This window comes from Heterocephalus glaber, unplaced genomic scaffold (genome assembly GCF_053883595.1).
Source record: "Heterocephalus glaber isolate CG9 unplaced genomic scaffold, H.glaber_assembly_v1.0 deba00001813, whole genome shotgun sequence".
Lineage (NCBI taxonomy): Eukaryota > Metazoa > Chordata > Mammalia > Rodentia > Bathyergidae > Heterocephalus > Heterocephalus glaber.
In genome coordinates this window covers 2,084,192-2,214,891 of record NW_028258484.1, presented here as the reverse complement: position 1 = coordinate 2,214,891, position 130,700 = coordinate 2,084,192, and the positions used below count along the sequence as shown (strand labels likewise).

The following is a 130,700-nucleotide window of genomic DNA, read 5'->3' as shown; positions in this document are numbered from 1 at the left end:
AAACCTCAACTACAATTAGTTTTTACTAGCTGGCAGTCTCTGGCCTGGGAATGATACAAATTAGATAAAATATAGTATCTCCATAAGGTTGTTTATTTGTTTGTTTGGGGTTTTTTTGGGAACTGGGGATCAAACTCAGGTCCTTTTGCTTGCAAGGCAGGCAGTGAAACCACTGAGCTAAATCCCCAGCCCTATTTGTTTGTGTTTTGAGACACAGCCTCGCTATGTAGTTCAGGCTGGCCTTGAATTCACTATGTAGCCCAGGCTGGCCTTGACTAGTAGCAATCCTCCTGCCTCAGCCTCCCAAGTGCTAAGATTATGAGCATGTGCCACCACACCTAGAAAATTTAAAAGATTAAATGGTGATTTTTATGTTATGTGAATTTTACCTTGATTTTTTTTTTTTTTGGCTCTAAGGATGAAACCCAGGGCCTGGCACATGCCAGGCAAGTACTTTACCACAGAGCTACATCCCTAGCTCTCAATAAGAAAATTTTAAGTATATTCTCTGTGTTTTACATTAAATTTTTCTGTAAACTGAAAAATGCTCTAAAAATTAGGTCTAATACAGTAGTTAAAAGAACAGAAACAAAACATAAGTGGAGCCCCCTACAGGCCAGGAAGCTGGGCATTGCCCCCTCCTCTTCCATTCACCACCAGTCTGCACTTGCCTCTTGGTCCTTCTGGGAGGGGACTACACTTCTCCTAGGGTTGGCAGAGGCCACCTGCCCAGGCCTGCTGCCTTTAACCCTCAAGAGAGCCCCATGGGGGAACAGGGGGTCAGGATCCTTCCCCAGGTCTTTAGTGGGTGGGTGGTAGAGCTGGGATGGACTCAGTGTATCAGCTCCAGGGGACAGGAGGGGGCATAGCTGTGAGTTTAGCTCCCAGCAGTCCCTGGGAAGCAATACTGAGGCTAGGGACATACACGCCACTGTCCCAACACACAGACACAGGCACACCCACAGAAACAAGAGCCACTCACATCCCATTGGCACTGAAATACACTCAGGCACACACACACACACATACTAAAACAGTGAATCACACTCATTCACACAGACACTGAAAAACAAATTGATACAAAACAAACTCATGCACCGACAATTGTGGAAAGGCACACACCCTGCAACACACTCCAAAACAGACACACTGAAACAGACACAGATACATATGGAAACTCACATACTCCAAGGAGACACACACACACACACACACACAACACACACGCTGAAAGACTCATATGCACTACACACTGAAGCGCAGACCCAAATAACAACCCTCACAACCTCAGGGGCTGGGCCCAATTGCTAAAGTGTTGGTTACATAAATCCTGGGTGGAAGGAGGGTGAATCCTGTCAGGAGGGCAGGGGTAGCTTTGAGTTTCCAGTGGCCAGTGGGTCACTTTGACCTGGCCCAGCCTCCCCATGAGGTACCTGGCCATCTGCTGCTCAAGCGCCCTTTCCAGATGCTCACTGAGGGTGGGTGGGGCCAGGGCCAGCATGAGTCAGAGTCCAGGGAGGAACTAGGCAAAGGCACTTGGGGAGCTGCCCTCTTAGCTAACTCCTCTCCTATTTAAGGTTGGTTTTTTTTCTGTTTTTTGTTTTGTTTTGTTTTGTTTTTTTGGTACTGGGGATTGAACTCAGGTCCTTGTGCTTGTGAGGCAGGTGGCAGAACCACTGAGCTAAATCTCCAGCCCATTTTGTATTGTTTTTGCAGTGCTAGGGATAGAACCCAAGTTTGGAGCATGCTAGGAAGCGCTCTCTACCTTCTGACCTACACCCCAGTCTTCCTTCCATTCATTGACCTCAGACTGTCAGAATCATTGAGTGAAGGTGTGGGCTTCCTACTGGATCCCGAGGGTCACAGCTGCTGATAACAGTAGCCAAGGTGATGATAGTAGATGAATAACTGACATTTACCAAAATACTCTCCAGGCTAGGCACTGCACCATGAACATTATCACTTTTGATCTCCACAAGGGGTCTATAAAATTAATACTATTATTGTACCATTATACAATGGAGAAACAAAGATCTGCTGAAGAGAAATAACCTGCCCAAGCTTGCACAGTTAGTAAGTGGTCACACTGGTCCTAAGATCAGGAGTAGTTGTATCAGTCAGATATCACTGCAATGTTGCTATGTAACAAAGTCCCCAGCCTCAGTGGCTGACAACAATATGCATTTACATTTGTGCTCATGGGTCTATATTAGAGGTGGATTGGCCAATCTCATTTGGGCTGGGCTGGGTGGCTCAGTGCTTGTCCCAGGTGCAGGCTACAGGGACTGTAGGATGTGTACTTCTTATGGCAGGTCACCAGGGCACAGATGCCATACCATACCACACAAACCCCTCTAAGGCCTCAGCATATGCTCTTTTCATTCTCATTCCATGAGCCAAAGCAAGTGAGATGGTCAGAATGTGCTGCCCACAGGAACAGGGAAAGAGTGTAGGGAAGTGACTATTTTGTTGAGGAAGCATCTAGTCACCCAGACTTAACCAAGAACTTGGGACATGGGCAGTATGTGGCCATGCACCCACAGAGGTGAGCAGGATGGGATGCAGAGTCAGGCTGAGACTGGAGTCTTCGTTCCAACTCTTCCTGGCTGCTGCTTAATAATTTTCTGTTCTGTAAAACAGATTGTTGGAAGTTATAAATGGAATGATATATATCAAATGCTTGGCATCTATCTATCTATCTATCTATCTATCTATCTATCTATCTATTGGCATTCAGTTTAGTGAATTTAGGGAGCCCCTGTCTCAAAATAAAAATATTTTGAAAGGGCTGAGGATGAAGTAACTTAGGATAAAGCCCTGGGTTCAATCCCCAGGAACACACACACTCACACACACACACACACACACAAATACAATTACCTTCTTGTTTTCTAGCATAATTCCACAATTTAAGAGTAAACCACATGATTTTGGCCCTTTGCTATCTGCATAGATTAGCTATGTGCCCCGGTACAAGGTCTGCTTTAGCAAATGATCCATGTGAACTTGAAACAAAAGTACATTCTGCAGTTGTGGGAGGGAACTTCTAGGTGTCAATAGCATTGCTCAAATTGCCTCCAATGTTATTGGCTTTTCCTACCTTTTCTCAGTTACCAAAATAAAATACTTCAAAGTCCTCAAAGTAATTGTATTGTTACAAATATCTACTATTCCTTTGGATTTACTGACACATGTGCCTTTTCTGTGCTTTTCATTCCTTCCTGTGCTTGTGGGCTTCTAAATGGTATCATTTTCCTGTTGCCTGAAGAAACTCCCATGGTCTTTCTCTTCTGGTTAAGCCTGTTTTCAGACTTTGTTTGCTTAAAAATATCTTTACCTTGCCTACTATTTTTTTTTGAGACAGGGTATCGCTATGTAGTTTTGGCTGGCCTGAAACTCACTACGTAGCCCAGGCTGGCCTCGAACTTGCAGCGATCCTCCTGTCTCAGCCTCCTGAGTGCTGGGATTACAGGCATGTGCCACCACGCCCAGTTTACTTTTTTTTTTTTTTTTTGAGATGGAGTCTCACTATTGCCCAGGCTGGCCCCAAACTCCTGGGGTCAAGTGATCCTCCTGCCTCTCTCCTAAGTAGCTGAGACCACAGGCACATAATTTTTTTGTTTTTTGAGACTTGCTGTGTAGTTCAGCCTGGCCTCAAACTCGTGGCAATCCTCTTGTGTGCTGGGATTACAGGCATGCACCACCACACCCAGCAATTTTTTTTTTTTGTGGTACTAGGGGATTTAACCCAGCGTTGCTCTACCACAGAGCTATATCCCCAGCCTTTTTCATTCTGAGATAGTCTCACTAAATTGCCCAGGTGGTATTCAGCGTCCAAAAGTACTGGGATTATGGATAAGTGTCATCAGGCTTGGCATCACTTTCATTTTTGAAGGATAATTTCACCGAACTAAATTCAACTTTGTCCTTATTAATTCATTTGTTCAGCAACTATTTAATGAGTTCCAAACAGATGTATGCCAGGCACATGCAGGGACTCTGTGGTTCACAAAAGAGGCACGGTCCTTGCTCTCACTAAAGAGAAGGGAAGCGTGTTTCTGGCGAAGGCAACAAGAGGTACAAAGGACTTGTGGCTGAAAGGGATGGAGCAGAGGCCTATATGGCTGGAGAGTGGCTGGCTCAGAGAGCAAAAGGAGCTGGAAAGGCAGGGTGTGATGAGGAATCATGTTTTGCCTTCATCCTTAGAGAACTAGTCAAGTTTCTCAGAGGAGATGGGGCTATACTTTGACCTTGAGGGTGGATGCAATGAAAGGAAGCAGAGAAGGGGTAGAAACAAGATGGGGTTTGAGCACCAAATAAGGGCTGGGCTTCTCACAGGATATATGCAGTCCTCGGGAGGCAGAACAGAGTCTCCATGTTCAGCCCTGCCCCTCACTCAGCTGTGAGACTGGCTGAGTCCCTTCCATGCAATCAGTTTCCCCCTCTTGAAAGCCAAAGCAACACCCCTGCTGCCTAGGCCTGCTATAAGGCTTGAGGAAAACAGAGGGCCTAGAAGTTCAGAACTAGGGAACTGCAGCCAGACAAATCAGCTATTGTTTCATGGCCAGGATTTTCTCTTCTGAGAGTCAGACAGGGCAAGTCATTTTCCCCAGGTCACACAGCAAGGAAATGGTGGGTAAGGACTTCAACTGCAAGAAGTGGATTTGAGGGGCCGGGGATTTAGCTCAGTGGTTTCGTCGCCTGCTGCGCAAGCGGAAGGACCGGAGTTCGATCCCCGGTACCAAAAAAAAAAAAAAAAAAGAAGTGGATTTGAACCAGTTGTGGTGGTGCATACCTGTAATTCCAGCACTTGGGAAGTTGAAGCAGGAGGATTGCTGTGAGTTCAAGGCCAGCCTGAACTACATAGTGAGATCCTGTCTCAAAAAAAAAAAGTGGGTTTGATCTCCTGTTTGGGTGGCAGACTCCATCCTGCTCCCCATTCCACAGACACGGTCACTGAGGCCCAGAAAAGTGACTTGGCCAAGGTCACGTGGCTCTTGTTCACTGAGTGCCTGCTTTGTGCCAGCCACTGACCCACGTGCCTGAGAGAAAGCTGTTACACACAGATAGAAATTCCAGCACTCATAAAGTTCATCTTCTAGTGGTGGTGGTGGGGATTGGTGCTACACAAAGCAAATAAGCAAACAGACAGCAATAAGGGTTGTCGGGAGAAATAAAGTTAGGAAGAGGGATGGAGGGTGTAGGTGGGCAGCATGTTCAACAGGGTGAAAGATGACACTGAGCAGAATGCTGAAGAGTTGAAGAAGGAGTCGGGAGGACAAGTGCGAAAGAGCACCCCAGGCACAGGGAGCAGGACCTGAAAATGCCATTGAGTGAGAATGTGCCTGGCTGTTCTAGGAGCTGCACGGAGGCCAGCAGGAAGCAGGAGTTTGTGCATGTGATGCTGAGGGGCCATACTAATGTCCCTGTGGGGTTCCCTGGGCTGGCTGGCATAGTGAAAAATAGGACCCAGGTGATTTCACTCCACACCTTGCCGTCAGCCTAAAGGAAGTCACTGAAAAGGGGGCTTCTTCTAAGCCTATGGAAGAAGAGAGTAGGGAGGGAGCTCACCTGTCCTGCCCAGTCCCATCCTGGCTCTTGCTCAATCTGCCCTCTGGCTCCTGGGCAGGTACACTTGGGAGATATTAGGATACCTATTTTATGGGTGGGGAATAGATTCTGAGTAGGGAAAGCTTTAGGTTTTTCTCCAAATTACCCAATCAGGAAATGCTGACAGTAGCAATAAAAACCCATTTTAGTGCCTACTGAGAGCACAGGCAGCTAGACCCAGTGCCCAGTGGCAGCATGGCAGTGAAGGCAAACTGCTGGTGGGAGAGGAGATATGCTCTGGAGCAGACTGGGGTGGGGGTTGTTCCCTGATAAATGGCTTCTTTCTGAAGAGCTACCAAGGGGCAGAGAGGTAATCCCAAGGAAAGAAAGGAGGTCTGTTTGTTAAAGCTGCAGGAAAGGTGACTGGGTAAGTGGGCTTCAGGGATAAATATCCCTGTCCAAGAGTGAGTAGAGAAGGCCACCATGAGATTGTAAGCTTCCCATTACTTGGAGCATGTAAGCAGATGAGGCCTTTCCATTTTCCAGGGAGGCTGGGGCAGAAAGAGTCTAGTGAGGGAGCCTGATCTGACTGATTTCTCTGCAAGCCTTCAGAGGGCCCAGGCAGCCAGGTGTAGTGGCACATGCCTGTTTCAGAACTTGGGAGGCTGGGGCAGGAGGATTGCTGCAAGTGTGAGGCCAGCATGGGTTACACAGTGAGTTTAAGAACAGCCTGAACTACATGGCAAGACCCAGTCTCGGGGTAAAATAAACCCAGAGAGCCCAGGCAAGGACTTCTGCCTGAAAATATCTGCATCAGGTTTTTGATCTGAATAATTCCAACCACATTTTAAGGATGCAAGTCTGGCTTCCAGGCGAGGTGTTCACTTTTTACTGAGGGAGAGTGCTGGGGGTAGAGGGATGTGGATTGCATCAGTCTTGAGGTGACCTCTAAATGGTTACCTTCCTTTATTCCCAGATAAGGCAAACACACAGAAATTCTTTGTTGTGGCTTCAAACAAACAATTTCTAGATAGGTCAGGAGATTGGGGCTTCAGTGGACACGAGGTAGGGTTAAGGGAGATGTTTGTCAGAACCCTGCTGCTGAAGGCTCCCCAGAAAAGCCTTGCATCCCAGCAGGCCTTGTTTGAGATCCTGAGCAGGACACAGTTCCTGATCTTTGTAACTGGTCATTTAGAGAAACAGCCCTCCAGCCCTTTGTATCCACCCCTGTGGGTGGCTAGTGTTTATTAAGCACTGGCCATGGGGCAGCTCCAGTGTGATGACTTTTATCAGTATATGTCCCTTTTAGTTCTGAGGAAAGAGGAATCCGTTAGTGCATGCTCTAAGGCCATTATCCTTCCTTGTCTCCTTGATCTGCCTGCCCCATCCAAGCGATGCTGGAAGGTTGGCCATTAGTAAAGCAGTCACCTCAGAATGGAGTGTACAGTGGCCGCTCAGCAGATGCTCAATGTAGGCTTGGTGGGCCAAGGTGCTTGACTGTGGGCCAAGTGGAATCAGAGAGGTGAGAGGAGCAAGATGTTTGCAATGATTCACCAATATGGACATTCTCAGACCTAGTCTTCGTAAACAGATTCAGGTTTATGAGCACAAAAGTGATAGATCCAAATCACTTATTGGAAGTAGTGAGGCTGGCAGCCAGTAGGTAGGACAGACTGGGCAAGGTCGACCTTGGAGGCAGGAAGGCATAGCTGAGGAAGGTTGACAGTCACCCATTGGTGAGCGCTATTTAGGGACCAGGTGCAGTACAAACCCGTGACACACCCTCTCTTAATCCTCACCAAGCTAACAAGGTGGATATCATCATGCCCATTAAGCAGGGAGGAAACAGAAGCAAAGAGGACCAGCAGTGTGCCTACAAGCACTTGGCAAGTGTCATGCTGGATCTAGTGCTCATAGTTTATGTTGCAGTGTTGTATTTGTGGTTCTGGGGATGGAACCTAGGGCCTCATGCATTCTAGGGAAATGCTCTAACATTGAGCTACACCCCCAGCGCCATAGTAACATAGAAGAAAGACAAAGGACTGATAAGGCATGATGGTGGGAAAGAAGTCTCAGTTGTCATACTTGTGAGTAATTTCTCAAACACCACTGTGTTTTATAACCTACGAAGCACTTTCACACTTCTTTAGGCATGGTCTAGGGCAGTGACGGCAAACCTTTTAACAGCTTTCAATGGTACAAGAAGCCCGATGTGGCACACGTGCTGTAGGTTCACCACCATCGTCTAATGCAAGGTTACAACTAAGTGACTGGCTTGGACACAGTCAGCAAACTCACTAGCCAAACTCTGTCTTGTGTAGTTCCACGAGCCAAAAAGGGGCTTTACATTTTTAAATGGTTGGAAAAAATCAAAAGAATCATTGTATTTCATGATGTGAAATTACATGAAATTCAAATTTTGGTGTTGCCTCTAAATAAAATCTGATTGGAGGCCGGGGATTTAGCTCAGTGGTTCCAGCGCCTGCCTCGCAAGCGCAAGGTCCTGAGTTCGATCCGTGATACCAAAAAAAAAAAATCTGTTTGGAATACAGAAAGAAAGAGAAAAAGAAAGAAAGAAAGAAAGAAAGATAGAAAAAGTGAGAGGGGCCTGGAGATTTAGCTCAGTGGTTCAGGTGCCTGCCTTGAAAGCACAAGGTCCCAAGTTCGATCCCTGGTACCAAAAAAACCAAAATAAAATAAAAAAAGTAAGGTGCGATTGTAGAAGTCCTGCCTGGCTCTCTGCTGGCTGGGAAATTGATCAAATCTTGGAATCTCTGACTCTATTTCCTCATGTATCTAATCGCTTGCTACAAAAGGGGTTTTCTAAGACCTGAGACAAGCATGGTTATGTAAAAGAGTTTAGATAGTTAGCTTATGAATACGTGGGTAGCTAGGGAAGGGGCCCGAGATAGAGTTGGGTGATCAGCCACATTAATAAGATTTTTTGTTGTTGTTGAGGCAGGGTCTCACTATGTAGTTTAGGCTGGGCTTGAACTCACTATGTAGTCCAGACTGGCTTCAAATTTGTGGTAATTGTCCTGCCTCAGTCTCCTAAGTGCTGGGATTACAGGCCTGCACCACCACACTCCTTCACGTAGATAAGAATAGGCAGTGGACTAGGATTTTGGATCCAGAATAAAGTTCCTCAGGCAACATGGAATGTAGTCCCTCCCTACTAAATTCCTGAGTTTCGAGGAATTTAAAATATAAAATTACTTATCCACATTATAATCCTTTTTTGTTTTTTGTCTTCGTTTGGAGACAGTGAGGACAGGGATCTTGCGTTAGTGGAATAGGGGTCTCTGGCTGAGCCAAAAGATCCAAGGAGCCGTGGGGGAGGGGGGGCAGCGTCCGGAGGAGCAGCTAGTGTCGGCCTGCACCGCCTCCAGGCAAAAGCGAATCTCAGAGCGGGTAGGAGGGGCAACGGACTTGCCAAAGTCTGAGACTGCAGGATGGGGTGGGGATGAGGGGCAGACAGCTGCGCGGGAAATTACTTATACCTATGGCACGGGGCACCTAGCATCTAGTCCCAGCGCTGCAGGTCAGTTTGGGGGTTCAGGTCCAGGGGCAAGGGATCAGAGGGACACCACTGCCTGGCCGTCTCAGAATCTGCAAGCTCTGCCGCGACGGACCCTGGGGCTTGTAGTTTTCGGCTCACCGAGAAGCCAGGCGCGTCCAACAAGATGGGGCTCTGGAACTACATTTCCCAGAAGGCCAAAGGACTCGGGGTCACCGAGAAAGCGCCCCGGCGGGCAGCGCTTCCTCAGCGCGATGGGGCCGACTCCAGGGGTGAGTGGCTGGCTGCGCGAGGCCCCCGTGCTGTCCCTCCTGCGGCGGGCCGCCGGGTGAAAGAAACTGCGGGCCAGGGAGCCAAAACCATGAGCATTACTGCATCGGGCCCCGACTGCTGCGGAGGCTTGGGCAATATCAACTACAGAAAGGTACTAATTGTCCTGGGAAGCTGCGGACACCTAAGAGGGATGGGGAAGACTGCGGGGCTAGTAGACCCCGCCTCCAACGCCTAGTGGGCGGGGCCCGTTACCAAACAACGGGGCGGGGCGACCGGTGCCAGGCAGCGGCTAGTGTGCGTGCGCGCGCGCGCGCAAGTGTATAAACTCTAGAATAACGTGTCAGAGGGTGGGGAGTTTTGGGGGCTGTGTGTGCATGTTTGTCTCTGAGATTATGTGAGTCCGGGGAATCGTCTCTGAGGTTGTGTGAATTTGGGATTATGTGAATCTGGGATTTTGTGTATGAGTCTCTGGGATTATGTGTATCTGGCATTTTGCATGTGAGACTTTGGGATTGTTGTGTTTAGGATTGTGTGGGCAGAGTTGCTGTGACAGTGCGTGTCTGGGAGTGTGAGAGTGTGTGCAGGCATGGAGGAGAAGCATGGTGTGTGGATGGTGAGAGCCCGGATGTGTGGGAACAGTCAGGTCCCATTCTCCCACTCCATCTCTGCAGGCAGGGCAGAACTCTGGCTCCTCTACCCCTGACCTCAGGAGGCTGCTGGCCAGCTCCTTCCTTCTGGGGCAGAGACTGGAAAGCATCGGGCTGGGATGGGAGGATGAGCCTGGTGTCTGGGAACATGGCTAGGCCCTCAACAGAGTCATGGGCTGGAGAGTTTACCTTTCTCAGCACCTCTCTGGGCTCCCAATTCCTGCATTCTCCATTCTCCCTTCTATCAAGGCTACTTCTTAGATTCTTCATTTACCTTTTTACCAGCCACTTTTTTTTTTTTTTTTTGAGACAAGATCTCATTATACAGCCCAGGCTGGCCTCGAACTTGTGCTGATCCTCCTGCCTCTCAGTCTCCCAAGTGCTAGAATCACAGGCATGTGCCACCATGCCTGGCTGTCAGTCTGTCAGCTATACAGTATCTCTGCTTGAAGCAACCTCTAATCCAGTTCATTTGTTCTCTTTATTCATTACTCATGGGTGTGTGGATTCATTTATTCATGGATACAGCCATTATTTACCAAGGGCCTGGTGCTGGACACTTAAGGGCCTACTAGTGCCAAGCTAACATTCTTATGAAGATGTGGGGTTGGAAATAGGAAGCTCTCTGGACTCAAGCCTGTAATCCCAGCACCTTGGGAAGTTGAAGCAGGAGGATGGCAAGTTGGAGACCAACGTGAGAATTTAATGAGAGCATGTCTCTAAATAAGTAAATAAATAAGGCTGGGTATATAGCTCAGTGTGAAACCGTGGGTTTAATCCCCAGTACCAAGGTGAGGAGGACTGGTCTGCCTGTTAGGAGTAGCCGTGGGAGGGTTTGTGAGGGAAGTTCCTGAGATATACCAGTGGGGAAAGATTTCCTGGTTGAAGAAAGCAGGTGTACAGTCCTTGAGGGTCTGAGGGTGGATAAGATAATTGGTAAGGATGGGTAGACAGCAGAGGGCAGAGGAGACTAGTTTTCTCATTTTAGCAGATTTTTCATTGAAGGATAGCATCCGTTCAGTTGGATGATAGGTCATATGTGTACAGATCCTTTGTTTGCTGTGACCACCCAGCAGGACACAGGTTATCACCAGCCCCTGGAGCCACCCTGCAGACCCTCTCTTGGGAGGATTATCTATCCAATTAAATCCTTGGAATTTCCCACTATTGATAGTAATTAGTTTGTGACCCACAAGGTCAAGGCAATGATTCATATTTTCTACCCCAGTACATCAAAGATGGAAAGGGCCCTGACTTAGGGGAGGGTGCTTTCTGGAGGGTGGTTCACCGTGAACTTGTGAAGAGGAAGCTATGGAACCTCAGGGCAGAATGTAAAGGTCAGTGTCCCATCAGACCTCCAGCAATGATAGGGGATCACTGGCCTGCCCCAAGATAATAGGAGCCAAGCCTGTGTTATAGACCTGAACCAAGAGGTGAAAGGTGCAGCCTATGGATGGGAAGGTTACCTGGTTACGTGTGGAGAGGGTGTTCCTGCCATTTTTCCACCCTCTCTGGAGTCTGACAGGGCTGGGCCATGCAGCTGGGAAAAACTGGAGCATTTCCAGGACAGGTCAGGATGACCCTTGTTAACTAACTGCTACTCTGTTGGTACACTTAAGTTTCCTGCTTCCAAGGGATTTTTCTTTAACAACAACATCAACGTATAACATTATATATTTGTCTTATGTGCTAGGTCTCCTTCTTGAGTCAAAATCTCTGGGTTTAAGATAAAATCGGTCTCCAGCCTTTGAACTTTTTTCCCCCCTGATTCTGAGGATGGAACTCAGGACCTTGCATGTGCCAGGCAGGCGCTGTGCCGCTGAGCTACACCCCTGGCCCTAGCCTGAGAATGTTTTAAGGTTTTTCTTCACCGGGTGGGTACCTGAGCTGCAGGTTCCTGGTGCTTTCCCATGGAAACATCATGTGTCCCATATGTAATGTAAAATTCTGGACTAGAGGTGTAGCCAGTACTATAGTACTTGCCCAGCATGTGTGAGGCCCTGACTTCCATCCTCAGCACTGTGGGGAAAAAAGGAAAAATAAAACCCATTTGGTAGATGCAGTACATAAAAAGAAATAGAAAATAGAAAAGAAATGTAAAAAAATACTTTTACCAACATACAGTTGGCCCTTTGCATCTGGAGCTTCTGTATCTGCATATCTCACCAACCATAGATTGAAAAAAATTGCAACTGTAATGCACATGTACAGACCTTTTCTTTCTTTTTTTATACAAATTTATTATCTTAATTTAATTTAATTTATTTTTTGGTACTGGGGATTGAACTCAGGACCTTTCCCTTGTGAAGCAGGTAGCGGAACCACTGAGCTAAATCCCCGGCCCTGCTGACCTTTTCTTGTCATGATTCTCTAAACAATGTGGTATAATTATTTACATAGCATTTACATTGTAAATCTAGAGACGATTTAAAGCAGCGGTCCCCAAGCTTTTGGCACCAGGGATCAATTTTATGGAAGACAAAATTTTCCAGATGGGGGTGAGGGGATGTGGTTTCAGATGATTCAAGCTCATTACATTTATTGTGCACTTTATTTTTATTATTATTGTATTTTAATACATAGTGAAATTATTGTAAACTCACCGTAATGTAGAATCAGTGGGAACTCTGAGCTTGTTTTCCTGCAACTACATGGTCCCATCTGGAGGTGATGGGAGACAGTGACTCTCAAAGTGTTTTGCATATATCCAGGCTACTCCATAATCTTGTTTTGGTTGCTGTCACTGCAGAAAACTCTGCTTCACAAAGATATGATGTTGGAAATGGAAGCAGGATTTTCAGTGCTTTTGTAGTTAATATCAGGATATTCCACCTTGGCTTTAATCCATATCCTTTTCTAGCATGGACAAAGTCATTTTACTGACTTATTCACAAATGGGTCAAGGATCCATTCCTTCATAGTCAGGTCTTTTGTGGTTGGGGAATAATGCTCAAACTCTTTTGAAAGCTGAGATAGGTGGTCATTCACCAGCTGAGAGAAAGAAAGCTCTGGCTCTCAGTCTCTTTTAAAATCTCTGCTAATATTTGAAACATGTCAAAAATTCTGATGTTCACTCCTCGCCCCCATAATTTCAGTTTGGCTTTGAGTGTAGCCACTTTATTTGCTTACTTGAACACAGTTGTCATTCTCCCTTGAATTGACACATTAAGTTTGTTGAGCAGGTTGAATATGGCACATGAGTATGCAAATTTTGCAATCCCTGCTGCATCACTGAAATGTGCTGCCAGTGGTAACTGTTTTTCTAAAATAAATCTCTGAAGGAGTTCTCATCACTCAAAAACTCTGGCCAGTGATCTACCTTTAGAAAGCCATCTCAGTTCTGCATATAAGAACAGATGTGTATGCTCTGTGTCCATCTCCTCATGGAGCTTCATGAATAGATATGAGTTAAAGGCATCTACTTTTTTGTTTGTTTTTTACCTTTTTTTTTTTGTGCTACTGGGGATTAAACTCAGGACCTTGTGGTTGCCAGGCAGGCACGGCACACTGAGTTACATCCCTGGCCTTGTTTGTTTTGAGGAAGGGTCTCTACTCTGTAGTTCAGGCTGACCTTGAATTCACTATGTAGTCTAGGCTGGATTTGAATTCACAGTGATTCTCTTGCCTCAGCCTCCCTAGTGTTGGGATTACAGGCTCACGATCATGTACTTTAATGTGGTTGATAAATTTTAATCACATCCTGCAAAACATTGTTAAATTTAGGTGACATTTTTTTTGCTAGCCAGAATTTCTCTAAGGATAAGACAGTGTCTAGACTCACATTCTGAAGTGACTGACCACTTTGGCTTGAGTAGTGAAACCAGAAAGCCACCTAGTCAAGGCAGTTGCCCTGTCGGTGCATATACTGACACAAGATGAACAATTCAATTTTCCTGATATATGATCATTGAAAAACTTGAATTGTTCTGCAGTTGTGGTCTTGGTTGACAACAAAAGTACACCTAACATCTCTTCATGTATATATTCCTGAAAAATATATTGCACAAAAACAAACATTGTTACCTTGTCATCATTGGTAGACTCTCCAATCTGGATTGGGTACCACAGCAACTTACTAATCCTTTCTAACAAGTGTGCCTTAAGATCCTCTGCTATTTCATCAATTTGTCTAGTTATGGTGCTAGCTGAAGGAGGAAGACATGCCACCTTTTGAACTGCAACCTCTCCTAAAAGCTCATGACAAATGACTTTAGCAGCAGGCAGGATGAAGTCTTCACCAATAGTAAAGGGCTTCTTAGCTCTAGCAATGCAGTTAGCCACTAAGAATGATACTCTCAGTGCAGACATGTTTGATGAAGTGGTGGTCTTCAATAATTACTTCTGTTCTTCATGTTCACATTTTCTTCTTTTGAAAAACTCCAAAGGCTTATCTTTTAATACAGGGTGCTTACTTAGTCTCCACGTGGTGAAGCAGTTTTGAAGGTTTTATAGCTTTGCTGGATAGCTGGTCACCACATATTATACAAAGAGGGCTTGGAGAATGTGAATATCTCATTGCAGTGAACCAATAATTTGAGTGGACTCTTGGTATTTTTTTAAAAAATGTAGTAATCTTGGCTACCATGACTTTCTTCATGATAACCTGCCCTGTGTCCTCCAGGGCGTACTTTTATTTTGCTTTTTCCTCTTTTCCTCTGCCCAACTTCACTCTGTAGGACTAGTCCCCCCCTCCTTTTTTCCAGTACCAAGAATCAAACTCAGGACCTTGCACTTGGAAGGGAGGCACGGCACCACTGAGCTAAATCCCTGGCCTAGTTTCTCCCTTTTTTCACATAAACTTTGTCACTACTTAAAAAAAAGTAAATGCAGTAAGCTCAGAACTTCTGCTGTCTCATCTTTGGGTCTTTCCCCCTTTTCAAAGAAGCTCTCCAGTGACATTTATTTTTTACTTTGTTTAGGGTTAGCTTGTGGGCTTAATAAAACTGCAATTTAGGCAAGTGCACAGTGCAGGAAAGAGATGTAGGTGGAAATAGTAAATAAAATAATGGGCAGGCCACACATGGACTAAAATAAGTATCAATTCTGACTTAAAGCCTACTACCACATACAGCTTGTCATTTGGCACTCACTGATTAGGTTTTGATATGAGTCTGGTAGCACTTGGTTTATTATGGTCTCTGGGTTGTCAAATCTCTTTGCTAATGTTAATCTGTATTTGCACACACCCCCACCCTGCCCCACTGGCATCACAGCTTCAGCTCCACCTCAAATCATCTGGCATTAAAAAAGCATATAACCTAGATCCCTTGAATGTACAATTCACAGTTGCATCATGTTCCTATAAGAGTCTAATGTCACCACTGATCTGACAGGAGGGAAAGGTCAGGTGGAAATGTGGGCAATTGAACTCATTATGAATGAGCAGTTGAACACACTATGTGCCCTGTGATCTAATCACCTTCCAAAAACCCTTCCTCTGAGCTCAAGAGAGCATTGGAGGATGGTCTAGATCTAAACCATAACACCTTTCCTGCCATGCGATTCTACAGCTGTGCCCCTCACCCTGGCAGGTACCTGCCCCCTTGCTATCCAGAGGTAGGGGCACCTCCAGCACTCAGAGGATGACCCCAAGGGGCCTCAGTCAGAGCATTGGCTTCTTGGGGTGCCCAGGCTGGCAGAATACCCAGAGACCTCAGAGCCAGGGCAGAGTCCAGGTGGGCCCTTTCCATCAGGTCCCTTTCTATAAGGACTGCCCTGCTCTCAGGAGCAAATGGGTGATGCTGTCACCAACTCAGGGTCAGTGTCATGCAGCGTGCTTCTCCATTCCTTGATCAGTCCAGTGGGGATAGGAACAGGGTATGGTGAAGACCAAACTTCCTCTGACTAGGCCTGGCTTCTTAAAGGTTCTACCACCTCCTAATAACACCACAGGCTGGGAACCAAGCATTTAACACATAAGCCTTTGGGGGACACTCAAGATACAAATTCTGCAAATACCTTTCAAGGAAAGGTTTGCCTACTACACATTTTTTTTTGGTTCTGGGGACTAAACCCAGGGCCTTTGCACTAAACTACAGCTCTACTCTCCGCCATATCTCTATCTTTATCTCTATTTCTATATTTATGTTTCCCTATCTGTCCATCTGTCTGTCTATCTATCTATCTATCTATCTATCTATCTATCTATCTATCTATCTGTTTGGTGTTTTGAGACAAAGTCTTTCTATGTAATTCAGGTTGGCCTCGAACTCCCTTTGATCCTCCTACCTCAGCCTCCTGAGAGTGCTGGGATTCCAGGTGTGCACCACCATGCCTGGCTGTCTTTTAGTTATGACCTATGCTTCCTTTTCGGTTTAATTTACTCTTTTTTCTCTAATTTCTTTCTTTTTTTTTTTCCCCGGTACCGGGGATTGAACTCAGGACCTTGTGCTTGCAAGGCAGGCGCGGTGCCACTGAGCTAAATTCGCCCCTTTCTCTAATTTCTTAGAGGCAAAGCTTATATTACTGAGTTGAGACTTTTTTTTTTATTTAACTGATGTAAACTGTTTTCCTCTTAGCCCCAGCGTTAGCGACAGCTTATAGCTTTTGATATGCTGCTATTTTCATCTTCATTCATTTCAAAATATTTTAAAATTTCCCTTGAAAGTTCCTGTTGGTCCTATGTGTGTATTTTACAGATACCTTTTTTGTTACTGGTTTCTTACTTGATTCCGTTGTGGTTTGGGTTATCCTTTGTATGTTTTCCGCTCTTTTAAACGTAAGATTGCCTTATGCCTGAGAATGTGGGCTGTGTTGGTGGATGTTCCATACCACCTGGAGAAGAACAGGGCGAGCTGCTCCTTTCACAGGTGCTCTGTGAATGTCAGGTTGGTCCAGGGGTTGATGATAGCCTTGTTCAGATCAGCTGTATCCTTGCTGGTTTTCTGTGTATTTATTCTGTCCATTACTGAGAGAGAAGGATGGAAGTCCCTAACTAGAATCATTGATTTGTCTATTTCACCTGTTAATGCTGTCCATTTTGTCTTTAATTTTCCAAATTGTTTTTAGGAGATGGGTCTTGGTGTGTTGCCTGGGCTGGCTTCCAACCCCTGGGTTCAAGTGATCCTTGCCCCTCAGCCTCCCACAGGTATGCCTGACTTACTAATGTCTGGTTTTGCTTCATTTATTATCTTAACTTTTAATCTGAGACATGGGCAGACCACACTGGGTTGGTGTGTGGACTAAATAACACTATGGTAATAGCTTACAACCAGATGGTGACATCAGTTGAGCTTTGTTGGCCTCCAGACCCCATGCCAGGTGCTTTCCTGGCATCAACTTGTATAATCTCTGACAGTTCCATGATGACCACAGTAGTGCCTCTGTCATTGCCATTTTATGAGTAGGAAACCAAGAGAAAGGTTGCCTGCTGGGTGCCTATCTCATGACCATTCTGCCTGCCTCATTAATGTCCTGTGGCAGAGCTTGGCACTTGGCAAACTTCTCAGTGAAGTTTAATAGCTTACTGATCTCAACATGTAATGTGTGGTTAGATAAATGTATGCAGTAGCTGAGCGTAGTGGTGCACACCTGTGATCTCAGCATGTGGAAGGCTGAGGCAGAAGGCTTGCCACAAGTTAGGGGCCAGCCTGGACTACATAGTGAGTTTAAGACCACCCTGGACTACACAGGAAGATCTTGTCTCAAAAAAAAAAAAATGTGTGCTATACCACCAGCTTAGTAGGTTCTGCCCTGGGCTCAGGAAGGTGCATGGGTGGAAATGGGGCCTGACGTTCACAATGCAGCAGGGGGCTGAGCAGCGGCTCTTAAGATGGAGGGATCAGGTCCCACCCATGGATCCCACACCAGGTGATACCCCTGCTGAGGAGAGAGCACGTGAACCATCAGCACTGTTTTGTACCTGGCCCGGGACATGCCTTTGTTTGAGACAGGATCTCACTATGTAGTTCAGGCTGGCCTTGAACTCACTATGTAGCCCAGGTGGCCTGGAACTTGCAGCGATCCTCCTGTCTCGGCCTCTCCAGTGCTGGAATTATAACCGTGTGCCACCATGCCTGGCCCAGGACATGCCTTTTGAGTGAAGAATGAATGAATGAAGACTTCTAACTTGCCTGAAAGGAGTTAGGATTTGTGGCACCTGACCCAGCCATGAGCAATTTTGTTTATTTTATTATGCTGAGGCTAGAATCCTGGGCCTGGCACATGCTAGCTAAGCATTTTACCGCCGAGCTACATTTGCAGACCTAGAACTTTTTATTTATTTTTAAAAATTTAATGTGGTATTAGGGCCATTTTATTTTATGGTGTGATTAGGAACACCTGAAAGTGGTGACTGCTCAGGAACCATCCACAGCAAATTGGTACATTAGAGATTGTTATCGCACTGTGATGTTCTAGCATCCTCCCCTCCTGTCTTAAGGTGGTGCCTGCTGTCCAGGGCTTGCTTGCCCTTGAATTGCAGTCTTGTGCTGATATACCTTGGGTCAGTGTCCTCTCTCTGCCCCTTGCTCTAGGACATGTATCTTCCTTGGAGGGCCCTCTAGCAGGTGAGGGAGGCCAGGTTTCTATCTGTGAGTTTTGGTGAAGCAAACAGAGAGGAAAGGGATGGAGTAACCTTGGCATCAGAGCAACCTGCACTCTCATACTTCTTCATGCTTCTGTCCATAATGTATTCTGGGGTAGGAGTGGTCTCAGGGGAGGAAATCTGGGCCCAGGTTGATTGTGAGCGGCTTATCCATGGTCCCCCTGGGGCTGTGGTGGAGCCCTGGTCTTGGCCCAGATAGTAGCTACCAAAGCTGAGTCCTTCCTTCTACTCAGTGTAGAAGAAAGAGGTAAAGTGTGCCTTAATACTGCACATCTTTCCTCCTACAGGCCATAAATGTAGAGGACAAAGACTCAGACACACTATGACTCTGCCAAGCACAGGGCTCTGCATCACAATTTCCAGATGAACATTGACTGAGTGAACGGGCAATACCGGGCACCTGTGCAGCCCAGGAAAGGTCAAGGGCTGTGACTCTAGAGGCATATTTTGCAGAATAATGGGTCCTGCCTGTGTACCCTCTCCCTGCTCTGGACAGCCCTCACCCACTTCCTCCTGTTCTTTAATGTGCACGTTAGTGCAACAATGGTTAGTCCTTTGCGTGGGATCGATGTGACTTTGACTCTCTTAGGCCCCTGTTGTTTGTTTGAATGTCACAATGTACCCAGGTGCTATTGACCCGCTGCAAATCATTCGCTAACAAGAGGACATTGCTCTGAAGAGATCCCAGGGCCCTTGGTGAGGTGAAACTGCTATGAGCCTCATCCGTACACACCCGTGGGGCTGTTGCTGTAGGGCTGTTGCTGAGCCTATTCATCTGTGACCCAGGTGACCTGAGCCATCCCTGGAGCTCAGCTGACATTTCCTCCTGACTCTGGTAGGTGGCTCCTTCTTTTGGTCAGCCCTTCACTTTTCTCCAGCTTGTGACCTGGAGGGGGAGTCCATTCTTAGAGTGCCTGGGTGGCAGAAAGCCAGGACTTCCGATGCTTGGATGAAGTTAGGCTGGGAGCGGGTAGGGGCTATCTTTAGTTGAGGTACCCTCGAGTTGCAGAAGTGACTGAGGGAGCCTGATACTTGCTGAGAGGCCGAGCCCTGGACTCCCTTACACCACTTATTCTGACATGGGCCTTTTGTTCTTCTCCACACATCCAGTTTCAGGATGGAGGCCTGCCCTCAGGAGTAGATCACTAATGGCAATCAAGAAGGGACCTCTTTTTGTCCTTGCTGGGGACTAGGGAGCCAGGAAAGCTCCCCTCTGTGCCCGAATTCTACTCTGAGCCATTAATCATTCTTCCCTGCTAAGCAGGCCTTTCTTTGGGCAACATAAGTCCTCAAGGTGACCCAGGGTACCAGATGGATCTTTTTCTTCCGGTCAGAGGCAAGCTGACCAGGGCATGGGGACCTGGGCAGAGGAGGGGCAGTGGAATTGTGTTCCAGTTTTGATCAGTTTGGCTCTAATTGGAAGACCTGAGTAGACATCAGTTACTTCTGGATTCAGCTTTGTTAGGCCTCGAACTCCCTCCTATCATCCTGCCTCAGCTTCTCAAGTGGTGTGCCACCATGCCTGGCAGTTGGTTAATCTTTCAATGCTTCAGGTTCCTTTTTTCACCTGGGCTCCCAGAAGCTGAAGCAAAGCATATTTTTCAGAACCCAGAAACACAAACTTTTATCCTTGTCAACTGGGGTGAGGCCAGGTCCTCCCCTGGGCTCTGAGGCCCACATCTTGTGGGGCTTTCTGCTGGGAATCTAGAGGGGTGGGTTGGCCAAGGCTGCCTCTCCCCTCTCTGGTTGGGTCTGAGGCTGCTTCAAGCCTGTTGTCTGCAGTGTGAGTGTAACAATAGGACTTTTCTTTTAAGGTGGTTGAGGGTTGTAAGAAATAAAGTATGTGCTGATCTTGGTAACTGGGATTAGTGATGTCCTTGACCTGCTCATTTTGGTCTTTGACCTTCATAGAACAAATCAAGCCTCCTTCTCCTGAAGACTACAATTTCTTAAAGATTTCAAGCAAGAGTGTTCTTCCCAGGCCCCATGAGAAGATAGGGGAGAGTTCCCACAACAGGGTGCAGGGGCACGAATGTGTCTGGAAGATGACCTGTTCCCCTCTCCTATCATGTACCCAACCTTTCCTGGCTCCCCAGGCCACCACTGTAGGGCGGAACCCTCTCAGAGCCATACCTAGGACCGTGCCTGGTCCTCAGCACCGTGTCTCCAGACCTTTCCCCCTGTGCTCTTTGCCCTAGACTGGATGGGAGTCTGCCTTGCAGTTCATACTCTCCCTTCTTTCCTCTTTGCCTTGGGTAAGTCTGTCCCTACTCTGTGGCTCAGTGTCAGGCCCCACAAACCCAGGGGGCCCGAGGGTAGTCCTGGAGTAGCTAGGCAGGTGGGGCAAGCTGGTGGTCCTGGTGCAGTGCACACTTGTCTTACTCTTGCCACTAGCTTGGTAGGTATACAGCCAGTGCCATGTGCCCATCTGGAGCCTGGCAGTTTACCAGCAGCAGTAACAGGAGTGCCCCGAGCATCCTCTGGGAGATAGCACTGGTTGGAACCCTGCACCTGGGCAGCTGCTGCCCTCAGATTAGTCCTCTGTAAAATGAGGAGGAGGATGGAAGCATCTATCTCATGTCTTTCTGCTCAGTGAGACTCAACTGCAGCCCACTGCAGACCCTTCCTGTGGGGAGCAAGTTTCTATCACGTTGACATTCAGTACCTCAGGAGAACTGAGGACTGGAGAATTCTAGTGCAGAAGAATGGTGCCTCATGTAGAACGCTCCTTCAAGGGGTGTTCTGGCTAGCAAAAAATCCTCATCAGTAGAGTGCCCTGTAAACTCCTATGGGGACTTTCTTTTTTTTCTTTGCTGTATTGTGATGGGACCTGTAGGGCCTGGTACATGTGAGACATGTGTTCTACCACTGAGCCACACCCCAGCCCCCCAGTTGTCCTTAATGGGGAGCTGCAGGGCCCAGAGTATGGGGAGTGCTGGCTTATGGGCAAAGAGGGATTGTGGTGGCTGCAGGGGTGTGTGGGGAGTGACATTCAGGGCAAGGCCTCCTACCCCTAGCCATGGCCCTGAATCCTTGGTGTTCTTCCCAACACACCTACCACTCAGCTGCACACCTAGGGACAGATGAACCTCAACCAGGGACTTTAGGCTCTCTGGCTGAGGTTTCATCCCTGTGGTCTCAAAACCTTGGAGAGCGCTCTCCTTTCCCAACCTTCCCCATGGCTCAGCCCCAAAATGTGTCATAAAAACAACCGTCTTGGGCTGGGGATTTAGCTCAGTGGTTTCACCGCCTGCCGCACAAGGACCCAAGTTCGATCCCTGGCACCAAAACCCCCCCCAAAAACAACCATCTGTGATGCCCAGTGTCTGAGTGGCTGCTGAATCAGGCTCTGTAGCTTCACAAGAACCTATGCCCCTTTCCTCAGAGGACTTTGTTAATTATCCCAGGCTGCTTGGCTGCCCGCTTGCTTGCAGAATCTCCATAGGGGCTGCTCTGGCAATTTTGTACCTCCTTCCAAAGCCAGATTGGAGGAGACCACAGGTGGCTGAGAGCCCCTTAGAGACAACCATTAGCCCTCAAGCTGTACTGGTGGTGAAATGCAGCCGCCACTCAGCAAACATTTACTCTGTGTTGGCAGGGAGGTGGGTACTAGAGACAAAAATATCAATAAAAAAATAGTCTCTAGCCTGAGGAACTGTTACAGAAACAGGAATAATAATAAAATAAGTGCAATAGGCATACAATAAGGACACAGTGAGTACCTTAGGTGGAAGGTAGAGAAATACTTCAGCTGGGTCTTGAGGGATGAATAGGAGTTTGCTAGTGAGGTACAGAGGGACATTACAGGCATGTGCGTTGTGAAAGGGCCTGTGTGAGTGAATGGTTGGGGTGGCAGGTGAAGGACTGGCCAGGCTGTGGGAGGTCTGCCTGTGAGTGGGTGTGACTCAGGCTGCCAGTCAGTGTGTGCTAGGAGTGGTGCACCATGTGTAGGTCAGGAGGGCTGGGGTGAGGGTGGCCAGTGGGTCGTGAGGCCCTATCAGGGACGTTTGCTATACCTGGGATTAGGATGCTGGACATGGATTGGGTGGCTACTTATGAGGTAGGAAGACAGATTAGGTGATTGGACAGGAGAATGAGGCAAGGTGGGACAGTGGCAGAGGCAAGGTGAGGTTCCGGCTGGAGGTTGAGATGGTGATCAGGAGAAGGGGTGGAGGTGAGTGAGGGCTTCCCACTGGCTGAGAGTATGCTGTTCACATTGAAGAAGTGACCACAAAGTCAGGAGTCTGGTCCTAGGCCAGTGCCTTCCACTCCCCACACCTGTCCATCTGCTCCCAGCCATCAGTGTGCAGGGCCTTGTAGTCAGAGGGTGCTTAATAAATGTTATTGTCAAAGAAGAAAAACTGGTGCTCCCATTGAGCCCCTGAATCTAGAAGCTGTAGATGTGCTTAACTGGCCTCTGTCCCATTCTTTCCTGTCAGGGCAGGTGTCTCTCGGGAGTGGTGTGTGCCCTGGGTCACATGGTGCTCCCTGCCTCAGCCCTGCATTGCTGAGGGGCTTGCCAGAGAGCTCTGCTATGCTGCTGCAGGAGCTTAGCAGCTCCAGGGATCTGGTGGGCTAGTTGGATGCCCATGCACTGCCTAGTCCTGGGGTCAGCCCTGGGCAAGGCTGTGCTTTGAATGGCTCACTGTTCTGCCATTTCCCAAGTGGGTTCTGTGCATATTATTGCGCTTGTGGATCTTGGGATGTACGGCTCATGGTCAAGGGGGACCACTGTATCCTGTATCTGAGCTTCTAATACCTACTTAGCTCCAGCCTTGGCCCCATAGCGAGGTGAAGATTTGCCTGAGAAATGAGGCTGACTGGGCAAGGAGGCCAGAGTGGAAGATGGCTTCATATTGACACCTAGTCCCTAGTGACTTTTTAGTCTATGTGCTGCCAAAGTGAGCACCCCTAGTGACTTTTTAGAATGCTCCTATTGTCACATTCAGCAGTGCTGTTTGAATGGCAGGCTGAGCTTAGCCAGGAAGCAGTTGCTTGGTGAAGCAAGAACTGGGGAGAAGGCTACTGCTGGTCCTTTGGGCTGGGAGCCCTGTAGGTGTGTAGGGTACAGGCAATGCAGAGCAGCACTCCACCCTGAAAAGTGGAAGATAAAACATTTTTTGAAAGAATTTATTATACTCTGAAATAAAACAAAGCAAAACACCCCATCACAGCAGGCCTGGGAAAGGTCACCACAGTGAGGGTTATCCCTTACTGTATCTTCTACTGTGATTTTTACTTTTAATTGTATTCGAAGAGACATCTGCTATTTTCTTCCTTTCCTTCTTTTTTTTTGTTTTTTGTTGTTTGTTTTTGGTTGAAGTAAGGCTTCACAGGATCTTAGGATCTTCACAGCCCTTTTAAAAGTTTAAAAAACAGGCCGGGAATTTAGCTTAGTGGTTCCACTGCCTGCCTCACAAGCACAAGGTCCGGAGTTTGATCCCTGGTACCAAAAAAAAAAAAGTTTAAAAAACAATTTCAAGACAAGGTCTCAGTTGCTAAGTTGCCCAGGCTGGGATCAAAGTTGAGATCCTGCTGTCTCGGTCTCTTAAGAATCCTGGGATTATAGCCCAATGCCAAAGTGCCTGGCTTTAAATTCTTTCTAAAACAAAAAAAGGGAAAAGTTTCAAGAAGAATGCTAGGACTCACCACTCAACATGTCAAAGTTGGCTGGGCGTGGTTCTGCACGTCTGTAATCCCAGCACTCAGAGGCTGAGGCAGGAGGATCGCCAGGAGTTCAAGGCCAGCCTGAACTACATAGTGAGACCCTGTCTCAAAAAACCAAAACTAAACAAAAAAAGTCAAAGGTGCCTCATCTTTTTTAAAGAAAGAAGTTGAAAGTGTCCTTTTAAGGCATCTTCTTGCCCCTAGAGCACAGGGTCTTACTGCATGGGACTTTGCTCCCGGGGGCCTTTTGGAAATGTCTAGAGACATGTTTTGGTTGTTGTACTGGTAGGAGATCAGTGAGTGGAGGGTAGTGGGGCTGCCAGACATCCCAGAATGCACAGTCCTGCAGTGCAACCATCTGGCCCCAGTGTCAGCAGTGCTGAGGTTGAGAAGCTCTGCTTCAGAGGCAGCAGGATCATGGATTCAGTACATCACATTTTCGTCTTTGTTTTTTTGGAGTGTGGGGCATTAAATCCAGGGCCTTGTGTGTGCTAGGCAAGCACTCTACCTCTGAGCTACATCTCTTCCCTTTTTAAAATTTTTATTTTAGCGGAGCATGGTGGCATATGCCTGTAATCCTAGCACTGGGGAGGCTGAGGCAGGAGGATCACTATGAGTTGGAGGCCTGCCTGGTCTACATAGTGAGTTCAAGGCCAGCGTGAACTACATAGTGAGTCCTTGTCTCAAAAAACAAAAAACAAAAAAACCCCAACAATATATTTAAAAAACTTTGAGACAGACAGGGTCTTGCTCAGTTGCCCAGGACCTCCTGGCTCAACCTCCTAAGTGCCGGGATTACAGGAGTGTGCTGCCATGTCCAGCATGGATCTAGTTTTTGTTGGTACTGGGGATTGAACTCGGGACCTTGCACTTTCAAGGAAGGTGCTGGAACCACTGAGCTAAAACTGTGCCTTTGATATTTTATACACGGGCCACATTGTGTTTCTCTATTTGTCTGTTGACAGCATCCAGGATGTTTTTTATATATAATATATGTGCTAGCCAAGCCTCTACCAGTGAGCCTCACCTTGGTCCAGCTTGGTATCTCTGATTGTTGTGACCATTTTCCTGCAAGCTGGCAGGAGTATGCTTACATGTGCTTGTGTGTGGCATGTGGGCCACTGGGCTGTGGAGACCTGGCAACATTCTTTTTCAGTCTGCTAGATCCTATCCACAACCCTCAGCGACACTCTAGATGATTTCTTGTTGAGTTTGGTGAGAAGAGGCACATTACTTTTGTAATTTGCTTTTACTGATTTTTGGTAAGGCCAAGTGTCTCTTCACATACATTTTGGTCTCCTGAGTTTCCTTTGGACCCCTGAGACCCTTTTCCTGCAGGGCCCCAGTCATACCAGGCCTGGTGTCACTTCCCTTTGGGGGTGCAAGAGGTCATCTTCAGAGTTGCTGAGCTCCTTGTCCCGTGAGTGCCATGCCCGCCTCTGTAGCTGCCAGCCCAGCTGCCCTCCTGACAGGGCACGACACAGCTGACTGGGTTTTTGCTCTTTATCTCCATTTGTGACTACAGTGTGGTAACCTTGGCTGGATGTGGGTGTTCCTGAGCCTCCTGGCTTGTTCCCGGAGGGTAACTTTGTCTCCATGTTTGGGCCAGGTCCTCGCTATCTCTGAGTGGCACTGGGTGACCTCTGGTTGATGCTGCTCTTCCTTGCAGGCAGATCTCTGCGTCATGACCTGGCTGCTGCACTACGTGGACCCCTTGGATCCCAGCTTTGTGGTGGCCTTTCTCACCATTGCTTTCAATCCGTTTTTCTGGAATGTGGTGAGTGCTCTTGCACCTAACACAGCAGGTGAACCTGGCATGGAGTGGGGGGGTGGTTTCTGCTGTCCAGACACATGGATGGATGGCTTCTCTGCTTTGCTCTGCCCTTTTGCATCCATCACCATCCTTTTCCTTGCTTTCCTACCATGCTTGCTTCCTTGCCTTCCTACCAACCCCTTCTTTGCTTCTATGAGGGCGCACTGCTAAAGCTTCTGCCTTGCACCAGCAGGCTGCCCTGGGCTGATGTTGGATGGTCCAAGCAGCAGAGCTGGCCCTCCTGGTGTCACCAGAGCCTGAGAGGAAGGCTGCCTGGTGGTGAGGACTTCAAGTACCCAACCTTCTCATGAGTAGCCTTTTTATTCATAAAGCCAATTGCCTGGCTTGTAGGGGCTCGCTTCCCTGTTTGCCCTGTCAACATAGAGTCATTTTCTTGTGAAACCTCCTCTTCCTGGGTTCATTGTTCTTTTTCTACATGTGGCCTCCTGAAAAGGAGCTTATGCTCTGCTGGATGGCAAGAACAGGCCCTCGGGTCCTGAAATCAGGATGATAGGCACCGTCTCAGTCTGGACACAAGGGGACATGTGGAGGCCCAAGGGCTTCACATGGTGGGCAGTAGGCTCTGGGTGCTTGGAGGAAGGTGAGGAGAAGGGCCTGGCCTGAAGCCTTTCTCTGGTCCTGCGACAGCCTTTCTCTTGAGACTCCCCTTGCCCCCATCAAGATTTCAGGTGAAGTGCTTGGGGTCTTTGGCCCCTGTCTTGTGGGTGTCTGTGGAAGGTGGTCCTGGGTGGTTTGCCAAGGCTCTTTGTTACACCCCTCCTGGTATAGTCTAGTTGGTAATCCCAGGATCAGGGCATTGGGGCTTGTTGATGCAGAGCCTCAGACACCCAGTGACTGCCCTTGAGGCTAATCTGCAGAAGGCCAAGATCTGCGTCGGCAACACACTGCTCCTGTCTGTTTTCATTTAATGTGAGCCCTTAGTCCCAGGATGGAACAGGACATGTTTTCATCTAGTTTATGATTGGGTCTTTTCTCCATCTGGTGAGAGTGGTGTGGGGGCAGGCAGCTCACTTCACAGCAGCCACCTCTTAAATGAGCTGTCTTCGATGAAGATGTGGACCTGCTTCTAGAGGTAGGACCCAGGCCAGCAAGCAGAGTATGCTCCTGAGAAGCCTTAGCCAGTGCTGGCCTTGCCCTGACCCCGTCTTGCCAGCAAGGGTGGGCGCCAGTGGTGCCTGATGTGCTCACTCTTACCTCTGCTCCCTACTCTTCCTGTGCCTTCTCCATGGCCCCCCTGCGCAGGTGGAGCCAGCACCCCAGGTAGGGAACACTGAGGGTGAAGATGCTGATTCCAGTCTCTGGCCACTAGAACTCTGAGAGACTACATGTCTGGCCACTAAATTTATGGTAATTTGTTATAGCAGACACAGGAAATGAATACAGGATATTAGGCTGTTGAGAGCCAGGCATTCCTGTAATTCTAGCACTTCAGAGGCTGAGGCAGGATTGCTATGAGTTTGAGGCCAGCCTAGGCTACATAGTGAGTTTAAGGCCAGCCTGAACTACATGGACCCTGTCTCAAAAAACCAAAAAAGAAAGAATGAAAGAAAGGCTATTGGTCCCAGCTAACAGACCACTGTAGTCCTACTAATGGGGGTGTTCAGGTGTGCGTGCTCTTTCCTGGTCATGAGGTTTTCCCTGCAGGCTCCTACAGCTGGCTGGGATCCTCATCCTCTGGTTCCCTGCTGGCCTGGCCTGACTGTTCAAGTGCACACAGGTCTCTGAATACCAGGGGCCAGGCTGGCACATGAACTGTGGTCCTGGGTACACTTTTCTTCATGCACAAGCCCTCTTGCTCGTTTCCTGATGGTCCTTCCAACAGTGAATTTTTGCGTACTTCGTATTGAAGCTACATCATGGCCCATCGAGATGTCCAGAACAGCTGAGGCTTCAGATGCACAGATGCAGTAGGATTTGGAGATATGCAGCTTGCATATGTGTTTGGCATAAGCAGTTTTTTTTTTCTTGGCCATAAGTTTTTGATTCATTTTGAAAAAAAAATTCACCAGAACAGCTTGTGGTCATTAGTGGGAAAGAGAGCGAGGCCTTCAAAGTCCTTTCAGAATGAGGAAAGGGACATAATGTTGTGGTTCAGTGGGCTGCTTCCCTGGGGGAGCCACAGCAGCATCTGGAGGCAGGGAAAGCTGGTAGGGCTTTAGCTCTGGCTTTGTAATGGGCTGGGGAAGAGAAGCCCTACCACAAGCAGTAAAGAGGCCATACATAAAAACACTTACATAATAGTTATTAAATTTTAAGGACTACCAATATTTGAAGGGACTTATTGTGGTTAGGTGTTGTGCAGGGTGCATTTCATGCAGTACTTCACTGAGTCTTCACTGCAAATGCTGTTATTATTCCCTTTGGAAAATGGGGCTTGAAGAGTGTATTAGCCCATTTTGTGTTGCTATAACAAAATACCCAAGGCTGGGTACTTTATAAAGTAAAGAGCTTTTGGGGCCTCACAATTCTGGTAGCTGGAGGTTCTAAATGTGGCATTGGCATCCTGCTGAGTGTGCCCTGGCTGTATCAAAACATGATGAAGAAGTGAAAAGGGAAAGGGCTATGTACAGAGGGGGTCAAGTGCTTTGGACCAGCCTACTCAGAAGAGAACTAACTCAGTCCTGTGATACCCATATCAATCCTTTCCAAGGGTGGAACTCCATGGCCTAACCCCCTACTGCCGTTTCTCACTTAAAGGTTTTCCATCTCCCAACACTGCCACACTGAGGACCAGGCTCCCTGCACATGAACCTTTGGGGAACAAAAATCAGACTATATTCAAACCATAGCAAGAAGGCTCATTAATTTATTCTTCACATACTTATAGAGGGGCTACTGTGTGCCAGGCACTGCAGGCTCTAAGGCACATGCCCTAGTGCTCATGCAGTGGCATTTTTGGAGGGGACAGTAGTTGAGTAAACATGTAGCCCAGCCCCTTGGTGACAAAGCAGGTAAGCTCCCTGAGAGGCTGGAGGGGTGATCAGGAGGCCTCTCAGGGGTGGCCTTTGACCAGAAACCTGAGGCCTGTGTGGCAGGGGCACCCAGGTGTATGGGGAAGAACATTCTAGTGAGTGACAGCAGGCGAAAGAGTCCTGATCACGAGTGTCTGAACAGTTGCCAGCTGGAGCCAGAGAGAGTGGAGGGCAGGTTAGAAAGGTGTCTGGGACAGTGGCTCAGGGAGTCAGCCATGAGGAGGACATTGGATAAACCCTGAGCTTGGAGCCATAGGACCTGAGTCAGGTTTTCAAGGTGTGGTGATGAGGACCAAGGAGAGGCAGCTGGGGTAGAGCTGGGAGAGCAGCCCAGCAGTTGAGGCCTGGGGGCAGCTTGTACCAGAGTGGAGCCATGGAGGCGGGAGGAGTGGTCAGGGAGAATCTGGGAGGACTGTAACACAGCCAACTCCATGGTGGGGGCCTGAGTGACTAGTGGGGTGGCTTGAACCCTTGGTGAAATGGGACACTGAAGGAGGTGAGGGGTATGGGGGACAAGGGCTCAGTTTAGCTCACGGTAGATCAGTGATGTCCAGGGGGCTCCAGGTGGAGAGGTGGTTGTGTTTGGGTCTGGAAAATTCCAGCGGTGATTGGGCTACCCGGGCTGGGGACCCAGACCTCTGGCTCTGTGTACCCCTCTGGGACTATTACTGAGAGAAAGGCTTCCATAGGGGCTGGGTGAGTTGCCCACTTGGTGTGTCCAGTGCCCCTCAGAACCCACGGTCCTATGGCCTCAAGAGGCTCTTTCCAGCCCTCTCTAGTTGGACCTTTCAGGGTTTCTCATGGGGTCCCTACTGTCCCTGACATTGGCCTCCCAGGTTCCCTTGCTTCAGTTCTGGCTCCTCCTCTGTTCCCGTGCACTTCTCTTCCCCTGCCTGACACTTGTGTGTTAGCAGATATCAAGGCCTTCTGTGTGCCAGGCATTATTATGCATATTCTTGGAAAGCCATTGAGCAGTCTGACCTTGCAGGGCACAAATACGTGTATAAAGGAAATGAGATAACAGTGGGGAGGAAAAGGCCAAGCTGCTAGAGGAGCCATGAGGGGCTTCCTCTGTCACCTGAGTCTCCATTTGTGGCCCATAATGTTTTCAGAGCTCCAGGAGCTGGTTCCAGCCATGCAAGCAACTTCTGAGTGACATCCTGCCCAGACCCCGCTAAGGAATGGAGACTCCTTGATGTGTCCTTTCCCAGCTCCACAAGGGAGGCCACCTCTCCAGTGCCAGTGTGAAGCTGTGACCCCCTCATTCCTGTGTCTTGGTCTGTGCCCTCACAGGCTCTACTTGTCAGTAGGTGGACACTTCTTGACTTCAGACCCTGGATCTGTGGGCCAGGTCTGTGATGCAGCAGCCACAACCAGGTTCCCTGCCCCTCCCTCATGCCATCAGCAACACTCAGCGCTCAGGCTCTGTTGGTGAGGTGTCCCTATTTGCCTGGCCAGGAAGGCCCTTCTGGCAGGTGTCCTCTGGGTCCCAGCCCTTCCTGGGTGATCTGTCCCTGTTTTAAGAAAAAATCATTTATTTATTTGTTTGTTTGTTTATTTATTTATTTGAGACAGGGTCTCACTATGTAGTTCAGGCTGGTCTTGAATGCATTATGTAGCCCAGGCAATCCTCCTGCTTCAGTTTCCTGAGTGCTGGGATTACGGCCATGTGCCACCACACCTGTGGCTGTGAACTGTCTGTCTAGTCCAGGGCTTCCTGAAGGGCCTGTGGTATCCCTTGTCAGGTGTCACTTCCCAGCCCCTTCCCCTCCCTACCCTGCCTGCTCTGGGTCAGGATTGCAGATATTGGGGCTACCCCTGCACTGTAGGATGTCTAGCAATATTGCTGGTCTCTGCCTGCTAGGGGTCAGTAGCACCGTTTCCAGACATTGCCAGCTGTCCCCCACAGGGCATAGTGAACAGGTGGTCTGAGTGCCCACAGGTGTACCAAGCATCCCTTAGCACAGCCCCATGCCTAGTGCCACTGTTTGCTCCTCACCATTCCCTCTGAGCATCCTTAAGTGCTGTCATGTTCCCTGCTGGCATGTGCCACACTCTGGGTAGTAGGGGAGGATCCAGCACCATCCTGCCTTGGTACCCACGCCCAGTGAGGTGCCCAGGTGGTGTTAACTTCATGAAGGTGTATTGGGCTTTTAACCGGCTTCATGTGCTGCATCTTGTGGCTGAGGTCCATTTCCATTTGGGACATTTTGGCTTTATAGCTTACCTGGCTTTGTGGAAGAAAAAGATCCTCTGGGAAGTAGACTCTGCAGTGTCTGTCACAGGCACAGCCATTGTATCACCAGTGGAAATGAGATAGGCCACTCTGTGTGGCTCTCGCCTCATCCCTGCCCTGGGCCAGAATCCACAGAGCCAGCAACAGGGTCCAATGGTGACTTCAGGGGCTCCTGTTGTTTATAAGAATAAATTGGGCACATGCTTTGCTGTCTCCATTATTATCAGAGACAGATTGCTTGTAAACCACATCAAAGCTGACAGTGACAATGTGTGTAGACACCATGGATAACTGTGATGGTCTCTAGAGGGGGTGGCCCAGCATGTAATTTTCCTTTTATATTGGGACCCTGGGAGAGGGTGTGAAAGGGGTGCTGTTAAGAGTCCTGCAGTGACAACAGGTGTACACGAGGACTAGACATTTCCTCTAGGTGTGGGATGCTTCTGATGCTTCTGTGTGCCTGGCGAGGTCCCTTCCAGCCCACTCACTGCTCCTGGCTCTGCCGTGGTGGGCCAGGCCACTCTCCCAGGGTCTGCACAGCCCCTTCCTCCATACCCCCTCCCACCCCCAACTGATAGGGATGTAGTCTGGGGCTGCAGGAGCTTGGCGGGGTGACTTGGCTGCCTGCTGTCTGCCCCTCACTCCCACACCAGGACAAAGCCCCCTGGACTTGGACCTGCAGATGTTGCCCTCGCAGGGATGGGCCCTTTCTCTGTGACAAGACAGCCATGCTGCCCGCTGGCTGGAGTGTCCCTGGTTGTGGCCTGAGGGTCCTGCATCCTGGAACCCTCAATCCTGGGCAGACAAGACTGTTTGTTGCTCTCTTCTGGAGAACTGGTTTGGGAAAAGGCGGTGGCATTTCTCCTGGGAAGAGGAGAGGCACTCGCTGCTCTGAGCCATGACTGGCAGGCTGGCAGGGTTTCCACAATGGAGTTCTGGCCCCACTGGGAGCTATGGTCCGCTAGGGCTGGCAGCAGCATCTTTGGAGGGAGCTTCAGGGAAGGGACGATAGGTGGCGCTGTGGGCATGGGGAGGCATGCCTTCCCTCCTGGATGAGGGAGGAGGTGGCTGTGAGGGAGAAGTGAGAGCTAGGATGAAGAGCATACCCACTACACCTCCTGACTGCCCTGTCACCTCCTCACTCTGCCAGCTGCTCCCTGTCTGCATCTCTGTTGCTGCCGCCTCGGTTTCTGTTTCAGATAGTAGCTCACAATCTGCTAGCTCCCTTGTAAGTGCCTAAGGGGTCCTACCAGATGCTAGGGAAGCTTGTCCCTGCAGATGTTTCAGGGGTCAGCCCAGGACCTTTCTCATCTACACCTGCTCTCTGGGTCTTGCTTTCTCCATCTGTAAAGTGAGGACCTTCACTGAGGTCCTGTCCAGTCTCGATTTACGAAGGCCCAGCCTGGGCTGGCCCTGTGCTGGAACATTAGCCTGTCCTCCTGGAATGGGTGCTGGGTTAGGCAGATGAGATTGGATATCAGAAGAGAAATAGGAAAATCAGGATTTGGTTGATGTTATAGCTCACTGGAAGAGTTCAGGAGAGGAGGTATCCAGGTGTTTCAGAGGGGGAATGCAGGATTCAAAGGCCAGGTGAGTTTTGTCCTTCTCCTCCTCCTTCTCTTCTTCCTTCTCGTGTGTGTGTGTGTGTGTGTGTGTGTGTGTGTGTGTGTGTGTGTGCGCTTTACTGGAGATTGAACCCAGAGCCTTTGCACTGGGCTACATACCCAGCTTTTTAAGAATTTATTTTGGTTATTTTATTTTTGAGATAGAATCTCACTAACTTGCTAAGTGGCCAGTGCTGGGCTTGAACTTCCTATCTTCTTGCTTCAGTCTCCTAGAGTGCTGGAATTACAGGTATAAACACCATACCTGGCTTCAGTTGGGGTTTTTTTTTTTTTTTTTTTTTTTGGTACCGGGCATCAAACTTGTGTCCTTGTGCTTGCAGGGCAGGAGGTGGAACCACTGAGCTAAATCCCCAGCCCTCAGGTGGGTTTTCTGGAGGAGAGGAGGGTGAGTGAGAGTCCAGGAGATAAGGAAGGGTGTGTGTGAGGTGAGCAGGTGGACGTAAGTTCCCTCAAAGAGGCCTGCAACCTGGATTGTCTGCTAGGGCTGGTGCTGAGGGAAAGTGTGTGTGTGTGTGTGTGTGTGTGTGTGTGTGTGTGTGTGTGTGTGTGTGTGTGTGAATGTCTCAGTTGGGCAATGGAATTAGGATAAGCCAGGCTATGAGATCCTTGTTCCCATCTGGCTTAGAATCCTGGCTCTAGGCACGGCCACACACCCACTGGGGTCTGAGCCTACATTTTGGGGCCAGAAGACGTCTTCTCCTGCCAAGCTGGGCCTGCGCTACAGGATTACTGGCCATCTGGCTAGTGTGGCCCGTGGTGGCAGGAGGGTTTCTCCCTGAGTGAGGCTAGTAGGCTCAGCCAGCCCATCTATGACCTTGGCTCTGAGGGCACCAGGCTCTAGTCAGCCAGCCATTTGTCCCTTCGGACTGTCACCTAAGGCACCATGGCACTCTCAACTCTCCCCTGGCCCCTGGCCAGGCTGTGCTCACAGCTGGATTCCACCAGAACAATTGGCTTAGCCCCATGACCAGGGACAGTCTGCTCCTTGTCAGAGAGACCCTGGCCTCCTCCACTTGCCCTTTGATGTTGGCTGAAGTGCAAGACATTCCAGGGCCTGTAAGTGTATGCTGTTCTGAGCCAGGCATGTTTATTGCTGGAAACATTCCTGTTCCCCACTCCAGACTCCATCCATCTCTGAATAGAAAGACATGCTGGGTGCAGCCAGAGCAGGGCTAACTTTAGAATCCTGATGTCTGAGCAACGGGGTGGAAAAGTGTACAACAAGGCTTCTTGAACTGGGTCAGCTCACAGCCTTTTCCAGGATGGTTGGGAGTAATACAGTCAAGAACAAAAGGAAGGATACTAGAGAACTAGGGAGATTCCCCACTGAGCTGGTGACATCGTCGATGCCCCCTTCCTCCAGGTTCCTTGATACTCTGACATGCAGTTGCAGAGAGACCTTAGGAAGCCTTGCTGGGCTGGTGGGGGTCCAGGTGCATCTTTGCTCCATGATTATTTTTGGTTCTGACTGTTAGTACTATCCAGTAATCGGACACTATAGCATGTCTGTGTCTGTAACTGAAGGGCAGTGGACGAGGTACCATGTAGTTTGTGGATGATCTTTTGGGGTCCTTCCCAAGAGACAGAGGCAGGGGACAGGCAGACTTTTACTTATTCCTTGGTATTCCCAGTAGATTCTGCCTTGCTACTTTGCCCCTTCTTTTTCTTTTTATGTCCTTTTTTCTTTTCTTTCATTTTTTTTTTTTTTTGTAATACAGAGGATGGAACCCAGGTTACCACATATGCTAGGTAAGCTCTCTACCACTGAGTCATACCCTCAGCTTCAACCTGGTTGCCTTCATGTTAGATAACTTGAAATGTGTATTCATGACCTAGGCCCCCTCCCATAGGATACATCTCTTGTGATATCTCCCAGAGCTTTGTCCACTCAACTCTTGTGTTCTCTTGTGCCTCTGTGCCTTTGTACTTTCTGGTCCTGCTTCTTAGAAGGGCTTCCTCCACCTGCTGCCTAGCTGCCTTTATACCTCTTCAGCCAGGGTTCCTTGAGCCTGGACCCTAAGGGACACCATTAACCTTTCTCTTATGCTTCCCTGCTCCTCTTCAGCGCTGAGCCCTGGCTCTGGGAACTGTTAAGGGCAAATGTTCATTGTACTTCCTGTAGTCTGAGAGCTCCTGGAGGCTAAGGAGGAGTCTGAGCCACCCATGGGTGCCAGGGGCCTAACCTGGTACTTGAAGGGATAGAAGGATTAAGGGTGCTGTCCTTCCTGGCAGGTGAACCCAAGGTTGTTACTAACTCAGTGGGTTTTATTTTCTCAGTGGGGTCTTGTGCTATGAGAAGACTCAGACAGAAGCACCTTGGTGCAGGAACAAGGCTTTTATTCTTATGCCTGAGCAGAAGGGGGAAAACTGTGAAGGGTAGGAACCCCAGGTTGACCCCCAAACAAGAACAAATGTGTACTGGGCCAGGGATTTAGCTCGATGCCTCCACCTGCCTCATAAATGCAAGGTCTTGAGTTTGATTCCTGGTACCAAAATAAATAAATAAATAAATAAAGGTGTACTGCTTTTACAGCATGTATGCAGTAGGCAAGGGGCCTGGTCTCTTGATGTCATCAGAGGAGTTTTAGCTGCACCTGCATTCTTCTTTATCATGCCTCTTCATGTAACATCTATCTTATTATGATCTTAAGTCTCTACCTCCAGTGTGACTTTTTTTGGAGGGGAGTACTACTGGGAACTAAACCCAGGGCCTTCACACTAAGCTACATCTTTACCCCCCTTTCTTTGCTCGCTCTTTCTTTCTCTCTCTCTTCCTTCCTTCCTTCCTTCCCTCCTTCCTTCCTTCCTTCCTTCCTTCCTTCCTTCCTTCCTTCCCTCCTTCCCTCCTTCCCTCCCTCCCTCCCTCCCTCCCTCCCTCCTTCCCTCCCTTCCTTCTTTCCTTGGTGGTTTTTTTGCGATAGGGTTTTGCTGTGCAGTCCAGGCTGGCCTTGAAGTCATTGTGTAGCCCAGATTAGCCTTGAACTTGCAGCAGTCTTCCTCCTCAGCCTTCTAAGTGCTGGGATTATAGGCATGTGCTACCATGCCCAACCCCAGCCCTTTTCATTTTGAGAAAGTGTCTCACTAAGTCCATAATTTGCCCAAACTAGGCTGGAACTGATGATCTTTTTGCCTCAGCCTCTTAGAGTGCTGGAATCAGAGGTGTGCACCTGCTCCAGGTATAAAATAAAAGTAACTGTAGGTTACTGTAGTGACTATTCTGGATGGCAAATTCCTTTGCCATCTGGAATTTGTCCCTTATCATCTGAAGAAGTTCCGAATTGGATTTTGGAGCAGGGCAGATCACAAACCCTTGCTTGATTGAGTTTGATCTTAATGATCTTGTTTTCTTGGCCCTGGCTTCTTGATATCGCTGCCAATCAGATAGTCTTTGAAGACTGAGCTGACTTCCTATTCTCCTGTCTCCTGTGTGTTATCCTTAACTTTTTAGCCATGAAAACTGGTACATTTTTAAAATTCCATATTTTCCAGTAGTTCTGTTAACCCCATGAGACTGAGGGCTAGGTTAGCTGTCTCAAGGTAGACTTAGGGAGCAGCGGAGCTTGGTTGGCTTTACTGTGCTGGGAGCACTGGACCACAGTTGGCCATCTTCCCTTTTATCAGTAAAAAGGACTGTAACTCCTTCATGGACCCCATGAGCACACTGTCAGGAATTAATGAGATATAACCACCAGTGTTTGAAGAACTCAAGCGCCAGTGGCTGTGTTCTTTGCTTTATACCTTTCTTGGGCCTTCTTTCTTTTTTTTTAAATACTTTTTTAGCCAGGCATGTAGGTGGATGTCTATAATCCCAGTATTCAGGAGGCTTAGGTAGAAGGATCTTGAGTTTGAGACCAGCCTGGGGTACATAGAGAGTTAGAGCTAGGTTGGGATATATAGTGAGACCCTGTCTCAAAAAGGAAAAAAAAATTATTAGTGTATTAATTTTATAAAATATTCGGTTTCAATGTGGTCTTTCATACTTACGTATTAATTTTATAAAGTATTTGGTTTTAATGTGGTCTTTCATACTTGCATATAACATATTTTTATCATATCCATCCATCTTTTAGTTGACACATAATTATACATATTGATGGGGTACAGTGTGATAATTTGATAAATGTATACATTTCTATGTCTTTAAACATATACCATATTTTTGTGCTAGGAGTCTTCTAATCCCTCTTTTGTCTAGTTCTTTATAAAATCTATAATAAGTTGGTGGGGACTATAGTTACCTCACTAAAATATTTCTTTCTGTCTGTATTTTTTGGGTTTTTTTGAGACAGCATCTCCCTATTTAGTCCAGGCTGGCCTTGAACTCACTATTAGCCCAGGCTGGCCTCAAACTTGTGCTTATCCTCCTGACTCAGCCTCCTGAGCGCTGGAATTACAGACATGCACCACCATACCCGGCTCTTGTCTGTATTTTACTGCCTGTTCTCCATGCTTCTCTCTCATTGAGTCTCTAGTGATCTCTGTTCTGCTTCCTACTTCTACGAGAGTGATTGTTTTAGCTTCCACTTATGAGTCTTTCTGTGTCTGGTTTATTTCACTTAGCATAATATCGTCCATTTCTACTCATTTTCTCGAAAATTACAGAGTTTGATTCTTTTTTTATGGTTGAAAAATATTCCATTATCTGTCCATTTACCACGTTTTCTTTATCTGTTTACCCATCACCGGACATTTCCATTGATCCTGTGTCCTGGCTGTTGTGGATAATGGTGTGGTCAACACAGCTGTGCTGCCTTCTTTTCCTTCGGCTGTACACCCAGCAGTGGGCTTGGGGATCACATAGTAGTTCTGTTTGTAGATGTTTGAGGACCCTCCACACTAGCTTCCATCATGGCTGTACTAGTATACCTAGGATCTTCTTTGGGGGCTAAATCAAGATTTTTGTGGAGAATTTCCAAGGCATGGATTGTTGTCTCATTTCACTGCTGACTTACTCCAGGATTTCAGCAAGTCACTTCACTTCTCTGTGCCTGTGTGACTTTGTCCTAGTTTGCAAGGGGGATCCTTTGCCTGCTGCATTCATGCATGCAGTGTGTGTTGCAGGGAGGGGATGGGTGCAAAGGGCTTAGACTCCGAGGGGCAGCAGTGCTGGGAACTGCCTAGCAGCAGGAGCGTTCAGAAGATCTCTTGATCTTCTAGGAGAGGGACTGTCAGAGCCTCAGGAGCTGAGGCATGTGCACATTCTTGGTCATGTGACAGGGCCACACAGCGGCAGGTGATGTTGGGCTCTTCAGTGTCATTGGTTGCTGTCACCAGGCTTCATCAGTTGCCCAAGTGCCAACCGTGTTCATGCCACATTATCCCCACCTATACACCCTCTTTGTTCCCTGTCAGATTGGCACAGAGACTCAGCTGGGAGAGAATCAAGTCCCAACCTGTCCATGGTGGGGCCTGCTGGCTTCTGAAGTCCCTGGGTGCAGCCCCAGTTGCATTTCAGGGAAGGGTCCCTGTGACCTGGTCCTCGTTCTCTCACTATATCAGAATATCTTAGTTGGGGAAATTATAAAGGAAATAAATTTATCTCCTGGTTCTGAAGGCTGGGCAGTCCAAGAGCATGGTGCCACATCAGCTCAGCGTCAGATTAAGTTAACATGCTGCCCAACTCCTGGAGGGCAGTGGACAGGCAAATGGGCATTTCAAGAAGAGACAAAACACAAGGGTAATCTTGCTTTACAGCAACCTGCTCTTCTGGTAACTAATCCAGTTCCATAAGGTGGCATTAATCTATTAAGTAGATTAGCAGACCTAACACCCTCCTACTAGGCTGTGCCCCCTAACGCTGCTGTACTGAGGAATTATGTCTTTGTGTGAATTTGGTGCGGACAAACATTAGCACTTTACTTGTGTTGCTGCTGGATCCTGGTATAATCCCAGTAGTTTATTCAAAAGAGGGGATGCTGGCATTACCCTGGGAAACCGGGCTTCTCTAAGTTCTAGTGTCCAGGAGCTAAGGTGTACACTGGGCAGTGAGTAAGATCTTGAGAAGGGCTAGACTCAGAGTCAAGCAGCCCAATTCCAGGGTCCTGGGCAGGGGTGGAGAATTCAGTCACTTGATGGAAAATGAGGAATTGAGAGAGGCCTGGGGATCAACACAGAGGGTGAGAGGAGGAGCCTATAAAAATTCCCCAACTGCAGTTTTCAAAATCACTGGTCTAGTACCTGTAAGCAGCACAAGGCTCTGTAGGTGACAGGGGACTCAGATGCAGCCACAGGGGTTACGCTACTTGGTAAGACCTTTGAAAATGACACTGAAGTGGAGCCCTCTGCTCACTGGGGAGCCGGCTCCCCACAATGTGTGTGCAGTCGGGGAGGGTGGAGCTGGAGCCCTCGGCCCTATGTGGTCTTCTCTGCCCTTAGGCACATCATTTTGGCAGAGTCCCTACCTGCATGGCCTCACCTATGACTGGCAGGGACAGTGAGGTGCCAGCTCATCCAGTGGGTGTGATATGGGAGTGACGTGGTACTGAGTAGAGGTGTTCCAGTAGCTGTCATTCTGGGGACTCACCTGGGAAGCAGCCCTGCTTAGCCTGCCCTGGCGTTTCCATGGGGACCCACATGAGCTGTTAGGGGCAAGCTGGGCAAATATTCCTGAAGGACTTTTGCCCCCCAGCCTTGGTGCCTTCATCCCACATAATTCCATTCTGTATCACCTTGCTGTGAACTTGAGTGAACTCTGTTGGCCTTGTCTGCATGTGGTTTCCTGGGCTAACAAAAGGGAATTGAATTAAATTGTTTCTCAAGATCATTTGAATTCTAAACATTTTAGATCCCATCAATCCAATGGAGATGGGGAAGGGACCTTGGAACAGCTAGATTCTGGGATGGAGATTCCACTGGAGGCAGAGGAAGCTCCCCCGTCCAACCCCACTTCACCTCTCCTGGCCAGTACCACAGCATGTGCTGATGCCAAGTCCTGATCAGGAAGCAGTGGGAAAATACCCAGTGAGAAGTCGGCCATAGCCAGTGAGGGGCCATGTTTCCCAGGCCCTGTACAGGTTGAAGGCTGGGGGATTCTTCCTTAGCAACCAGCTTTGTCTGTTTGGGTCAGCTGAAGGACACCACCCAGCTCCTGGGCAGGGGTGGTTGGAGTGACTGTGCTGGCCTGTAAAGGTTGTGCTCATGGGCAGAGGGGTATGCAATGAGTGTGGTGACTGCACTCAACCCAGGGGACACTGTCCTCTATGGGGTGGAAGCCAGAGCCCAGGTCCCCAGTGTAGCAACACACCTGGCCTTGTGTGTTCTTGGAAGAGGCATTTGGTTCCTCCTGTCTTTAAATGAGCATGTTTCTTTGGGGCTTAGATAAGGGATATAGTGTGGGAAGTGCTAGCTTGGCTTCCGGCACATAGGAGGCCACCAACAGTATCCATTTCTTCTGTCCTTGTCCCCCACTGGCCACATACACAGCAGATGTTATCACAGGCACCAGATGGGTGATGGTGTGAGCAGTAACTTCAGTACAGTGTAAGGGGTTTTCTTGTTTGCTTGTGATGGTTTTGTTTCTTTGTTTGTTGCAGTGCTGGGGAGGTAACCCAAGACCTAGCACTTACTAGGCAAGGCTCTCTATCACTGAGCTACACTCCAGCTATGGCTCGTGGGTTTTGGTGGCCTTACTGGCCCTTGCACTGTCCCCATTTCCCTGAGGCATGTCCTGCACTTCTCCTGCTTGGGACATCCTCCTATGGGTGCTGGTGAAGAGTCCAGTGGAGAGTGGAATCCATGCTATATAGCATGTCCACTAAGATGGACTAAGGGGGAGAGATCCCTGTAGGTATGGTTACCCAGGGTGTGGCCCCCAAGCTCTGCCCACTACCCCAGATGGAAACACCAGTAATAACTCATAAAGCCCAAGTGTCTGGCAGAAGCCCACTATCTGGGAGGCTGTGCCTCCCCACCTGTGCCTATCCTTCCGCCTGGCCTCAAGACCCCCTGAGCAAATGCTACCTGGGGACTGGTAGGCTTGGTGGTGTAGCAGGTTGGCCTGAGCACTCCAGAACACATAAAGGGGACACCAATCTGAATTATTTTACTCAATGGGATTGCCCCTGGTGCCTCTGGAATTCCCTGCCAGGGTAGGTATGGGCTGTGCAGTTGGGGTATGGCTCTCCCTGCATAGACCTGGAGCCCCTGGCCCATGGTAGAAGGTGAGGGGACCTGGACTCACTGCAAGCAGGAGCCTGATACATCGACTCCATCCAGAGGCCCTAGATCTGTTGCCCACTCACAGGCCAAGGCCTCCTGGCCCTGTACCCTCTCTGCTTCTGTCCTGTCGCTCTCGGAGATGAACCTCAGAACCCAGCCAGCTGTCCTGATTCCGAGGTGTGGGGCTAAGAGCTGCAGGCACCACACCCACTAGGGCTTCCTTCCTTGCAAGTGGGAGCATCTTCAGGGAAAGGGTGATGGTGAGAGGTTGGTGTGCACAGATTTGTCTCTCTGCTGTCCCTTGTCAGACAGGGTAGATGAGTGTTCACCACTCGCCTTTGACATTGGGGCCAAGGGATTTCTGCTGTAGTGAAGAGGGCAGAGTAGTTACATGGGTAAGGACATGCCAGTGCCTTCCCAGGTGCTCTGTAATGGTAGAGCCTGCTATTGTGAATGTCCTGATCGTAAGTGTCTTCATTATTGTGATTTCTCCTGCCACCACCACCACTGCCACTGAATCACTTCTTCAGCTGTGAGAGGTCACCCTAGGTTTTACAGAAGCAGTCACTGAGGCTCAGAGAGAGTCCTTGACTTGCCAGGGTCACACAGCTATGAGTTCCGAGCTGGGCCTGGTAGGTGGCCCTCGCTCCTGTGCCCCCACCTCCACCCCTACACACACCCACACATGCACACACACGACTGGAGCCCAGGTGTCACACTGGGGAAGGATGGAAGGATGGAAACAGCTTCCAGTGGCAGCATGTCTTGGCCAAGATGGCAGGAAGAAGCCCTCCAAGTACCTCATCCACTGGTCCTGTTACCCTCTCTCATGGAAGCCTAGGGGCCACACGTGCTCCATGCTGGCTCCTCGATAGCTTGACTTCTGGGCTTGTATGTGCTCCACCTGTGTCAATATTTTGACCGCACGTGGAACTTCCTGGGGCAGGTCTGCACGTGGGGTGGCCATGTGAGGCAGCCACATGGAAGGGAAGCCAGTGTCCTCCAGTCCACAAAGTTCTTCCCCTGGCTGTCCTCAGGGGTCTGGAGTAGCTGTGCCCCCAAGCAGATCTCGTGGGCTTCTGGGCATAGATCCCGCCACCTGTGTGTGATTCTTAGTCTCTCAGAACTCTGGTTTTCTTCTCTATACATTGGCAGAGTGCAGTGCCTGGCAGGCTGAAAGGATGGAAGAATCATAGTAATAATGGCTCTGAAACCAGCTCTGATGCTTGGTTTTTTCCTCTTTGCAGTGACACTGTCTGCCTTGCCCTTTGGTGACCCTGGACTTCTGTGAGAACTGGCTGGTGGGTTTCCTCCTTATCCCCTGCCTTGCAGAGTGTGCTCAGGAGGGGCAGCTGGACCTGCTTGCCTGGGTCCAGTTGTGGCTGGTTACTCATCCTCAACCTGTGACCACAAGGAAAGTCTCTAACTCCAGCTTTGTGCCTTAGTTTCTTCATTTGTGAAGCAGATTAGCTGTAGGCTTCTCCTACCTGGGCTGTGGTGAGGTCAGAGATGGCCCAGCACAGCACAGGTAGAGCCCAGGCTTGCCAAGGCTGAGTGTGAGCGGCTGTTGTCCTGGGGTCCTGCCCCATTGAGCCCAGTAAATGTTTGGGGATGGGGACCTGCTGACCATTGCGAGACCCCCTGGGACCTGGGGGCAAATGGGATTTGATTGTGGGGTCCAGAGGAAGGGGCAGGAAAGATTGTAGAGGGAGGAAGGAGGAAGGAGAGAAAAGGGTGCCAGCAGAGACCTGCCTGCCCTTCTAGGTTTTGTCACTCATTGTTGCTGAGTCCCCAAAGTGTACCAGGTGGGCTCAAGGTTCCGGGCCAACGGAGATGGGGAGCTGAAGGGTAGTGCACTGAGAGGATGGGGTGGTGGAGGTGGAGGAGTTGGAGTTGGAGTTGAAAGGAGGGCAGTGTGGCTGGACATGGCCAGGAGCTGCACAGATGTGGCAGGAGGCTGATCTCGTCTTGCCGGCATGCTGGAGCCATCAGTTGGTTACTGGGGCCTTTTCTCAGGGGCCTGCTTATGTCTGTGCAGATGTGGCTTTGCCTGCTCCTCCCACCATGTGTTCTATATCTCCTCCTGGCTCTTCCTCTAGAGCCCCTGGGCCTGTGGTAGTAAGTGGGGCTGTGGGCTCCCGTGGGATGATGTCAGTCCAGCCTCTGCTGCTTATTTGCTGTGTGGCTTTGAGCAAGTTACTTGCCTGCTCTGTGCCTGTTTCCTCCCCAGGAAGCCTCCAACTTGATTTTTGTTTAGTGATAGAATCAGATTGTCTATGCCAGTGGCAAGACCTAGGATGTGGCCCATAGATGGTGAGGTAGGGGTCAGCCACTCTACCTGCTCTTGCCTTCCACCTACACCTACACAACCGAGCCCCAGCACCCACCCCAAGCACATCTGCCCTGTGTACATCCTGTGTCTGGTATCCTGGAGGGTTGAGAGAGGACCCAGAGCCTCTCACAGGAAGGCTTCTTTGTCTGGCTTCAGCAGGCACCAACCCATGGCTGTGGCCTGGGCAGGGAGGTACATGGGGTGTTGTACAGCAACCATGTCCCAGCCAGTCACCTGGAAACCTGCCCAGGCCAACCTGTGTCACCCCATGTCTTTGTTGTGATTGACTCCAAGACTGGGCCTTGTGGGCCTGGTGTAGATGTCGTGGGAGTTAGAGCTAGCTGGATGAGAGTGCTGAACAGGGAGCTACATGGTGGCTGGGTAGGGCTGCTTCAGCCATTCTGAATCTCAATTTCCCCATCTGCAAACAAGGCTACTCTGTGCCCAAGGATACCCGAGAATCTTGGCCTAGACTCACTGACGTCCCCATTGCTCACCCCAGGACCCCATCCTCCTGTCCCCATGCCTCCCTACACTCCTCACTGGCTACCAGCACAGCTTCATCCCCACTCCATGGGCCTCAGACACCTCCGAGCACTGGAAGGCTCATTTCCAGGGGCCAGCGCTGAGCCACTCCCGAATGAGGGGGCTGTATCCTTCTGCATGCCTGATCCCTTCCTCAGAAGTGAGGACCCGCCTTAGGCTGTCTCTGTTCAGGTCCTGTTCTGCCCAGCATAACCCTCGTTTTCTCTGTGAAATAGGCACAATGGGTTGGGCTTACTGTGTGGCCAAGGCCTGTATGAGAAGTCCTGGCTCGGGTTTCCTCTGCCTCTGGTGCCTCCAGCCTCCCTGCTTCCTTTTTCCCTTCTCCCGGAAGTCCCCACTGCAAGATGGGTATGGAGGGAGGGTTTGGGTTGGCCTTGCTGCACCTTGGGCCGCTGTGGAGTGGGGATGGGCCATGTGGGGATGGGGCTCAGTTTCCTTGGCTGTAAAAGTGGGGAGAGTAACACCTGCCCTGGTGAGGCTGTGTCGGGACAGGGTGAAATGAGCAAAGACAGGCTGATTTTGGCTTTATGAAGATTTTTCTGGTAGGGATGTAGAGAATGAACAAGTTTGAGATCCATTTTGGAAATCTGATAGACACCTTTCCAGTTGGACACACTAAGAATGGATTCAAGTGCTCCTGGGGTCCTCCTGGTGGGCTGTGAGCGCTGGGCACACAGGTTGCACTGTCTTTGGGTTGGTGGGTCCTGGTGGGGTGGAACAGTCTTTGAAGGGGTGGCAGCTGGAAGGGGCCTTGTCAAATTGTACATGAAGAACCTGAGGCATAGGTATGTGTCTGATGCCTAACTGGACACCAGTCCACTCCGGTGCCCTTCCCTCAGCTCCATTTGGTGCCCCCTCCTGCTCCTCCGATTGGCCTCCAGCTCTAAGCCCCCATAGATGCCATGCACTTGGGGCTCTGTTGCCTGGCCCAACCTGCTGAACACCTTTCTCTGTTGCTGGTGGCTGTCCTGGCTGATCCCTCCCTGGCCATCTGCTCACAGGCACCATTTCCCTCTGGACCAACCCTCAGGAGGGCAGGACTGACTGACATCTCATCTTGGCGTCCCACAGGGCCAGGAGTTGGTACCTTCCCCGAGGACTGTCTTTCCCATCTCCCCAGGCCCTGCCAATCCTGGACCCTTGCCTCTGCCAGGAGTTAGGGGTGTGGCCTATTGATGTCCCCAGCCCTGCAATGTCACCCTCCACCTCCCTGTGCCAACCTGGGCATACCCCCAGTCCTACTAAGATTTGCTGTGATTCATTTGAGATAGGATTTGAGGCTGTCTTATAATGTTGCCCAGGCTCCCTGGAACTTCTGGGCTCAAATGATCCTCCTGCCTCAGTCTCCATAGTAGCTGGGTCTATAGGTACACACCACTGTGCCTGGCTCTTTGTCTTGTTTTTTTACTTAACAGCTACTTCCTGGGCATTTGTCCCATGGAAAGCATTGCTCTGGAAGGAGATGTGGGGTGTTAGAGATGAATAGGAAGCTGACTGTGGAGCCTGATGATTGACCCTAGGACGCTATAGATTGCTTGAGCATCTGTGACCACTTTGGTCGAAAGCATGCAAGACCCTTCTGGGGCTGCAGGGCTTCTAAGCCAACTCTCCTTCCTGCAGGACTCCACTTACACACCAGAATCTTCCATTTTTCATTTCTTCGCTGCTCACTTCTTTTTATAAGCTCCTCATGACCTTTTCATAAGGCAGTGGACCAAGAGACAAAGGCCTGCAGAGCCCAGTGCAGTTGGGTAGGTGCTCAGACCAAAATGTCACTGGGCTAGGAAGCCAAGGAAGGAGCTTGGGTTTTGCTGGGTGTGTCCAGTGTGTGTGTGTGAGGTGGAGGATGGTGGCTGGTAAGGATGTGCAGAGGCTAGGAAGGGACTAGAGTAGCTGCAAAGGCTCTGGGGAAGCCAAGGACTGAGGGAGGCAGAAGGGGAAGAGGAAGAGGGGCTCAGGCATCAGAGGCAAATCATGCCTCCCTCAGGGCCCCTGGGGATCTGTCCACACTGCAGCCTTCCCTATCTCTTCGGCATCCTCCTCTGGTATGAAGATGAGAACCTACTTTTCTACCAAGTGCCACAGGGCCACTGCATCTGCGGGTGCATCTTACATCCTCATTAATAGCAGAGCTCCCAGCAAATCAAGGAGCTTCCAGAAAATCAAGAGCTTTTTAACCATCTTCTCAATTCCTGTTCCTTTGAGTGGCTTCTGTGGAAGGAAGAGGGGATCTTCAGAGGCCTTGCCTGAATTCAGTAGCCCACAGGACATGTACCCTCACCCCCAGGAGGAGGCTCTGACCCCCAGTGGCTCTGGAGTAGGCTGAAGGTGACAGATGTGCCAGGTACCTGGGCCAGGCCTTTCTTCAGGCAGTGGGACTCCAGGCAGCACCAAACCTTCAGCACTGCCCTGAGGGCAGGTGGACCTGCTGTGAAGTTTTAGAGAGGTTCAGTTGAGCAGAGCCTGGCCCTGCTACTGGGAGCATACATCCTGGGTGGCACCACTACTACCTTGAAACACCCTGGTCATTTTCTTTATTGTGGTGCTAAGGATGGATGCCAGGCTGCCTCAGCAGGATGTTGGCTCCTGTATGTGTCTTGTCTTTTCTCTGCGGCAGCTGTGTTTTGCTCATGACTGAGTCCTGGCACCTGGTATTTTGAGGCCTCAAGAAGTCTTTATTTAAAGCCACATGGTATGGGTCTTCTTTACATTACATTATGAAATAGCTGAGGCTGGGAAACTTATAAAGAAAGGAGATCTATTTAGCTCACAGTTAAGGAGACTGAAGAACATCAGCTGTGCCATGGTGAGGGCCCCATGGTGGGTGGTAGATGATGGAGGAGTATGTGCAGGAGTGAGAGAGCATGTGGCCAGACAGTGGTCAGGCACAGGTGCTTATTACAATGGCTGTCTGCAGAACTCACGTGTCCCATGAGATCCACCTTAATCCCATGGCCCTATGACATAAGGAACCCCCAGTAGGTCTCATCTCTTGACCACCCACCACCTCTCATGTTGCCACATTGGCATCCAAGCCTCTAGCTCGTGGACTCTTGGTCATGTCCAAACTATAAAACACATCATCTGTGGAGACAGAGTCTTTTGGCCTTAGCTTCTCTCTGGCAAAATGAGAGCTGAAAGGAAGGTACCTCCTCAGCTTTCCAGTGGGCACTGTTTGACACTCTGCACAGAGGCCCATTTTCAGAGCATGAGAGGCAGCAAAACAAACTTGAGTTTAGCCATGCAGGGTGAACATTTGTTTTGTCAGGGCTTGGAGGTTGGCAGGGCCCTTGGAACATTATGATAGGCATCAGTGGTCAGTGTGGACAGGCTGTAAAAACTAGATCATCCTTTACAGAAGCTCAGGTCACTGAGCTGAATCCAAGCTCCAGGTTAGGTTCCAGAAGGGCCAAAGAAGAGGGGAGCATCAGACATGAGGGCTCAGCTGTGAAGTTGTCCAGCTGTCCCAGGCATTCACACAGCTCTCCACCCTCTTGGGTGGATGCAGGCCTAGAAGGTGATGGTTCTGGAAAGTTCCCCACTTTCAGAAGAGGAATCTTAGCTGGGTGTGGTGTGTATGCCTGTGATCCCAGCACTCTGGGAGGCTGAGGCAGAAGGATCAAAAGTTCAACCTCAGCCTGGGCAACTTAGTGAGACCCTGTGTATCAGTTAGGGTTCCTTAGAGGAACAGAAATCCATGTATATATATATGGATTTACAACTTAGGGTTACAATGGCTGCCTGCAGAGTCAGGGGTGGAAGAATGCAAAACGGCCATCTGTGCCATGGAGAGGTGGAGAATCCAGTTGAAAGTCAAAGGTCTGGAGCTCACTGCAGAGGCCAGTGTGAGTCTGTGTAGGAAAGCTGAAGGGTCTATGTTGGAAGCCTGAAGAGCCTGCACTAGAAGCCTGAGGACAAATATCTAAGGACGATAACAAAAATTGGAGATTGTGAGATGAGGTGTTCCTGGCACCACCAGGAGACATGGTGGCCATTGGCAAAGGTATCCCTGTGTGAACATCTATCTACCTTCCAGTCTCTCGCTGTGTCCTTTCCGCCTCCTCAGGTTTTATGGTTTTTCTCTGGGTGTACTCCCAAACCCTCATGTGCTTATAAGTGGGACTTTGAGAATGTGATTGAATTATGGGGGTTTCTAGCTCACTTGCTGTTTGATGGCGGGGTCTGGTGGGAGGAGGCAGGTCACTGGGGCCCAGACCTAGAAGGATATATCTCCCTTCCGTGGCTCCTCCATTTGCCCTCTGTTTCCTGGTCACCATGAGGTGAGCAGCTTGACTCCAGCAGACCCTTTTTCCACCATGCCTCCCTGCCTTGGAGCTGGCCAACTATGGACTAAAAATGTGAGCCAAAATAAATCTCTTCTCCTTTAAGTTGTGGGTATCAGGTATCGTGTCTTAGCAACGAGGAAAGTGATTAAGAAACCAGGCAACAGGGATCATTACGGGCAGGTGAGAAAACAGAAAGTCCAGGGTGTACAGCTACCCTGCATTTCCATAGCCAAGTGACCTGGAACACCTCCCACCCCCACTTCCAGGGGACAGGTAGGGAGGAGTGCATGGCTGGGTTTCCCTTTCCTGGGTGTGGGGTACAAGTCTGAGGGCTATTGAAACCCCAACCTTGGCCTTGTTCTTTGTCTCTGCATCTGATTTTGTGGCCTGGATGGAGAGAGACAGTGACCTTAACTCGTTCCTGGCCATGGGGTCTGCAGAGAACACTGTGTGTGGGGACATCAGAGCCTCTCTAATCCCTGCCTGCCTCCTGGCGCCTTCACACCTCAGTGGAAATCTATGTGTGTGGAGTTTCCATGAAGGACAGGCTGAAGCTGGGGCTTCTAGGAGGTGGTGGGGAGCTGGCAGGCCAAAACCTGGAGACCTCTGGCACCTCCCCAGGTCCTTCACTGCAGATGCCCCCAGCCAAGTCTCCTGGCTAGGGTGGGGAGGGGACAGGTGAGGGAGCAGCATGTCCAGAAGACAATGTCCCTGAGTATGGATTTGCACCTCCTTCCCTAGGGAGCTTGGGAAGTTAGTGTGAGATCCAGTGGCCTAATTTTAGACCTTGGGTCTCCATGTTAAAGTGGTACAAGAATAATTAAAGAGAAGGAAGAGAAGGATGACAGTGTGGCCTTGACCCCTTGTTAATTGTGGGTCAAGTAAGCGTCCATGGGGAAAGGGAATATTTCTGGGCAAGACTGCCTTGGCTGCATTTCTGCCCCTCAGAGGCATTGTGGCTACCCTGAGCTGGCCAACGGCCCTGCAGATGAGGAGCGAGACTCATTCCCAGCAGCAGTATCCCCAGGTGGGTAGAGCATAGGGACATGAGCTGGGAAGGGACAGCAGTAGCCATTTGGGGCACTGTCCTCATTGTATCAGAAGATTTTCTAGCTTTTAGTAAAGCTTTCAATGTCCCAAGGTATTTTTGTTCTGATTTTTTTCTGGTTGACCATCTTTCTGAATCACACATGGGTTACCTGCCTTCCTTGATCCAAAGTTTACAGTGACACAGGATCACCAGGAGCTCCTCGGTTGCCCAGAGCTCCCTCAGGGGCCACCATCACTCATGCCCTGTGCCCCTGTGTTTTGGCCTTTACCTGTGCTTTCTGAGGATCCCGTGTGGTGTTCTGACCCCTCCATCACCATCATGGCTCACTGCTTTGTATCAGTTTTGGGCATCCCTGTGATCAGGTTTGTTAGCCGTGTGTAAAATAAAAGCATAGCAGCCTGAGATACAAGCATTTGTTCTTCTTTGTGCCCTTTGTGTGGGTGAGAGCACAGAGGCCTGTGACAACTGAGTGACCATCTTCAGCCTGATGGGCTTTAGACATGGATGGTCACTTCTCACATGTCACCTACATGACCCTCTGTCCCCCACTCCCGGGGCCAGTTAGTCTATTGTTTTAATTATCTCTATAGTAACTTACATTAAAAATTTTTAAAGTAGGTGGTACACACTTGTGTGATAAATTCCAACAGTACACCAAGGTGTATCGTAAAAATGCCTCCTTCGAATCGTTCCTGTGTACTCCTTCCCATTTCCTGGGGACCTTTGCTGAGGTGTCCTCTATGTGAGGCATCTCTGTGTATGGAAAGACTCCCTCTTCTTCCCACCTGTGTGGCAGGCAGCATCCCCTGTGTGCTGGTCTTCATCTTCCTTCGTAAACAGCCCAGGGTGATGATCTTCTAACATTATGATAATTAACATTCATTAGCATCTCCTAAGTGCTGGACTATGTTGCTCTATTGCTTCCTTCATCCCAAGCCCTCAGTGGATTTGGGAGTTTGTTCACTTTAAGCACCTACAGATCTACTTGGTTCTTTTTTCATGGCTGCACAGTATTCAACCCACGTGGGTGTTCTATAACTTGTGCACCCATTCTTACATTTGATTTGTTTCACCTTTGTTACTAGAAGCAGTGCTAAAGTGAAATGCCTACTACTTATTTTCCCACATGGGCAGATACATGCAGGATCTACATAGACCTGGCAGTGCTGTGGATGTGAAGGTGATAGATGCAAAGAGGGAATGTGTTTGTGAAGGACTAAGGGCCCCTGTCCTGAAGCAGACTGTCCTGGTGTGGCTTGAGCACTTGGTTCTTGACTCCTGAGTGCCACAGGGGACTCCAGATTATGTCCCAGCTGTGTGTCTACAAAGCCAGAGTGGGTCTCTTGTTTAAAATCTGACTTGAATACCGGCAGAGAAAAGTTGTACAAGATTGTCCCCAGAGAATCCAAGCCGTGGTGGCCCCCAGAACAGGCAAAGATCGTGCCACTCTGTCTTATTGCTTCTTCTCAGTGACAGAGAGCTGTGAACATCGCTTCCCTCTGAGGGTCACAGGAAACCTTCTTCACACAGGGTGGGGGGTGGGGTGGTAATTAGCACGGAACACAGTATTTTTAACTCCGGTATATGTACTCAGTGGGAAGAGAGAGTCCTGTGCCCAGCTGTGCTGTCCTCTTGCTGTCAGACACTGTTTTCAGGAACAGTCACACCGCTCTGCAAAGGAGGGTCGGAGGAGGATCAGATTTCTGTGAGCACGCTGTCTTTTTCATTCCTCTCTGCTGTGGAGCAGGGCATGTGTACCTCTCTGTGCTCATGCTGCCGCCTCCCAGCCTTCGCAGTCTCTAGGAGAGAGCACACAGGCGCAATGTGGATGTACAGGTCTCCAGTGGGCACATGAGCACAGTGCGGCTGCACCTTCTGTCTGCTGGCTAAAAAGCCCAGGAACCTTTAGACCTAGCAAAAAGGCCCTGATTTTGCCCTCTGGATGGGCAGATCTTCACTGCCACGGTTGAATGAGGCATCAGACCTAAGGAGCCAGTGGAGGCCTATGGGGTTGGCTCTGCCATCTCTCCGTCTTTTCTGGAAATCTCCAAGTATCCCAAGATGAAAGGTTGTTTTAAAAAAATTGTGCAGCTGCTTGTCCCTGCAGAGGGCTGGCCTCATGGCCTGGCAGGGTCCTCCTGCAGGAGCCTGGACCTAGTCAGTATGCCTCCAGACACAGGCATGGGGTTTGGGTATCCTAGGGCCTAGGTAGCTCCCTGCCTGCTGCCCCACAGTCCCTCCTCCTGCTCTTCAGGATGCACCCCCTAGAAAGCCCTTGGAGACTCTGGTGCGTTGTGCCAACCCCCTTTGAGAGCCTAGGAGAAGCAGATCCTGTGCTGCTTGGAGCCTCTGTAACCTCCTCTAGCCTCAGCACCACTCTGAAATGCCAGGCTACATACACTCTGCCCCTTCCCTGGAAATTGCCAGCCTCTGGGGCAGTGTGACAAGGCGCCCTGTCTTGGTGCACATGGAGCCTTGAATTCACTCAGATCCAGGCTGAACTTAGAGCTTTTGTATCTGCCTTGAAGTCTTTATGTGTGGACTGGGGGTGTTCCATCCCCTGGGGGAGATGGGAGCTGTGGACATCTTAGTGAGCAGATTTGGACAAAGCTGCTGCCAGTAGGTTCCTTTTCGGAGTCCCATGTGTTGGTTCTGAGCTGACAACACTTCTTGTAATTTCTAATTTTGTCCTTCTTTCTCTTAGCTCCTGCACTCTGCCTTCTCCATGCAATACATCCCATTTCCCTTTGTCATGCTATTTGGAACTGTAGTCATAATGACATTTTGGTGACATACTCAGTGGGATCCTGTATGATTATCATGGAGCTGTAAACGTCTTATCTATTGCCTGGTATTTTCACCATGACTTTTCTGTGTTTACAGTATTTGGTACAGTAGTATGCTGTCACCTAGGAGTATGGGCTGCAAGTTCAGCTGAGGTGTATGGCCGGATACCTTCCAGGGTGTATAAGTTCACTCTGGTGTCCCCATCCATGTTGATGAACCTTTCAGAACATGTACCCTCTGTTAAGTGACGTGAGTGAATTTTTCCCAGAATTCAGTTGTGGACTGTAGTGTAACTCAGATTTTCCCTGGTACCCTGGCTTCTGTCATGGAAAGATGTGTCTGAGACCCTTGTTTAGCTCCCCCCTTGCCAAAGCTCAGGCACTAAGGATTCCCTAGGGACCTAGGCACATGGCTTCTTGCCCTCAGAGCAGAAGGTAAGAAACTCACCGGGCAAGGCTCCATGTCCCCCGGACAGGGGAAGGCATGAGGCCATCCGAGGGAGCCTGGCCAACAGATGCATTGGCAGGGCTATGGGAACCACTCAAGGAGGCCAGGTCACACCAGGATTTTTACAAACGATATTGCTGTGCCTTGAAGTCCCTCCTGTATTGTACATGTCTCCTTCTTATCGTATCTCAGGCTGCAGTGACAGTCACCCTCCCTGACTGGCCCCACCCTAGTTATTCTTCCTCTAAGCACCTCAATTTTGGGCGAACACCTCTCTGGCATCATAAGGTGGAGTCTGTACCCACAGACAGGAGGCTTCCCAAGGGCAGAGGCTGTGCCTGGCCTATTTTCCTCAATGTCTGAGATCCTGGTATGTGGCAGGTACTCTCTAGCTTCCCGAGGAGCAGGTCTAGGTGAAGGACTGCCATGTGGGAGGCCTGTACCCCCCTTGGCTTGCAGGTCTGAGAGGGCTTGAAACTGTGCCTTGATAGGTGTAAAACTGCATATCAAAGCTGCTCTCCTGTGGAATTGCTTCTCATTGACTTAATTATCCCACATTAATGGTGGAGCTGCTAATAGGGAACATTGGGTGCCCCAGGAGGAGCTGTGCTTTGCTTGAGAGCTTGCTTGGAACACAGAAGGTGGAGGCAGCTAGCACTTCAAAAGATGTGGCTTTAGCTGGTGGTAACTTTGTCCTGCAGCCACTTGGATGCATGCAGAGCCAAGCTATAGTTATTTCTTTCCTTTCTGTCCTACAAAAGGACAGAAAATCTAAGCACCAGTGAGCAGGGGCCTGGGTCAGTAAGCAGTGCAATAGTCCCAGTGTCACTGAGGCTGCAGCCGTGAGGACAGTGAGGCACCATTTGTCAGCATTGGCAGCTTAGCAATTATTGGGGACTCATGGGCAGTTAGTGGCTTGCCTCCAAATGTGAGCCATGGAGGCCCCCAAGGACTCTGTCCCCAGGTCCTCCTTGGCCATGCTTTTGGAGGGTGGGGGCAAGGTCAGCCTTGGCTCCCTGGGCTTGGGCATGGACGGGTAACTATGAATGGGAGGCCAGTGCCTGAGCATGGTATCAGACCACTTTTGTCAGTGCTTTGTGCTGTTGCACACAGCCCCTATAGGTGCCATCTCCTTATCTTGTGATTTTTCTTTCCATAACCCTGGCAGATGTAGCAAATATCAAACACAATGACATCCTGTCATGCCCACTACCCCCTGGCAAGACCACAGGAAGCTGGGTCCAGTTTGAAGGGTGTTTTTGAAAATTCACTAGAAAGGCCCTAAGCATCTGTGAGTAATGGGGACAGGGATGCTTGGCCTTTCCCAGGATGTGGGGAAAAGATGGCTCCACCAAGCCAGGGTGGCATTAGGCAAGTCTGTGCCCTGCCTTGCTTGGCATATGCTTAGCTTTGGTGGCCTTGGGTGACACTGTCATCTCATTTGGGCTGCTGCAATGTGCAAATGGCACTGACTACAAATGGCACCGACTATGAGCACCTCACTTGTTAGGGATTCAGCCAGCATCTATGTCTATGCAGAATTCCAAGGAGGTTATAGGAAGTCTGGCCCTGTGAAGTCACAGGCTTGAGAAGGTAAGATGGGTACAGAGGGGACCTCAGGGCTCACAAGATGCTGTGAGGGCCAGGCAAGGTTTCCCAGGGCCTTGGAGACTGAGATGGGGAGGGAGGGAGAGAGATTTTAGCAGGAAGATTTTAACGGGGAGAGTGGACAGGTCTCTTGGGCAGAAGGAAGCTGTTTTTAATTGAGACATTTTGAGTACACAGAAGAGTAGGGAGAATGAACCTCTAGGCACCGTCACCAAGATTCCAGAACATCTTGTATTTGTTGACGTCATGAATGCCCGGGCTTGTCCCCCTTCAACGCTTCATCGTAGCCTTTCTAAAACTAAGGACATTTCCTACTTCACACAGCTTCATTATTAACAAAAGAGAACATTCTGAGCAAAAGTTTAGAAGCAGGCAAGAGCAGAGTTTGTTCTGGAATGGAATGAATGAATGAGTCATGGATGTACCAGCCCCTTAGAAGGATGAGAGGAGTCAGCCTGTTACCAAGAGTCTGGTGGAGGAAATGAATCCAGGACCCAGAACTTAGACAAAAAGCCAAGTCAGGGGTGTGTGTTGCAGCTGCTACAGGGCATCGCCTGGCTAGGCAGCGACCAGGCAGGTCTTTATTTATTTATTTATTTATTTTTGATTTTTGAGATAGGATCTTGCTATGTAGTTCAGACTGGCCTTGAAGTCACTATGTAGCCCATGCTGGCCTTGAACTCGTGGCATCCTCCTGCCTCAGACTCCCAAATGCTGGGATTATAGGCATGTGTTATCATGCTCACCCTGCAAGGAAGTTCTTTAGTGTGGCCTGACACCATAGTCCCATAGAGGCAGGCTAATGGCAGGGAACAGATTCCTCTGGGTAGAATGTACTGGAGACCACAGGGTACTTGGCTCTTGATCCATACAGGGGCAGGCCTGGGTGAGAGGTGGGCTGGGAAACTGCATGGTGAGAGGAGGCAGATCTGGTTGCTCTGTGACCGTGCACACGTGACCATATTGGTGGGGTCCTCAGAGTGCTCTAGAACAGGCCAGCTCTGTGGCTTGCACTGTGATGAGAGACTGGCTTCATATCTGAGGTGCTGACAGGCCACAATTCCTGGTTTTGCTCTGGAGAGGTCAGACTTTAAATGGTACAAGTTTGGATAAATGTCCCTCAAGGCTCATGTGTTAAAGTCTCATTCCTCAGCTTGGTGCTGTTGGAAGATGGTGGAACCTTTAAGAGGTAGGGCCTTGTGGAATGTCTTCAGGTCACTGGGGTGTACTTTTTTGTTTTGTTTTGTTTTTTGGTACCGGGGATCAAATTTGGGACCTTGCGCTTGCGAGGCAGGCGGCAGAACCACTGGGCTAAATCCCTGGCCCCTACTGGGGTGTACTCTTGAAGAGGATAGTGAGACCCTAGAGCTTCCTCTTCTTTCATTTCTTGGCAGTTTTGTTCAGCCTTCTGTTCCTGCCATGATGTGCTGCCACAGGCCCAAAGCAATGGTACCACTGAAACCATGAGCCAAAATAAATCTCTGTAAGTTGATTATGCCTGGTGTTTGTGATCCTGATGGGAGACTAACATAACAGGTGTAACATGGCAAGAACACAGGGGACATAGATCAGACAACCCCACAGTGGCCACCCATGGAGAAATAAGGATGCTGAGTGGCCATTTGGGACAGAAAATGCCCAATCTGAAGTCCTGAGGGCCTCACTTTGCCCTCACTCAGGAGCAAGTACAGCCCCAGGATGGTTCACCTCTTGTCAGTAGGACACATGCTGGCTCCTTCCTCCCAAAAGCCCATCTTTAGGTCGCATGGTAGAAATACTGGCACTGGGGCCTGGAGTATGGTGCCTGAAATGCCTGTGTTTCTGCCTCAGTTTAATGTATGGGTGAAGTCAGGAAGTGGAGGAAGCACTCCTATTTTGCTGTGGTTTAGAAAGGTCTTTTCCAAGGAACCCTTCTTCACTCTTGGTGGAAGTGTAGACTGGTGCAACCACTGTGGAAATTAGTGTGGAGATTTCTCAAAAAACTAAAACTAGAGGTTCCATTTGATCCAGCTATTCCTCTTCTTGGTATCTTCCCAAAAGAATTAAAAGCATCATACCATGGCAATATATGTACACCCATGTTTATAGTAGCAGAATCTGTAATAGCTAAATCTTAGAAACAGACCAAATGCCCATCAAGTGACAAATGGATAAAGATGATGTGGGGTTTTTTTATACAATGGAGGACTACTCTGCCATAAAGAAAGATAAACTTGAGACATTTGTAGCTAAATGGGTGGGCCTTGAGACCATACTCTTAAGTGAAATAAGTTGGACACACATGTTTAAATATCACATTGTTTCTCTGGTGTGAGAAACTGAAAGTGTAAATAAGGACTAAAATGTATAATAGATATTAGGAAATGGGAAGAAAATGTTCAAATGAGAAGGGGAACAAGGGAGGAGGGAGGGGGGAAAGCAAGGAAGGGACAAGAAAAAAGTGAAAATAGAAGGAAAAAATGGAAACAAAGCTTTTGTACCTAGGGAGGGGAGAGGGCTTGAGGGGAGAGGGGGAATGGGATGAAAGGGGCAGGATGCACCATGTACAGGTGCAATAAAATATAAAAAAAAGGAAATGTCTTTTCCATCCAGGGAAATATAGGTAGTCAGAGCTGGTTCAAATGAAAAAGCAGCTATGAGTCCCCTGCCCTTTACACACGAGGTCTCCAGAAATGTGATCTGGAGGGTGGGGGTGGGGCTGCTTGGTGCTAGCTGGAAGGAGAGCAGGCTGAGGGACTTAGTGGTTAGAGATGGAAGCCTGTTTTTCCCTGGCTATCAGCAAGTTACTCAGCTTCTCTGTGCCTCTGTGTCCTCATGTATGAAGTTCCTTCCTTATTGGTGGTTGGGAGAATTCTATGGCATAGTCTGCATGACATGCTCTGTACACACAGGGTGGTCAGCTCTCCAGAGCTGCCCCCTGAGCTGTTCCCATAAGAGGCATGGAGGCTTTTCCTAGCAAGCTCAGAATGGGAGCTCAGTCTTGAAGCTCTCTGGTGGCACAGTTTTACCTTGTCATGAGTAAATGAAAGTTACTAGGATTACATCTTGCAAATCATGTACATGAGCTCAAGCTCAGAGGCTGTTTTGGACCAAAAATGCATGGGGCTGATTTTGCCCACAGTGTTTCTCACCTTTGGGAAGGTTACTGCCCCTGTTCTGAGCAGGACCCTGGTTCCAGGGAATGTGGTGCCGTAGTGAGCCCTCTGGAGAACACCATATCTTGGGTGTTATCTCTCCTCAGTACCAAGAGAGCTTCCTAGCCTGGGCCTGGTGGGGCCACCATACTGTGGTGAAGTGATAGATGAGTCCTAGTACTGACCCTGTCATTATGGCTTGTGGTGGGCCCCATTTGCAAGACAGAAACATGGTCACACAGCAGCCACCTGCCTGAGCAAATCAAAGTAGGGTGAGTAGAGTGTAGAGAAATATCAGATATACCAGAGAGGGGCCATAAGGCATTTTTTCGGAGAAGTTTCTGGCCAGGGACAGGTTTTTTAGGATTGAGTCAGTCCTGGAGCATGTGTGTGAGGCCCTTGGAGCATGGTAGAAGTCCCAGTGCTTCTCTGCAACCCTGGGCACTGCATACAGCAGGTTCTGATTCAGCAGTCTGGGTGCTGCTCAAGAGTCTGCATCTTAACCTACTCTGCAGTGGTGCTGGTAAGACCACTTGGGATTTGAGGATAGGAGGAGGCCAGCCTCTGAGGGAAGCAGTAGCGAAGAGCAGAGCTGTGTCCCAATCCCCTTCCAATGCCAGGGCCAGAGGTCAAGACTCTGGCCTCTCAGGGACTGAAGTGTCACACCTGCCATCTTACAGTGTCCTTTAGGCCCTTTACCCTAACTGAGGGAGCTCCTGTCTTACAGGCCTGTGCTTGGCCTATTTGATTCTCAGGGAGATGAGCCTCCTACTCTGAGTCCTGCTACCTCTCACAGCTCTGGGAAGAATCAGACAGATTTGAGCATGTGAAAAAGCCCAGAAACCTGGGAGGTAATAGAAATGTCAGAACTGTAGTCAATTGTTGCTTCTGAAGGTCCAACTCATTTTTATCTTTCTTCCACAAAAGACAATCCCACCCAAACACTGGAAGCCCATGTTCTGGGTTTGTTTGTGTCCTTGCTGAGGCTCAGCTTGTTCAGCTTATTCTCCTTGGAAAGCTGAGGATTGAGGATCAGCCCAGAGAAAGGCCTCTCCTGGCCCAGGGACACAAAGTGGGTTGGAGGTGGCCCTGAGGTGAGGCTGCAGAGGTAATCGGGAGGCTGTGGTGATCTGAGGGCACCTAGTGCACTCACCTGGGCTTACCTGAGCTGAGACTCACTGTCCCAGCCCAGGATCCTGCTGGTATCAGCTCACAATCACTATCTCAGCCCTGTATCTGGATTAACTGCAAGGGAGCTCAATTAGGCAAACTACTTTCTTCACTTGCCTTAAAGAATAACAAGATTAGCTGTGCCCTTTTCGGACTTAGGGAGCTCCACTGGCCCCAGAGGACCTTCTTGGAACAAGTGCTGGGCAGTTAGCACTTAGGGGGTGGCCCAGGTAACCATGGCCTATGTGGATGGCCTTGAAGCCAGGCCCAGCAACTTGGTCCTCTCTGAGCAGGGGCTCAAAACTCTCTATAGTGGCAGACCGAGGTGACCACCAGCTGGATACAGCTGGACTGCCCAGTGCTCTGGGCACAGTGTCCTCCTTGTCACAGGAGCTATGTGTTCTTGGGCAGGTGGCTTCATCTCTCTGAAGCTCAGCATCCTTGCCTGGAAAATGAACATCACAATGTATATCTCTGGAGTCCCGGAGGAGCTCTTGCTTACTGCTGTACAGCCCAGGTCCAGCTGACTCCACACTCAGTGATTGGCCTCCTCTATCTCTAGGTAGCTGGGACTAGGGGATCAGACCCCTGGGGATGAAGGCCTGCTGCATCTGAGTCTGACCACACTTCCGCTGCTGCAGCTTGTGGTCCATGAGCCTCCTGCAAGTCTCCCATGTGGGAGCTGGGCTTCCCTTACCTGCCTGTGGGGATGGGTGCACCTTTACTCTAGTGAGCTCCTTCCCAGGCATGAGCAGCTTTGGTCATGGGGACCATGGAACTAGGGGAGTTGGAAGTCTGAGCTGTGCATCAGGAGCCTCAGATGACTTGAGGTGACTTTGCAGGGTTCTGGGAGGTGGTGCCTGTCCCACATAGCACTTCATGCAGAGCAGGGTTGAGCATAACCCTACTGACATCAGCAGCCATCCTGTGAGTAGGACTGACCAGTCAGTTACACCTGCAGCCCAGAGCCCCCTCCATTGGTCTGTACTCCTTCAGCTGAGCCCTGAGCCCTCAGTGGTAGGATTTATGAGCTCAGCAAGTACTGGACACTGACACCACCAACTGTGGTTGGAAAGTGGGAAGAGGATAGATAAGTACAAGACAGTGGACTCACTGCTGCCCACTGTATATTTATAATTGGTGAACATTTATTGAGTACCTGCTGTATGATATGAAGTGCTTAGAGAATACTCAAGGAGACCCATGTACTTGTCAGTGATGCTTGTGCCATGTGCCAGCCGAGTCCACTCAGGATGCTGTCTCCCTCTCCCACATCATCATCCCCTGCTGCCTAAGGAGGAAGGTGACTGCTGTTATCCTCCCCACCCAAGAACCCTCAAGGTTCTTGCCAGCCTTCTACACTCCCACCACACTACTGTGCGCTTTGCTGCCCCCGACCCCGCCTGGATGCTGCCACAACTGGGCAAGTTGTGGCCCCTTCCCTTTGCTTTGGTTGCTTCCAGTCTCTGCTCAGGTTTCCATGAGGGGGCTTTGTCCTCTTAGTACTCAGCCTTGTCTCTTACTCTCCCGGGGGGTGCTACTCACTGCTCCTGGGCTGCCAGCATGTCATAGGCCCAGGCAGTCTCTCCTGTACAGCAGCCTAGGACCCCTCCTGCCTGCCTCCTGGGAGATTTGAACAGCAGTGGGTGAGTGGGGTGCAGGGACTCCGGCAGAGGGATGTGATAGGACACAGGATATAGAGTCCCCAGCTGGGTTCCCCCAGGCTCAGTGCAAGGCCATGCCCAGAATGAGGATGACAGCCCCCCTTGTTTTGCAATCCCTTGAGCAGCTCAAACCTCACAGCCACCTGGCCAGTTGGCTGAACACAGGCTCAGCTGGTAGCAGGAGAAGGAAGTGGATGCGGCCTGTCTGGATGTCTGCCACAGCTCTGTTCAGCACAGCACCGAATGACCCTCTCTCTGGCCTGTTTGGGGGCACAGCTCTGCCAAATGTGGGGCAGACACACTATGGAACCCTCTGCAGCCTGCTAAGGACCAGGCTGTGATTGACAGGCCACCTTGCCACATTGCCATGTGATTGCATTTCTAGGGCATCCTTAAAAAGGCAAAATGAAAGGGGCAGAGCACAGGCCAGCGACAGGTGTGGAGGGCCTGGCTGCTCGGTGGGTTTTTATAGGAACAGACATGTTCCTACCCTGTTTTCATTGGTGGTGTCCACATGACTGTTCATTAGTCAAAACTCATAGAACTATACATTTATTTTTTATTGAAAAGACCACACTTTTATTCAAACTAAAAAGTAGTATGCATTTATCTGAAGATGTTAAAATGTAGTAAATACATACATTTTGTCTGTCTCCAGTTAGATGTGCAAACTCCACCACTTCATTTCCAAACTGACTGAATATTTGGACAAACTCTTGAAAGCTATTCACTTTCTCTAGTTTTTCCATAGTTGCAAGAACCTTATTTCTTGATGTTATTATCTGTTTGATGACTACTCAGTCTGCCAGCAGCAACACTTTTGTCACTGAGGAAAGAAGTAACCTTGCTGCTTTTATGACTCCTGTTTTGTCTGTAAAAATTGTGATCTGGCCATCAGATTCTGAATGATTCAAGTTGGTTACATCTGTAAGTGCTGCAATTGTTTCTCCTGCTTGTTTAGCTTCAATACAGGCAATATTTATTTCTTCTCTCAAATCCCAGTTTTCATTGGTTATAGCTTCTCCTACTTTAACAAATCTTCCAACTGCCAGGTTGACAGCTTGCCCAGCATGCTGAATTGCTTGCAGAGTTTTATCTGACTTTTTGGTATTATCTTTTTATTTATTTATTTTCCCCATTAAGTTTATTGGTACATTTTCGGTATAAAATACAGTTACATTCATCATTGCCATCTTGTACCATTACATGAGTCTCTTGGTTCTTATTTTTTTCCCCTTCCCTTGGCCTCTCTTTACCCCCTCCACCCTTCCCTATTTGCAAAGACCTTGTTTCCGGTTTTTTTCCTCTTCTCATATTTTTTCCTTTCCCTTTTTTCCCTTCCCCTACCCCTCCCAATTCCCCTGCTCTTTTAGACCTTTTCTTCCTGTTACACAATATCAATTATACATTTTTTAAATTATAATATTAAGATCTAGGAGACATTACCACAGATTTTACAGAATTTAAAAGGCTATAGAAAGCATATTACAAAGATCTTTTTTGAAATAAATTTGACTTCTAAGAAGTACCTTGGAAGACAAATTAATGAAACTAACTCCGGAGGAAATATAAAATTTGAATAGCACCTATTAAAGAAAGTCTATTCCTAGCTTGAAAACCTACCTATATGACAACAGCAGGCTCATAAACATTTTAACTCATAAATTATATCAAACAATTAAAGCAGAAAAATGAAGGAACACTTCTCCCCTCATTTTAGGAACTCAACATTGTGCTAATCCTAAAACTGGATAAAGTTAATAGAAGAAAAAAGTATGATCATAGATAGAAATTTGTTTAACAAAATAAACTATTGGAAGTCAGATCTGGCAGTATGTAGAAAGTGGTTTTGTTATAGGGATGGCAGTGTTGGTTCAGCATTGGAAGATCCACCCCCAGAAGTCATCATTTTAACAGAGGAAAGGAAAAAGCCATATGATCCTGTCACTAGTTGGAGAAAAAGTATTGGACTAAATTCTACAGCTGTTCATGGTAAAAGCTATCAGGAGACTAGAAGTAGAACAGAAACTTCTCAACAGATTAAAGACATGTACTCCATACTTCCAGCGAGAATGCCTTGTATAAATGGAGAAGATACAATGCTTTCTGCTTAAGGTGGGGAACAAAGGCAGATATGCTTACTCTTTATCTGTCCATTAAACTTTGAAACCTAGTCCCCACCAAAATAGTCTGGCAATAAAATGACACAACTAGGATAGGATTGGCACGGCAGAAGCAAAATCTTTCTATGTAGATGAAATGATCATCTACAGAGAAAATACTAAGAAATCTCTAGGACCCCCTAGAACTTGTACTTGAATTTAGCAGGATTAGAAAACACAATAAGTGTGGTGATCTGGGAGACCAGCGGGAGCAGCGTCTGCTCCAACGAGCGGGTTTTGATCTCGAGTCCTGGGTCGAAGGCGAGGCCCGGCGGGCTGGAGCCGTGAACTGCTCCGGCGCCACCGACGTCCACAGAGCGGTGAGGCGGCCGTGGCCCTCCGCGCGCCTCTGCGGGCCGCACGCAAGCCAGCAGCCCAGAACTATACATTTAAAAGGGTACGTTTTTACTTTGTGAATTTCGCCTCAATAAATCTGACCTACATTTTTTAGTCTCTCCCTCCTAATCTAATCTTTTTTTTTATTAAGAAAAAACAAACAAACAAAAGCAAGACTAAGCTGGCTGACAATAGGCACTCCTAGCATTGTGATGTTGAAGATGATGATGAATGTTGCTGCCTGCGCCCACCTGTGAAGCCTCTGAAAGGGCTACCTGGAAACTCGGCTCAGCACTGTAGGCAGCCCACGTATCCAGACAACCACTCTGCTGTTCACCGAATACTTTCAAATTTCCTTTCCAAGGCAGGCTAAAGTCCATGTAAATATTGACCAAAGAAGGTGGCCCACAGTGGCACTGTATTTGGTTAATAGTTGAAGAGTCACCCCTGGGTTATTTTGCCAGTAGCTTTGAACAGGTGGGCCTTGTTTCATTTTAAAGAAAAAGAAAAATCTAAAACAGCTGTGCATAAATCAAGCCAGATAAATATAGTGGAAAAGCCCACAGACTGAAATGAATCTCGGAGTGAACCTTTTGATAAAGCAGTTAGCTTTCCTTTCCCCTTTATTGTATTTATTAAGGAAATTAAAAAATATGTATTTGATTTGCTTCAGTGAGGACTGCAGCCTCAATGATGCACAGTCCTGCCTTGTCCTAGCCTGGGGCTCTCTGAGCCCGTGAGTGAGGGGCTGTCTTCTCTAGGGGGTTCACAGTGCATTGACTGAGTGATCAAGTCTCTAGGCAGCTTCCTGTCAGGGTAGGAACAGGCACCCATCTCTTTAGCGGGAGACCTGCATGCAGGGAGCAGGAGACCAGGGTGGAAGTCAGGATGGGCTGCCCTTTGGGCCCTAGCAGCCAAATTAGCCCCTCCTGTTTGCCGACTGACCACTCCCTGGCCCTTTCTGCTCAGATCTTCCCTAGAGGTGGCAGGTTAGACACAAGAATGAGGTCCCACCCTAGTCAGGGCACTGTGATCATCTTTCATGTCAACAAACACCCCCTGAGTCACCTGGAAGGCTGGGTGACATAAGGACATTACTGACCTTAATAGCTGGTGCCAGGACCTGTGCACACCTTACATAGCCCTCTCAGGAGACCAGAGCCCAGCAAGAGTAAGTGACTCATCCAAGGCTACCTGACAGGAAGTGGGATGAGGGTATAGACTCAATGGCCTGTCCTGCCTATCCTGCCCATTCTAGTGTCAAGTGCCTGGGTTGAGCCTCCTGGGTGCCTCAGCTTGTCTGCCTTGCCAAGCCCCAGGGTATCCTCTTCTTTCTCCCATCCTGTCTTATCTTTCTACCTGTTTTCTCCCAAAAGACAAATATCGGACAGAAGAGGTAGCCATGACACAGAGTGTGACTGATGGACAGGTGGCAGTCCATGCAATGATCCTGCCTGTGGCCAGTGTCAGAAAGGCAACTGCAGGCTGCTGGTCCAGTGTGGATTTGAATCAGAGGCCAATGTATCAGGTGGAGCTACAGCTTTCTGTGGCCAAGTGGCTAAGTGGCTCCTGTCATTCCTGGGCCATGGTCACCCTGGGGGTGGGGGTGGACATATAGCATCTGCCCATGTTGGGGGTCTCAGCAGGAGGGCAAGGGCAAGGCAAGGGAACCAGGCCTAGGCCCAGGGTCCTCATCATGGGAGCAGAGCAGGGGTCAAGGGGCTCTGCATCGGAGCGGGTCTCTAAGAATGCCATCCCCTTTTTTCCAGGTAGGCCTGGCCCAACATTTGGAACATAGCATCTTTACAAGCTGGGGCCCAGAGACATTTGGAGGGACACAGGGAAAGGAGCCAGTGCACTGTCATTGCCCTAAAGCTTCCTTTGTGGCAGATGCCCTCTGTTCCACACCCTTCTTGGCTTGTGAAGGCACCTGAAGTGGGGTTGACCTGCAGAGTGGGGCCACTTGTCCTTGGACCGCCTGAGCCTGGTTCTAGTGCCAGCCTTGGGTGCATTTCCCAGGGATCGGGGTGGGCCCTTGCCTCCCACTCAAGCCAGGACATGTGAGAGCTGCTCCAAGCAGGGGCTGTAGCCATGTGGGGTTGCATGGGGCAGTTGGCCATGCCAGCTGGTGTGGAGCTTGCAGCGTGGATCCTTCCCTGGTGGATGGCCCTAGGTGTAACAGTCCCTTGTAAAGGGAATGTGGAAGAAAATGAGCCCCAGTGACTTTCCTGTCTGGTTGGGAAGGGACAGCTCTGAGCCAGCTCTTGCGCTCTGCTCAAGCCCACAGGAGCCAGTTGCAGGGTGGGGGCATACTTCCGTGAACTCCCCTGTATGGATCTGTTCTTAGTAGGGTGTGCTGATGGAGTGTGAGGTTTTTTTTTTTTTTTTTTGTACCAGGGATCGAACATAGGACCTCGGGCTTGCCAGGCAGGCACTGTACTGCTGAGCTACATCCTCCACCCTGGAGTGAGTTTTTAATGGAGGTGACAGTGTCTCCAGGTCCCCAGCCCCAGGAGGACAGGCTACTAAGCACCTGGATGTGCTTTGGATCCTTGCCTGGGGAACCCAGGGACAAGTGTAGGAGGCCTTTGAATTTGGCCTGTGAAGCCAAGGACAGAGGTTTGGGGTCTGATGAGGGGAAATGGTGCTAGTGAAATGGGATCTTGGGTTCATTGTTATTGCTCAGTGCACTTTCCAGCCAACTGGGTTCTATTAGAAGATTTTGGGGACACATGGCACTGCCCAAGTACACCTGTGTGGCATCTTTATGGGTGAAGAGAGGTCAAGGTGGTGTTGAGGGGCAATAGCAGGATGAAAGACAGCAGGATGGAAGACAGCATGTTTTCTGGGGATGGGAGGAGTGTTACAGAGCCTCTCTATCAAAGCCAGGGTGTCTGGGGTTATTATGGCCATTCCATGAGGGACCACAACTGGAGCCAGACCCTAGGTTTGAATCCATTCCCTCACTGTGTCCTGGGCCAGCCATTCTGTAAAGTGATCTGTTGCTCCTCATGGGACTGTCACGTGGACTCAGTGGCAGGAGATATGTATGCCACAATGTAAGTGCTATGGCGTCTGCATGGTGGTTGTTATTGTCATATCAATGTTCTCCCTCCCCAGAGAAGGTGACTGTGTCCTAGGGGCTGAGGTCAAAGGGCAGAGCCAGAATTAGAGGAACCACTGTCACTTCTGGCTGTGTGGCTGGATGGACACTGGACCAAGTACCCACCAAACCTGAGGGAAGGGTGGGGCTCTTCCCGGCTCACTGACGAGAACCCTGACCCTGAGGGAATCTGGAGATCTGTGCAAACTCACTCAGCTGGTAAACAGTGGAATCTGAATTGCTTTTTCACTTTTTATTATGAAAAATACAAAACTTGGACAATATAATGACTCCTCCACATTACTCAGCATAGTAGTCAGCTTCCCATAGCTGGAACAAGATACCTGACACCCACAAATTAAGGAGAAGTTTATTTTGGCTCATGGTTTCAGAGAGTTCAGTCCATAGTCAGCTGGCTTGAAGGCAGGAACATCATGGCAGAAGGGGGTGGTGGAGTGCTTCATGCATGGATGGATGGATAGATGGATGGATAGATAGGTGGGTGGGTGGATGAGTGGAAGGGTAGGTGGACCGGTGGGTGGATGGATGGATGAGTAAATGAATGGTGATATGAAGTGAGATTTCTCACAGCTAGAGTGATGAAGTACTTGGGATATGATGATGGGCACACTACTGGAGATTTTAGGAGTGTGAGGTTGCTGTACTGTACCTTCTGCAGGCTGTGTTAGTGTCTCGCATGTGTGGCCAAGGCCTGCACAGCTCCTTGGCAGGCACCTCATGCAACCTTTCCACAGAAGCCTCCAGAAACCCAGCAGTTCACATAAATGAGGATATCAGTTTACATAAATGAGAGTGTCAGTCACTGTTATTCTACCAAATACCTGGGATAATCAACTAACAAAGAGAAAAGATTTGTTTTTGCTCACAGTTTTGTAGCTTTCAGTCCATGGTTTGGTGGCCCTGCTGGCTTTGGGTCGGTGGTGGCACATCTTGGCATGAGTGTGTGGTGGAGCAAAATCACTCGTCTCATGGCAGGGAAGTGAAAGAAAGGAAAAAAATGGCTGAGGCCCTGCAATCTCCTATGAGGGTGCACCCCAAAGACCCGAAGATGTCACATTAGGCCTCACTTCCTAGAGGTTCTACCACTTCCCAGTAGTGCCATGGTGGAGATCAAGCCTTTAACACATGGTTCTTTGGAGGCACCAGGTCCAAGCTGTAGTAGTAAGTGGAGTCCACAAGGACAGGGAGACTGCTCCTACCCCATCTGCAAAGGGTGACTGCCCAGCTTTGGCCACCAGAGCCTGGACAGTGTGGCAGGCCCACCAGTGTCTCATTATAAAGATGTTTCACACAAACTGGAAGTCTGGGTTTTAATATGAAAATGCAGAATGTTTAATTATTGGTTGAGTATGTATGTATGTATGTATGTATATATGTATGTATGTGAGGTTGGGGATCAAACCCAGGGCCTCTGTCATGCTAGGCAAGTGCTCTACCACTGAGGAGCATCCCCAGCCATAAATATATTTTAAAATACTTTGAGTTTGACTAAAACACATCTTGAGATACCAGTCGTGACCCTATTGGAGACCAAGGATCTAGTCCCTCGGGTTGCCCAGAGTAGAGCCCTAGAAACTGCAAGGAAGGAGCAGACCTGCCTCCTCTGAGGCCAGACTGGCTCTGTCACCTGAGGGAGACCAGAGCAATTCAGATGCTGTCCTTGTTCTTGGAGCTTCAGACCCGAGGAAGAGATGGGGCATTCATACCCTTGGACATGATGCCTGTCCATCACTTGCTCAGATTCCTGGGAAGGGGATGAGGAAATGTGTCTTGTTTTTTTTTTTTTGGTACTGGGGGTCAAACTCAGGTCCTTGCACTTGCACAGCAGGTGGTGAAACCACTGAGCTAAATCCCTGGTTCGGAAATGTGTTTTGTATTTTGTGGCTGGCTCGGTTGCAGGAGGAGGCAATTGAATGATCATTCAACTGACTGTGGCAGTCACTTCCAGAATGCATCCCTGGACTTCTACCCATTCCTGTTTCCTCCTGCTCTACCTTCCTCTGTCTTCAATATTCTGCCCTGGAGTAGAGCCTGTGCAAGAGATCTGAAAAATAACAAAGAAAATGGATCACCATGTGGAAGTAGGGCCTATCCATGACAGAGCTATGCTGGTGACCCCCAGTCAGGGGTGTCTTCTCTCCAAACAAGGTTGCTGGGGAAAACCAAAGTCCAAGGCCCCAGGGAAATATGCTTTCAGATAAACAGAAGATTTTTGGTTTGTTTTTTTTTTAAGTATGAAAAGAAATCCCATATGACAACTGGAATAACTTAACCTAATGTTGTGCTGTCTGTCTGCCATTCCAATTGACCTGGGGATCTATATTTGCCAGGTGGTTTGGGCACAAGATGGGATTCTAGAAATCTGGAAGATGAGCAAAACCAGGAGTAGTGACAGCAGAACCCAGTCATACTGCCTCCTAACTCACTGAGGGCACTTGCGTCACCCATGCCTGGCCCCTTGAAGCTACACTGGCATCACGCTTGGAACCGGCATCCGACCACTTAATTGGATGGAGTCTACAGCCAGGTGCCCACAGAGGACGGTGGAGCTGTCAGGCAGGGAGGGAAATTACCCTCAGATTCAGGGAGTTAAGTTGGCTGCTGATTTATTGATTGTCTTGAAATAACAGCAGTTGAATCACAGCCAGGCAGGGGTAGAGTGGCCAGGGATTATACTATGTTATGATGCACACATTTTAAATGTACAGTTGCTCACTCCTGACAGATATCTGCATTTTTGTCACCATGACCCTAACCAAGACTTTGAACACCTCCATCCTCCACAAGTCCTGTCCAGCTCTTCTGGTCCCATGTCCCCTCTCCCCGCAACCTCTGTCCCAAAATGCAGGTGGACAATGTTTTGTTCTCTATCTCACTCAGCAGGTACTGAGTTTTAGTTTTTTGTATTTTTGGGTTTGGGATTGAATCCAAAGCCTTTCATATGGTAGGCAAACATTCACCACTGAGTCACACCTCTACTCTTTGGTACTGGGTTTCTGAAAGGATGAAGTCCCACTCTAGGAGATAGAATGTGAGCAGCTCAGGGATCACCAACCCTGCCTTCCTCATTCTGCAGATGGGAAATGGTCCTGAGAGAGAAACTGGCTCCCCTGAGGGTGGAGGATAAATTGGGCAGAGGGGGCATAGGCCCCAGGCCCTGACTTCACTGTGATGTGGGCCTGCTAGGAGGGAGGGTCACACACCCCTCAGTCACAGGGATGTGATAGCTTCAGTGTGATAGCTTCAAGTGTTACCTTTTCAGGTGGAAGAGAAACACCAGTGGACTCTGAAGGCAAGGCATGATCACAGGCTGGTGGAACATGGTGTGCCATTGTTGGCTCATTTGAAAAGCAAGTAGGCTAATTGGGCCTTGGTGGATAGAAAGGGCTTGGGGCTGGAGGCCAACAGGTTGCTCCACCATGGCTCTGATTGGCTGCAGGACCTTGGAAGTCACTCCGAGGGCCTCAGTCTCCCCATTTAGGAATGGGGTTAGCATCATCCACTCTCCTGGCTTGTTGGGAGAGCATGTAAACTCAAGCATAAGCACTGTGAAATTATAAATGCTGGATTGATGGTTGTTATTTTTATTAGTAGTATGTTGTCATGGAGAAGTTGTCCTCAGAGTTTTTGAATAGTCACTGACTCTTGCTCCCCTCCTGAGCTCCCTCTGTAGACTTCACCATTGCTAATCCAGTCCAGGCTCCAGCTGGACACCAGGCTGTCTCCTCTGGCTCAGGCACATCAGGCCACCGATGGGCAGAGGCACTTTGGGAAGCCCTTTCTGCTGCTTGGGAGGGTGGTCATTGTCTCCCAGGGCTATCCAGAGGGAACCCCACAGGCTGCTCTGACACCACTCCTGATCTAGAGCCAGTTTGCCTGGCTGCCTGTGCTCTAGGGGCAGGTACCCAGGCAGGAAGTCACTCCAAATTTACTGAGTCTTAAAGGGCTCAGCTCTTTGAGGGAAGGCCTGTCTGTTTATGCATTTTCAGATCCTCAGCAGCACTTGGCAATGATGCCAACATATATCAGTAGCCACTAGGACAAGGTCAGTTGATTTGGGTTAATCTTTTTTTTTTCCCATTAAGTTTATTGGTACATTTTAGGTATAAAACACAGTTACATTCATCATTGGGATCTTGCACCATTACATGAGTATCTTGGTTCTTTTTTTTTCCCCCTTCCCCTGCCCTACCTTCACCCCCCCACCCTTTCCTATTTGCAAAGACTTTGTTTCCATTTTTTTCCTTTTCTCATATTTTTTCTTTTCCCTTTTTTCCTTTCCCCTACCCCTCCCACTTCCCCTGCACCTTTAGACCTTTTATTCCTGTTACACAATATCAATTATACATTTTAAATTATAATATCAAGATCTAGGAGACATTGCCAGAGATTTTACAGAATTTAAAAGGATATAGAAAGCATATTACAAAAATCTTTTTTGAAATAAATTTGACTTCTAAGAAGTACCTTGGAAGACAAATTAATGAAACTAACTCTGGAGGAAATATAAAATTTGAATAGCACCTATTAAAGAAAGTCTATTCCTAGCTTGAAAACCTACCTATATGACAACAGCAGGCTCATAAACATTTTAACTCATAAATTATATCAAACAATTAAAGCAGAAAAAAGAAGGAACGCTTCTCCCCTCATTTTAGGAACTCAACATTGTGCTAATCCTAAAACTGGATAAAGATAATAGAAGAAAAAAGTATGAACATAGATAGAAATTTGTTTAACAAAACAAACTCTTGGAAGTGAGATCTGGCAGTATGCAGAAAGTGGTTTTGTTATAGGGATGGCAGTGTTGGTTCAGCATTGGAAGATCCACCCCCAGAAGTCATCATTTTAACAGAGGAAAGGAAAAAGCCATATGATCCTGTCACTAGTTGGAGAAAAAGTATTGGACTAAATTCTACAGCTGTTCATGGTAAAAGCTATCAGGAGACTAGAAGTAGAACAGAAACTTCTCAACAGATTAAAGACATGTACTCCATACTTCCAGTGAGAATGCCTTGTATAAATGGAGAAGATACAATGCTTTCTGCTTAAGGTGGGGAACAAGGGCAGATATGCTTACTCTTTATCTGTCCATTAAACTTTGAAACCTAGTCCCCACCAAAATAGTCTGACAATAAAATGACACAACTAGGATAGGATTGGCACGGCAGAAGCAAAATCTTTCTATGTAGATGAAATGATCATCTACAGAGAAAATACTAAGAAATCTCTAGGAGCCCCTAGAACTTGTACTTGAATTTAGCAGGATTAGAAAACACAAGGTATATATAAAAATTCAGGTCTGTGTATGCTTGCTATAAATGAAGAATTGGATATTGAAAGTTAAAAGTTATGTAGGAGTACAAAGGACCTAGAAAAGTTAAAAAAAAACAGTGTTGGAAGAAGTTTAGTACCTAATTTTAAGACTTCTTCTAAAGCTACAGTAATCAAGGCAGTGTTGGTGTAAGGAAAGACATATAGATCATTTGAATAAAACAGAGAATCTAGAAATAGAACCACACATATATGGTCCACTGAGTTTTGAAAGATTATTTAACATTAGCATTTTATAGAATATAAACTCAAGAGCCGAGGAAGATAGTGTTTTCAGCAAACGGCACTAGAACACCTGGTATTCGTATATAAAAAATTAACCTCAACCCTTTATTTCCATACATGAAAATAACTTGAAGGGATCTATGAACCTAAATATGAAAGCCTAAAAGTATAAAACTTTAAGAAGAAATTATAAGGGAAGATGTTTATGAATTCAGGGTAGGCAATAACTACCTAGTATACAAAAGACATGATGTATAAAAGAAACAAATTGATAAATGAGATTCCCATCAAAATTTAGAACTTTAAATGACATCATTAAAATGAAAAGTAGTCCTTAAACAGACCGTATTTATAATGCATATAACCTATGACCAGAATATATAAAGAATTCTTAGAGCTCATTAATAGACAACCCAACTAAAAAGTAAACATAAGATGATAAATAGCCAGTACAGCACAAGGAAAGGTGTGCAACTCTAGAATCAGAAAAATACTAATCAATACAATAATAAGATTGAATTATACACTCATTAGGGAGATGAAGTCAAAAGTTTTAAAAGCCTTATCATGACTTTTTCTTTTTGTTGGATTCTCCCCCTTTGCGTTTAATTTGTCATGCCCAATGGATTCATTCTGCTGGCTTTCCTGGGGTTGTGATCCTCATTGTCTTTTCCTAGGGTATTGTCTAAAATTTTGTGGAGTGCCGGTTTGATATTCATGAAGTTCCTGAGGTGCTCCTTATCATGAAAGTATCTTATTTCTCCATCAATTTTGAAAGATAGTTTTGCAGGGTACATCAATCTGGGTTGGAGGCTGTTTTCCTTTAGGGCTTGAAATACATCACTCCAAGCTCTTCTTGCCTTGAGGGTTTGCATTGAGAAGTCTGCTGTGATTTGGGTGGGCTTTCCTTTGTATGTGATTTGTTTGTTTTCTCTCACTGCTTGTAGAATTTTGTTCTTCTGTTGGATTTCTGGAATCCTAACTATTATATGCCTATGTGTAGATTTTTTTTTTATCAAGGCTATTTGGAGTCCTATATGCATCACTTATCTGTATGTCAAGTTCTTTTCCTCTCCTTGGGAAGTTTTCTGCCATCACTTCTGTGAACAGTTTTTTTATGTCATCTGCACTCTCTCCTCTTTCTTCATTGACTCCAGTCAGTCTTATGTTATTCTTCTTTGTATCGTCTGGCAGCTGCTGGATTGATTTCTCGTGTTCCTTTACAATTTTAAAGCAATTTTTCTTTTCCTGGTCACTAATTGCAATCTTTTCTTCTATATCTGAAATTCTATCCTCACATTGGTTCATTCTGCTGCGCAGACTTTCAGTGAAGTTTTTAATCTCCTGGAAATCTGTTTGTATCTGTTTTATGGATTCCATTTGTTTCCTATGTTGGGATTCCATCATGTTCCTCAGATCCTCTATTTTTTTATCTGTGTCCTCTCTAGATTTATTAATCATGTCTTGCACCATGAGCAAAATCTTTTCTGTTATCTGAGTAATTATTTCTGATTTCATTTTTCCCAGATCCTCTTTTGTTGCCAGTTCAGAGAGTCCAGGTGGTTGAGTATCAGATTGTTCCATCTCATTTCCCTTTGAGGTTGCTGTAGGTGATCCAGAAGTCTGTTTTTGAGGCTTGTTTATGTGTCTTCTCATTTCCACGGGGGGCGGGGGGTGCTTCTGGCACCCACTCGGCTCACCTTCTCTGCCCTAGGAGCTTGGGATGGTGGTGGAGGAGCTTCCTTCCGGGTGCTGGGACTGGCTCAGCTTCTCTGCCCTAGGAGCTTGGGATGGTGGCAGGGGAGCTTCCTTTGGGGTGCTGGGACTGGCTCAGCTTCTCTGCCCTAGGAGCTTGGGATGGCGGCAGCGGAACTTCCTTCTGGCTTCTGGCCGAGTCCTTCTTGGTTTATACTTTGTTCAACCCCTCTGTTCCAAAGAACAGTAGAGCTATAAATTTGGCTTATGTTGCTCAGTCTGCACCTTGGGCGCCTCTGGGCCCCGGCTTCTGCAGCATCTTAGTCACCAATTTGGGTTAATCTTAAAAGACACAAATAAGTGCCAGATGAAAATAAAAAAGTTTTGTACATCAAAGGATTTTTTTTTTTTTGGTACCAGGGATCAAACTCAGGACCTTGCACTTGTGAGGCAGGTGCTGGAACCACTGAGCTAAATCCCTGGCCCTCAAAGGATATTATTCACAAAGCAAAGAGAAAACGCATAGAATGGGAGAATATGTTTATAAATCATGTATTTGATAGACTTTTAATACCTTGAATATATAAAGAATGCATACAACTCAACAGTAAGAAGATAATAAATCCAGTTTTTAAAATGGACAAAAGACATTTTTCCAAAGGTATTTCTCCAAAGAAAGTATATAAATGGCAATGAGTGTGTGAAAAGATATTCATACCTGCTAGGATGGCTATGATTTTAAAAAGTGGAACATAACAAGTGTTAGAGAGGATGTGGAGAAACCAGACTCCTTGTAAAATGACACAGCTACTGTGGAAAACATTTGGAAGTTCCTCAGTAAATTACAAACAGACTTAGCATATGACCTAGCAATTCCATTCCTAGGTATATACCCAAGAAAAATGAAAACACATGTCCACACAAAATTTGGACATGCATGTTCATGGCAGCATTACTGATAATAGCCAAATAAATAAACCCAAATGTCCATCAGCAGCTGATTGAGACAAAATGTGATATCTTTATATAATGGAATAATAATCAGCCCCCCAAAAGAATATGAAGTACATATACATGCTGTAACATGGATGAATCTTGAAAACATTATGCAAAGTGAAAGAAGCCAGACACAAAAGGCCACATATTTTAGGATTCCACTTATGAAACATTCCAGAATAGCAGATCCATAGAGACGGCAGACTGGTGGTTGCCAGGGCCTGGGGAGTAGAAATGGGAAGTGACTACTGATGGGGACAGTGTCTTTTTTGTGGTGATAGAAGTATTCTGGAATGAGGTCATGGTAATGATTACACAACTAAAAATCATTTTGAGTTTTATATAATTTTTTTTTGGTACCAGGGATGGAACTCAGGACCCTGCATTGGCAAGGCAGGTGGCAGCAGCACTGACCTAAATCCCCAGCCTAAAAAATTTTTTTTAAAAATATGAAATGACCCTAAGTAGTGTAAGGTCTATGGCCCTGGGCCTTGCAGTGTCCCCTGCAGGCTAGACCTTGTGGACTCCTGCCTACACTCCAGCACCCTGCACCTCTCTCAGGCCTTCCAGTTCTTCTCTTCCTCCTTCTGAGAAGGATGAGCTTCCACTTGGTCCACGGTCCACAGAGGCCATTGCCAGATAGGTCAAAGGGCTGCTTACTTTCCAGGACAGCTGGCAGCTGTGCCGACAGCTGATTGAAGGGAAGGCCCGGGAAGGAGGCCCCCCCCCATAAAACAACTGACCCACCCTGCCCTTAGTGCCACCTCCCAGGAGTTCTGAGGACAGGCCTAGGGCGGGCTCTGGGATTCACTGAGCAGCTGCCTCCTGGGAGATGAAGGCAGTGGCCTTGGGCCAACACTTCTGTAGGGCCTGGAACTGGTCTCCACTCCCTGGTTGTTTAACTCCTGGGGAAAGGCCAGTCCACCTGGGAAACAGGGCTGGGTACCAGATAGGAGCCTTGGGGACTGGGATGGTGACAAATGGCTCCTCTGGCTCTGATGTCACCAGGACTACAGTATCAGTGTCCCCAGGACTATTGTCTCAGCACTTGAGGAGGCCTTCATGATCCTTCCTAACAGATGCTCCTCTACATACAAGGGAGTCACATCCTAATAAACCATTGTAAATTGAAAGTAAGTCTATGCATTTAACAGGCTTAACCTACTGACATCATAGCCCAGCCTTGCTTGCCTTAAACATGCTCAGAACACTCATATTTGCCCACAGTTGGGCAGACTCATCCAACAAAGTGTATTTTATCATGAAGTATTGAATAGCTCATGTACTTTACTGAATACCAGTATTCACAAAAGGCTGGCCACACAGTGCAGTGCAGTCTCAGTTGTTTGCTTTTGTGCTCTCAGGGCTGACCTAGAGCTGTGGCTTGCTGCCCACCATCATGAGAGAAGCCTGTACCACGTAACTCTGACCCAGGAAAAGGCCAACTTCAAAAGTTAAAGGACAGATTCTACTGAAAGCACATTTATTTTGTACTGTCATAAAGTTGAGAATTTTTAAGTTGAAGCACTCCATAAGTTGGGGGCTATCTCTATATGCACATATATGTAGGTATGGATTTTCAGGGCCTACAGAGGTGACCAGCTCATGTCATTAGTTTGTCATTCTGCACCCTTCTTGCCTGCCCTCCCTCTCCTTCCTTTCATCTGTGCATTTTCACCATGCACTGGGCCAGGTGCCACAGTGGGAGCCCCCCAGGGAAGTGTGCACCCTGACTGGAACATGCTGACAGGGAACTAGGGTGCAGGGAGCTACTGAAGAGGCCTGAGAGCTGCCTGCCTGCTTCTCTCCACTGCTAGCTGCTGGATGTGGAAGTCCAAATGTGATTAGTTGGTAAAAGGCTTCTGTGTCTAAAAGTTACACAATTGGAAATCAGTGGCTTGGGGAAGGGCTTGGACGGGGCACTGCTGGGGGTGAGGGGCTTCCCTTCTTTAGTTTTTCCCCTGGGATGGACACTGTGGGTGTTCCCAGTGGTGGCAGGAGCAGGTCTGGACCTGGGCTGGGCTTGTGATGTCAGCCATGCTTCAGGCTTTCCTTTGGTGTACCTCGCTTCCTGCTTCTTGTCTGCTGGGGCCCTTTTGGAATTGTGTGAAGGGACTCTTTTGGATTTTGGAATGACTTCTTATGTGTTGGTCTAGAACAGTGGTGGCAAACCTGTGGCACCCGTGCTGCAGTGAACATGCAGAGCACTCTCTATGATGATGTCACAAGTTGTATGAGTTTGTTTTTTTTTAAACTAAAACCTCAGTATTCAAGTTTAATTGCAGTATTGGCACTTTGGAATAAATAAGTGGGTTTTGGGTTGCAGTTTGGGCACTCAGTCTCTAAAAGGTTCGCCGTCACTGTTATAGAGCCATACTCCTTCATGAGCTCATGGTTATTTGGTTTGCACTTGCTTCTCACAGGCCCTGGTTGGAGGTGGAACTGGCTGCTGGAGGTGACACACCAGGTGTCCCATGTGGCTCTTACTTGGCACCGGGGGCTGGATCCTGGGAACACAGAGACTTGCTCACCTCATCCTGCCCCAGCTCTCCTGCACACTTAACATCTCACTCTCTTCTCTTCGCTGGGTGCAGGTTGCAAGATGGGAGCAGAGAACCCGAAAACTGAGCAGTGCCTTCGGATCCCCATACCTGGCGTGCTACTTTCTGGGTGGCGTCATCCTGCTGCTGAATGTCTTACGCTCACACTGGTAAGCCCCCAGGCAGGCTGCTATCACTGAGAACACACAGCCCTGGAAATGGACGGCTGCATTGGGTTCATTGGAATGTAGCAAACACACTGACGCCACAGGGAACTCTGTTCTCAAAGCCCTCCTACCATAGCAGCCACCTGACCTCTCTGTCAGCAGGGGAGTCCTAGTAACCCCAGGAAGGGAACAGTGAATGGAACAGTTCTACTGCGCAAAGGGGTCAGGTAAGGAGGAGCAGAGGGGAGGGGACAATACCTGGGTGGCCCTGGGCTCACATACCTAGATCCTTCTCCAAGAGGTTCCAGGACAGGGGGCAGAGACCCTGCTGGGAGCTCCCCACAGCCAGGACCAGACTGTCCAGGGGCTCAGGCTTGGACCAGTGTCTAAAAATCACTTTGTCCTTCTATGGTCTAGGGACATGTTACCTTCCTGCCATCAATGAAATAGGCCAGAGCAAGTGACTGGATCTTGTTTTTGTTTTTTTTTGTTTGTTTGTTTTTTTGGTACTGGGGATCAAACTCGGGTCCTTGTACTTGCGCAGCAGGTGGTGAAACCACTGAGCTAAATCCCCGGCCCCACTGGATCTTGATTGATGAAGATCAAGCCTGGGCCAGGCCAGGCCCTCCTGCACAGCAGGGATGATAGTGGAATGGAGTTGTCGGACATGGATAGAGTTCACTGTGGCTCTGGCACCCTCTAGGCCTGAAGTCCACGTCATTGTTCCCATCTCTCCCCAGTCCCCATTCTGTGAAAGCCACTGACAGCTCGTGGGCTGAATGTGGCCCAAATGAAGAAGTAGCAGGTAGAGTGGTGCATGCCTGTATTCCCAGTAATCTGGGAGGCTGAGTCAGGAGGATGTCAAGGTCGAGGCCAGCTCGGGCAGCTTAGCAACTTAGCATGACTCTGTTTCAAAATAAAAAGTACAAAGGGCTGGGGATATCGCTTAGGGCAAAGGCCCCGGGTTCAAATTTCATTACTGCAAAACAACAAAAAAAATGAGGAAGTGGTCTGGGGAATCCTGTCTAGACAGTTTAGACATGCTGGGGGCTGTTTTGCAGCTGCTCCCTTGGATAAGGTCTGTGTGGCTGGTCTGGCCTTCCCCACTCTCCTTGGCCTACCTAGTTCTGCAGGTCCAGGTTGCACACATGAAGTGACCTGCTTGATGCTCAATGCCCAGTGCCTGGTGGATGGAAAGCTGTTGGGCTTTGCGGGGTAGAGGTGACAGGCAGGACCCTCACACTCAGATGCTGGGAGGACATGACTCAGGCTTCCCTCCCCACAACCAGGGCACCCTCTCTGTCTTCAGCATCTGGGCTTGGCCTTCCTGTGAGCCAGGGGCGTGGTGGGGTAGGAGAAGGGTCCTATGTGGTCAGCCTCCCTGCTGGACCTTGGCATGTGGCCTGTTCCTCTTAGCCTGGGGCTGCCTACCATCTCCAAGGTAGTGGGCCTCTCAAGGGTATCGGTTCTTAGAGGCAGTGGTTCCTTGGCATCTGCTCTGAGCTAGAACACAAAGACACTTCTCCAGAGACCTTATTCATCCAAGGCAAGGACATGGCTCTTGGTGCCCACTCAAGGCCTCTGGGCCATCATAGCCTGCAAGCTGGCAAGCTCCCCAGTCCAGGGAGCATTCTTTTTTTTTTTTTCCTTTCTTAAATTCTTTTATTGGTACATTGTAGGTATACAACACAATTACATTTCTCATTGGGAATTGTACCTTTACATGATGCATCTTGGTTCTTATTTTTTCCCCATTCCTAGCCCTCCCTTCACCCCCTCCACCCTTCCCTATTTACAAAGACTTTATTTCCATTTCTCATCATTTTTCCTTTCCCTTCTTTCCTTTCTCCAGCCCCTCCCACTACCCCTACCCCTTTGGACCTTTTCTTCCTATTTTGCATTATCGATTATTCTTTCTAATCATTGGTACATTTTAGGTATACAATATAATGACATTCATCGTTGGAAATTTGCACCTTTACATAGTCTCTCTTGGTTCTTATTTTTCACCCTTGCCCAGCCCTCCCTTCAACCCTTCCATTCCTCCCTATTTACAAAGATTTTGTTCCTATTTTTCCATTTTCTCATATTAATTCCATTCCCTTCTTTCTTTTCTCCTACCCCTCCCACTTCCTTCCCCTTTGCCCCTTTTCTTCCTATTTCACATTACCTATTATACATTTTAGTCCTTATTTACACTTTCAGTTTCTCACACCAGAGAAACTATTCAGTATTTATACATGTGTGTCCTATTTATTTCACTTAAGAGTATCACCTCAATGTGCATCCACTTAGCTATAAATGTCTTTAATTTCTCATTTTGTATGGCTGAGTAGTACTCCGTTTTATTAAAAAACCACATTTTCTTTATCCAGTCTCCAGTTGATGGGCATTTGGGCTGTTTCCAAGTTTTAGCTATCAAAGCTGTGCTGCTATGAACATGGGTGCACATATATCACTGTGGTACGATTCTTTTAATTCTTTGGGGAAGATCCTCAGTAGTGGAATAGCGGGGTCAAATGGGACTTCCAGTCCTAGTTCTTTGAGGTATCTCCATACTGATTTCCACAGTGGTTGCACCAGTCTACACTCCCACCAGCAGTGGAGCAGGGTTCCTCTTTGCCCACAGCCCTGCCAGCATTTGTTATTGGTTGATTTCATGATAGCAGCCATTCTTTGTGGAGTGAGGTGGAATCTCAGCATTGTTTTCATCTCTCGAATGACCAGTGATGTTGAACATTTTTTCATGTATTTATATGCTATTTCTACTTCTTTGTGTGAGAAATGTCTGTTCATTTCAGATGCCCATTTTCAGATTGGGTCTTTAAATTTGGGAGGTCTGATCTTTTTAAGTTTTTTATAGATTCGAGATAGTAGACCTTTGAGGAAAAGCAGGTGAAGATTTTTTTCCCACATTGTGGGTTGTCTCTTCACACTGCTGGTGGTTTCTCTTGTTGTGCAGAAGCTTTTTAATAAGAAGAGATCTCACTTGTTGATTGTTTGTGCTAGTTCACGGGCAACTGAGGTTTTTTGTTCATAAAATGTTTTCCTACACCGATGTCTTCAAGAGTTCTACCTAACCTCTGTTCCAACTGGTTCAGCATTTCTATTTTAATATTTAGATCTTTAATCCATTTTGATTTTAGTTTAGTGCATGGTGAGAGATATAGGTCTAGTTTTAATCTTTGGCAAGTTGAAACCCAATTTTCCCAGCACCATTTATTAAAGAGGCTATCTTTCCTCCAGTGAGGGTGTTTGGCTCCTTTATCAAAGATGAGATGGCAGAGTGTGTCTGAGTTGTTTCTGCATCTTCTAATCTGTTCCACTCAGGTCTGTTTCTTTGCCAGTACCATGCTGTTTTTATCACAGTAGCTTTGTATTATAGTTGCAGGTTGGGGATTGTGATACCCCCAGGGAACATTCTAAGGTTTGTCCCATTGTATAGATGAAGAAAATGAGGTTTGGCAGGAAGCAGTGATCTGCCCAGGATATCACAGCACTGTGAGGAAAGATTTGATCCTTTTAGGCTAGAGGATTGGGGCAGTCTCAGTGGCACCAGGCTAGGCCCATGTGAGTAGGAAGTTTAGAGGGGAGGGACATGGGCTTCTTTCTAGCCTTGCCACCTGGGAGACCACCTGTGTTCTGTCCCTCCTTACAGAGGATGGGGCATTAGGCTGCTCCAGGTGGGAAATGGAGCCCCTAGACCCCAAGCAGACCCTTCCCAGCGGCTGTGGCTGCTGGTGGATTGGGAACCCCCACAGGAGCAGTGTTGCCAAGAGATGTAGAGGGCTGGAGGGGGCGTGAGACCCATTTCCGGGCTGGACATGTCTCAGGAGGAATGGGCTGAGGCCCACAGCCTTATGGCCTTGGCCATCTGGACATGGTAGCTGTGTAGAAATACTGGGCAGGGCCACAGATTGCAGCCATCCCTGTGCTGGGCATGAGAAGCCATGCTGTGCTCTCACTGGGATCCAATAATCCTAGAAGTTTCCCCAAGGGTGCACCTGAGCCAGGTTCACCAGATGAGGAGTCCTAGGCTGGCAGAGAGCAAACCCAGCTGTCCCCTGACCCAAGCCCTCCTTCTGGCTCTGTGGGTCCTGCTCCTGGGAGCTGCTCTGTGGCTCAGCTCAACTCTGACTCCCTGTCCCGCCTTGTCTTGGGAAGGGAACTTGCTCAAGCTGGAAGCCAAGAAGTCATTCTGGATAGTTTCCAACATCTCCCTGCTCAGTCCACCAGCACAGGCTGGATCTGCTCCGGGACCCCTTCCCAGATACTGGTGTCCCACTGCAACCTTCCTCTCCCTCCCTCTCTCTGGACCACACAACTCCCTCCTCAGGGCTCCTGGCCTTCTGGTCCAGGCCTCCAGACAGATACAAGAGTGACTGCCATTTGAAACTGGCTTTCACATGTCATGTGGCCCCACCCACCTAGTCAGGCTCCTCTCCCCCACTGCACTGCCGCAGCTCCTAGGCACCTCGCTCAGTCCCTTTATAGGTTTTCTTACCTACTGAGGACTACCTCTGCTGAGGAATCTTAAGGAGTCTGTCTTGTTGGTCAGGCTGTGCCCAGGGCCATACCTAGAGCTGATAATTAAGTATTCGAGACTAAATGCAGAGTGAATGAACCTGCCCTGGGAGTTTGGAAGCCCAGTTCCAGCCTAGATGACTGCCAACCTCTTGGAGCACCAACACTCTCTAAAACCTCCAGCTGTACTCGAATTGCCTGGCTATGTGGGCCCTGCATCTCTCTCCCAGGGCCTTGCTTTGACTGTGCTCATAGTACTGGGCTTGATGAGTCTAGCTATCAGGCATGGTGGTGCCCACCTGTAATTCCAGCACTTAGGAGGCTGAGGCAGGAGAATCACTGCAAGTTTGAGGCCAACCTGGGCTACATAGTGAGTGGAAGACCAGCCTGAGCTACATGGAGGGACCCTATCCAAAAAAAGAGGTGCAGCTTTCTTTTCCATGACACAGGGCCCACAGGAAGAGGCTGGCAGGAGCCCAGAGAAAGGCAAGACCCAGCCTCAGATAGGTGTGTCCATCCGGTCTCCATGGCCTCTGCAACCCCGAGCCACCCAGCAGGAGACTCCCCTTCCCAGAAGGATCTAGGAGCCTATGACAGTAAGCACCTGGCTTGCACATGGTGGTGCTCATCATGGTCCTTGCTTCCCAGCTTGATGTTTCCCAAGATGCTGCATACTTAGCGCTTGCAGGCCCTTGGGAATGCCGCCTGGGACCAGTTGGAGAATTGTAGAGCGAGTGACCTAGGGGAGTAAGATGCAGGTTGGAAGTGAGGAGTACAGCAGCCCAGAGAGGCCTGCAGGGCCCCCTACCTGCTCTGGGGACAGGGTGAGTAGCCCCAAGATGTTTCCAATGGCACACTGTTGGCCACACAGCAGTCAAGTGTTAAAACTAGTGCATGCATCTGACATGCAGCTGTTCTGTGGCAGTAGATGTTGTTTCCTCTTGGGCTTCCTCACTGCCACGTAGAGCTCCACTGTATAGTGCTCCAAGAGGAAGACAAATCTCATTTACTCTTCCCTAGCCCTACACAGGGAGATGTTGGAAACTATCCACACAGGCCACTTGCGTTGTTCCCAGCCCTCTGCAATGTTCAGTGCTGCTGCAGGGCAAGCACTTGCTGGAGGTCCCCAGTGGGAACTGCATGTGATCTTGCCCACTCTTGTAAACTGGGAGAGGTCTGCTTCCTTCCCTTTCGCAGGCAGCCCCAGTAAATCTCAGATGATCCTGGTCTGGAGTGGGTAGAGACAGCTGAGGGTGGGGTGGTCTGAGCCAGGGGTGGGGTGGCCTGTGGGGGGGAGTAGATTGGATAAAGCAGGTGAGATCTGGCCACAGCTGGGTATGGTGGGAAATAGGGAGCCATAGAAGGGTTTGGAGCAGGGGAGTGAATTAATGACCCCATCCTATCTTTTGAATTGCAAAGGGCTTCCTTGGTTCCCTGAGTCAACCTCACTCACCTGCACTGTTCAATGGGAGTTCCCCCTTCTACAAGAAGGCCTTGTTGGGGTGCCAAGGCAGGAAGATAACAGCCTGAGAGCTGAAGGGGTGGCAGGTGCCTGCCCCTGGCGATGGAGCAGCTGGGCTGCCGGGTCAGAGGCATGCAGACACCTTTGCACCTGCACTTGCTGCTAGAGAGGCTTGGTTGTTTGGGTTGCAGGTGAACCATCCTCCCCTAGGGAACGTGGCTCCCTGAAAACTCAGCTGTGGAAAGACCTCACAGCCTCCTTCCCTTCCTTTCCCACCCAGCCCAGGAAGCCAGCCTGACTGGGCAGCTCAAGCCCAGGGAATTGCTCTGTGGCTGGACAATTTTGTCCTTTTTTCTCCTCCCCATGGGCGAGGCATGCAGACACTCAGGCCCTTCTGGAGGGGGTAGGGAGAGGCCAGGATCCCAGGGCTAAGGAGGCTCTACAAGCTATTGAGACCATCACCTCAGCCTACAGGAAGTAACAAATGATTCAGAGTCCTGGACTTCTAAAGTCTTGGCTCCCTGGGTCCACACAGGGGTTTGGGGGTTGGCAAGTGCATTCCAAAAGCCACAGCACTAGGGGCCTGCTTTTTTTAATGGCCCAAAAGCTAAGAATGGTTTTTACATGAGTACATTTTTAAAATTGTAAAATACACATATATGAATTTTACCATTTAAGGGTATATCTCAGTGGCATTAAATACTTTTATGATGTTTCGTAACCATTACCACTGCTTATCTTCAGAACATTTTTTATCTTGTAAAGCTGAAACTCAATACCCCTTAAGCACCTAATTCCACAAGCCCTTGCCCCCAGCCCTGGGGAACCCCATGCAACTTTCTGTCTGTGAATTTGACTACTCTAGGGACCACATATAAGTACAATCAGGCATTATTTGTCTTCTTTATGATTAGCTTATTTCACTTAGCCTAATGTCCTCAGGGTTCATCCATGTTGGAGCATGTATCAGGATTTCCTCCTTTTAAGGCTGAGTAATATTCTACTACATGGATAAACACACTATGTACCCATTCACTTGCAGATGGACGCTTGGAGTTTTTCCACCTTTTAGCTATGGTGGATAATGTTGTTGTGGACGTGGGGATACAAGTATTGTTGGAGATCCTACTTTCCGTTCTTTGGGGCTGTCTTAGTTACTTTCTTGTTGCTAGGGAAAAAATACCTGACACCCACAAGTTGAAGAAAGATTCATTTTAGCTCAGAGTTTGTAGGGGTTTTAGTCCATAGTCAACCAGCTCCAATGCAGGGTGGCATGGCAGAGGGCCATGGCAAAGGAGAAGCAGTTCATGGCATAACAGGCAGGAAGCAGTGAGCCTTCCTTCTTTCCCTTTTTATTTCATCCACGCTACAAGCCTATTGGTTGGTTCTACCCTCAAGCCTATTGGTGGGTCTTCCCTCTTCAGTAAATCCATCGTCCACACCCAGAATTATGGTAAACCCATCAGTGGACTAATCTAGTAGTGGATACTCATGATCCAGCCACTTCCCAAAAGCCTCAGCTATGAGTGCATAAGGTTTTGAGGGGACATCTAGGTATAAGCCATAACAGAGGTATATTCCTAGAAGTGGAATTGTTGACTCATGTGGTAGGTAATTCTATGACTAGTTTTTTTAAGGAACTGCCAAACTGTTTTCCATAGTGGCTGCATCATTTTCCATTAACATTCTACCAGTAATTCACTAGTGTTCCAATTTCTCCACATCCTTACCTTCCCTGTTATTTTCTGCCTTTTTACTAGTGGCCATCCTAATGGGTAGGGAGGTGACATCTTGGTGGTGCACACTTCCATGATGGTCTAGGTGCTCTGAATGTCCCTGACTTAGGGCTACAGCAGTCTTTCCAGTTTGTTCCGAGAAGCCTGGGGAAGGGCAGGTCCACCTCTGGCCCTCATGTGCTGGCTGGCCCTTAGTAGGTCACTTCACATCTCTGAGCTTTGATTTCCTGTCTGTAAAAGGGAACAGTAGTCACTTCCATGAGGGATCCAGATGGGAAAGCAGGAGCTGATGTGGACCACAAGAAGGTGCATTACTGTCCCCCACTTGCCAGCTCAAGAGTGCATGTCATATGCTGTGGGACCTCAGGGGTGCATGGAGCTGGGAGAGCTTTCCTGAGGACATGGCATTGGAACCCAGCATGAGCTGAACTGAGTTAGGCTGCAGAGGAAGGCTCATCAGGGGCCCCAGGGAAGAGTGCATGGTAGAGTTGTGAGGCCACCACGGCGGGGAGGGTCAAGGGATGACCTTAACTAGGCAGGGCGGCGCATGTCTGAAGTCCCAGCTACTGGGATAGCTTGAGCCCAGGACTTTTGGGCCAGTCTGGGCAACATAGCAAGACCGTGTCTCTTAAAGAAAGAAGGAAGAAATCCAGGCAGGTGGAGAGAAAGAAAGGCAGAAAAGAGGGAAAGAAAACCAACAGATGCTGCAGTGGCCTCCCCATGTGCAGTCTCTAGGGAGCCTGCAGGAGTGCTGGAGGGAACCTCTGTGCCTGGACCTGGCATCCTCTCCAGTGTGGATGCTTGCAGAGAGCAGTAGGAACTGGTTTCCTGGTCCTTGGTCCCTGGATGGAGTCCCCTTCCTCCAGGCCCCAAGCCAGTGTTGTATATGTCTTGGGGAATAAGAGGACAGGTCCTCCATGTCATTAGGGGATAAAGATAGGGTTGGTGCCAGCATGAAACTGTCTGCCTACCCTCAGACCCTGAGCTCAGGAGGGAAGCAACCTGCATCTAGCTTCTTGCAGGCCGTGGTCCTTCTCAGACTTCTCTATCTCAGCAGTGGCCAGAACTGCAGTATGCACAGCCAGCAGGCCCATGACTTGTTTCTCTCCTGACCTTGGAGATCAAAAGGCAGCGATGTGTACTGGCTCTTGCTTCCTCCTCTTCACCTCCACCCCTGTGACTGCTGCAGATTCTGAGCCTATCTTATGCAGGGCTGGAATCCCCCATCCCTGCCCTGCTCTGCACCCCTCTGCATTATTGACAAGCATCTCTCCATTGCCTACCTGGCAGGTGAGTTCATATGGACTCAGGCATGAGAGTGGGGAGTGGTGCAAGGGAGGGGCTGGAGAGAGAATCCCTTGGGACCAGCAGCTGCCTGGATGGAGCCTCCCACCCTTAGCACCCAGCACCCTCCCCTTTAGTCTATACCCACAGGCATGAGTGCTGTGTGTGTCAAAGTACACATAATAAAAACCACCATGTTTAGATATGCCAGTCTGTAACATTTAGTCACTCCCAACATTGTACAACCATCTCTTGTCTAGTTCCAGAACTACTCTCTACCCCAAATGATAGCGTCACCCATGAAGCTGGTCCTGGCTGGTCCCAAGGGGCCACTGCATCAGCTGGCCTGCACCAGCTAGTGGTCTAGGAGGACCGGTCAGGATGAGCCACTTTATCTGGAGTCTGAAAATATTAAGTCCAGACCTCAGCAGGCAATCAGCACTCTCTTGTTTGCTCTGGCGGTGGAGCATGATGGGGAAGCATCTGATGAGTCCCCTTCCCCACCGGCTCCCCCCTGTGCAGCCAGCCTCTGCTGGACCTGGATGGCCTAGAGCTGCTTCTGTCTAATGAGCCCACAGAGCCATTCTGAGAAGGGCACTGGGGGAGAGCATGTGGTTGGCCTGGCTAGGGCTGGCCTCAAAGGGCACCCCTGACCCTCTCCTATCTTCCACCTAGATAGCTGATAGCCATGAGAGGAGGCTGACCTAGATGGTCAGACACTTTATGGAAGTCCATGCATCCAGACTGCAGAGAACTGGAAAGGGAATATGGGTCAGGCCTCTGGGATCTTGGGGAAGTGAAGAGGGAGAGCCAGGGTGAGGCCAGGCCCAGGGGCCAGGTGGACCAGCTTCTGCAGCCAGGATGGTAGGAAGAACAGCCCTCTACACCACTAGAGGCTACCTTCTCACCCTGGGGCCCTGAAGAGGTGTTCTAGCCTGGGATTCCCAGACCTACACGTTGCCTGTCACTTACAGGGAGGAGGACCTCTCTGTTCCAGGCCCTGAGGAAGCAGAAGCTTCCACCAGCCTGTGCTTCTGCCCCGCCCACCCGAACCTCTCTGTTCCCTTATTTGTAACATGGAGCACACTCTCTGGGTTGTTGTTGAGTTTTGAAGACACTTTGAAAAGGTGGTATAACTTTTTTGTTACTGTCTTAGTACTTGTTCATTTTAATTGTATTAGGAGAACAAGCCCCTCAGATGCCTAATTTCACAAATGGTCTTGCCTAGTCTGAGTTGAAGTGTGAAGAGCAAGTTCACCTAAGCAGGAGATAAGGAGGAATCAGAAATGAGTGGCAGCTTGTGCTACATGGGGCACAGATAGCACCATGGGGACACACTTAAGGGATGAAGTCAAGGAAGTGGATGCTGTGGGCACTGCTTGGCCATGTGTCTGTGGCCTGGTTCGGGGCTTCCTTCTAGGCTCACGAGACCCTCCACCCTCAGCCTCCCCACCAGGTTTCCGGGATCTCATTGGAGCAGGGGACAGGCAGCCCCAGGTCACATTGGTGACTGAAAGCTCAATCCAAGTTTTAAAAATAGAACCCGAGGCACACGCATGAGTCTCCATTCACCCCCACCAAGTGCAGAATATTTCCAAAGGAAATTACTCCTCTTACCTCACTGTGCTGTGCAGTGCATGGCCATAGTGCTTTTTGTCCCTCCACTAATTCTTGAGTGGAATAGACTGTGCTTTCCTGGCTCACTGCAGGAGCTGGAACGCCTGCCGCCTAATTGGGCATCGATTCCTGTAAGCCAGCCACTTTTGTCACAGAGTGTTTGTGGCTGGTGGCTCAGGTTGGACCGCCAGGAAGAAGCCCCTATGGACTTTTTGCAGGCTCTTAGAGCAAATGACCCTTCATGTACTTCGTGGGGAGCCCAGCTTCACCCTGCTGTTTGGAGGGACCTCTAATCCCTCCCTGCCAGCCAGTCCAGGATGGAGCCACAGGCTGGTAACTTTCAGCAGGCCCTGGGCAGACTGGGGCAGCCAGACCTGGCCCCAAACCTGCTGCTTCTAGGAAGATAATTTTTCTTCCAAACTGAGCCAGGAAATGTACTGAGAGGTTCGGGTACAGCCATGTCCTTACTGCCTGGTGTGCAGTGCAGATGAATTCTCTGGCAGAGGAAACTGCAGATAGCTTGGCACAGAGCATAAAACTGAGGCTTAGCAGCCCTGAGCCAGGTCTCCCTCCAGAGTGACCCTCTAGCCTCCAGGGTTCTGGCTTGCCCCCAGTGCTCACCTGTCGTCTACACAGCCTGACCGGGCTCCCTGACTGTGCTCCTCACTATGTGCACCTAGAGCCTGTTCCAGGTTCCACTGTCTTCCCCTCTTCCGCAGCCTCAAGGCACCCAGCCTTGGCAGGCCCATCCTCTTTCTGGAATGGTCTTCCTTTCCCCTTCTCTCAGATCACCGAGGCCTCCTTTCCTCACTGTAGCCCCCATGTTTCCTCCCAGAGCTTCTCATAGTGTCTGCCTTGGTTTGCTCCTTTCCTTCCCACTGTCTACAAGCCCCAGAGCTGTGGACTGCTCAGTGTGTGCGTGTAGCCACTCACAGCAGCCTTGTGCAAGGAGGTAGGGGAGGGGTCACCATCACATCTCAGAGAAGAAGACTGAGACTGGAAACTCAGGTCTATGCAGCCCCATTCCACCCTTCCCCTAGGACCCTGCAGCTCTTTTGCAGCCACTGGTGACCCTGGAGAACTCATAGCAAGTGGCCTACGCCTGCCGGTGAGGCAGTGTCCTAGCCCGTAAGAGTACCCCTTCCCCAATCAGCCCACACACAAACATTCTGTTCCCTGGGCAGCCCTGCCTTGCCTGGGCTTGCCTTTCTCACCACCACCCCCAACGCTCCGGTGCCTGCACACAGGGGAGTGTGGGAGGCTACCCAGGCTGGGGGTAACAAGCTTGATGTCCTCAGCAGCTGGGTCTGTAGAGTCCTAGGGCTGCCTAGAGGGCGCAGTATGGCCCTCTCTCACAACACAGAGTATGAGTGATGCCTGCCTGGCTCCATGGCAGCATGACCCTGAACCAAAGCTGGCAGCTCCATCTGGAGGTGTAGGGTGACCCTGAGCCAGGCAGCAGGAGGATGAGGAGGGTGGTGGTGGGTGGAAAGCTGGAGGTGTGGCAGCATGACCGGCAGCTAGGTTTGCCCTGACACATATGCACCACTGGTGACAGGTCACCTGCAGGCCTCTGCCACAGTGCTTCTTCCCAGGCCTCCCTTACCCTCTGGCCCATCTGCTGGCCTGTGCTGGGTGCCAAGGAGATACACAGAGAAAGAGAAGCAGCCTGGTTCCCATGAGATGAAAGTCTAGTTGAAGGGAAAAGTTCTGGGTGGCAGTGTTTAGTGCCACGTGAGGATAGTGAACCACAACCTGAACCAGGCTCTTATCCGGTAGTTTCTTTAGAAATGGCTCATCAATCAAAAAATTCAAGTCCTTCCTGCCTTAAACAAACAATTAGACAAGACAAGCCAAAAATGGTGCCGAAAGTTTATTTGAAAAGTGAGAGGTGAGTGGATATGGGAGAAACCAGCTCTGCAGAGTAAACTTGGGCAGAACGAGAAAAAGAAGATAAAACCAAAAATAAAAGTACATGCTGCAGCCAAGAAACACAAGATAGGCTATCATGGGAAGTCACAATAGTGAGCTCTCCATGGCATCTAGTCTTCTTTTATGCCATACACATCTTGTGGGAGCCTGTAAGAAGTTCCACATATGGGGTCCTGAGAATTGTTTGGTGCTGTCCTAGGTTCTTTTTTTTTTTTTGGTACCGGAGATTGAACTCTGGACCTTGCACTTGCGAGGCAGGCAGCGGCACCGCTGAGCTAAATCCCCAGCCCTAAAATGTCCTGGCTTCTGTTTTATAATTGACTGGTCCTGCTCATTTCCCCAGCCAGCTTTGCCATGCCCTGTCTCCTATATCAAGGCCAGTAAGAGAATGAAGGTGGTGGAATCATTCTACTAAAAGAGGCTGGCAAATGAATATACTCTGATAGATGGAAAAATTTGCAGATGGGTAGATGTGTGGGTGGGTGGATAGATCGATGGTGTATGGGTGGATGCATTGAAAGGTAAGTGTGTAGATTGGTGGGTAGATGAGTGGTTAGGTAGATGGATGGGTGGGTGGGTAGATGGCTGAGTGGGCACATGGATAGATTAATTCAGGTGAATGAATAGGGTGGATGGGGAAGTGGGTAGATGGGTGTATGGATGGATGCATGCATGCATGTGAATGGATGGGTAGGTGGATGGATAAGTGGGTGGGTGAGTGGCTGGCTGGCTGGTAGATGTGGGTAAGTGGATGGATGGATAGGTGAATGGGTGGATCGTCCAGAAGGATGGGGGTAGATCAGTAGATGTGGGGTGGATAAATGGATGTATAGATGGGTGAGTGAATGGATAGATGAGTGAGTGGATTGGGGGGTGGTCAATGAGCTGCTTTTGCTGGGAAGTACCTGGTACAGAGTAGGAGCAGTTGCTCTGTGTGAGCAGCAGACCACCACGTCTCCTGCAAGTGCCTTAATGGTGGAGAGAATGGGAAGTGTGTGTTTGGTACATGCATTGCTTGCCCCCACACACATCCTTTCCCTCGGGTGGGTCCACTGCCTTCCTCTCACCAGTGCTCACTCCCTCCTAATGAGGCCCAGAGCCCTTTGCATTCTCCATTCTACCTGCTCCAGGCCTTCCAGCAGGGGACCATTGGAAAGGTTGCACCTCCACTCACTGATGAGCCCTATAGTTACCCCTTCCAGTCAACCCCCCACCTCAGAGCAAGGTTTTAAATGCCTTGGTCCCAAAGGGAACCTAATGGGGGCACTTGGTGGGTAAAGGAGGACATGGAAAGGGCTTAAAACTCAGGTCAGCTGCCCAGGTATGGCCTGGCCTGTGTAGGGGCTGTGGGGCCAATCAACAGTGCAGATACTTCCCCCAGCCCCCAGCCTCAGGCTCTGAGTCTACTGGGATAGTGGAAGGTGCGGGACATTAGGTGCCAAGACTTGCTGTGTAACCTGCTCTGCACATGCACCTTCTCTGAGCCTCACTTTCCTCCGGAGCTCAAGTTGCTCACTGGACGGGATCAGAGTTTGCACACTGGTGGCTCTTGGGTTGCACCCAGCCTGCATTAGTGCAGTCCCAAATGGTGTACATGATTGGCCTACTCCTAATAAATAGGGTGTTCCACAGGCAGGTCAGGATTTCCTCTGTGTCTGTCTGTCTGTCTGTCTGTCTGTCTGTCTGTCTGTGTCTCTGTCTGTGTCTCTGTGTCTCTGTCTCTGTCTCTCTCTGTCTCTGTCTCTCTCTGTCTCTGTGTCTCTCTGTCTCTGTGTCTCTCTGTCTGTCTGTCTTCTTCCCCCTTCTTTCTCTGTCTTTTGTGGTACTAAGTATTGAACTGCTGAACCCAGGGTCTTTGCACTGAGCTACATCCCCAGACCTTTTTTGAGACAAGGTCTCACTACGTTGTCCCGGCTGGGCTTCAGTTCGCAATCCTGCCTTAGCCTCTCAAAGTGCTGAGATTGACAGGTGTGCACCACCATGGATTTCTGGCTTCTTTTGAAAACCAAAACTCTGTCAGGCCTGGGGCTCTGTTCCTGTCCCCACCCCAGTGTCAGTGAGCATTGGGCAGTGCCTTCCAGGTGGCTCGGGCTCCACCTGGAGCTGCTTCAGAAGGCTTTGAGTGTGTGAGCCCTAGGCCCACTGCAGTCTCAGGCACTTGCCCCAATGTGGTGACATGCTCTCTCCCTGTCCCCTGTCTGCAGCTTCACACAGGCCATGCTGAGCCAGCCCAAGATGGAGGGCCTGGATAACCCTACCACCTACGGCCTGGGCCTTGCACTCCTGGGTGTGGGCACCGTGTTTGTGCTTTCCAGTTTCTTTGCACTGGGCTTCACTGGAACCTTCCTAGGTAAGACAGTCCAAGGAGAAGTGGGGCACAGTAGCCACCACTCGCAATCAGTTGATGTCCCTGGGAAGCAAAGGAGACCCAGCCATCACCCTGCTCCATTGTGGGGCACAGCAGGGGGTGGAGGGACCTGGTCCCTTCCCCCTTCCCACAGACCTGACCATGGCTCTGGTTCTTCTGGACTGGGAGCCCAGTGTTGCCCTGGTCAGAGGCTGCCTCCCACAGGATAGCTGCAGCTTCCAGGCCTTGGGAGTTTAGGAGGAAAAGCAGCTGAGGGGGACACCAAAAGCGGGGCTGGAGGGCAAGGAGTGCTTGGGAGCAAGGACCGAATGAAGGTGGCAGCCCCATCCACAAAGAGAACCCGTCCCACTGTACAGGCTGCACCCAAGAGTTCGCGCAGCTGCCAAGGTGCAGCTGGGGGCTGGAAGGCCTGGTCCTCCCCTCTCTGCCCTCAGTCAGATACAGACCTGGCAACTCTCCAGGCCTCAGCCTCCTCCAGGAACCAGTAGTGCTCTACAGAGCCTGGCCAGTTTGCCCAGTGTCCCTGTGCATAGAGAGCTTGGGCTCCCAGCAGGATACTCTGCTCTCCAGGATTGTGTGCTCAGGACTGATGATGCCCTGAGGGAGCGAGTGACCTTTGAGTTTGGCCTCCTAGATCACTTGTGGTGGGGCCTGCTGGGACCACGGCACCTGCAGCACTGGGGTGTTAGTGTAGGTCATGGCTTTTTGCTCAGGCAGAAGCTGTAGGAAGTCATCCTGGAAGAGGGACCTGGGAAGAGCAGGGCAAAGTCCTGGAGCTGGCAGGTGCATGCAGGGAGCAGGGAGGCCTATCAAGTGAGGTGGCAGTGACTGTGGCTGCGCAGGGAAGTGGTAGGGCAGGGTTGGGAGGTCAGGCAGAGGCCCTGAAGGTCACACATGGGACTGAGGCTTCCTTCCCAGAAAGATGGAAGTCATGGAGGGGGTCCCAGGAATGAACAGCAGGCACCAGTAGGACCGCTTGGACCATTTGGTCCTCCTTGCAGAGCTGGGGGACAAGGAGTGACAGGAAGGGACTTCTCCAGGACCTGTGGATGAGGAAAGGCTGGGCTGCTTGGGGAGGAGACACAGTACTTTCCTCTGGAAGAACAGAGGGACCAGCCCTTGGTGTGCAGGGCTAGGGGTATGGTCACAGGGGGCTGGTGTACCTTGAGTGGGCTGGGAGAGAACAGCCCGGGGTGCCATGGTCAGCCAGGGCTGGATCAGGCAGGTGAGGGCAGCCACAGCCCTGGGATGTCCTCCCCAGTGGACATGGCCTAGAAACACCCAAGGAACCAGCAGGCTTTCAATGTAGGGAAAGGCAGTCACTTCCCTGTGAGTCAGCCTGAAGCAGGTTTCTGTGCCACCCGCCTCCAGGCCCCACTACCCCATTTCCTGCTTCCTTCAAAGAAAGAGCCTCTCTGGACAGCTCCACAGGCCCTCTGTCCCCAACAATGGGTGATGCATTGCACACCAGGTCCTTCCTGCCAATGGCTTCCCATCGTCAGGCTGGCTGCCCTACTTTCTGCCCAGGATGAAGCTGCATTGTCCTCTGGCATGATGGGAGACAAAGGAGGGATGTCTGGGGAGAGGAGCCCAAAAGGGTGCAGTAGCATCCTTTACTGAGCAGCTATACCTGGCCCAGTGGTGACAGTCACCATGCAGGGGCCTCTGCCAGGCACTTTGTATCTTTGATCCCACCATTGCTTCTTCCTGCTTAGAGTGGCTGTGAAGAAAACTTGTTCCTGGGTGGTAGGTGTCCAGGTAGCTGGCTGACTGATGGTCCACTACCAGGGCTGACCCCACTGAGACATGAGAGGCATGTTGTGGGCAGGCCTGGAGCCATAGCCACAGCAGCCCAAGGCAGAGCTGAGCAACTGGCCAGGGGTGAGGAGAAGGGAAGAATGGGGCATCCTGTTTCTGGAGAGGGAGTCCAGACCTGGCTCCAAAGAAGGTGATGTGAGCAGAGGGAAAGGAGCTATCTTAGGCGCGGGAACAGCATGTGCAAAGGCATAGAGACAGCAATAAGGGAAAGGCCAGGATGGCTGGAGGGCAGGGCTGGAAGAGCAGAGCAGGTAATGGTACAGGCTTGGGGGCTCACCAGCCTGGGGACCCATGCCCTCTGGGGTGTCTGTGAGCTTGTGGTGGTCCTTTGACCCCATGTGCTGTCCAGCTGGCTCCCTGTGGGTTAGCAGCTCCTGGAGGTCAGGGACTTCTCTTACCTGCAGCCCTGCCAAAGCCCATTCCAGGGTCCTCCCTCAGTTATGGGTGACTAGAGCAACAATTTGCTGAGTGACCTCCCCTCCTGCCCTTTCTTGTCCACAGGTGATTACTTTGGGATCCTCAAGGAGGCCAGAGTGACCACATTTCCCTTCAGCGTCATGGACAACCCCATGTACTGGGGAAGCACAGCCAACTACCTGGGCTGGGGCCTCATGTGAGTACCAGGTGCCATGGCTGTCTTGCTGACTGCCCCGAGGGAGGGGACAGCCCAGGAGGACCAAAGGAGGAGCTAGACCAGTGGAAAGAGAATAAGGTCTTTTATGAGGACCTTTCTTGCCCACAAGTTTCTTATCTGTGATAACAAAACAACCTCCCAGATCACAGCTTGGAAAGCTTTCTCATAAAGGGTCAGAGAGCTGAGGCTTGAGTTTCCCGACAGGTCACAGTCACTCAGCTGTGCCCAGTGCAGAGACGTAGGGAAATGGATGGCAAGGTATGGGCCACATGGCTCCATTTATGGACGTGGATGTGTCATGAAATATTCTTGGGATTCTCATTTTTAACTATTTAAAAATGTAAAAAGCATTTTCAGTCTGTGGGCTGGAGTTTGGTAAGCCCTGAGCTAGCACATTAGGACTGAGAAAGGCCTCCGGGGTCTGCTGGCCCCATACACCAGGGAGCCCAGGGGAGTCTGGCCCACCATAGCCCCTGAGTCACCAAGTGTTCCCAAAGGAACTGGTCTGGGCACAGGAGGCCAGATGTCCTCCCCTGGCAGAGGGGAGACCCCAGGCAGTGAAGGGTGGTCCCCTGGGCTGCTGGCTGCCCTACCAGGTATAGATGTGACTAGGATGTGGAAACATAACCCCAGGGATCAGAGAGCCTGTGATGAAGGAGGCATTGGGAGCCACTTGGCTAGAGTTACAGATAGTCCCAGAGATCAGAGAGGCCCTGGGACCCCAAAAGATTGGATCTCAAATGGTGGGATGTCAAGAGCAAGCTGTTCCGCTGAATCCCCCCGTGCCCTCTCCCCCAGCTGCAGGGACCACTCACCACAGCCCTGGGGTCACAGCTGGTGGGGTTTGAGTGACAGTAAACTAGAGAGGGCTTAGGGGTCTGGCTGGGACCTGCCCTGGCCCCCACCGTGTTCAGACCAGATCGTCCCTGACCCTGCAGCCTTAGCTGTGGACTCTCCCTCCCACCTGCCTTTAGCCCAGCCACAATGGACCCATGAGGGGCAGACAGTGAGCTCCCCACCTTGCCCACTCCACAGAGCATCTCTACTTGGAGCCCCCAGGATGAGTCCAAACTGAAACAGCCCTCCTTTACCCAGGGCCTCCTGGTAGCCTCCTGGTTCTCCAACATACCCAGCCCGTCTCTGTGTTGTTGCACACATGCATGTGTGTATGCATGCGCACACACATACCCAGGCCCTGTTCTCTGCAGGCTTCCACCTCCCAACCCTCCAGCAAGCAGGCTCAGTCTGGGATTGGTTTCCTCACCAGGAAGCAGGACCGTCACCCCACACTGGGTTGTTAGGGGGACAAGCTAGACCCATGGTGACAGCAGGTGGAGGTTTACTGGAGATGAAAAGGGGACTCTCAGCATCCGTACTCTTCCCCCTTGGGCTGTCATCAGGACTGCCCCTCTAGCACATCACAGCCTCCCCCACACCCCAGGGAAGGACTCTGGGCTTGCCGTGACCCACAGGGCCTGGGGCTTCAAGGTCATTGGCCCTAGGGGAAGTGGTCACGTGCTCTGTGCTGTCGGCTGAGATCTGCGTGAGGCCCGGAGGGTCCTGTCCGCTCCGCAGCTCTCTGTCCCCAGGACTGGGGACGGTGCTAGGGCTGTGCTGCCTGGGAGCATCTCACAGGGGTTCTGCAGCCCTCCCTGGGATCTTGGCTCAGGGCAAAAGAAGGCTTTTAAGACCTTCTAAAAGCACTGGCTAGGGCCGTACCACTGATCATCTTAGCTACTAGAGGTCTGTTTCATTTTGAACTTGTGGAAGGAAGTAAAGGCCAATCAGTCCAGTCTCTCTCTCATGACAGGTGGAGAAACAGGCTGGGGGCTCGCCCAGACCACACAGCCAATCTGGGACAGAGACACACAGTTGGTTCCCAGGTTCCTTGCCACCCCACTCCCCCGTCACAGCCCCTGTGCTTTGTTTTGCCTTTTTTTGTGGACGATGTTTTCAGGAACAGGAATTGGACTGTGGGATCAAGAGGGGCCTGTCTGGGGTTCTGTTCCCCAGCAGGACCACCCTTCAAGGTCACTGTGTGACTAGGACCACAGCTGAGGTCCAGGCTTCTCCCTGAGCCCTTGCTAGGGACAAAGTGCCTCTTCCGCCAGGAGGGAAAGGTGACTGCCATGGGGTACTCGTGGTTATGGCCCCCTTCTTACAGTCCAGGAGACAGACGCTGAGAGCCATGTCTGCTGGGATGAAGGATTGAACCCCAGTCCCCAGTTACTTCCACTGTTCCACATTCAAAGCCTGTGAAAACCCTCTGAGTAAAGGGACAGTGAAGATGGGGTCTCTAGAGCCCTTGGGACCTGCTTTTCTGGAGAGGCCCAGGTTGTTTCCAGAAAGTTTAGCCCAGGCCTTGCCCCTCACAGAAGCTGTGCAGGCTGTCTGTCCCTGGCCACAGTGGTTCCCAGATAGCTTTACATCTTGAGCAGGGGAGCACCAGTCTTGTGGTGGTCTGGTAGGTACAGGCAGCTGGTTGCAGAGCCTGTGGTGGGGGTGGCCAAGGAAAGCCGAGTCACCTGAGGCCCTGGAGCCTGGCCTCTGCTGCCCACTGTGTCTCTCAGAGACTCCCTCCTCTCTCCTGCTTGCTGATCTGGACACAGCAACCCAGCCCTGCAGGAGCCGTGGAATCAGAGGTAACTATAGAAATAGATGGGTGGACAGTAGCTATTTCTGGAATCCTGAGGCAGATGTGCTTAGGCTCCTTCGTGCTGTCTCTAATGAGCTCTCAGTGCTCATTGGCACAGCAAGGTCAGAGGCTGGTCACCAGCAGAGAGCGCATGACAGACATTCTGTCCAGCCCTGGGTCTGCAGAACAGTCTGCCCAGGCTTCCTGTCCGCTGGCCGGGGCTCCAGGGTGTGCGTGGAGCCCACAATGCGTAGGTGGCTGAGCAGACCCAGGTGTGACACTGTTGTCATCCCTCCAATCCCCAGGCCGACAGCCAGAGCTTACCGGGGTGGTGGCTGTGGAGGCTCCCTTGTAAGCAGGGGCCAGGACTCACGTGGCAGCACCTCCTTCCTCCCTCTTTTCCTTTCTCCTTCTCTCCTTTCTCTTTCCTCCCTCCTTCCTGATTCCCTCCTGCTGTCCTCAGTTCCTGGCTGGGGGCCAAGATGAGGAAGGAGGGAGCATCCCCATCTTGGGGGAACTCAGCAAGCTGGGTAGGCAGACCAGGAGACAGGGGCCCTGGTCCTTGCTAGAAAGCTGAACTGAGAAGTGGAACAACCTGGTCCAGCCCATTCCATCCAGTGGCCCATTGGCAGCCTGAGGGTCCTCGGTGGAGGCAGGAAGAGCTGGGTCCAACTGACTTGGGCTTGTCTCTGCAGGCACGCCAGTCCCACGGGCCTGCTGCTGACGGTGGTGGTGGCCCTTGTCTACGTGGTGGCCATCCTGTATGAGGAGTGAGTAGGGTGGTAGTGGGGGATATCTGTGTGACAGCCAGGCCAGCCACACCTCTCCCTTGACCTTTTCTCAAGGTCAGGCTGCTACTGGCTGGGCCACACTGGGTGGGTCATAGGTCAGGAAGCTCAGAGTGGGGGCATCTGGGGCCTGCAAGACCCAGCAGATAGGCAGGTGACCCTGGCCCCTCCCACTCTCTGAAGGCTCCAAGCAGCTTTGGGGGACAGTGGGGGATTGGAGTCTCATCTACCCTGGGAAGGGACAGTCTGTACTCAGGTGGGCAGGACCTGGGCAGGGCTCTGGTGTCAGGGTGGGAATCAGCATCCCAACCACCTGCCTGAACCACCCTTCCAACCCTGCAGGCCCTTCACCACAGAGATCTACCGTCAAAAAGCCGCCAAGTCCCATGGGAGAAGATGACAGGGCTGCAGGGGCTCTGCAGGGGACCTAGCTGGCCTGCCCTGTCCCAAGGACCCAGCCCTGCTCTGGGGAGAGCAGCACCTGGCCATTGCTCCTCTCCTGTTCCTGGCGTGGGCCACTCCAGTGCCTTGGGAACCACTGCCTTGGGGGTCCTGGACATGCTGCCATGTGGCCACCGAGCCCGCTGCGCCCTGCTGCCCGCACTGTGCCTACTCAACAATAAAGGCACCCTGACTCCAGTCCCCGCTCTGTTCTCTCCATCCTTGTCCTCGTCTCCATGGGAAAGCAAGCTCGGGGCTCTGGGAGGACAGAGCCAGAGCAGGGCAGGGCTTAGGTGGGAAAACCTCTCCTCCTCCTCCTCTCCCTCTTTACCTCACTCCTTCCCTCTCAAAGCAGGATGTCCCTTGAGGGCTACAGGACCAGGCTGGCCTCCCAGTGCCAGGAGGCATCTCCACTCCAGGCCTCAAAGAGGAAGGGTCCCTTGTCACGTGACTCACTGGGCTGTGGCCGCAGTTTGACTCCCAGCTAGTTTGGTATCCATGTACCTGTCCTCAGGCCCTGCCCAGCATTCCCAGGACACCCCCTGCATTGCCTCTTCTTTGGTGCATTGCCTTTCCTGGTTCCCTCTTGGTGGACAGAGGGTGCTGAGACCACAGAGCCATGCTGTCACTCACCTGTGTGCTCACCATCCCAGGTGCCCTGCAGGCAGCCCTGAGGTCTGCACCAGAGTGCCCTCAGCCTGAGCCAGGAGCAGGAACAGCCCTTTGCCAGTACCAGAGCCTTCTCTGGGCCTCCTTCCCTGCTCCCCTGAGGGGATGCTTGGCACCAGGAGGTTCCCAGAGAGGCTCACCCCTGAGTCGCCACCGTGTCCTGGGGCCTGCTCCACCTGTCTCCCTGTCAGGCCCAGCATTTTCCGTGGCTGGCTTTATTTTTAGCCCGTCAGCATCATACTATATGGGCTGCAGGAGGAGGAAGCCTGAGCTCCCCACAACCAGCAGGGCCAGCCTGGCTGCCCTGGCTCCTTTAGTCTCCATCCAGCCTCCCACTCTCAGCACTGTGAGTGTCTCCCCAAGACATCACCACCCCCACATTGTTGAGGACACCCTGGCAGCCCCCTGTTGTTCTTGGGATAGAATCTCAGCCAGTATCCTGATTGAGATATAATTCATATACAAGTTATCTACCCAGAACGGACAATGCGATGGCCTTTAGTTTATCCCCAGGGTTGTACAGTCATCACCACAGTCACATATGTCCATATATGTGGTGGATATTCCATCACCTGTTGCCCCTTCGCTGTCACCCCCAAAATCTCCAGTGTTGACCAATGACCGCTCTGCTTTCTCTCTCTGGATCTGTGGTCTGGACATTTCATAGAAATAGAATCACAGTACAGTATTTGCCCTCTTGTGTATGGTTCTTCACTTAGCATAATGTTTTCTTTTCAGCGCTGGAGATTGAACCCAGGGCCTTGCACATGCTAGGCAAGTGCTCTCCCACTGAGCCACACCCTAACCCAGCATTGTCTTCGAAGTTCAGCCATGTTCTGTCAGGTATCAGACCTTGGGTTTTTTTTTTTTTCGGTACTGGGGATCGAACTCGGGTCCTTGTGCTTGCGCAGCAAGTGGTGAAACCACTGAGCTAAATCCCCGGCACCCAGACCTTGTTTTAGTCTGAATTTTTGTTGCTATAACAGAATATCACAGATTAGTTTATAAATAAAGGTTTATTTGGCTCATGGCTCTGAAGGCTGAGAAGTTCAAGGTTGGGTGGCCAGGCTTCTGTCACTATAGCAAAATACCTGAGATTATTAATAAAGACAAAAGGTTTACTTGGCTCACAGTCGTAGAGGTTCTTATCCATGATCAGTCAGTCCTGTTGCTTTGGACCTTTGGCAAGGCAGCACTTCATAGATGGAAGGCATCTCACCTCATCACCAGGAAACAGAATGGAGAAGAGGTCAAGGTCCAGTGGCCCCTTTCAAGGGAACACCCTTAATGACCTAAAGACCTCCCACATGGCTCCACTTCTTAAAGGCTCTAATACCTCTCATTGCACCATCCTGGGGCCAGGCTTTAACACTAGCCTCTCGGGGACATTCAACATTCAAACTATAGCAGGTGGCCATATCTGGTGAGAACTTTCTTGCTGGCAAAGACTCTGCAGAGACCCAAGGTGATGCAGAGCATCACATGGTGAGAGAACATTCTGGTTTACATCTTTCCTCCTCTCCTTACAAAGTCACAATCCCTTTGGACTGCAGGCCCCATTTAACCTGCACCACCTCCCCAAGGTTCCCCTCCTAACACTATAGTTGGATCAAATTTCCATCTCCTAATACCTCCCATGGGGATTAAGTTTCACCGTGCATTTTGGGAAGGCCTTCAAGCCATAGTGATACCTCTTTCCTTCTTATTGCTAAAAATAGTCCATTGTATGGAGGGACTACATCTTGTTTATCCATTCATCAGTTGATGGAAACTTGGCTTGTTTCCACCTTTAGTCTATTGTAAATAATATTGCTGTGAACATTTGTCTACAGTTTTTATGTGGACACATTTCTTCTGGGTATCTATTTGCCTAGGAGTGGAATTTCTGGGTCACATGGTGACTCACGTTTGACATTTGAAATAACTGCTAGACTGTTTTCCATCATGTCTGCATCATTTCACAGTCTCATCTCAATGACTTTAAAAACATCAACATCAATGTATTTCCTGTGGATCTCCTGGCTGGCCACTTCTAATCCTGTCCTGTGGTGGGTTCACTGGGACTACTAGTAAATGGTGTATTTGTACAATCGATTGGGGTTGTGTTAGCTTTCCATTACTGTAAAAAAAAAACACCTGAGATGATAAACTTACTTAAAACAAGGACAGGTTTATTTTGGCTCATAATTTTCGAGCAGTCCATGACTGCTTGGTACTTTGAGCCTATGGTGACAGTATATCATGGTGGTTGCACATGGCAGAGGAAGCGGAGAAAGGAAAAGCTGTGATCCCAACATCCCCTCCAAAGGCACAATCCCAGTGACCCTGTATCCTCCAACCAGGCCTCATCTCCTAAAGGCTCCATTACCCCCAACAGCACCATAGTTTGGGGCCCATACCTTCAACACATGGGCCTTTGAAGGACACTCTAGATCCAAACTACAGCAGGAGAAATAGGGTAAGCTATGAGGTGGGCACAAGGCAGAGAGAAGCATATAAGCCTAGACTTCAAGGCAGGAGGGCTGCCCGAGGCACTTCACTCGCCCTGCTCTCTCTGTGTTCCCTGGGATACAGTGGGTCCGCATGGGTTCTCACAGCTGAGAATACTCAAGGGGCCCAGAGCCTGGACCCTTTCCTCCAGCAGTTTGCTTCCTTACAGCCCAGGTGTCCATCAGCAGGAACCATCCACACACCATTGGCTCCTCTACAGTGAGGAAAAGGGACACAGCTGATAGCTGGATGGATGTCACAGACCTGTGTGATAGAAGCCAGCTTGGTTGGGAGAGGGAATTGGCTGGGTGGGGACCCAAAGGCACCTCAGGGGCTTGGGCCTGTCCTGTGCTTTGACGGGAGAAAGTTAAGCAGGTGTGAGAACTCATGGACTTCTTCCCACTGTTAGCTTTGGACTTGTGTATCCTGCTGGAGCTAAGATATGACAAGGGGAACCTCACGAGAGTGCCTAAGTTTGATTGTTTTGTTTTGTTTTGTGAGACAGAGTCTCACTATGTAGTTCAGGCTGGCCTTGAACTCACTATATATCCCAGGCTGGCCTCAAACTCCCAGCAATCCTCCTGTGTCAGCCTCCTGAGTGCTGGGATTACAGGCGTGTGCTACCACGCCCAGCCAGTTTGACCATTTCTAACTCATAAAAACAGTGCTATGATAGCATTCAAACCAATTCCTTAAGAAACTGAGAGCCTCAGGCTCTGCTCCAGCACCACCTATGTTCCTCACTGTTGCCCTCACTGGGTCTGCGTCTTGCAGTGTCCCAGTGGAGCCCAGCCAGGGTGGTGTTCCTGCGTGCAGGTCCACAGGCTCCCCCAGCTTGTTGCCTGCAGGATGCTTCTGTGACCAGTCTTCGCACAACCTTCCGTGGGATGCAGAGCCAGCCAGTCCAAATGACACAGGGGCCCACAGAGGTCTCCTAACACTGGCGGGGACACAGCCTCATGCCACCCTTTTTGTTCTTGCCTTCACTAAGCTTCACCCTGAGTGGCAGTCTATGCTGGAACATTAGGTTTTTTTAGGTATTGAAGCCCAAAGTGCTAGGCTAGAACTAAGAAATCTCCAAGGCTAGAAGTGGGACTTTCTGCCAGTGCCTGGGGGCACCACACACTTGGGCTAACAGGCGGACCAGTAGAGTGTGAGCTCCAAGGAGGTACCTCCTCCAGTAGTGGTGTGAGCCCAGGGAAGCTGCCAGTGGGTGGGCACCACAGGGGAGGGAGACCAGGAGTGGGGCGGAGTGCTGTGCCTCTGCCCAGTTCCAGGTCCTGTGGCTGCTTCTGAACACTGCACCCTTGATCAGATCTCCCCCCCCCTTTTTTAGGGGTGTGTGTGGGTGGGTGCAGGGTCTCCCTATGAAGTTCAGGCAGACTAAACTCACTGTGTCGCCCAGGCTGGCCTCAAACTTGCAGCAATCCTCCTGCCTCAGCCTCCCAAGTGCTGGAATTATAGACATGCACCACCATGCCCAGCTACCTCCACTTTTCTAAAAGCATGGTTTGTGGAGCTGTACACAGTGGAGCATGCCTATAATCCCAGCACTCTGGGAGGATGAGGCAGCAGAATTACAAGTCAAGTCCAGCCTGGGTAATTTAGCAACTCTCTCAAAAGTAAAAAATAAAAAAGGAGTGGGGATAGCTGGGTGTGGTGGTGCATGCCTGTAATCCCAGCACTTGAGAGCCTGAGACAGGAGGATCGCTGCAAGGTTGAGGCCAGCCTGGGCTACACAGCAAGTTCAAGGCCAGCCTGAACTACATAGTGAGACCCTGTCTCAAAACACCAAAAGAAAAGAAAAATGGCTGGGGATGCAGCTCACCATGAAGGCCCTGTGTTTGATCCCCAGTACCTAATGAATATAAATACATAAACAAATAAAAATAAAAGCATGGCTGTCTTCTCTGCACAAAAGAGTTGGCAGCAAGGCATTTGCTGAGCAGCACAGGAGCTGGCCAGGCTGTCCTGGGCCTTTCTGCCCCAGGAACTGGGAATGTGCACTCACCTGTCTGCCCAGAGTTCTTGGGGAAGGTTGCCAGCTCACAGGGAATGTACACTCGTAAACCCAGGATGGGGCCTTTTCCAAGGGAGGGAAATTTACTGCCTTCCAGAACAGTACATTATTTTTGCAGACAGCTCTGCTTGAAAGTTGTTTACACCGAGTCAGAGTGTATCCCCATGCTTGAGGTGTTCCTGGGCCCTGAGCAGGAGACTTGGCATGTCTATGAGGAGTTGGCATAACCTTCCTGACGGGAATGGGAATGATTCAGTGTTTGAAGCTGAAATCTTACTAAATTATATCAGGTTAGGGCAGAGCACAGCTCCACTCCTCACTGTAGAGACCCCTGAGAAGAATTCCCTCAGGGCAATGAAGTAAAAATATAGACAGTATCTGCATATAATGGAGGAGGGTGAGTACTGTTACATACCCCTCCTTGTCTTTTCTTCAATCTGCTAAGTGTTCTTCATAGAGCTCCTTACCACCTAAGATTATAAAAGATAATACTCTATCTATCCCCCCCCAGTGGTCGATAACAAATTTCTTGAGGTCAGAGATCTGCTTTGTCTACTCCTCTATTCCTAGCACTTATTCCTATGAGCAGTGCCCTGCACATAGTATGCATTCAATAAATACTTATATAAAAAATTTAAGAGAAAATGGAGCAGAATGAATACCATTAACCAGAAAATGCTGAGACAGAGAAAAATGTCACACCACAAACTTAAGAAATGACATGATGGTGGAGCCACTCAGAGGTGGGGCCTCTCTGAGGAGGTAGCATCTGAGCCAAGACTCTTTCTTAAACAAGAGGGAGAAAATTGAGGGCATTGGGAGTGGTGAGTGCAAAGGGCCTGAGGTGAGAACCAGCTTGGGGAACCCCCAAGTAGCAGCCTTGAAGGACTGAGCTAGGGAGGGGTGTCAGCCTTGGGCACCCGACACTTGGAGGGCAGGCCAAGGAGTTGGGCCCCCTGCACACTAATGTACTTGCCAGATGCTGGGCCATGACTCTCAACTTGCTCTGAGCCCCAGGCCATGGTGTCAGCCCAGATGAGCTGGCCTTGGAGACAGAATGTTGTCTGTGGGGGACAAAAGAGTTATCAGGAAAGTCCAAATGTCCCTTGCCCATTGCCTAACCCTGGGCCTGACCTTCCATCCCTTTTTGGCTTCGAAGACACTCCCAAAGGCTGACATGTGCTGGGCTGTGGGAAGGTGTTATGGTTGGGGGAAAGAAGAGGGCCAACTTGCTTTTCCAGATTTAATTAGCAGTATTTTAGCCTACAGTGGGACCAAGGGAACGATGGGCACTTTGTTGCACTGACACTGTGGCAGGCCCTGTACTGGCTGCTGCCTCATGGCTGGCACAGCACCGTTTGGAAGCAGGGAGACCAGGTAACCTGTCCCAGGTAGCAGACAAATAAATGACTGAGTGACAGCATGTGGACAGGGACCCAGGTCTGCCCCTCTGAGGATGAGAGAGGGATTAGAGAAGAGAGATGGGACCTCTTGGTCCAATGGAGGGGAAGAGGTGGCTCAGGCCCAGTGCCCAGCTCCCTCTCACAGTCCTTGGGCCCACACCTGCCTGACGCCTGTTGGCTGAGCGGCCTGCAGGGCTGGATTCACCTGGTCCCCAGCCTTCCCTTGCAGGCCCCAAGCCCTCCGAGGGCGCAGGTGAGCTGTTCCTTCGTTCCAGCTAGGAGACTGTGCACATAGCTCCGCACCCCATCTGTAAGTGGCTGTTGTGGTCACGCCTGGCTTGTGTACTCAGCAAGTAATTAAGCAGTGCCTCTCTTGTGGCCTATGGAGTCCTCCAGGCCTTCTTTTCCATTTCTAGAATCCAGAATCTGTCTTAAGGTTTGAGGGGCCACCAGCACCATCTAGTCTGACCTAACATATCGATCCCTGCTTCGCTGCTTGCATACTGCTAGGAAGGAGGGGCTCATTCCCTCTGCCAGGACCTCTGCACATACAAGACAGCCTGAGTGGGGCTGCAAAACTGCAGGCATCGTGACCCATGGGTCCACAGGCTGTGGGAGGTGGGATGGGACTTGGGGCAGAGCTGGGAGCCTTGGGCAGAGCTGGTCTCTACTGGGAGGGTTTGTTGTGATGGGAACAGAACTTGCCATTGACAAGGAAGCTGCCACACAGTTCGATCTCAGCTTGATGGAAGGACTCTGTCAGAGGGGGCAGAAAGCCAGCTCTGTTTGGTCTCTTTCTTCTTTTTCAGCAGGTAGCTATGGATCAGGGCCATATGGACAACAGGAAGCAGGATGGAGGTGAATGTTAGGGTCCTTCTGGCACTTGGTCCCTGTGCTCTGTGTACCTACACCTGTCACTGAAAGTGTCTATACACTTCTGCTTGGGCCCTGGCTTGGGACATCATTGTTGGCAGTGCTGCCCAGTGCTTCTCTCAAATCAGCTTTCAAGAACCTTCTGGATTCTTTTTACTGTAGACCAGGCTTTGTGGCCAACATTTCCTGCAGTTGTGGGTTGGGGCTAGCTTTCCACCTGACCCCCCAACTGCCCCCAATACTTGGGCAGATGCTCATATCTCCCTTTCATTCTGAGTAGGGAAACTGCTGCACTGCAAGTAAACAGCATTTACAGACAGGCTCTGGCCTCAGAAATGGTTTGTAGTGCATGTCTCAAGCCCACAGGAATGGAAGAATTTGCTGCACAACAGCATGTAACCATTATAAACCTGGGCAATGTAAACACACCGAGGTGACTGGCAGGACACGGGAGTGGGAGGTGATGGAAGCCAGGGTGCACATGTTCTCCGTGCAGGGCCAGTTCCGGGCTAAACGGGCTGATGATTCTGTGGGATCACAGAATCTTTGTCTTTTAGTCCCCAGCCACAGTGCTCACTCAGACGAGGACTGGGCTTGGTCTCAAGTCACAAAGGCAAACCCGGGAAGAAGGAAAAGGAGCCCTGGGCTGCTGACACATCTTAGATCTGGGTGCTCTGTTTGAGATTTCTGACAGCAAAAGTGAGAAAGAAGCCAGATGCCATGAGGGTCAGTGTCATTGGGAAGAGAGCTGGCAGTTGAGAGCCAGATGGCCTTAGGGTTCCAGCCTCAGCTGCTGTTACTACTGTGGGACCCCGGCAAGTCACTTCCCAGTACTGGAGTTTCCCCATATGTACAATGGAGAGAATACTAGTTCCTGCCCACTAAGGCTGCCTCAGGGAGGGGTGCCATCACTTAGAAGAGGCCGGACATAAGAATCAACACTCCCGGGTCCACATGAGCCCTGGGTGTAGATGAGTCAAACTCTTTTGCAGAGGAGCAGACCCCTGGATTCTGGACTCTGGCTCTGCAGGGAGGGGCAGAATGTAATGCACTGAGAATCCCTCCCTGAGCAAACGAGAGTTCGCAGCCAGGCCTCCTCTGTAAACAGCTGGCACCTATGCCAGCCCAGGGGCACTAGAACCCACAGATGGGTGGGTGGTGTCCACTAATGGCTCCTTGGGCTTTTCGTAAATCAACACTATCAAAGCAAGACGCAAACACAGCCTGGCCTGTTACAACCAGAATGGTTTTTCCACCCCTCCTGGGGCATTAGTTGCAAATGCTATTTCTGGGCCTTTCTTCAGCATCCGACCTACTTCTGGTTACTGATCAACCCTAAACTGCACCCTTCCTGGGTCATTTACTACTCATTGTTATTGTTATGACCAGGCCCTGCCCTTCTAAAGTGCTTGGGCTTTCTCACCTGAAATAACAGAAAAAGAATCACCACCTTCAAAGACAGGAAATTGAGGACCAGAGAAGGTTATGCTCCCAGCCCCCCACCCTCACCCCTCGGTTTTGAGCCCCAGCTCCTTCGACTACAAAATGGGAATGTTGGCCCGCGCGACTGACTATAAAGGCCCCGAATGCAACGAGGGAGGGAGAAGGATGCTGGCCTGACCCAAGAAGGGCGAGCCTCTGGCCTACTGGCTGTCAGATTGGAAAGGCTGAGAACCCCTTCAAGCCACAGAGCGTCTTTGGATGGGAGAAAGGAGCAGGCTGAGGTCTGGGGTGGAACGCCAGAGTGGGGGGGTCAGCTTCTGCTGGGCCCCAGCCCAGAGCCCAAGGCCTGCGCCGCTTGGTTCCCAGACCCCACCGGCTGTCCCTTGCTGCTGCTCCCTGCGCTGCCCGCGGGTCCTCTACTGCTCCCTGGCGGCCGCAGTGTGCAGCGCCGACTCCAGCGCACGAAGCCCCAAGTGCGTCCGCGGCCCCCGCCTCCTGGGAATAACTGGCCAGAGGAACTGGCATTGGAACTCTCAGCCGAGGACTGAAAAAGATACGGTACGCCCAAGCACCCAGAAAATACTGCTGCTATTACGGGTTACTATCGTTATTTTCTTGGGAAACAAGTCTAAAAAAAGTGAGTGTACGTGGGCGGGTGTGTTGTTAGGTGGGGGTCCTCGCCCGGAGTTACAGAGGGTCAGAGGCACAGCCAGGACCAGAACCCCGACGATCGGGCAGCAGCTGTGCCCAGTCCGGCGTAAGAGCGCAGGATCCGCAGGGCCTGGACTCAGTTTCTTCCCCGCGCCCAAAGGGCAGACGCGGTGCAGCAGCTGGCTGAGGCCCGGAGGGCGGGGAGGCAGCAAGGGCGCCCGCCGGGCGTGACGCAGCGAAGCTGGGAGGGCGCGGGGCGGGGGAGGGCGGGGCGACCTCGAGAGCTGCATATAAGTGCCGCGGCGGTCGCAGTGAGGCGGACAAAGCTGTTTTAGCCTGAGAGTCTAGGAGCAGCGGAGCTACGCCAGAGACTCAGCCCAAGCAAAGCCCGGCCAGAGCAAAGGTCTCTGGCCGCCCAGCGCCGCTTCGCCCGCAACCCCGGCCGCTCTTCGCGCTTCTCCCGCCTCGCTTCCGCCCTCGCGGAGGGTCTGCGCCCCCTGCCCAATGAAACTGGCTGCGATGATCAAGAAGATGTGCCCGAGCGACTCAGAGCTGAGTATCCCGGCCAAGAACTGTTACCGAATGGTCATCCTCGGCTCGTCCAAGGTGGGCAAGACGGCCATCGTGTCGCGCTTCCTCACAGGCCGCTTCGAGGAAACCTACACTCCCACCATCGAGGACTTCCACCGCAAGTTCTACTCCATCCGCGGCGAGGTCTACCAGCTCGACATTCTCGACACGTCCGGCAACCACCCGTTCCCAGCCATGCGGCGCCTCTCCATCCTCACAGGTAAGCGGGGAGCCGGCTCAGCCGGCCGGGAAGAGGGGTGAGGACTCTTAGACTAGGGCCGTCCGGCAAAGGCTGGGCTGGCAGCGCGGTCCGTGGGCTGGCGACTGCACGCCGAGTTTTGCGCTTTCCACTTGGAGAGGTCAGCGCCCCTCGCGCGGCTGCAGGAGCCTCTTTGGCAGTTCCCTCACCTTTTCCCTTTCTGTCCCCTCCACAGGAGACGTTTTCATCCTGGTGTTCAGCCTGGACAACCGCGACTCTTTTGAGGAGGTGCAAAGGCTCAAGCAGCAGATCCTGGACACCAAATCTTGCCTCAAGAACAAAACCAAGGAGAACGTGGACGTGCCCCTGGTCATCTGCGGTAACAAGGGGGACCGGGACTTCTACCGGGAGGTGGAGCAGCGTGAGATTGACCAGCTAGTGGGCGACGACCCCCAGCGCTGCGCCTACTTCGAGATCTCAGCCAAGAAGAACAGCAGCTTGGACCAGATGTTTCGCGCGCTCTTCGCCATGGCCAAGCTGCCTAGCGAGATGAGCCCAGACTTGCACCGCAAGGTGTCGGTGCAGTACTGCGACGTGCTGCACAAGAAGGCGCTGCGCAACAAGAAGCTGTTGAGGGCAGGCAGCGGTGGGGGCGGCAGCGACCCCGGCGATGCCTTTGGCATCGTGGCGCCCTTCGCGCGCAGGCCCAGCGTGCACAGCGACCTCATGTATATCCGTGAGAAGGCCAGCGGCGGCAGCCAGGCCAAGGACAAGGAGCGCTGCGTCATCAGCTAGGAGCCCCAGTCCCGCCGGCTGGCGATGCAACCCAGCCCGAGGAGGACCTTTTTGGTTGAAAAATAAAATCCGACTCCCCGGCCAGCCCTTGTGCCTCGGGCCTCAAGAGCGCCCGTTGTGGTGTCTTCCCTCCCCAGACCAGGCCTGCGCATTGGGAAGGCGCCACCTGAGAAGGGACAGTCATCTGTTCTGGAAGCAAAGAACTGGCTAAGACTGGGACTCTCGCACCTCTGACCCTCCTCCATTGGCGTCCCCACTCCCACCACAAGGGGGGACCGGGTACAGTAGAGGGGGATCTGTCCTCTTTTCCTCAGAGACCTGAGAATGGGAGTGGGTGCGGAGAGGGAGTGAAGTTCATCATCCACTGTTAGGCGTCAAGTAACCATCCGGCCCCTCTCTGATTCGGTGGGGTCAGGACAAACGGGGCATTATCTCATCTGTGATTCCACATTGCCAGGAGGCTGGCCAAAGCCTCTGCCCTCCAGAAACTGAGGAGGGTGTGGGTCAAATCATAGCCAAATGACTTGTTTACATGTGTGTGTGTGTGTGTGTGTGTGTGAAATTGCACAAGGAAAAACAAAACACAAAACTTGCACTTTAATAGTAGTTCTGGTGTCAACATGGACATGAACAAACTCTCCAAACTCTCCAAACTCTCGCGTTTATACTGTGTGGGGTCTTTAAAGTTATTATTGTGGTTGGTTTTTTGATATAAAATAAAATAATTTAAAATGAACAGCTGGGCTTTCTTTGCTCTTAGATAGGGCTGTTGGGGTGGGGGGTCCTGCTTCTGCAGCCCTGGGCCTCACCTCCAGAATTAAAAAATAACCCTGTCTCTCTGAAAATAGCTTCTGGCTTCCTGGGAGAAAGGGCTCCAAAGTAGCTCCAGACGACTAGATTAATACAGAATCAGGACAAACAAGGGACTTTAGGGTCTTCCCTGAAGATCATTCTACCATTTACTTGCTTAGTCTTTAGGCCTCCTCACAGGAACATTCTTAATCTCTTTTGTTTTAGTGATCACTAGACTTGAGGCACGCCTAGGGTACAGGTTGTTAAGCTCAAAACTCAAAGATTGTTGGATGTGTTATTTAGGCCCAGTTGTTACACAGAAGGAAATGGAACCCAAGAAGACCAGTGGACCTTTGTTCCCTTGATCCAATATTGTCACACTACTGGAGACAATTAGAATCCCATGGCCTCGGGCTCCCTCCAATTTTTAGAGAGACTTGCTGCCCCCAGTGGGGTCCAATGGGCCCCTGTGCTGACTCCCTTTTGGTGATTAGGGGCACCTGCTTGTGACTTGTGACCTAATTCTCCCTGCCACCTCTAATTGTGCAAACCTGAGGCCAGCAACACCTTCCATGCCTCCAATTTATCATCTAAGAAATACAGAGAAGGCCCCTCTTCGTGGGTTACTGTGGGGATTAAGTGTGTTGTTTGAAAAGTACTTAGCACAAGTGCCTGCTGCTCAGTAATCCAAATAATTGGTGGCTCAAGAGGGTGCTCAGCCCTGTGAGGGACACTCAACATTGTCCCAGGCGAAGGATTTCACCTTGCTCTGGAGAGAGCTGCTCTCAGCCAGGACTGGTCCTCCTCAAATCACTAACAGACACCCACCCCTTAAACAAAGGGTGGTCCCAGGCCCTCCAGGGCAGATGCTGGGACATGTCACCATTCCCTGAGCAGAAGCCATTCTGTGTTACACTGGCTTAACTGGTTAGGTGCTGGGTTAGGAGTGAGGGAAGGAACAAGGATCTTCCAGGATCGTTTTGTGTCCAAGCCAAGTGAGCAATTTGAACTAATCAAGAGACATCTACTCCGAATTCCTCATAAAACCCAGGATCCCAGCACGGCAAAAATAGACCATAGCGTGCTGATAGCAGAATGTAACTTTTTAATTATACATTTGAAAAACATCTCAAGTCAAAACTGGAACACGGGGGTTTGTTTCCCTCTACCTCTCTGAGGAGACACTATCCATTTCAGCCTCACAGAAAGACCTGCAAGGTCTGGATTTTTTTTTTTTTTTTTTTTTGCGACAGTCTTGCTATATAGTTCAAACTGGCCTTGAACTATGTAGCCCAGGCTGGCCTTGAACTCAGTGATCCTCCGGCCTCAGCCTCCCAAGTGGGATTACAGGTGTGTACCACCATGCCCAGCCAATGCCTAGAATTTTCATATGCTTCATGCTTTATGGTATTTGGTCAAAGCCTTAAAACTGGCCCAACCACTACTGTAAATTGCAAGAAAATAACTGATTCAGTTAAGTAACAATCTCAAGGTAGAACCGGTCTAACAAGTGATTACCCACTTCAACTCAGAGCCTGCTTTTCTGACCAATGAAAGCTGATATCCTCCCTCACACAACTATCTCAACATGCCAGCCATCTCCTGACAGGTGGCTACAGGCTGATGCCACTGGAATCCCTGCTATAAACACCCCAACCAGCGCTGCTACCAATGAGGCCATTGGGGGGTAGCTGCTAAGCTCCTGAACTGGGTGACATAGGCTATGAGCCCATTTCTAGAACTAAACAATGCTCAGTCACTTCTCCTTTGTCCTCAGGAACAGGGGAAGGCACTGCTCTCACCTCAGTATGACAGCCACAGCGAGGATACGAACATCACCTATTTGCAAGAAACCAGCGGCATTGGGGGACAGTGAGAATATATGTGAACACCTAAGAATGAGAAGTTGGCCACGTAGCTTGCAGGTCACACCATCCCATCAGCACTGACCCAGAGCTGTCCTGGACACCTGGCTGATGGACCACCCCACTGGCACTAGAGCCGTGATTCTCTAAGCAAAAAGCACAATGGAAACCCTTTGCAGGGCAGCAAGTGCAATCACTCTTTGCTGAGGCAGCCAGAGAAGAAATAATGTTCTAAACCAGGGCAACGGGGATCAGAGAGATGTGCCTACTTAAATCCCAACTGTACCTGCATGGGAACAGGGGCCCTCTCCATCCCCAGGAAGCACTGCATTGGGGGTGGTTGGCTATTCTTGGGCCCTATGATTGCAGGAGACAAAGGATGCAAGAGCCGGCTGTAAGGACACAGCGTAGGAGGGAGCCTGAAGTCAGCGGCCGCCTGCCAGGGATCTGGGCTGATACCCCATGGACACAGTTGTTCACTGGCTCAAATACAAACGGAACCAAACTGCTTCACAGGGAAAAGCCACCCACCCTCTGGCCTTTCAAAACAGTGTTCATTTCTCACAGCCTTCTTTAATTCTGTAAATTCATGCCATATGCATGCAGACCTAATTCAACTAGTGAATTCTATGCAAATGCTTCATGAAACTGCCGCTAATGGGAACAATATGTACCTGGTACACCCTGATCCTACTGGGGGCGGGAGGAGCCAAGGGCAGGAGTCAAGCAGGAGCTGCCTCCTTTCCTACTGTGCTCTTCAGAGCGGCTGGTGGGCCCAGGGACAACAGATGGCCCCTCTCCAGAGACAGGGTGAAGTCCTCCCCCTCCCCTGCCTCAGGAACATTCTTGCAGCAGTAGGCACTCAGAGTGGAGATGCACAAGACACATGTACACATATAAGCTGGGGGCTGATGCCCACATAGTCAAGACCAAGTTCAGCTAACGAGGCAATACATCAGCCCCACTTGGCTGCAATTCAGATCTGGGGTTGAAGAACAGTGCCAAGGAATGTGTGAGGAGACAGCAGAGCCACTTGCCTCCTCCTTCTCTCTTAGGTAGTCCTGGAAGTTGGCTTGCTCTACTCCTTGGGGATCTCAAACATGCAGAGGCTCTTGTACTTCTGTAGAAGTTCATTCTTAGTCCTGACTTGCTCCTGAAGGCTGTGCAGTTGCTGCTGCTGCTGCTCGGGGCTCAGCTGGATGCCAGGCATGGTGCTGATGAGCTTGCGCATCTCCTGGAACTTAGTTTTGAGGGCGTTCAAGTCCTGGTGGACGTCAGGGCTGTCTTTGTCCATGCTGTGGGGCAGAGAGCAGTAATTAGCACTCCCAGCTTACTCCCAGGCCTGACTTTCCTGCTCTGCACCCTCCAGTGTCTTCCAAAAAACCTTTACTCTGTCTGCTCCCTAAATAGCTGTGTACCCTCAGAGAACAGTTCCTCCTTACTTAAGTTTTAAAAACAACCCCTCTGCCTAGCACACTTGCAAAGTCAGGACCTCAAACTGCTCTGTATCACACTGTCAGCCCCATGAGGGTGGGGCTGTGCCTGGTCACAGGCCTGTCGCCATCCCTGGCTAATGTGCAGGACACTGCAGACACTCAAGAAATCTTTGTTGAATGAACAAATTCTTGGCAAATAAATTCACAAATATGTATTGAGTGAACAAATCATTATTATCAGGTGACCAATCCCCCCTCCCGCCCCAAAACTTACAGAAATAAGTTGGGTGTGGTGGTGCATGCCTGTAATCCCAGCACTCAGGAGGCTGAGGCAAGATGATCCTCATGAGTTTGAGGCCAGCCTTGGCTACATAGTGAAACTGTCTCAAAAAACAACCAACCAGCCTTATGGAAATACATTTTATCTAATTTGTGTCATTCCTAGGCCAGAGACTTTGCCAGCTAGCAAGAACTAATTTTAGCTGAAGTTTTGATGCTTGCTTGAACTGTAAAGTTTCCATAGACCTGTTTATAAATTTTAAATCACTTGCAAGGTACTGGAAATTTTCAGCATATATAGGATATATATGCCTTCAGGTCAAGTTCATTTTGTTGTTTTTTTTTTGGTACCGGGGATCAAACTCGGGTCCTTGTGCTTGCAAAGGTCAAGTTCATTTTGAAGTGAGCATTCACTTTATCTCACAGCTATTACTAGCCACATACAGATCAATGATCCCCTGCAACGACCAAATTAAAACCAAAACAAGAATGAAAACTCCCACCTAATATCAAAGAAATGGTCCATTGGTTGTGCCTATACATATTTTAGGAGTTAGTAAGTGGGTGAGGTTTGGAAAACAAACAATTGAGACTAAAAAATGAAACAGCAGGGGCCGGGGATTTAGCTCAGTGGTTTCACCACCTGTTGCGCAAGCACAAGGACCCAAGTTTGATCCCCGATACCAAAAAAAACCCAAAGAACCAGCAATTCATTAAGATGTTTTAAAAGGAAGCCACTGAAGCGTAAGAGGGAAAACTGTCAATGATTATTGTTTTTTAATAAACATTCATTCTTACTGGGAAATTTCACCCCAGGTGGTGCAAATTCATGCTTATTATTCATCATTTCTCTGCTTACGCAGACAAAATATCCATCTTCCCTGGCAGTCTGTCAGCTATGTTTCACACCTTGCATATCAGCCAGACACCAGGGCCTGTTCACTATTATCAATAGCTCTAAGCTCAGAGGCAGGATATAAAGCATCAGTCATTTCTTCCACAGAATGATTGGCCAGCCAAACATTACTTATTGTCACTGGATGCCCTCAATTTAGAAACACAATTAATGGCATACCTTAATTCAGTTGCTAGGGTGGTATAACTAGAATTCAGAACCACAAATGGTTTGGAAAGACATCTTTTTCTTTTGTTTTGCAGTGCTGGGACCGGAACCCAAGGCCTTACATATGCTAGACAAGTGCTCTACCACTGAACTACACCCTCAGCCAGGGAACATCTATTTTAAGCTCTTTTAAGTTTCAGCTCAGATCCATAAATCTGGACAGAAACCACCTGGGCTTCTAAAAGTATCACACTTGGATGGCATGTGTACTATCACACTGTTACAAATTTAAGTCTCAAGGAAGTTTTGAGGTTGAAATATAGTTTTAAGAAAAGTGATTCACATCACATGAGCCTGGAGAGATGTGATATAAACAAACAAAATACATGTAAAATTAAAATGTGGGAGGAATTTATCCTGTAGTTTTGGGGGTTTTTTTGGTACCGGGGATCGAACTCGGGACCTTGCACTTGCAAGGCAGGCAGTAGAACCACTGAGATAAATCCCCAGCCCTTAGGGAGAAATTTATCCTGACACAGTTGCTGAAGCAAACAGAACCAGGACCAGAAGAAAACTTAGCTCTGAAAACAGGAAGTGGGCCATGTAAGATGCTCATTTTTGAAATCTCCCAAAGCCCATGGTTGCCTACTCTTTTACCTGGTGAACTTTTGGGAAAGGAGGCTGAGTCTTCATATAAGAAATAGAGATTAAAAAGCTGCCTGGGGGGAAGGGAGGGAGCTGAGCTGAAAGGGGGCCCCTGTGTGAGCTGCTTACCTACCCTAGTTGGTAGCAGTAAATAGCACAGAAGTCCTGGGGTGAGGAAAACACACTATTTAGGAACTGGCTTGAACCAAGTGGGAACCTGCTAAGCTAAGCTGACTGTAAAATACCCAAGCATAAAGAAAAGGAGCAGGCCCAAGTGCTGAGTGAACAACAGCAGAGCACTCTAAATGGATCTGCCTTTGTGCTTGATATTAGTCATCATCCAACTTTAGAAGGAGAAAAAGGATACTAGGTCAAGAAAGATGAAAACTGTACAAACAAGGACAAAGTTTGGGCACTTTGGTTCCACATTCTTACTTTTTTTTTTTACGAGTAGACAAAAATATGACTGCTCTGAGTGATACCTGGAGCATCCTTCTTCCAGTAGGTAGCACAGACATATGGGTTTGACTCCTGGGCAAACAGCACAGACTTAGTTGGGTGCATGTAAGAGCCATGCTCCTATTTTCTTTGTTCTTTTGTTTTGTTTTTCTTAGCATAGGTGCTTTAGCACAGATACAGCTGTCAACAACCAGGCAGTGTGAGCCCTGGCAATTTAGGACCAAAAGGAGCCCAGGGGACTGACTGAAGCCAACCTCTTCCCAAACCTAACAGTTACTTCTTTTGGCCTCTGGTGGCATCTGAATTGGTTTCACATATCCTCCTCCAAACGTCCATCCCCCTCACATCCCTACTCTGTCCCAACTGACTCACCCTGGGACTAGTGCCTCTCAGCTCTCTCCCCTGCTTATAGTGTCTCTTCCCACCGGGCTAACTCCAGTGGCTTTTATCTTTCCAAAATCATTTTTTGTCTTAAATATTAGTATGTACTTTAGAAAAAAAAATTAAAAGTAACAGACATCAACCAAGGCTTAGAAGAGGGTAAATCTCTTTAATCCCAGGTCCCAGAGATAACTTTTGTTAACATGTGATACACTATTTCAGATTGCTTCAAAATATACAACATAAAAATACATGCATATTTTTGTTATTTGTTTTGATAGAAATGTAATCATACGTGGTTTTGATTCTTGCTTTTCTTCATTTAACAATGAGCCTCAAAGGTCTATGTTTAGCACATACACAATTACACAGGTAAATTACTTGTTGGTGGTTTGGAATGTTTGTAATTTGTCAGAATGGCAATGAACATTTTGTACTTATATCTTTACGTATTTATGCAAGTATTTTGATGAGATAATTTCATAGCAGTGGGAATTTTGGATTGAAGTAAGTTTATTTACTTATTTCAATATTGGGAATTGAACCCAGGGCCTCTCCCATGCTAGGTAAGTGTTCTACCAGTGACCAACATCCCCAGTCTTTATTTATTTATTTTTTTAAGACAGGGTCTCATTACGTAGTTTAGGCTGCCCTTGAACTCACCATGTAGCCCAGGCTGCCCTCAAACTCATGGCGATCCTCCTGCCTCAGCCACCTAAATGCTGGGATTACAGGTGAGCACTACCACACCTAGCTCCCCAGTTCTTTTTAATTTTGAGAGAAAGTTTCACTGAATAGCCCAGGCTAGCCACCATGCCCAGCTAAGGTTATGTATTTTTTAACAGATATTACCAAAATGTCCTGAGCTGGATAGTGATATACGCCTATAATCTCAATTACTCTGGAGACTGGGGCAGGAGGATTGGCAGTTCGAGGCCAAGCTTGAAAAAAGAAAGTGTGACCCACACCTCACAACAAAATAAAGGCCTCTGAAAATGTTTTACTAACGTACAACTGTGTAGCTATGGACAACAGGCTATCCTCCCTCCCTGGACCACACCAGCTCTTCCTCATCTAGCAACTGTTTTTCTCTACTCCAGTTTTACAGCACCCAGGGGGCCTCTGGAAGACCCTTTGGAATTCACACCCTTGCTTTCATCTGCTAGAAGGCCTCATGTGTAATACATTCTTTTCAGGGAGGAATGATGAAAGGTTCTGCTGCTAAAGAAGTGTGAAGATATGCCACTCTACAAAATATCCCTGGGTGTGTTCATCCGCTCCTAGCTCTCTGGGTGCTACATCCACCTCCTCAGCCTGCCCTCCTTTCTGAGCCCAGCTCTCTCTTCCCAGCAGTGGCCGAGTCTAGGGAGCCCTCAAACATTCACTTGCCATCTGCTTCCTCAGCTAGAGGGCACGCCCCACCCACCCCACTGGGTAAGCTTCAAGGCTGCCTTCCCAGGCTCACTCCTGTGTGCCATCCCCATCTCCCAGCGATGAGTCCTGTCAAGTCCATCTCCCCCGAACCCCTCTAGACTGCTCCCCCTCTCACTGCCACTGCTTTCCTGGATATCCAAGACTTCCCCTCTGAATTCCTTTTCCCCACCCACCTTTAGAAACTCAAGTCTGGGCAAGTCACTGCACTTCTTGAAAATTCTAAATGGCCCTCCACCCTCAGACAATACCTGGTGGGCAAGTTCAAAACCAGTGCCACCCACTAGTGCCTCCAATCTCCCCAGGCTCAGGGGCCCCCTCTTCCTGAGTATCATTTCTCCCTGGCTGCAGTAATACTCTGACCAGCCCAGGCCCTGCCATTATGGTCCCCATAGGCCTCCTCTGCTACAGCGGGTCTCAGCTGGTGTGAGGCCCCTTGTGTGGGTAGAGGCAGGTCAGTAACACTCTGTTCCCACGGAGGAGGTCCTGCTGACCTCCTACAATCGGTGGGTGAGCTGCAAGCAGGGACAGCTCAGTGTGCTCACTTGTACTCCCTTTGTGGGGTCAAGGATGGCTCCCTTGTGTTCACCTTGTACAACCTCCGTCATATGAAGAAGTAAAAAATTTAATTAAAAAGAGGTCATAGAAGTACCCATACGGACAGAAGACTCTTAATTGGGTGGGCCCAAAAGCAGCAGGCAGCAGGAAATGCACTTCAGAATTCTTTGCCTGGGACACTTAGTTCCAGATTCAGATTTGCTAGGTTTGAAGGGGAAAAAAGTCATAGCTTTCCCAGGTCTCACAGACCTCATTGCATTCTTCCTTTATTATGTTATATTCTTTTATGACTGTAGCTTCCATGTATAACAAGAAAGGTGGTAAAGAGTTGGGATTCATAATATTTCTTATAAGGATAAAAAGATTTTTCCTTTCCCTGTCCTTATTTTTATTTTATTTTGTTTTGTTTTGTTTTTTGGTACTGGGGATCAAACTTGGGTCCTTGCGCTTGCGAGGTAGGCAGCAGAACCACTGAGCTAAATCCCCGGCCCCAACCCTGTCTTTACTTTTTAAAAATAACATAAATGTATAGTTTTAACCATTCATTTAACCGTGGGAAAGACACTGGGAGGGATAAGAGTGCTGTGGCTCCAACTGCGGAGCCTCCCAGTCACAGACCTCAGGTGCCAAGGGTCCTGGGTGCAGCAGAGGCTCTGGCTCAGGACTCTCCGAGTGCAAGTAGTGGTCTCTGAGCAGGTCCTTAAGGACTATGCAACCCTGGCATGAGGGCTCCAGACACGTGAAAGCACTCGAAGCCATCCGGAGTGGGTAGTCCAGGCAGGCTGTGTGAGGGGTCTGCTATCCCCGAATGGTGGGTTAAATATCTATGTCCAATTTGGGAGGAATGGAGGAGCCCTTGAGAATTTGAGCAGAGAAAAATTAACCTGATAATATGCTCAGGATAAATTAGAGAGGAGAATTTAAAGGCAAAGAGACTAATTTATAAAGTTATTATTAGATCCCAAAACAAGGTTAGATCTGATGGTGTCAACAGGCTTAAAAATAAAGAAGCAGGTTCAAGACGAAATGTTTCCCTAGCAAAAACACTGTGATCTCAGACAGGCTACTCAGAAACTGGACACAAAGGTAAAGGCGCCTCAGGGAAATACTGATAAGCAAGAGCAAGGAGGCAAGACCAGCCTTAAAAGGGAAATAAAGGTATCATGAAGATTTCACGGTTAAAACAGTTTGGTACTGCACAACAGAATGTCCAGAAGTAGATCAGAAACCATATGGGAATTGAGTGTATGCCAAAGGCAGCAATTCAAGCAGGGACCTTAATAAATATTCAATAAACAGCCATGGATGGGAAAGACGGTTAAGGAAAAAGCTCCCCCTCTTTACTCTCTACCAAAATAAATTCTGGAGGCATGAAAGAATTAGAAGTAAAAACTGTAACCAAAGTCCTAGGAAAAGGGAATCGATATAAAGGCTTTTTTTTTTTTTGGTATGAGGGATCAAACTCAGGACCTTGCACTTGTGAGGCAGGCGGCGGCACCAATGAGCTAAAATCTCCAGCCCTATAAAGCCTCCTTTTTAAAAAAAAATGGTGCAGGGGATCAAACCTAGGGCCTCACACATGCTAGGCAAGCACTCTACCACTGGGCTATGACCCCAGGTTCAAGGCCTTTCTAAAACAGGACTCAAAATCAGAAGCCATAAAGGAAAACCTTAACAACTCTGACAACATGAAAGTAGATGATTCTGAATGAAAACAAAATAAAAACATGACCATGACCAAAGACCAAGGAAAACCAAGAACTTAGGAATTGTATTTACAATACACTTAACAAAGACATTTCCTCACTATAAAAGAGCTTATTAAAAAATGGGCAGTTTATAGGGGAAAGTACAAATGACATATAAAATTGTATATGAAAAGATGTTTTACCTAAGGTAATAAAAGATACAGATCAATGTCTGTATCAGACATTTGGCTATCAGATTAGCCAAAGTTAAAAGTTTAATGGTGAGAGCTAGACATGGTGGCACAGATTTGTAATCCAAGTACTTGGGAGGCTGAGGCAGGAGCATTGCTGTGAGTTTGAGGTCAGCTTGAACTACATAGTGAGAACTTGTCTTAAAAAAAAAAAGTTTAATGGCGATAGCAGAAACATTGGTGCACTCTCTCTATATCTGTGAATAATGATTTAAGTTCACATATTCCACTGTTAGAAATTTTCCCTGCAGACACTCCCCCAAATTTTCCAAGACAGCTCTGACCAAGATGCTTGCTGCAGACGGACTGCAAAAGCAAAACTACCAACACCATGCCAGAGTCCTCAAAAAGGGAACAGTGTAAATAAATGATGGCATATTCATAACATGGAATAGTGTGCTATTCTGGGACAAGGGAGGGAGCTAGGAAGAGCAGAGGGGAAGAATCACGTTCCACCTTATATCCACGGTAAATCTTAGAATCCATCCATACTTGAAATTTTTTTTTTTTATGCTTTCAGGGTGGCAGATTTATGGGGTTTTTTAGGTTAATAGAATTTTTAGGTTAACTGAAGCATCCCAGACTGCAGAACCGAATTCTGGAGAAGTTAGCTAAAATGATGTAGCAATACACTGTGATTGCTAAATTGAGCAATAGCTATCAAAATAAAAAAAATGCATGTGCCCTCTGCTCCAGTAATCTCACTGCTGAGGATTTACCTTCTCATAAACTTACTGAAATATAAAGATACTTATCCCAGCACTGCTGGCAACAGCAAAAATTAGAAAAAACCTAAAAACTCATATAAAGAAGATCATTTACATAAATTACATAATCCTTGAGGTGGAATTCTTTGCAGCTGCCTTAATGAGGTAGGTCTTTACTGCTACATACACAAAAAGGCATCCAGAGCAGACTAATCAGTGAAAAGGCACAACCCAGCATGATCCCAATTTGTGTAAATTTTTCAAAAGGCAACTACATGTGTAATTCCTGGAGGGAAACTTCCGAAAGCATTCACAAGCAGTTACACTTTTTACTACTGAATGTGCAACTGTTACATTTCCCTCAATAATTTTTGAAGACTAATGGTGTAACACTCTGAACTTTATGAGAACAAGAAAGGCTACATTCATTAAGTCAGCTTTTAATTCCTTATTTATCTCCTCCACAAGGAGCAAACAATAGAAGGACTGCTGGGGAAGTACAGGAGAGGGAGGGAGGTACAATGGCCTGGGAGAGCTACCTGCCAGGACTGGCTTCTTTGCCTATTCATTTCACCAACTCCTCAAACCTCAGAGGACAAAGTGCTCTGCCCTCTGCATCCAGGGATTTGCTATCCTCTATATCCTGGCTCCCCGCTGTGCCCCATCCTGCCCTCCTTCCTACCCTGGGTTTATGCTCAGTGCCACCAAAGTGAGAGTCAACCCCAACGAGTCAATGCTATTTTTTGGCTTCACATCCTTACCCATTCCCTTCTTCCCTCTCCTAATTTCAAACTTAGCATTAGTATCAACCTTTATAAGCCTCTGACTTTTCCAGGCTTCCCAAGGTCTCCTGTCCCTGGGTCCCCTGCCCTGTTTCCTTCTTCATTAGCCTGTAAACTCAAATACATACACACACCAAGATTTTCAGACTGGGTCCTATTCTCTTTTCCTGGTTCACTCCGTCTGTGCACACTGTTTCCCCTCTTCTGCCTAGTCCTGTCCTGGCCAGGGCTTTCACCCTTAGCTTACAGGGACCTGGGCTGCTGCAGCATGTTCTTAGAGTAAAACACTAAAAGGAAGCTCTGAGTACAAGTGACACATTTTTACTTTCTCAGAAGGAACTGACCAGGCTCTTTCTTGAGTATCGAAAGTCTTTTTGTTTTGGTCTTTTTCTTTTCCAACATCTTTTCTCTTGAGCTGGTGAGACACCAGAAGCCAGGTCAAGAAGGATGGGGGTTGCTCACTATTCAGCTTGCGAGCTTTCACTTTTCTACTTTCTGCTTTCAGAATGTCTCCCTCATTATGTGTGCAACGTGGCTGGTGTCTCCCAGTCAGACAGTCTCTGGCTTACTCCTTCCATCATCTGCCAAGATGGAAGAAGGGTAGATGGCTACTTGGAAGAAAGGATAGAACTAATCAATGAAGCAGGACTGCTTCTTAGATGTTTAAGTAATCTTGTTCTCAGTCCTCCCTTTCCTCATACTTCCAGAGGTTACTGCATTACCAGAGTTCCTGAGATCTGAGGGGAGGATATGGTCAAAGGTGGCTGCTTCAGGGCTGTTAGGTGAGTGAGCTCTTGCCTATCTGCTTTGTGGCAATTATCTCCTGTCCTATTCTTTTTGGTTTTATGCTTTTAAAAAGATCCCTTCACTGTCCTTTTAGAGAAATACATGTGACACACAATCTTACACAGGTATGCTCTTCAGTATATCTCATAATTCTAGGACTTAAGTACTTTTGTTTTTGAGACAGAGTCTCACTCTTTAGTTCAGGCTGGCCTTGAACTCATTATGTAGCCCAAGCTGGCCTTGAACTTGGGGCATTCCTGCTGCCTCAGCCTCCCAAGTGCTGGGATTACAGACGTGTGCCACCACACCTGGCAGTGACTTCAGTATTACTGTTCCACTTCACAAGAGAAAAAGAGGCTTGGAGAAGCTATGTTACTTGCTCAAGGTCACCCAGCCGATACACTATAAAGCTGTAATTTGAACCTATCATTTGAGGTCCATTATGACATGGGAGAGACTGAAAAATACAGCCTAGGAAGGCTAAGTATCTTTCAAGAGATAAGGCAAGGAAATGTCAGCACACAAACTTGAACTCAGGACTGTCTGATTTCAGAGCTTGTTCTCTAGTACAGTTTAGTACCCCATTTTTTAGTACCCCATCTTTAAGGCTCATCCAATCCAACTGCTCTCCTGGGACTCAAGAATATATTCTCCCAGTTCCAAGAGCTATCTTTGTAAATCTGTACCTTTTATGTTTTAATTCTTCCATACTGCTTAAAATCAGTACATGTGGATTTAGAAAGCCCCTTTATAATTCAGCCCTGCCCAGGATTTCGGGGTTTGTATGGACATTTCTGTTTGCCATCCCATTGCTCTTGAAAAGTGCTATTTTACCATTTCAGACTAATGAAAAGAGAACAGAATCTGCCTTACCCTATAAACAGTATTTTTACACCAAGGGAAGCAAAATAAATGAGGGTCTAATGTGAGAACTAAGAAAGGGATAAGTGGTGGAAGAGCATTAGGCCGTCCCACAAGTGAATTTGGGCTGTTTAAACTTGAAATACTCAAGGCTTTCAAAGTTGTGAGTGCCAATCCCATTTCAGCAAATCATCAAAGAACAAGACCACACTAATGTATATCTGAAGATTACTAAAATGGGAATTGTGCCTTAATTTACTTTTTTTGCAATACTAGGAATTGAACCCAGGGCCTTTGAACTAAGCTACATTCTCATTGGTTTTTTTCAAAATTTCTATTTTTTATTTTGAGATAGGGTCTTGCTAAATCACTAAGTTGCTCAGGCTGGCCTTGAACTTGGGAGTCCTTCTACCTCAGCCTTCCAGAGTGTTTCTGTTTTTACTAGCTGAACAGGAGTGACAAGCCTAAGGGTTGACACCTATCATGTGGACACACAGTCAAGGACTGAATGACCACTGGGTCAATAACACACCACGTATACAATGGTGATCCTACCATTTAATGGAGCTGAAAACTTCCTATTGCCTAATGATATGACAGCCATCATAACCACTGTAGTATAATCCACCACTCATGATGGTTTACAAACATACTGCACTGCCAGTTATATAAAAGTGTGGCATGTACAATTATGGGCAATGCACAATATTTAATAATAAATGTTACTGGTTTATGTAATTTTTTGTTCTTTTAGAGTGTATTCCTTATTATATATTAAAAAGAAGTCACTGTAATTGTATCCTATTATACAGGACCCCTCATGTTTTTAGTGAATCTGTCTTTTTCTTTTCTTTGGTGGTTCTAGGGATTGAACCCAGTGTCTTTAAAGCACTAAGCTACATCCTCACCCCTACTTTATTTTGAGACAGGGACTCACTAAGTTGTCCAGGCTGCGCTCAAATTTCCTATCCTCCTGCCTCGGCTTCTCACAGTGCTAGGATTGCAGGCTTGTACTACGACACCCAGTTTACTGCGTCTCTTGACTGCATCGCAGGCCAAATCCAGAGACTGACCTGTACCACCTTGTTCTATGAAAATATCCTCTTGGAGGCTGGAACAATGCTGTACCTCTTGGAACACATCCTCGTTGTTAAGTGACATGACTGTATGCAGAAGTAACATAATAAAAATAACTTAAGCATATACAAGGATCAGAGACTTGGCCAAAAAGAGGACAAACACATCCTCTGATCCTATGTTAGAACAAAGTTAGTACAGTATGGGAATCTATTCATTTGAGGCAACTTTTGTGTCCTCCTTTAATGTTTCCCTTCATCACTCTTTACTTTTCAACTTTCTTTTGAATTATGGGTTATTAATGTGTTTTTTCTTTCCTTCTAACTGATGAAGGGGGTAAAACATTGGCCAGTTTTACTGGGTACATCCACAGTATTTGGCAATGTGCCACAGGGGTAAGATGACAAGTTCTGTATCTGTTTTTTAAAAGGAACCAAATTGAACACAGGACTAACAACTTTAATCTAAAATTCCAAAATGCGCCAAAATCTGCAAACCTGACTGCCTACATGATGCCACAAGTGGAAAATTCCAGACTTGGTTCCATATAACCAGTAGCAGTTAAAACTCGAATGAATTAAAAATACTGTATAAAATTGCCTTCGGGCTACTTGTATGAAGACTTGGGTCTCATGCCCAAGGTATCTCATCAGGTATATGTAAACATTTCAAAATCGGGAAAAATCCAAAATCCGGGCAAACGTCTGATCCCAAGCATGCCAGGTAAGGGAGACTCAGACTTATTAAACCATATTAAAGGTGAGAAAACTGAGGCTCGGAGAAGCTTAACTTGCTCATATGATTGGAATAAAAACTAGAGCAGCTGGGCCACAGAGCCTATACATAAGCCTATGAGCGGGCCTCGTTCTTAAACAAATAGCAGCTCTCAGGAATCAAGGAGATTGCTGAAGTCACAGGCTGACTCTGTGTGGCTTAGGAAAATACCTTTTCCCTCTGTGTGTGTGTGTTGGGGGTGGGGGGTTGGTACCAGAGATCGAACTCAGGTCCTTCCGCTTGCACAGCAGGCGATGAAACCACTGAGCTAAATCCTCGGCCCCCGTTTTCCCTCTCTGGGTCTCAGTTTCCCCATCTGTGAAATGGGGGCGTATCCCAGAGCACCTAGGTCTCTGGTAGTCTGAAATGTGCGGGATGAGAAGCCAGTGGGAATGCGGTGGCTAGCCCTCTTCAAGGCGCTTACCATTTGATAATGTTGTGAACCAAGGGTAAAAAGGAGTAGTTTTCTTCCTCCTTTATGCCGGGCGGCGACTGAGGCCGTGGCGCCGGCGACTGCTGCGGCTGGGGCGCGGCAACCGGTGGAGGTGGCTGAGGAGGCGGCAGCGGCTTGGTCTCTGGCAGCGACGACTCGGATGGTGGAGGTAATGCATCCTCCGACTGTCGCCCGGGCGCCACCCCGGCGGAGGCCATAGCGCACGGCTTAGTTAGCGAGTCAATCAGCAGGACTCTAGGAATCGGCCAGCCGACGGCGTCGCAAACCACTTACGTCACTACCACGCGCTCTAGCGAGACTGGGATGGTACTAAGCATGCGCATTGGGCCTGGGATGGGGCAAAGGAGCAGGGGCGGAGGAGACTGTTGCTAGGCAACAAGCTGTGGGTGGGTCTGAGGTGGCCTGGATTTGGTTGTGAATCAAGATAGCTAAATTATTAAATAGCCTGGAATAGAAGGCTTATTTTAGAAGTAACAGTCTTCTTATTGCTATTCATATGACGAAGAGGGTCCAAAAACAACAAACAGGTAGCCTTGAGGTAAATAAAGTGCTGCATACTCAGCTCTCAGAGGTCTAGAGAGGACCCATCACATGGCAGGAAGAATGGATGACATTTAGGGAGTGCCTGTGCGAAGCCTGAGCTCTGTAGGCACATAGTCTAGGACGAAGGCCTGTACTCCTACACCAGCTGAGCCCATAGTGCGAGACCCCGGGATGAAGCCAAAGGACACAGGAGCAAGTAAATTGTGCTCTCCAAGTTCCACATGGCAGCAGAGGGAGAAAATAATAATTCAACTCAACAAGCATTGGTATGCATCTGCTGGCTGGCTGGCTGGCTAGATGTGTATGTAGGGAATTTCAATACAAGGCAGAAGGGATTCACACCAGGAATCAATTTATGCTAGAAGAAAGAGATCATCAGATACCCTCATTATCTTTGGGTCAGTTCCTTAAGCTTTTAGGTCCACGTTTCCTTATCTCTAAAATCTTACTTAGTTCAGTGCCTCCGGTGAGTTAACTAGTACGTTCTGATTTCACATACATAGTTAACCCCAAAAGGACCCTTTAGAATCCTGGGGCCAAAGAGGAGGACTTCTGATAGGTTTGTATTTGTGCTTCTCAAAACAAGTGCGATATGAAGGCTGTATTACATATTTCCAGCAACGGGCACAGCTATCCTAAGCTTGGTGAATGTGCAGAAGACACAAGCTAGGAAAATTGTTAGCTGGTTGGGCTTGATCTTCCTCAGGCCATCATCATGGCAGTAAAGAGAGGCAAGGAAGCCCACATTCAGTAAGTAAGGTGAACAGAGCACTTCAGGGCATGGTGGCAGATCCCAAGGACAGCATCTGATGCTGCTATTTTCAGGGGCTTGGGAGGGGCACGTGGAGCAGATTCGTGGGGAAGGGGACATGTGCTGTAGTTAAGGAGCTCATCATAGCTTTCTTCAGCCAGAGCTGCCCAGACTGCCCCAGAGGGAAAAGCAAATGGAGAGAGAGAACTGCAGTATTTTATTCCTTCTAACCTTGAACTACAGGAAGAGCTCAAGAGTTCTGGTAGAGAATGGAGGAGAAAGGGGCCTGTACACTCTTGGAATCATCTGGGGATATAATGATAGCAGAATGGAAGTAACAAAAATAGTAACTACCACAACTATTATGGAATAAAAGTAGCTTTAAAGAACAGTTACAATTGCTATCTCAAAGAGCCCTTGAAAGTAGATGTCAGCATCCCCATTTTATAGATGAGGAAATAGGCTTACAATGTTTACAGTACCACCCCAAGGTCACATCATCACAAGGTTTGCCTGACACCAAGTCTATGGTCTAAAGTGACATTTAGGAGACCTTAGGTTCCTTTCTGTTCTGTAACTTTATGGTTCGAAATGTTAAAAGTGTATTTTTGCTCAGAATTAGAAAAGCAATCCAATAGTCATCAATAATATCCCCATGACAACCACACGTCATCGTTTCCCTCTCAATGTGTTTTATAACTTAATTACAAGCCCCAATTTTATCGTTGGCAGAATAATGAAGACATCTCTTTAAAAATGAAAACACTTCAGGTATAAATAGATATGGCTAAAGAAAACAAGTTGAAAATGTTGGAAGGATGAACAAGTATCACAGCCATTGACAATTTGCCCTAAAATAGTTAATATAATTAGTGGAAAAGAGTAAAGCTAGCTTTATAACATTGCAAGTGGATGTCACAAAAATACTGCCTATGCTGGTTTCATTAAGGCAGAAATTGCTGCAGAAAATGTGTGTCTTTATAGCCTCTTTGCTAGAAGTAAAAAAAAAAAAGCCAGATACTCCATTGAAATGTGTGGAGAATGTATTGTTAGAGACTTCACTAAGTTAAAAGATATGGCTGTTGCTTTCTTAGGCAAATTTATGCTATTTCTCATAGGACCCTGTCCTGTTAGTGCTTTAAAAGTCAGGCTTTGGAGCCAATCTGCCTGATTCCAATCCCAACTCAGCCTCTTTGAAGTTTTATGACTTTAGTCAGTTGCTTCACTGTCCCTCACTTTGTACAAGCATGCAACTTTGCAGGAAGACTAGACGGTTTATCCTGTTTTGCTGTGGTTTGAATGTACCCCCATAAGTTCATATATGTATTAGAAACTAAATCCCCAAGTTGAGAGGTAGGAGCTTTCAGTGGGTGATTAGGTTTCCAGGACTCCGCCCTTATGAACAGATTAATGCCATCACAGGAATGGGAATCATTATTAAGAGAGTGGGTTTGTTATAAAAGCAAGTTAGATCCTTTCTTATTCTCTCTTCATGCAATGCCTTCTGCCATCTTATGGCAGCAAGAAGAACCTCACTAGATGTGGGTCCTTGGGCCTTCCCAGCCTCTGGAACTGGGAGAAAAGTGATTTTCTGTTCAATATAAATTACCCAGTCTTTGGTATTCTGTTATAGAGCACACAATGGACTAAGAAACTTATAAAACACTTGGAATAAATATCTGTGTATGGTAAATATCAATGCCTCTTAGTATTCAAATGTATGGCTTTCTCCTTTACCAATTAACAAAATCCAGACTGATAGTTTAAAAAAATACACCTTCAATTAAAGCAACTAAAACATCATCTTAGCCTGGCATGGTGGCATATACCTGTAATCCCAGCACTGTAGGAGGCTGAGGCAGGAGAATCATAGGTTCAAGCCCAGCCTTGGTGACTTAGTAAGACCCTAACTCAAAATGAAAAATAAAAAGGACTGGAGATGTAGGTCAGAGTGAAGGCTCTGTGTTCAATCCCTAGTACAACAAAAAAATAAAATTAAAAAAGAAAACAAATGAAGTTAATTTTAATAACATTTGTTTAACCTAATACATCCAAAATGTTATTTCAATGCATAACCAATATTAAAATCATTAGTTATTTACTTCTTTTTCATACTGCCTTTGAAATCTTACATGTGTTTTGTATTTATAGCACATCTACATTTGCACTATCCATATTTCAAGTGCTCAGGGGCCAGTGTGGCTGGTATATGCACAACTGGATGGTGCAGAGAGATTGGTTCCCATCAACTTAAGCAGAGCACATAGCCCTGTGTCAGAAATGGAGTGAAAAGCAAGTGGCACAAAGGTTACTACTTTACCTGGTGTATCACAACTTACATGTGTTTGGTTTCTGTTACTATAACAACATAGCTGAGTATTCTGATCTGTAGAAACTGCATGCATGTGTGTTGAGTTGAATGATTAGTCATGCAGAACAAAATCAACTTAAAAAGAGGAAAAATTAACTTTAGCTCACAGTTTTTGAGGTTTCAGTCCTTGGTCATTGGTCCCTTGCTTTTGGGGCAGTTGTAAGGCAGTACATCTTGGGAGGGAATGCAAGATACAGCCAAAACGTTCACCTTGTGGCTGGAATGCAAAGGAGAAAAAGGAAGAAGAGTCTGGGGTCCCACAGTCCCCTTTATGGGCACACTCCTAGTATTCTAACTTCCCCTCAGATAAGTTCTACCAGCACTCAATAACATCATGGGCTGGGGATTGAGCCTGTAATACATGGGCCTTTGGGGGACAGATATCCAAACTGTAGCATTATATATATGTTTGAAATATGAAAACAGCACTATATATTGTCCCTAGATATAAGACACACACACACACACACACACACACACACACACACACACACACATATGTATTTGAAAAAGAAACTGGAATGAACACCCCCATTCCTGCACAAGGGGATAAAACTCAGAATTGTAGTATAACAGGCACAGAAAATTTCTGTGTACTGTTTCCTTTCTTTCATAAATTATAATAAGACTTGAAGCAAATAAGAAAAATATAAGCCATTGCCAAATATGATGGTGGGTACATGGGGGTTTGGTACATGGAATACAGGCTCTGCCCCTCTCTGGCTGACCTTTGGTAAATTATTTAACCTTTCTGTACCATGGCTTCCTCATCTGCAAAATGCAATCATAAAAATACCTATCTCTTGGGGCTACTATGAGGATTATCAGAATTATTATAGGAAAAGAACTTTGAACGGTGCCTGGCACATAGTAAACTCTATTCCAGCTTGAAACTACTCCATTGGAAGCAAACACAGAAATCAGCTTGCATCCAGAACTGAGCCTTCAGCTGTTTAAAGTGGACCTGCATCACCAATACCTATGAGCTCACTTGTGATAGACTTCTGCTACGTGAGGTCCAAAAATAGCTCTTTCTCCGTCAGACAAATGGTGTGGGGCCTGTTAAACCAATCATGTCATTGTGTGCTCAGGGGCTTTTTCATCAAAGCTATACACTTACATGCAATTCATTCTTTTCTTTTCATTATCTAGAGCCTTGGGCAGGTGGAAAAAGCTACATGATACTTTTGTTTTTCTGAGTGGAAAAAAGGGCAACAATCATGGCTCGGGCCAAAGGCAGTGCAATGCATACCAGGAATCAGCTCCCTCAGGCAATGACTCCTTGCTTAAACCTCAGACAAAAGCCCTTTCCTCAGCTCTACCCTGGCTTTCTTCTCTCTCTGAACTCCATTTGATTTCCTTTTCTTTTGTCCTTTCAATCACCCTTTCCTTGCTGAAAGATACTCCATTACGGCCAATTTCTCAACTTGCTTGTGTTGGTGGCTTCATTTCTCAGAAGCATTCTTTTTGGGGCATTTCAGCATACAAATTGGGCTATTTCTTTAGACTCAGAAAATTTTCTTTTAGTTCCTATTCCTTCTTTTTGTGATTTTTTTTCTCCAGACCTCTACCAGATGCCCTTTGAATTACCAACTGCTTTTGATATAATACAAGTGAGAGGCAATCCTTTCTAGGAACTAGCTTTTGTCTAAAATGCTTCATTACTGCTCTGAGATCATATTTTTTTCTGATCTCTTTATCAAGTAATTTTTATCCAAATTATTTGTGAAGCAAGGTTTTTATTTTTTTCTGTCTACCAGCTGCTCC

The 130,700-nt window shown here is 48.9% G+C and overlaps 3 protein-coding genes across 10 annotated transcripts; 2 read left to right on the top strand and 1 right to left on the bottom strand.

The window, feature by feature from the left end:
- The first annotated feature begins 9,039 nt into the window (after window positions 1-9,039).
- Window positions 9,040-98,064, top strand: Pemt (phosphatidylethanolamine N-methyltransferase). Of its 8 annotated transcripts, none has more exons than XM_004868714.4 (8): window positions 9,289-9,491; window positions 25,869-25,976; window positions 76,515-76,630; window positions 91,387-91,532; window positions 93,870-93,981; window positions 96,612-96,644; window positions 97,333-97,407; window positions 97,768-98,064. In XM_004868714.4, exons 1-8 carry the CDS (start codon window positions 9,429-9,431, stop codon window positions 97,823-97,825), a joined length of 711 nt encoding a protein of 236 aa, XP_004868771.4. In that variant the 5' UTR covers window positions 9,289-9,428; the 3' UTR covers window positions 97,826-98,064. The 8 variants fall into 8 exon arrangements, with proteins under 8 accessions (XP_087060048.1, XP_087060047.1, XP_004868771.4 ...); XM_087203926.1 differs by lacking the exon at window positions 96,612-96,644 and adding an exon at window positions 16,996-17,074 and having other exon boundaries at window positions 9,317-9,491; XM_004868715.4 differs by lacking the exon at window positions 96,612-96,644 and having other exon boundaries at window positions 9,299-9,491.
- Window positions 98,065-107,716: 9,652 nt separating this feature from the next.
- Rasd1 (ras related dexamethasone induced 1) lies at window positions 107,717-109,715 on the top strand. The gene is made up of 2 exons (XM_004868718.4): window positions 107,717-108,205; window positions 108,420-109,715. Exons 1-2 carry the CDS (start codon window positions 107,920-107,922, stop codon window positions 108,977-108,979), a joined length of 846 nt encoding a protein of 281 aa, XP_004868775.1. The 5' UTR covers window positions 107,717-107,919; the 3' UTR covers window positions 108,980-109,715.
- A 1,141-nt stretch (window positions 109,716-110,856) lies between these two features.
- On the bottom strand, window positions 110,857-125,559 carry Med9 (mediator complex subunit 9). Its single transcript, XM_004868720.4, has 2 exons — window positions 125,239-125,559; window positions 110,857-112,931 (listed from the first exon to the last, which is right to left on the bottom strand). The coding sequence occupies exons 1-2, from the start codon at window positions 125,463-125,465 to the stop codon at window positions 112,715-112,717; spliced, it is 444 nt and encodes a 147-aa protein (XP_004868777.1). The 5' UTR covers window positions 125,466-125,559; the 3' UTR covers window positions 110,857-112,714.
- Window positions 125,560-130,700: the final 5,141 nt, after the last annotated feature.

Excerpts from the sequence above, each read along its gene's own strand:
- Med9 (XM_004868720.4), bottom strand. The coding sequence starts at position 125,465 with ATGGCCTCCGCCGGGGTGGCGCCCGGGCGACAGTCGGAGGATGCATTA. Across the intron at positions 112,932-125,238 it reads GTTCACAACATTATCAAATG|CATGGACAAAGACAGCCCTG; the intron begins GTAAGCGCCTTG and ends TCTGCCCCACAG.
- Pemt (XM_087203921.1), top strand. The coding sequence starts at position 9,234 with ATGGGGCTCTGGAACTACATTTCCCAGAAGGCCAAAGGACTCGGGGTC. Across the intron at positions 25,977-76,514 it reads ATCCGTTTTTCTGGAATGTG|GTTGCAAGATGGGAGCAGAG; the intron begins GTGAGTGCTCTT and ends CGCTGGGTGCAG. Across the intron at positions 93,982-95,812 it reads TACCTGGGCTGGGGCCTCAT|GTGGAGAAACAGGCTGGGGG; the intron begins GTGAGTACCAGG and ends CTCTCATGACAG.
- Rasd1 (XM_004868718.4), top strand. The coding sequence starts at position 107,920 with ATGAAACTGGCTGCGATGATCAAGAAGATGTGCCCGAGCGACTCAGAG. Across the intron at positions 108,206-108,419 it reads GCGCCTCTCCATCCTCACAG|GAGACGTTTTCATCCTGGTG; the intron begins GTAAGCGGGGAG and ends TCCCCTCCACAG.